This window comes from Lycium barbarum, chromosome 2, assembly GCF_019175385.1.
Source record: "Lycium barbarum isolate Lr01 chromosome 2, ASM1917538v2, whole genome shotgun sequence".
Classification (NCBI taxonomy): Eukaryota; Viridiplantae; Streptophyta; class Magnoliopsida; order Solanales; family Solanaceae; genus Lycium; species Lycium barbarum.
The window spans coordinates 45,907,085-46,051,263 of NC_083338.1; positions in this window are offsets into that span (position 1 = coordinate 45,907,085).

Genomic DNA, 144,179 nt, shown 5'->3' on the forward strand with positions numbered 1-144,179 from the left:
AACCCTACGGGAGTGTATTGACTAAAAGCGGTAGAATAAGGACACGCAAAAGCAAGAAGAAGGGGGAAGAAGAAGAGTCGTAGGTCGGCAAAGATGGAAAAACACTGGTGACGGGCAGAGGTGGACTCACAATTCTCTAAGATTATACCACCTCATCGTCTCTCTAAATTATAAATCTCAGCTGAATTTGTAGCGAAGTATAAGGCCGATCTGTGAGACGTTGTGTCCCATAAGGTCCCAAGTGGCGCAAAACAAGGAACAAAATTGCGAAACTCTGATTGAACGACATGGTTGGAGGAGAGTTGGAATCAGTTTAGGGAGTACTGATTTGTTACTATTACTCTTCCAGCAGAATGGAAACTCTCGTTTCTCTGTCCTTATATTGATTTAATGACTTCCGGGATTGAATACACTTTTAGCCCAAATAAAAATATAACCCCGGAGAATGTTGTGAATATAGTGGGTGACGGTAGCCTCAAGAAGAAGGCATGCGGGCCTGAGACACAGAATAATTCATGATATTAACATGGGTCTTATTGTAAAGTTACCCCGTTCCCGAGGTAAGGGCGTTAGAGAAAAGGGCATTGAGATGGATATTGACACTTAGATGAATATAACCGTGGATACGACATACAGATGAATATGACTATGAATGCGATGATAGACATGGATGCAGGTATACGGATGGATGGGTACGAATGAGAAACGCGCAAAAACAGTATGTAATTCGTAGGTGTTTACGCGTCGCCAATGAGACCAAGTGAACACTTAGGAGAAGAGTAAGAGGTAAAGTAAGGGTGAGAGAGTCATGATGCCCGGGGTAAGTTAAAGGAGGGTATGTGGTAAACGGAACTGAAATGTCGAGTTGGAATTGCTGTGAGAGACAAGTGGAATAATTCCTTGGGGCATAGTATAAGTACAGGTTACCTACTCACCATAGAAGCCCGAGGATATGACAACCTACGAGAGCGATAGAATCACGAAATAAAGGGGAGTTAGGTTCCGATGCATTAGATCCGATAAGATCGTATGCAACAAGCAAGGTAGCTTATAAATATGTTGGAACTCCCACTAGAAGCATGTCAATAAAATGATGCCCAAATGACAAGAAAGTTGATGTATGAGAAAGTACCCTTTGCCACATTAGATAGGTAAGTGCGAGGACTTCGAAAAAGGAGGTGGATTAAATCAGAGTTTGATGGCAAAAGCAATACTCGGGAAGAAATACTAGGGAAGCCAGAGTGAATGCGGAAGCCAAGTATCAGCACCTAGTCGAATTTCCAGGAAGAGTTCATGATGGTATATATGTTTTAATTTTATGTTTTTGGTCGTGTGTTGTTATAGCCCGTATATTGTACGTTTGGAAATTCCAAAGTCGTCGTGGAAAGTTAGGGGCGAGATCATTTTCAAAAAATTATTTCAATGTACGAGTGGTTGAAAATATTATTTATGATTATTATTAGTATGGAAATGTTGAGAAAAGTTAAGGGCAAAAGGAGAAATTCGCAAAATGATCAATGGAAATAATGTGAAAGCTTAGGGGCAAAATGGTAATTTCACATAATGTTCAAGAATGATCTTGGAGGAGCAAAAATGTTCAAGAAAATTTATGAAGAGGCCATATTGGCCGTGCACTATATGCCCTTCTTTGTAATTAATGGGGGCTAATTGTGAGTATAGAATAATATATGGGTCAAAGCTTCCTTAAGAAGACATTTGGTCTTCTTTGACCATATGAAAAATTCAAAGAAAAATCAAGAAAAAGAAAGAAGAGTCTAGAAGAGGAAGGAAAGGGACTTGAGGTCATACTTGAAGGACTAAATTATAAATATGAAAAAGTAGTGGAAGACATGTATATATATGTGGAGTCATCTTTTAGTTGAAGAAATAAGAAAGAAAGACAAAAAAAAAAGATGAAGGAAAAAAATGAGGCCTAGGTTCGGCCAAGAGGGAGAAAAATTTCCCCCATGAAATCTTGGTCCAAAAAAATTATTTCTTCATATATTTCTACCCAATGAAAGGTCCTCTACAACATGGAGTAAGTGTTGAAGCAAGTGGAATGCTCATTGGAGTCATATACCAACCCTAAGCCAAGGGTGAAGTTGAAGGAAAAAAAAAAAGGGGTAAGAACTAATCTTCCTTTATGTTGTATGAATGCTTGGTATATGTTGTTGTATGGAGAAATGAATGGAAAACATGAAACCTTGCATGATTGAAGTTGTAGCCGTGCATGGTGTGTGTTGTGTGTTGTGTTGCATGGAAGATTGAATTAATGTTATGTAGTGTGTTGGTTGTTGTTGTAATGTGTAGGAAAAGATAGGAAATTCATGAAATATGTTGTTGTTGTGGTATGGCCGAATGGGGTGTGGGTTGACAAACCATGATGATTTAATTCTATTTGATATTTTAGTTGTTGTTATTATGGATTCTACGATGAAAAATGCAAGTTTGGTGGTTTGGAACAAAATGGTAATTGATATGAGAATGTTGAAGAAGTTAATACCATATTAGTTTAAAGTCTTACATTGCATGAATGGTGTAGTAAGTGCCTGGTTGTGGATGTGGTTTATGAATTTAGAATAAAAAAAAATGTGTGGTTAAGTCCTTGTTGAAGATTTCGGATATCATTGAATCATTGGGAAGATTGTAAGTGTTGCTAGAATAATTGCTAGTATTGTTGTTGGTTTGGCCGAGTTCCATTCTCGGGTTGTTGTTGATTTAAATTGGCCAAGTTGAACTTGGTGGTATGGTGTATTTACAGGGGAAATGCTGCCGAAATTTCGGCAGACAAAGTGTTACTTTGAAGAATCAACTTCTAAAATCTCAAATCAAGTTTTGGTAAACATGACCAATTTGTAGATTTTGGCGAAATTGCAACTTGAATTTGGAGAAGCAAAAGGAAGCGGAAAAGGTATGTAAGGCTTTATCCTTCCTTCTATGGCATGTCTTAGACGTAATAAGTCGGGTACAAGCCTCGGGGACAACCCTATTCCCCGGAATCCGCACCTAAAGTTTTCCCTTTTTCCTTCAGTAGAATTGAATTAAAAAGTGTGCAAAATATCGGAAGAATGTCCTAAACCTCTAGAACTCGCATAAATAGGACCCGATGACCCGAAACCCTCACAAGTAATGCCATGATATGTAATATATGTAAACTTGGTACGCCACCTCATTTGATCTGAGGTGGGCCCACTGTTTCCCAGATTTACCTTATTACTCCACTTGACTTACTTTGATGCTGAATCCAAAAGAAACCTTCGATCCTTATTCCATTACCAAACGACAAGTACTGTACCTATCCCAACGAGAATACTTCCATGATGATAATGATAACGATGATGTCAGAAAAGAGAATATGTCTAAGATAAGTACGACAAGAATGATCTCACGACTAAGAGTCTTGAGCTAAGAATCCAATGTGAATATGGAAGTGTTATACTAGTTTCTAAAAGTCTTCAAAGCATATGGATTAATGGTTATAATGCCTATAATCGTATTCTATGTCTCCTCTTAAAGCTGTCTTCCGTTGATAGTCTCGCCTTATAATTATCCCTCCTTCAAGGTGAGACAAGTGACCCGATTATCCCATAATGTAATTGGAGGATTTCGACCTTACGTCACTCCGATGGACACACGACTTTCTTTGGGCTCTCATGCATGCCAATTGTATGACATATGAATATAAAGTGAATATGTATATGTATATGTATATGGGGAAGGGCCACTGTTATATCACCACCTGATTCAGCTGGATTCCATCCCGGACGCGGGATGCCCGGACGCGGGATATGGGAGAGCCGGATACGGCGTCTGTATATGTTATATATATTTATATATGATATGTTGGGACACTGTTGGGGAGGGGGTGGGAGAGCCGATGTACCCTGCGTCTGTAAATGTGAATAAAGGATACCGTTTTCTGAAACGTTCTATTTTCTGTACATGTAAATAAGAAGTACTGTTTTTCTTAGAAAGGGACTAAGCATGCATGGCATCTGCCTGAAAGGCATCCATATGTACAGGTTACTTCTGTCCCTAGATAAGCTCCATATGTCTATTCCGTTATTATTCATACTGTATATTCCTTTATTATGTCACTATTCATGCCTTACATACTCAGTACATTACTCGTACTGACCCCTCTTCTTCGGGGGCTGCGTTCATGCCGCGCAGGTACACCAGATGAGCCACAGTTATCATAGAAGATGTTCCAGCGGAGTTGGCGGGCTCCACTTGTTCTGGAGTGCTGCCGAGTCAGAGTATATGAGCTATGGTGTTTGTTCAATGTTAGAGACTTTGCAGACAGAGTCGTGGGTATAGAGTGTCAGCATTGGTAGACGGCTTCACCAGTCAAATGCTATTACTGTGTTTCATTTCACGGGTCCCACAGATGATAGACTTTACATATGAAGAAAAAAAAAATTTGAGAGCTTACTATGTATTTATTCCTTAACTGATACAAGAGTTTGTCTATGTAATAAGAGTCAGCGGGTTCGCTCGGCTCAAGATATGGGGTCGGGTGCCCATCACACCTTAGTAAAGTCAGGGTGTGACAAAGTGGTATCAGAGCAGGTCGGTCCAAGGATTGTCTGCAAAGTCGTGTCCAGTAGAGTCCTGTTTATGGGTGTGAAGCCGGCCACATTTATAAATAGGAGGCTGCGGGGCATCTAGGAAATATTGACCTTCTTTCTGTCTTAGATCGTGCGATAGAGCCAAGTCATAAGGAATAAGATTTCCCTATATGAGCTATATGTATGACGAAAGAAAATGAGCAAGGCTGCGGAAGCTTATAAAGGTAAGTCCCGACGTGATTGTTCTGTTACCTGAACTGGAAGTATTGGATGGCGGGGATGTGCCATATGGTCGTACGTTCTGTGAGGCCTTGATGACATTGGCCGCATACAGGTTTTGAATAATAGGAACAGTAAAAGAGGTTCTGCCAGAACGGGTACGTCCCACAGGAAGAAGTATGGGAAAGAAATACCGTGAATAGGTAATAAGCGACATGCGTTGGTTCAGAAAGGTTATGGATTTGGGCGTGACGACGAAGGTGAGATCGCTATCATCAGGAATTTGAAAGTCCAGGACAGGAGGTAGCCATACACACAGGCGGAAGATGAACATCGGGAACCAAAAAGGGTAAAATCATAATTGTAAAAGGCATGACGTAGTACGAAAGTGCCTTCGGAGCCTGTGAAACCTCGACTCGCTCCAGAACATGTAATAAAGGTCATGTGAAGAAGCGGGCGCGAAAATATCGGCATTAAGGCACCGAATTTCAGCGAAGCTTTTGGGTTAAGCGTGCTCAAGTGGGGGCAATTCCATGATAGGTGACCCCCTGGGAAGTTGGTGAGAAATTCTATAGATTGGGACATAAGAGCCAAATTAAAAGCTAGGGTATTTTAAGGAAAATTAGAGTGTATGGGATGGCTGGGAATCTTAAGAAGACGCGTGAAACGAGGCAGACTAGCTCGGTAAAGAGCCCTGGAATTAAGCTAGGCTTGAACAGCGTTTGAAAGTATCTTGTGAACTAGTTGATAGTAGATATGTGAATATATATGAATGTGTAAGATATCCCGCATATGATTGTATCGGTGGCGTGCGAGCCCAAACAACCGAAACTACGGGAAGAAAGGTATTGATCGCGCAAAGGTGCAGAAGTACGAGTGACAGCAAGAATAAATGGTGCCACCGTCATAAGGTAAACCGTTATTATTTTACCGTGGGTTAGAATTGAAAGATTTAGTGCAGCGATACTTGGAAAGGAAAGAGAGTAAATGGATGGAAGATAAAAATCTTAAATGTAGGAAAAAGGTGAGAGTTAAGAAAACCTTAGTGAGTGAAACCACCGCGAGAAATTGATGGTAAAAATACGAGACCATTAGGATGAAAATTCAAGTAGGCATGTGAAAGGGATAGAGTGAGGAAAAAGGAAACAAGGAGAAATGTGTGGAGGTTGAGAGTTGATTTCAACAAGTAGGTCTAAGAGAATGGTGACCAGGTTAGAGAGATGTGAAGTAAGAGAAGGAATGCTCAGGATGGTGATGGTGTTAAGATGAAAGATCTGAAAAAGGACAAGTATGTAGCTATAGTAATATGCTTAGAGGTTTAAGAAAATAACGGGACGCTTAAGAAATACGGGCGCACAGTTACAACACGAACACGTAGTTAAGAAAGAATTACGAGCAAGAGAGCTAAGCAAGTGAAAGAACGAATAAAGGATAGAAAGGTATGGAAATGTGGACAAATGAGGACCTAGACAGGAAGTAAAAGAAAAGCTTAAGATAAGAAGTTTTCAATATGTTAGGCACAAAGCTGGAAAAGAAGGTGAGGGATAAAGGTATAAGCGAAGACTCCATAAAGGACTATGAGCATATAAGGAACCCTTTAAAGGGGGGGAGGCCATATTGGGCTTACAAGGAATGACGATAAACGAAACGAGCACAACACATGAAGTCAAAAGACAAGTGTACCTGTATTGAGAGATACGAAAAGAGACTAAAGGATAGTTGTAGTAAGAATCGGAAGGTGTTGCTTTTGCTAGATATGGTCGCGAAACAGTAACAGAAAAGAGATGATCTGAGAAAGACAAGGATAATACGTTTGCCCAACAAATTAGAAAACCCATGACACGGGAAGGAGATTCAGGTAAAAACTGAGAAGTTCGATTATAAAAGGAATGAGGTAAAGGATAAGGAGTGAGTATGAAGAAAGGACGACTACAAAAGGGATCCTCCCGAAGTATTATGACACCCCATAAGATCAGTTGAACATTCAAGGACGAATGTTCTAAAGGGGGGGAGGATGTTATAGCCCGTATATTGTACGTTTGGAAATTCCAAAGTCGTCGTGGAAAGTTAGGGGCGAGATCATTTTCAAAAAATTATTTCAATGTACGAGTGGTTGAAAATATTATTTATGATTATTATTAGTATGGAAATGTTGAGAAAAGTTAAGGGCAAAAGGAGAAATTCGCAAAATGATCAATGGAAATAATGTGAAAGCTTAGGGGCAAAATGGTAATTTCACATAATGTTCAAGAATGATCTTGGAGGAGCAAAAATGTTCAAGAAAATTTATGAAGAGGCCATATTGGCCGTGCACTATATGCCCTTCTTTGTAATTAATGGGGGCTAATTGTGAGTATAGAATAATATATGGGTCAAAGCTTCCTTAAGAAGACATTTGGTCTTCTTTGACCATATGAAAAATTCAAAGAAAAATCAAGAAAAAGAAAGAAGAGTCTAGAAGAGGAAGGAAAGGGACTTGAGGTCATACTTGAAGGACTAAATTATAAATATGAAAAAGTAGTGGAAGACATGTATATATATGTGGAGTCATCTTTTAGTTGAAGAAATAAGAAAGAAAGACAAAAAAAAAAAAGATGAAGGAGAAAAATGAGGCCTAGGTTCGGCCAAGAGGGAGAAAAATTTCCCCCATGAAATCTTGGTCCAAAAAAATTATTTCTTCATATATTTCTACCCAATGAAAGGTATGTAAGGCTTTATCCTTCCTTCTATGGCATGTCTTAGACGTAATAAGTCGGGTACAAGCCTCGGGGACAACCCTATTCCCCGGAATCCGCACCTAAAGTTTTCCCTTTTTCCTTCAGTAGAATTGAATTAAAAAGTGTGCAAAATATCGGAAGAATGTCCTAAACCTCTAGAACTCGCATAAATAGGACCCGATGACCCGAAACCCTCACAAGTAACGCCATGATATGTAATATATGTAAACTTGGTACACCACCTCATTTGATCCGAGGTGGGCCCACTGTTTCCCGGATTTACCTTATTACTCCACTTGACTTACTTTGATGCTGAATCCAAAAGAAACCTTCGATCCTTATTCCATTACCAAACGACAAGTACTGTACCTATCCCAACGAGAATACTTCCATGATGATAATGATAACGATGATGTCAGAAAAGAGAATATGCCTAAGATAAGTACGACAAGAATGATCTCACGACTAAGAGTCTTGAGCTAAGAATCCAATGTGAATATGGAAGTGTTATACTAGTTTCTAAAAGTCTTCAAAGCATATGGATTAATGGTTATAAAGCCTATGATCGTATTCTATGTCTCCTCTTAAAGATGTCTTCCGTTGATAGTCTCGCCTTATAATTATCGTTCCTTCAAGGTGAGATAAGTGACCCGATTATCCCATAATGTAATCGGAGGATTTCGACCTTACGTCACTCCGATGGACACACGACTTTCTTTGGGATCTCATGCATGCCAATTGTATGACATATGAATATAAAGTGAATATGTATATGTATATGTATATGGGGAAGGGCCACTGTTATATCACCACCTGATTCAGCTGGATTCCATCCCGGACGCGGGATGCCCGGACGCGGGATATGGGAGAGCCGGATACGGCGTCTGTATATGTTATATATATTTATATATGATATGTTGGGACACTGTTGGGGAGGGGGGTGGGAGAGCCGATGTACCCGGCGTCTGTAAATGTGAATAAAGGATACCGTTTTCTGAAACGTTCTATTTTCTATACATGTAAATAAGAAGTACTGTTTTTTTGAGAAAGGGACTAAGCATGCATGGCATCTGCCTGAAAGGCATCCATATGTACAGGTTACTTCTGTCCCTAGATAAGCTCCATATGTCTATTCCGTTATTATTCATACTGTATATTTCTTTATTATGTCACTATTCATGCCTTACATACTCAGTACATTACTCGTACTGACCCCTCTTCTTCGGGGGCTGCGTTCATGCCGCGCAGGTACACCAGATGAGCCATAGTTATCATAGAAGATGTTCCAGCGGAGTTGGCGGGCTCCACTTGTTCTGGAGTGTTGCCGAGTCAGAGTATATGAGCTATGGTGTTTGTTCAATGTTAGAGACTTTGCAGACAGAGTCGTGGGTATAGAGTGTCAAAATTGGTAGACGGCTTCACCAGTCAAATGCTATTACTGTGTTTCATGTCACGGGTCCCACAGATGATAGACTTTACATATGAAGAAAAAAAAATTTTGAGAGCTTACTATGTATTTATTCCTTAACTGATACAAGAGTTTGTCTATGTAATAAGAGTCAGCGGGTTCGCTCGGCTCCAGATATGGGGTCGGGTGCCCATCACACCTTAGTAAAGTCAGGGTGTGACATGTGTGGCCATAAATGTGTTAATATTGTGATATGGCCCTGTGAGGCGAAGATATTGTGGGTTGTTGTAATGGAAAGGTAGTGTCCAAATTACAAAGGAAACTCTGACCAATTTTCTTAGAATCCCCGCTGAGTTAACTGTCACGACCCGACTAGGGGCCGTGACAGAAGTGGTATCAGAGCAGTTCGGTCCTAGGGTTTGTCTACGAGTCGTGTCCAGTAGAGTCTTGTTTATGGGTGTGTAGCGCGCCACACTTATAAACAGGAGGCTACAGGGCATTTAGGAAATGTGACCTTCTTTTTATTCTGAAATCGTGCGATAGAGCTATGTTACCAGGCTTCCATGCTCCTTTTCTAAAACCGATGTTATGGTTTCAGTAATGCCGCCGAAGAGAAAGGCTACGACGGCCGAGAAATCCAAGGGGGTGGCGGCCCGCAGAGTTGAACGGGAGCTAGACGAAGAAGAATCTCACAATGAAGCTCCCCCTCAGACTGTTCCTGTTCCCCCTGCACCGGCAGAGCAGGGGAGAGCTCCAGCTCCAGCCCTCGCACCTCCAGTTCCGCCGCCAGCAGTTCCGGGCCAGCAAGTGGCAGAGGCCATCCAGTTACTGACCCAGTTAGTCACCACACAGGCTCAGCGGCGAGATGCAGACCCGGGAGATAGGGCGGTAAGTGCAAGAGCCCGTGACTTCATTACCCTGAAGCCGCAAGAGTTTTATGGGTCAAAACCAGAGGAAGACCCGCAGAGCTTTATAGATGAAATGCTGAGGACTCTGGGGATAATGCATGCTTCAGATACAGAGTCAGTAGAATTGGCATCGTACAGGTTGCGGGATGTAGCAGTATTGTGGTATAACAGTTGGATATCCTCTAGGGGAGTAAATGCCCCTCCCCCGGTCTGGCAGGAGTTTACGGAGGCATTTCTACGACATTTCCTACCACCAGAGGTTCGACGGGCTCGAGCCGACATGTTCCTGAACCTTAGACAGGGAAATATGAGTGTTCGGGAATACAGTCTTCGTTTCAACTCGCTAGCTAGGTATGCCCCCGCCCTGATAGCTGATAGGGGAGACCATGTGCACCGGTTTGTAAGTGGGCTAGGGCCACATTTGGTTAAGGAGTGTTTGACGGCCTCACTCAAGGACGGGATGACTGTTACCCGCATCCAGGCCCACGCCCAAAATCTGGAAGAACAATATCGGCCACGGTGAGAGGAGAGTTTTCCAGATAGGGGCTCCAGAAAAAAAGGCAGATTTTCCAGGGCTAGAAGTGAGTATAGAGGGGGGCAGGCACAAGAACAATCCAGGTATTCAGGACAATCAGCGGCCAGTGCCCCACCTCGATTTGTGGATAGGGGATTTGATCGCCCTACTTATTCAGGACCAGGTCAGGGTGCCAGAGCTTCGGATTCCCAGTACAGAATTGATTCCGGCAGGACGGGGATTCCCCCACCACGATGTGCTCGGTGTGGCAAGCCACACTCTGGGCAGTGCTACTTAGACACCGGTGGTTGTTTTCCCTGTGGTCGGACTGACCATTTTGTACGTGATTGCCCGCTAAAGGATGGAGGAGGCCAAACTCAGCCAGCCGGATCAGCGATCGGTTTGACGTCGACCGTGCGCCCTCGTGGACAGACTTCTCAGGCGCCAGCGGGCCGCGGCCGAGGTAGAGGAGGAGCACCTAGTTCAGCCGGTCCTCTACACCGCCTATATGCACTGACTGGACGACAGGACCCTGAACCTTTCGCAGACGCGGCCACAGGTACTTTTCAGTATTTTCTGCGATAAACGTGTGTTAATTAATTCGGATTTTATTTTACCCTATACTGTCCTCTGTATTACTGAACATATTAACAATTCGGGAATTTGGACGAAAAGTGGCCATACGCACAGGTAAAAAGGCGAATACTGGAAATTGCGAAGGTCAGAACTGTAAATAAAGGAAAATACGTGTTACGCGGATGTTTCGAAACTACCGAGACCCCAACGCGTCCCATATTATGTGATATAGGTTGTACGTGAAAGCGGAAGTAAAAATATTAACACTGAAACGCTGAGATGCATCAAAGTTTCAATGTTAAGCGTGCTCAGGTGGGAGTAATTCTATGATGGGCGACCCCCTGGGAAATATGCTGAAAATTCCATAAATGCGGAAATAAGAGACGAATGTAAAAGTAGGTAGCCCAGAGTAAACTGGGATGTGGAAAGTGGTTAGAAACCCCACACGAGTCACATAGGCCGAGCCGGACGAAACTAGCAGAAAAAGGGGAAGCCATGACAACAGAAAGCTTTGGGAACGAAGGGGAAAAGTACAAATGTCATACGGTGAGACCAATATTGAGTCCACACTAACTAAGCCAAGGAATCCCTAATGTGGCGATGTACGGGAACGTGTCTAGTAAGAAAATAGACTCGGGTGATGCCACGAAAAGGGATCATAACCAGGAAAGGTCGCAACAGGCAATCTAAGCTCCTAAGATGAATATGCTAAGTGGCGTGAGGCATCTACAAAGGAAACCTCCCCGAAATAATATGCTGCGCTATGAGGCAAGTTTAACATTCGAGGACGAATGTTCTAAAGGGGGGGATGATGTTATATCCCGCATTTTTCGCATTCGGATAATTTAAGGTAATTGCGGGAGATTAAGAGCAAGATTATAATTTTGATTTTGTTTGGTGTACACGTTGTTTATAAAAATTTAGAAGTGAAAATAATGAGAAAGGTCAAGGGCATAAAAGGAAATTCGCAATATGACTCGTGGAAATATGGAGGGAGACGAAGGGCAAATTTGGAAGTTGGAAAAATATTTCATGAATTACATAAACTAGCCAAAAATATAAGTGAGCTTGAAAGTCCTTTTTGGACAAAAATTAAGGGCCCAACCGGCCATATAGGGTCCAAGCCCATAAGGAATTCAACTTGGTCAATAAATAAGATGACTTAGTCATCTTTATCTTATTAACTTCTAGAGAATTCAAGGAGAAGCAAGAACAAAAGAAAGAAGGGAAAAACCCCAAGGCCATTCGGCCATAGTAGAAATTCCAAGGAAAAATTGATAAAAACTTTCCAAAAATTCGTTTCCTACCAAGCAAAGGGTGCTTATCAAGGTAGAGTTGTTGTTGGAGCAACAAAGATTCAAAATCATATAAGTTTCCAAGAGATAAGCAAGTGAGAAGTTGAAGAATAAAGGTAAAACTCTAACCTTGTTTTATGTGTTATACATGGTTTATATGTGTTGTAGTATGCAAAAAATGGATGAAATTCATGAAGGAGAGAAATATGATATGTGGCCGTGTACCTATATGTATGTGTAGAAACCATGCTTCAATTGTTTTAACTAGTATTTGGTTGTTATGTTTGTAAATGATATGTAGAAAATGAAAGTTGAATGAGTTGGAGAATATTGATATTGTGTATGGCCGTGAGGTATATTAATTTTATTATGTGTACATGGCCGTGTATATTGTATGTATGGCAATGTATATGTGTTGAAGAATGAAGAATAATGAGCAAGTTATATTCAATGTTGTAGTTGTTGTGTCGTAGATTTCATATCGCAAATAAAGGTTTGGTGACCTTGGTGAAGTATTGGTAAGTGGGAGATTATGTATATTGGAGGACAATGTTCTTGCATGGATAGTAAGTAATGGTATTAGTATGATGTTGAGGAAATATATATTACAAGGTTGCTATCGTGTTTATTGAAGTTGGAAAGTTTTGAAGAAAGTAGAAAATTGATATCATGTGTCTTGAATTAAATGTGTGAATCACTAGTGTGATTATTGAGCTATGGTAATAGTTTGGCCGGGTTTGAATTCCCGGATTGTGTTTGATGAGAATTTGGCTAAATTGAATGTCGAGGATGGTATATTTACAGAGGAAATGCTGCCGAAATTTCGGTAGCAAAATTGTTTCCTTAAGGTGTTAACTATAAGTATGCTAATGAGAGTTTTGGTAAAAATGACCAAATCGCAGATTTTGACGAGATTGTGACTCGAATTTGGAGTAGCTAAAAAAGCGGAAAGAGGTATGTAAGGCTTCACCCTTCTTTCTATGGCATGTCTTGGTTGTAATAAGTCGGGTGCGAGCCTCGGGGACAACTTGGTTCCTCGGAACCTGCACCTAAAGTTTTCAACTTTTCGTTCAATTGAATTGAAGTAGAAAGTGTGCAAAATGATGAAAAGACCTTCTAGACCCTTATAACTTGCCTAAATGGGACCCGATTACCCTAAGACTCATACAAGTAACGTTATGACACGTAATATGGGTAAATTGTATACGCTACCTCATCCGGCCCGAGGTGGGCCCATTACTCTCGAATCTTTCTATAGCCTTGGTTGACGTACTTGAAGTGAATCCAAAGGGGGCCTCTGATCCCGATTTCATCACCAAGTGATAAGTACTATGGCTGCTCCAACGAGAGTGTTTCTATGACGATAATGATAACGGCAATGTCAGATAAGAGAAGGTAGCTATGATAAGTACGATCGGAATGATCCTACGACCGAAATCTCTAAGCTAAGGATCTAATGTTATATGAAATTCATAAACTAATTTCTAAATCGTATTTATATTTCCTAGTTAAAACTTTATTTTCTAAGACTCCCAAAACCTATGACTGTCATCTAAAATGCCTACGATTTCATTTTTGGTTACTGTAACATTACTCTCCGTTGATAGTCTCACCTTAAAATACTTGTTCCTTCAAGGTGAGACAAAGCTATCACTAGCATTTCGTAAAGTAATCGGAGATCACCGACCTTATGTCACTCCGATGGATATATGATTTTCCTTGGCTCTCTTGTGTGCCTATATGATATATGTATATAAAACGGGTATACGTGTATGGATATGTATATATATAAGATAAAGTAATTGTATATGAGACAGGTATATGCATAAAAGATGAGTAAATGTATATGTATGTGTATATGGGGAAAAGGGAAGGGCCACTGTGATATCACCACCTGATCAGCTGGATTCCATCCTGGACGCGGGATGCCCGGACGCGGGATATGGGATGAGCCGTACGCGGCGTCTGTATATATATATATATATATATATATATATATATATATATAATGTGTGATACATATGTGATGTAATATGTTGGGTCATCGTTGGGGAGGGGGTTGGGAGAGACGATTGTATTCGGCATCTGTAAATGTAAATGAAAGATACCGTCTACTGAATTGTACTGTTTTCTGTATACATGAATAAGGGACACCGAGGGGGTTGGGAGAGCCGATTGTATTCGGCGTCAGTAAACGTGAGCAAAAGATAGCGTTACTGAAACGTACTGTTTTCTGTGCACGAGAATAAGTAATATAAAAATGTTGACTCCTATGCCCACGAAAAGAAACGTTTCAAAGATGAAAAGACAAGCCTACATGACAGCCGGCCTAAAGAGGGGCCTTCCTATGTACAGGTTACGTTCTTGCCTCGTTATACGCCCTATGGCTCCGTGATATTATTATTGATCGTACTTTATGTTACTGCTTGCATTGTTTTCCATGCCTTACATACTCGGTACATTATTCGTACTGACGTCCCTTCTTGTGGACGCTGCGTTCATGCCGCGCAGGTCAGCAGGTATACGGACCGGGTTTCTAGGGCTCTATCTGCAGCATCGTACAGCGCTCCAGTCGTTCCGGAGCCTCATATCATTGGTACTATTTTGTGTATGTATTTTCGGGTGCGACAGTACTCGGCCCTTTCTATGTATAAATGTACTATGTCTAGAGGCTCGTAGACAGATATACACAGTCAGTTATGTACAGTTTAATGTATTGTATTCTGAATGGTTCGCGCTCCGGTGTGACGCAACATTAGAAAGATTACTGCTAATGTTAATGTTTAAAAAAAAATATGGCACTGTTTATGCAGGATAACCAAGGGGTGCTCGGTACAAGTATCGGGTACTCGTCACGGCCCCTAGTCGGGTCGTGACATTAACATTCGAGGACGAATGTTCCAAAAGGGGGGAAGAATGTTACACCTCGGAAAAAGTCCGAGTACATGTACAAGGAATAGAACGACAAGGGTATGAGTGTGGGGTGTTTTACTAAGCAAGGGGTGATGATTCGTGAATTTTTGGAAATGAAAAAGTTATGGAATTTTGTTCAGCACAGTGGTCGTGAAGTGGTATACGGCCCGTAAAGTGATTTACGGACCATAAACCACCATCGTCCTCCAGCCTTTCAAGTTTCAACTTTCTGTTAAGTGGTGAAATGCTTAAATACGACTTGAAATACGGCCCGTAAATTGGTTTATGGACCGTAAACCTCGATCGTAAACTGCAATATTCTTCAGCCAACTTATCTGTTTTGGACATGCTTAAATACGACCAGGGAGGACGGCTCGTAAACCAGTTTACGGCTCGTAAACTGTGGTTTACGACCACTGTTCACCCCGACTGGAATTCATTAAAGACTAGATTTTGAATTAATAAAAGGGACCAAGGCTTCATTTTATTTCATTATGCATCTACACCATTCAAGAACACTCTAGAAGCTCTCCAAATATTCATCCACAAAATTCAAGAGACCAAAGGGGAACCAAGATCATCAACATCTAATTCATGAAAGCAAGTGCATGAGACTCTATTGGAAGTCATCTTCTTCAAGAAATCTCAAAAGGGTTGAAATAGGGTTTTGGTATAAAAAGAGTATTGTTGCTCAAGGCTTGTTCCACCATCATCCAAGGTATGTTTCATGACTATACCATATGGTTCAAGATATTGGAAGGCTTAGATACTTGAAATGTATAAGAACATAGAAAATGGGCCTTGTATGGGTAAATAGTGGCACAATTGAATAGTAGTTGAATGGAGTCATGAATGTTGATAAGCTACGGTTGTGAATATGTTATAAATAACGTCTAGACCATGAAATAAGTATTATATACGAGAAAACGTGATAACGAGCTATAACCATGAATGTGGAGAAATTGGAGAAAAATGGTAGATTTTTCTCAAAGTGTATCAGTGATGATTGTTGAAAGTAATATTGTGAGTGTCGTTACGAATGTATGAGAGTGGAAATGAAACATGGGGAAAGTATTAGAAATGAAGGGAGTGCTACCCAATTTTCCTTAGAAATGGTAGTCCGTTCTTGTAATTACTTAGCTAACGACGACATGAATTCTCTTGAAGGTATACGAGTGCATTAGGGGAGAACGAGCAAGCAATAAGAATTGTAAACGTCGAAGGTATGTGAGGCTATTCCCTTTCTTTCAAAGGCATGATCCCTAGCTTACGATTTCATAAATGCTCCCATCTTTTCCTTGCTATCAAAGGTTAAATTATCTAAGATTCCGAAGCACGATTTCCTTCTTGATATTTCATAAATGTTTTCCAAAGTACTCCTATTTTCCAAACCAAAGGTTGCGATTATGTGAGCGTTATGATAGCGACCGTGGATATTGTTTTCAATAACAATGATGATTTCAAAAGTGAAAGTATTATTATGCTGACCATGATGAGAGCAAATATTATGTTTAAAAGTTTCAAGTTTACGATTTCAAGGACTATATGAGAACGTCGAGCTATTTACTGATTTCTCAATTTATTCATGGATGGTGACTTTATTTCTAAATCTTCCAAAGTATATGAATGGATGCCTTATGAAGTTCATGATTTTATTCTATGCTTTCTTTTAAATTCTATTCTTCATTGATAGTCTCACATTATAATAATTGTTCCTTCAAGGCGAGACAAAGCGACGATGATTACTCCATAACACAATCGGAGGCTTTCGACCTTATGTCACTCCAACGTACTTACAGCTTTTCCTTGGGCTCTCCAGAATGTTATGTATATTATGTGTGTATATATATATGATATGAAAATGTTTTCATGGGAAAGGGGGAAAGGTGAGGCGCTATAGACGCATAGCTACCTGTACAGCTGGCATATCATGATTCCATCCCGGACGCGGGATATATGGGTTATGGATCGGGCCGTACGTTCCTCGGCACTAACTTATTATATTTATGGATCGGGTCGTACGTTCCTCGGCACTAACTTACTATATTTATGGATCGGGCCGTACGTTCCTCGGCACTAACATATGGATCGGGCTGCGCGTTCCGCAGCAATTTACTATATGATGCTTTATGAGTATGCATGCATGGATCCGGCTTAAGAGGCAAGCAGTTATCGATTATCTCCTTGTTCTTACTTTACTTTACTTTCTTATTCTTACTTATTTATTGATGTATGCCTCACATACTCAGTACAATGTTTGTACTGACATCCTTTTCTTTGGATGCTGTGTTCATGCCCACAGGTAGACGGGAAAGCGGTCCAGACTGATAGGAGTCACTAGCCGAGCTGAAGAGCACTCCATCTTTCGGAGGTGCTAGTTGGTTGTTCCTTTTGTGTATATATTTGTATGTCACTCAATAGAGGCTCATAGATGCTCGGTGTGGGTTGTGTGGTTCCACAACATGGGTAGTACGCATGTGTATAAGTATATTGAAATATGTTTCTGTATAAACGCATTATATTTTTGTAATGAAAAGCAAATCCTCTTTTTAAAGTTAACCAGAAATAGATGAATGATTGTTAAATGGGTTAGGTAAATGATAGTACGAGCGGTGCTCGGTGGTTAGTCCCGTGTACCCGTCGCAGCCCCTAGCCGGGTCGTGACAGCAACACAACACGTATACGCTGCTCGAGTCGTCTTAGCCTATATTAAAGCGTCAAGAACTATGGTTAAGCTATGGAGAGATTCAAAATGTATTCCAACGTTAGTAATTCCTTTCTTGATAGTTAGACGATGTTTCCCTTGTTTTCAAACCAACCACATACGACTACTACATATTCAAGTTACCCTTAATGATCCACAATCTTAACGTTTTCATCGAACGATCTTCTAACAGCCCAACCAATACAATAACATCATGTATAACTTTAGTTACACTTAACCTTTCAAGCTCAACAAAAACAACAACGACATATCAAAAACAGCCCCTAACTACGACATAAAAGGGGCTCGAAAATCTTGCGAATACTTTCGAACACACCAAGCAAACCACATACGATTCTTACACGTTATTTCATATAATCTTTTCATCTAATTTTGGTAAAATTACAACAGCAGCCACACGACAATTACATCATCTATTCATATGCAAGTAAGCTACATTATTATCACTATAATCCTTACAACAGCCCACAAACAAATTTAACTCCAACTCTAACAATTAAATACCTTCATTCTCATCATAAAATTCATAACAACAATCAAAATACCAAGTAAAATCAGTTCACCACCTTCTACACAAAAAAGTTCCTACACGGTCTCAATTTACATTTCAACAACAACATTTACAATCTTACATATTCAACACACCTTTATCAAGTTAAACAAGTTTACAATCCTCCTAAACGTGCAAAAGAAGATCAAATTTTACCTTAATACACTTTACCTCTTAATCTTGCTAATTACTTGAATCTTCACAACACCTTGATCATCACATCACCATGAACTTGAAATTTTCCTTCATCACTATTCTCGGCAAAACCACCTTGGCCGAGAGCCTCACTTCTTTTTCTCCTTTCAAATTTCAATTGTTTAACTATAATGAAGATGTAATGGATGAATTACTCATCCAACATACATTTATATGCCTCCCCTAAATCTCTCTCTTGGCTTCAATTGTCCATGGCCGAACCTCCCTCTCAAATTTGCTCCTTTTTTTTTTTTTTTTTTTGTTTTGCAATGTTGATAGTGATGACTATGAGTCATATTACTAACTTATATATGTATTGTCTAGGCCCTACACGTCCCCTTCTAAGGTGGCATGTACTTGATGATTTCATCATTTTTTTTGTACTTAATTTGGGTGGGGCCCACATTACTAATTAACTTTAATTAATTTAATTAATTACTAATTTCCACTTAAAAATCTAAGCACCATTTATTAATTCCTAATCTCCAATAATAATATTTTTACACTAAATAAAATTTATAATAATTAATTCTAATTTAGAAATTTAAACGAAATTAGAGTTCCGTCCCTAACTCGCGTCGATTCCTTGCGAATAATTCGGCGTATAAAAATACGAGGGTAAAACACCTTTCTCCTGAGGAGTCATAACTGATCAAAACATAATATGATACGCAAGCTGACAAGGCTGCCATAATATACCAACATGATACGCAAGCCGACAAGGCTGCCATAATATACCAATATGATATGCAAGCCGACAAGGCTGCCATTACATATCAATACCATACGTAAGCCAACAAGGATGCCACTATAGACAAACATATCTATAGCACATCGTATAGACACAGCTGAACAAAACTTATATACAACCCACATATATGTCTACAGACCTCTAAGAGTGTCGATAGTGAAATATGACGGGACAGGGCCCCGTCGTACCCCTGGATAAACATATATATACATCATAAGATCTGTACCGCAATCTAGGCTCCGGAACAACAGAGCTCTCCAAGACCGCTGAGTAGAGGTCCTATGCTGAAGGGTCACCAAATCGACAATCTGTACCTGCGGGCATGAAACACAGCCCCCCGAAGAAAGGGGGTCAGTACGAGATATGTACTGAGTATATAAAGCATGTAATACATTAAAGAGGATCATGACTGAAATAGAGATTACAGGAGACATGTATGACATTCAAATACCAAAACACTTACCTTATGAAATGTAAACCATGCATATCAATATCATATATCATACCCGGTCCATTATGGGACTCGGTGAATAAAGTCATCACATACCATCCTTGGCGCCATAATCACATAATCATATCATCACATCATCATATATATATATATATATATATATATATATATATATACCGTATCCTGGCCCTCTACTGAGGGACTCAGTGAACAATGCAATGAAACTGTGCACGAGAACGTATCCTGGCCCGGGACTCAGTGAAAGATATATTGAGACATGCACGAGCAGAGTAGTGAGCAACCATATGCAAACTAAATTATATTTGAGACTCAATAGAATATTCAAACAAAGTATCATTTGGAAATCAAGACAATAGTCATACCAAGTATCCTTCGAATGTCACTACGGAACATATCAAATAGAACTTCAAAAATCATAGATACGTATCAAGACATAATAAAAATAAGTTCTGGGAATCAAGAGCATTAACCATCCTAGTGTCTCTAAGAATAGGAGCTTATTTGGAGTCATATACACGTCGCCTGTTTGTTTCGTAAAGATCATGCCAAAAAGAAGGAATGGATAGCTTTACATACCTGTTATAGGTTAACCGTAACCACGTTCGCTTCGTCGCCCCTTTAGCCTACTTAATATGAAAGTACCGCTATCGTTAGTAAACTATACTTTCTAGCTTTTAAATCTACAACCAATCGCTTATAGGAATCATTCTTTAGTTCATACTTTCTTGATTAGGATTTTTGTTAGTTAATAACTTAAGGGAATTCGGGCAGCATTTCCCCTATATAACTCGTCTAACCTAAACTTCTAATTAATCTCCTGTTATCACAGCAATACTAACAACAACAGTAATAGAAATATTCATATCAAATCCTTACAATCCAACCCATAAACAACTCAAACACCCCAATAACCTTTCTTAATCCTTTTCCAATCCAAATCATTAACATTTAAGATTATACACCAAATTGACCAACATACGCTTTGTATACGATATGTTATACACTTCTTTCTTCCGAATTTAGAAGCCATATCAACGACAACACGACAACAACATATGAACATAAACCACACTTTTAATCTTTCAACTCAACAATTCCATATAACAACTACAACTTCTAATACCAACGAATTCATGCAATTTCTTACTTCCAATTTCATCTAATACAATTTTAATCTTTCCATTACAACACCATTAATCCAATTATACCATAAAATGAGAAGATCTTACCTTAATTTAATCGGAGCAAATTCTACACTCACGTGCACCAATTGCACTATTTCTTCTTCCTCAATTCAATACCCAATGTTGCTATCACCTCCTTGGACTTGCAAACTACCTTAGAATTTAATCTAAGCAAGATTTTTTTTTGTCACAGCTGGCTGTGAGCCAACAGCAATGGCTGCTCATGCTTTTTTTTTTTTTTGCTTCAATTTGAGTTCTTTGTGAAGAAGAACATAAACATCACTATTAGTCATCACAAACATAACTATTAGTCATCCTATTTCTATTTATGGGCAGCCCATTCATTGGGCACGTGTCCCACTAACATGCCCATGTTTTATATTTTTTTTTAATTAAGGAATCGGGTGGGGCCCACTCAAAGTGTAATTAACTTTATTAATCCTTAATCCCCGCTTAATAATCTAATCATGGTTAGTTAATCCCTAATTTCCATTAATATTTCTATACTAATTGAAATTTATAACAAATCGTGTACTAATTAAAATCGAGGATTAAAAGCACTTTATTTCATATCCCAAAATAATCTCGTCCTTAACTTATGTCGATTAGCTTACGAATAATTCGACGTACAAAATACGGGGTATATCATCCTTCCCCCATTTGGAACATTCGTCCTCGAATGTTAAACTAATCCTGCACTCCCAATACTTGGTTAAACGTTCTTTCACTGAATTATACTCTTCACATGACTCTTTCGTTGGTCGATTTCCTTCAATCTATTATAATGCATTTCAGATCTCTACGTAACCATTCTCGTAATATTTCCTCTTTCTGTTGCTTCTCGAGGTAATTATTCCACGTCGTTGTCTTTACTTTCCTCTTTATTTCGTAGTCGGCTGTCAGTTGTATTGCAAGCTCTTCAGCTGTAGTGTTACTCTTTCTCTTGTCTGCATACTGTTCAGTTGTACTGTCACTGATTGATTCGAACTTGTATTCATGGTGCACTTAATCATAACACGTCTCTTTCTTTTTCTATAGTTACTCCCTTAAGATGATGCATCGTTCACTTCACTTTACCTTCTAATCTTTAAATACGATCTTGTAACGCGCAGACATCCCTCATCGATTTATTAGACTTTACAATTCTTGGAGTATTTCATACCTCCGGTAACTTGTAGACCCTTCACAAACTCTACGAATAAAACGTCATTTCCCAGGGTGTAACATTATTTTACTCCAATAACCTTGCTTTGCTCTACTGTTACAGTCTGTATTCTGGAAGCTTCAACATCATGTATCACTTTTTGACTTTCCCTTAAAGGTTTTTTGTAACTGTCACTTTGCTTTTAGCTCTTGATCTGGACCTTTAGGGTTGGCTATCATGTAGCGCTAGAGTTCCCTCATTTTATAACTTCACATAGCCGCTCTGTGATCTGTCTATTATTAACTGGTATAATTCTGAAGGAATTTCTTTTGATTTGACATATAAATTCACTGTCACTCAGTAACCAGTGACCCGCTTGTTCTGATCGTCTCGGTTAAACCATTTCACAACTTCCCTTAATCCAACTTGTAACATTTTAGGCATATTATCGCGTGTCGTTTCTTTGTTTTCGATTCAAACTCTTCTATTGCCTCTTTACTCAAATTTTGCTCTTAGTTTTTCTGTCACACATTATCTTGCAATCTTTACACGAATATGTGAAGGTGCTTAAATCAGCCCGAGAAATACCTTAGCATCGTCTCACTAGTCTTTATGCAAACCTTACATGCTTATCTTGTATCCTTCGATTTATATCGGGGCTCAACTATGGTTTTTGCCTCAGTACTAATCCTATCTCGGTACTTTGGTTCAAACCATCTTATACCCTTCCTTAATATATCCAAAATATCGCAACCGCATTGTTATTACTGAATCCTTGCTCTTCTTATCAAGTACTCACTTGGTCTCATTCTCAACATACAAATATTCGTAGGTTGTATAACTATTCTTGTGCAACTTGTATAAAATATATCCAGTCTTAGCCCTAGCTTTTCCTCCTCCTGGTTCATTCTGCTTTACTTATCATATCCGTATTAAAACTCGCTCGTAGCCTATCTTATCATACTCCTTTCCTTCCTTTATTCACTCCTTTGATTTTCTCATATCCTACTGTAGGAGATTTTCTATCCCCTCCTTTTGCTACTTATAAGTCGCAATATCATTAGCGCACAACTCTATTGCCAAATCTTAGCCTCTAATCTAGTATGGCATTGCTATTCTTCGTAATATCGCTTAAATTACTCGTTGCCATTCTCTTATCGTACTCTTTCTTTTCATAGGCACCTACCTTTTAATGTCATATCATTCAAGATCTTTATAAACAATTCTCAGCACTGTCTCGAATACCATTTTGACTACTATCCGTTTATCGCTAGCTTTCAGATCTTACCAACTTGTTTCAGCATGGGATCTCACTTGAAGTTTGAGTATCCATATCAAATATATTGTAGTGTTAATTGTTTCCATCTATACTTGCTTTGCTTTCACCCGCTTCCCCCCTTTGGGTTTGTACTTATACCATTATCTGTTTATATTCCGCTCTATGTCCCTATTTCCAATCCCAAATTCACCTGATCCTTCTTCCAATTCACTCGGTATACTATACCATACTCATGACTTTTTTTTTAATAATGTGTAACTTTGATTATCCACGTACGAAACCTTAATAAAATCGTGAAGCGATGAGAACCTTTCCATATATAGTATAAAATCTTATGTGATAATTCGTACTCGAGTAATGCAATCAATGTGGCAACTCATCCAAGGTCACATTCCACTGACTCCAATCGATAATTAATGAGTGCTTGTAGTCGTCCCAAATTCTCAATCAGGTAGCTTTTATATTCTCATGATAAGTGTCCCAAGCTCTCTTATAACAGTATCTTTATCCCAACGGATATCATCTGCTTCCTCTAATAAATTTACAATACATCAGTTGTTTCGCAAATCTACAATCCTTGTCCTTTAAGGATTTCACTATTTTCGAGGTGAAGTCATATATACGCAGCACTTCTTTATGCCTTATGCTCTTTCACCCTTGTCGTGTACCCAACGCTAACTTCTAACTTACTCAAAATCATATCAAATCCGTCTTAATAATGGTCTTATCTTACCACCTTGTCGTCTTACTGCACCTTTAAGTTCGTAGCTATATATTTCCCTTTTATCTTATACTCATACTCAATTAATTACGTCTATCTTAGATGGTTCCTTTAGTATTTCCTTACCATTTCTCCAGTCTATGTCTATCTTTTATTCTGTGCACGAGGAATCTCATGCTATCTCTGGATCCTTCGGAAAACACTACTTCTGCATAATCCCTTTCTCATTCTAAAAACGTATTCTGTTCATCCCTATTTGTTCTTATCATCCCAGTCATTTCTGGCACTCATTCTGCCTCGTTGCTCATCTTTCTTTAGTTTGGTCTTTCACAAGTTATGCCATTTATATTACTCGTGTTCTCGACTATGTCATAACCTGTTACTACACTATTATCTCGCTCGCTTTCTCTTATTTCCTTCTTTCAGTTAACTCCTTCTTTTCTTGTGCTCGCTTTCATTCTCGTTATCACATAATCTTTATTCTGAACTTTTTCTATAGAAGAACTTTATAAGTCTTTCTTATTCATTCTATAGCTCGCCTTAATACTTTAATCACATAGATTACGTCATATCTTTTAGTCACTTCCTTGCTAGGATTTACACATTTTCATAACAATCCTTATGATATTGACATTACATCCCGTTCGTAATCAATCCTATAGCGTAACACTTCTTAACCTTATTCACGATTCTTACTATGATTTAATTACACTCTGTGGAGTAGGAGTACTTAACCTTTCACCCTTTCTGATCAATCTTATCCTTAATATTTCGCAAGCTGTCTTATCAATACCTTCATATTTGTCATAATTCTTCCTCCTCCGTACTTTTATCTTAATCATACTATTACTCCTTGTAACTGTAAACTCGTCGTAATTTACCCCTACTTATCAATTCACTCGATACCTCAATAAAACGTTCTGTTAAGATTTGCCACCTTTTTCTAAATCATCCCTTAGTGTCACAAGCCTTTTCCAAACTATCCTAGCATTTCATCAACAACGCATGAAACACATGATCTAAGACAACTCACAAGTTTGAGTTTTCCTTCTACAAATTCCATCTCCAATTAGTTGATTAAAAACTAATAAACTTAAGGACATAAAGATATGATGAAATGTTACCTCAAGAACACAAGAACGCTTCAATTCCAAAATTACGTCACCATGAAGCATCCTCCAAAACCACCACAAGAAGAACTAGAATCCGACAAGCACCACAGGACTTCTAATGCTTGATTCACATAGTTTACCTTCAGATTTGTTCTTGAGTTATGAACGAACTATTTCGTTCATATACTACTTGTTGTATGCTTTGTACTCTTCAAATAAAAGTGAAACTTAATTGCTGGACATTTTTGCTCTTCAACATGAGCTTTATCTAAGGTAAAATGTGGCTGGAAAGTATTCTGGTCCGTTCAAATGAAGTCCAAACTTTGCTGCTCATATATGCTTCTTCAAAATATAATTTACCAAATAAGAATGATGTCTCTTAAAGCTTTAATCCAATATGATAAATTTACCCTATCGATATCGACCTCCTGTCAATTCAATAGTTAACTTTGTTTCTCGAAGTCAGACTTGCAACTTGGTCAAATCCTATTATTACTGTTGACACGACCTTTCAAGACATATTACGAACTTATATCTCATTCCCCTTTTACTTCTAAGAAAATTTTGGCAGAGTTTCCTCTGTATTTCTTACTATCCCAAAGCCTGCACGCAGGAAATACCAACAATGCCTCACAGGGCCAACATATACGTATATATCATATCATCTCATAGCCACACAGGGCTCCCCATATCAATAACAGAGTGAAAATGATGAACTTACCTCGTATATCTAACTCATACTATGCCTGTTATACTCTCCTGTCTACCTTCCCTTTCATTCCCCAACTTTACATTTCAATCATACTTCAATATTCTTACCTCATCCGACATGTATCTTTCGCACCGTTGCTTATCTGCGTACTTTGTAACTTCCAATATCACCAGTCACTTTTTCCTGTCGATGCCGTTCTTCAGCTGAAATCAAGGGTTAGTATAAGGAGTTTCATTTCCTATGGCTGGGCTCTATCGCACGATCTTAGATATGAAAGAAAGGTAACATCCTAAATGTCCTGTAGCTTCCTATTTATAGATGTGGTGCACAATACAACGATAAACAAGACTGTACTAGACACGGTCTGTAGACACTCCGAGGATGAACTGCTCTGATACCACTTTTGTCACGACCCAACCCCGTGGGCCATGACTAGTGCCCAACCTGGACACTCGTATACGTACCTGTTAGATATAGTCAAACTGAAGCTATGATCAATATGGAAACTTTCAAAAGAACTCCAAAGGTTCATAATGTCATCATATATATTTATATATATATATCCAGATAACCTTTCTCTTGAGGAGTCATAACTGATCAAAACATAATATGATATGCAATCCGACAAGGCTTCCACAATATACCAACATGATACGCAAGCCGACAAGGCTGCCACAATATACCAACATGATACGCAAGCCGACAAGGCTGCCCTTACATATAAACACCATACGTAAGCCGACAAGGATGCCACTATAGACAAACATATCTATAGCACATCGTATAGACACAGTTGAACAAAACTTATATACAACCCACACATATGTCTACAGACCTCTAAGAGTGGCGATAGTGAAATATGACGGGACAGGGCCCCGCCGTACCCCTGGATAAACATATATAAAAATCATAAGAGTAGTGAGCAACCATATGCAAACTAAATTATATTTGAGACTCAATAGAATATTCAAACGAACTATCATTTGGAAATCAAGACAATAGTCATACCAAGTATCCTTCGAATGTCACTACGGAACATATCAAATAGAACTTCAGAAATCATAGATACGTATCAAGACATAATAAAAATAAGTTCTGGGAATCAAGAACATTAACCATCCTAGTGTCTCTAAGAATAGGAGCTTCTTTGGAGTCATATACACGTCGCCTGTTTGTTTCGTAAAGATCATGCCAGAAAGAAGGAAGGGTTAGCTTTACATACCTGTTATAGGTTAACCGTAACCAAGTTCGCTTCGTCGCCCCTTTAACCTATTTAATATGAAAGTAACGCTATCGTTAGTAAACTATACTTTCTAGCTTTTAAATCTACAACCAATCGCTTATAGGAATCATTCTTTAGTTCATACTTTCTTGATTAGGATTTTTGTTAGGTAAAAACTTAACGGAATTCGGGCAGCATTTCCCCTATATAACTCGTCTAACCCGAACTTCTAATTAATCTCCTGTTATCATAGCAATACCAACAACAACAGTAATAGAAATATTCATATCAAATCCTTACAATCTAGCCAATAAACAACTCAAACACCCCAATAACCTTTCTTAATCCTTTTTCCAATCCAAATGATTAACATTTAAGATTATACACCAAATTGACCAATATACGCTTTGTATACGATACGTTATACGCTTCTTTCTTCCGAATTTAGAAGCCATATCAATGACAACAACATATGAACATAAACCACACTTTTAATCTTTCAACTCAACAATTCCATATAACAACTACAACTCCTAATACCAACGAATTCATGCAATTTCTTACTTCCAATTTCAGCTAATACAATTTTAATCGGGTGGGGCCCACTCAAAGTGTAATTAACTTAATTAATCCTTAATCCCCTTTAATAATCTAATCATTGTTAGTTAATCCCTAATTTCCATTAATATTTCTATACTAATTGAAATTTATAACATATCGTGCACTAATTAAAATCGAGGATTAAAAGCACTTTATTTCATATCCCAAAATAATCTCGTCCTTAACTTATGTCGATTAGCTTACGAATAATTCGACGTACAAAATATGGGGTATAACACATACATTCATTCTGGTAGACATTATAAAGCTTCTTCAACAACTTTCAAGCAAGCAACAATAGGAAAATTAAAAGAAGTGAGGCTAGAATCTACATCCTATTCATACTTAACCACTTATGATTAATTTCCCTATAAAGTAATATTATACTGCTGAGCAATTTTGATACTGAATCACCAGTAGAAACCAAAGAAGTAGCCACAAATGGGAACTAACTAATCACAACTCAACAGAGAACAGAGCCAAATAATAAATATGCCAAAGTAAACTACATAGAGCGACGTAACTAAAAAATTAAAAGAAAAGGGGAATTACCTTTTTGATGAGCAGTGATGGGGGTGATGAGAGTTGAATCGATCACCTTCGACCTTTCACCAACGACGAACCGAATCGTACTAAAAAACTTTAAACTTGTTCCGATGATTCGCAACTCAGCTTACAAGAGAATATTTCTTGTCTAAAGCTGAAAATTGAACCGTTCAGAACTTAGGGGGTGTTCAATCTTATTTTGAGAAATGAGAAATGGGCTTCTATTTATAGAACCTCAAATTCCTAAGGTTTGAACAAAAATAGGTTATGGAACTTGCAAATTCGGATTTGAAACTATTCCATTGAAATCTGGATTTAAAGTTTGAATTTCATGCAGGGAATGAAAAGAAAAATTGAAAATCGAGTTAAAAAACTGACCTTCCTGTTGGGGATTTGATTTGCTGGAAGAATAAGACAATTGCCATTCTCAGTTCAGCAAGGCATGAAGACGTATGACGTGTGGAGAATTAATCCAAAAAATAAAAAGGAAATGAACAACTATTGCTTTGTTGTGTTCATTTGGGGGAGACATAAGGTCCGTTTGGTTTGAGTTTTCTATGAAATCAAAAGAAAGGAAATCTGTCATGACCTATTTTGGCGAAGTCGTGTGGGCACTTACCTTCCCACCTCAGTAAGCGAACCCTAAACCCAACAATGAATAAATATATAAAAGAATGAATTTAAGCAACGGAATAGAATAAATAATATGTAAGTCTCACTACATGTATATAAGTAGTAGAAAAGCGTGGAATGACGGTAAACACCCTCAAGGTCTAGTCTGAATAACACAAGAGCATCTAAAGGGAAATAATACAATCTGGAATACTAATACATAGAGTGTTTATGTCTCTGAATAGAATAACAAATAAAGATCGAAAGTCTTTAAGGCAACAGATGACCATGCTCACCCTGGAAACTCAAGAGAAAGCTGAAGCGTCGATCAGCCACGCGTCACAGAAGTGGATCGACCTGATACTCTGCATTCATAAAAGAATGCAGCAAGTGCAGGTTAGTACAAACAATAGTATTGGTAGGCATCATCGGCCGACTAAGCATAGCTAGCACAATTCAGATAATAAAGCAGATAAGCAAATAAACCAACAAGTATAAGGCAATGCAATCAATTCCAAATATCCGTTATAAGCTATGTAAAGCATCTAATCCCAAATGTGCCAAGTCTGAATATACTCAATCTAATTCCAACATCACATTACAACACCATAACATCTCAAATCAAGTCATGATGCAATGCAATGCAATGCCATGCAAATGTAGTATACACATGTACTCCGGACGGAAATATCGATGTCTGGGTAGCACAACCATGTAATCCTCGCGAAGTCTAAGTGCCACCCATCCCGAATCTTTTCCCGGCAGACAGATGGGACCCTGGATAGAATAAGACATAAAGATAGAAAGTCTTCAAGGCAGCGGACGACCATGCTTACCCTGGATACTCAAGAGAAAGCTGAAGCGTCGATCAGCCACGCATTACGAAAGTGGATCCGACCTGATACTCTGCATTCATAAAAGAATGCAGCAAGTGCAGGTCAGTACAATCAACAGTACTAGTAGGCATCATCGGCCGACTAAGCATAGCTAATACAATTCAGATAATAAAGCAGATAAGCAAATAAACCAACAAGCATAAGGCAATGCAATCAATTCCAAATATCCATCATCACCTATGTAAAGCATATAATCCCAAATGTGCCAAGTCTAAATATACCCAATCAAATTCGAACATAACAATACAACCCCATAACATCTCAAAATGGGAAATAATAAAGGGTCTAAGGCTTATTTAAATCACACTTAATGAAATTACCTGACCCGTCACCGCTACGATTGTAGCGAGCCGCTACAGCGACCTTAAGGCCACCGTATCGGTCTGTCCAGCAAAATACGTGGCTGCCCCAGCGGCCAATACACCGCAACAGCGGTGTCGCTGGGATGGCACTGGTGACACCATAACGGGCAGCAGGTACCAGAATCCCCCAATTTTTCTAAGTCTTTAATCAAATTCCCGAGCCATTCCTGAGGCCATCTACTCACTAACCATGCACACAGACCCACACGAAAATACGCTACAAACACGCTGGTTGTCTTAAAATTTCCAACGGAGGCCTCGTTGACCGAGTCAACCCCCAACGCTTAGTTCTAACTTCCAACCCACGTCCCAAAATGCATCCAAGTGTGTTGGGAATTGAACCAAATGCACATCCAAGTTCTAAACGGCCATCCGGACCTCTCGAAATTTACGAAATTTCAAATAAAAGGTTTGTTTATGCAAAAGTCAACTTTGGGTCAACTATTCTGCACTTTTAGCGTGTATTTCACAAAAGTTGCCTGAATCTGGTCTAGACACTTTGAGAAGTGTGTCAACGGTACCCTCGCGTCAAAAATGAGCTAATCAAGTCTTGGGAAAGGGCGAAAGTACCGAAAAGACTATATCGACCAAATGGGTCATTACAAAATGGAATTGGGGAATTTAAGGCAAAGTGGGTCGGGTCAAGAAATTATGATGGATTTAATGGTAAAAAGAACTGAATTTTGGAGTTTAAAATGGCTAGGAGAGGAATTTAAGAAATCGCCAATTTGAACTAAAATTAATTTCCCAATTGAGATCAATACTTATTCAATTAACTAATTAAGCTTCTTGCATTAACAAACTTCTTGCGTTAACAAAGTAAAATACCTTTTTGTGATAACGCACTAATCATACTAATAAAAATACATACTTAATTGAGACATTTGTTTTCAGATTTGATTTTCAAATTGACAAAATATGCATAATTAATGCTTCAATTTATGCTTAAAAATATATGTAATATATGTTAGAATATTTTGACAATAATATGGTAAAATATCGCAAAAAGCTTTTCTAGAGTGTATTTTTGATTTTTGAGCAATTCTTTTACTCTGTTTGCTATTCAAGAAGTTTTACTAGTTAATTTGAATTTTGGGAGGTCAAAAATTGGGTGTCAACAGCTGCTCCTTCGTTGTTTAGGGATGGCGGAGTCGTCCTTGGGCAGCAAAATTTGACAAACCCAATTTTTGTCCGACCAACTGAACTCATATCTTAAGAAAAAGAATGCATGTAAGTTGAAAGTTATGAAAGAACAATGGCATTGGACTTCTTACATATCTCAGTCTATATGAGAATTTAGGCAACTTGTAGTTCGACTCTATTTTTTTCAAACTTTTAAAATTGCCCCTGTGTCGAATTTGTGAAGCTAGGAGCTTGGGACATGATTGGGGGGAGTTATGTTACACCCCGCACTTTCAGAAAATGAGAATGACATGTACATCACCGTAGCAACGAAGTATCGGAGATGTCCCATGATGTTTGGGAAGATACAGGCCATGGGAAGTATGTAACAACAAAATAAAAAGACAAATTACTATCTCGTAAGTCGTAATCGGGAAAGAGTATTTTGAAACACGAGAACATGGCCATTATTAGTATAATAAGTGATAAATATCATGTATGGAGAGTTTCGGAATATTTCGAGATCGAGCGAATTGAAGAAAATAAGTTCGACAAAAATTTGAGAAATGCTGGAAAGATTTTTAGTCAGATTTGGAGGGGTATATATCCATGTATATTTGGGGTTTTAAGGCGTTTCAAAAGCCTAAAATGAAATTCATCGAGTCTAGTTTGTAATTCAACAAACCTCTTGTTGATAAGACCTCGGAGTAGAGAATTATAGACGCTACAAACTGAACTGTCGCGCAGAAACAGCACTGCTACAGTACCGCTACAGTACTGCAGTAGTACTGTAGCTACAGTACCGCCGACCCAATTATAAAAAGGGGTTAAAACCCCATTTTTCTTCATAAAAACCTTCCAAAATGCTCTGAAAATTTCCAGAAAATTCTACACAAAAAGGGGGCTTAAATCTCTCATAAAATTGAGGATTTTGAGTGAAATTTGAAGCTACGAAGTACTAATCGAAGTCCGGGCAACGCATAGTCACAAGTATGATTTCATTTTGGAGTTGGAGTGGCTTGTAAACGAGTAAATTTTGAAGATTTGGCTACTTTCATGAAAAACAAGGTATGAATTGTTGAATCTCTATCTCTATCAATATGAATTAAGAAATAATGGCAAGAATAAGGTGATAGTTTGTTGATTTGTGGGTTGAGATTTGAAGAGAAATTGGATGAAAATACACATATATATATCTTGTAGGATGTTAGTATTAATTTAAACTTCTTTATGGAATAATTTGATATGGGAAATGATTTTTATTGATGTTGGTATGGTTATTGTTATTCTTATGAAGTTGGAAAGATTTTGGGCGGAATGATATATTAGTGGGCTATTTTGAAAATTGTGTGGATCGTTTAAGGCATTCTTGAATTGATTATTGAAGTTATAGCATGGTTATTGATTGGGTTGTTGTTGAATTGGGCCGAGACATATTCTCGGGGGTGGCATATTTACAGGGGAAATGCTGCCGAAATTTCGGCAGACAAAGTGTTACCTTAAAGAATCAACTTCTAAAGGCTCTAATCAAGTTTTGGTAAACATGACCAATTTGTAGATTTTGGCGGATTTGCGACTTGAATTCGGGATAGCATACGGAGCGGCAAGAGGTATGTAAGGCTTCACCCTTCATTCTATGGCATGTTTTAGGCATACTAGGCTGGATACGAGCCTCAAGGACAACTCCATTCTCCGGAATCCGCACCTAAAGTTTCCCCTTTTTCTTTCAGTAGAATTGAACTAAAAAGTGTGCAAATGATGGAAAGACCTCTCAAACCCCTAGAACTTGCATAAGTGGGACCCGATTACCCTAGGACCCTCACAAGTAATGACATGACACGTAATATATGTAAATCATATACGTCACCCCATCCGGCCCGAGGTGGGCCCGCTACTCTCGGATTTTTCCTTACAGTCTTGCTTGACTTACTTGAAGTGAATCCAAAGGGAACCTTTGATCCTGATTTCGTTACTAAATGATAAATACTATGACTCCTCTAACGAGGGCACTTCCATGACGATAATGATAACAATGATGTTAGATAAAATAATATGCCTATGATACGTACTACCGGAACGACTCTATGACTAAGATGACTAAGCTAAGTATCTTATATAAATATGAAAATGATAAACTAATTTTTGAATCTTATTTATATTTCCTAGATATGACTTTATTTTCTAAAAGATTTCAAAGTCTATGAACTGTCATCTATGATGCCCCGATTTCATTCTACATTTACTTTAATATTATTCCCCGTTGGTAGTCTCACCTTAAAATACTCGTTCCTTCAAGGTGAGACAAAGCGATCACGAGTATTCTATAATATAATCGGAGGTCACTGACCATTACGTCACTCCGATGACTACATGATTCTTCTTTGGGCTTTCCTGCGTGCCTATGAGACATATGTATATAGGATACGTAAATGCATATAAGACATGTAAATGTATGTAAGATATGTGTATATATTTTTAAACCATGCACATGACGAAAGAGCTAGAGCGCTATAGACGCTGATACATGCACATGATACACGTATATGTATATGATAAAAGCACCAGAGCGCTATAGGCGCTGAGGTACCTACACGACACACGTATATGTATATGATAAAAGAGCTAGAGCGCTATAGACGCTGATATATGTACATGATATATGCATGTGTATACGAGGAAAATGGAGGTAAGGGCAGAGCGTTATGAACGCATATCCACCTGATCAGTTGGCATTACATGATATGATATCGTCCCGGACGCGGGATGCCCGAACGCGGGATGTGTATATTTATGGTTAAATGGATCGGCTACCGACGCCTCGGCAATATGAGATGTCCTATTTTATATGTATATGTATATGAACAAGGAAATATTCTTAAAGGAAAGCTAAGTACGCATAGCACCTGCCAAGGGTATATATATATACAGGTTATGTTTCTACCTCAGGACATGTGCTATTATTCTCTTATGTCGTTATTTCCGTTTTATACTTTATGTATGCTACTATTCATGCCTTACATACTCGGTACACTATTCGTACTGACGTCCCTTCTTGTGGACGCTGCGTTTCATGCCGCGCAGGTCAGCAGACAGGCGGATTTGATCCTTAGGAGCCTTACCAGCAGTGTTGACAGCGCTCCAGTTATTCCGGAGTCTCACTTCTACGGTACTATTTTGTGTATGTATATTCGGGCACGGCAGCACCCGACCCTTTCTATGTATATGTGTACTATGTCTAGAGGCTCGTAGACAGATATGTACAGTCAGTTAAGTACAGTTAGGTATATGGTGTTTTGGCATGCTAATGTTGATGTATAAGTGATAACGAAGTTTATTAGTCTATGTTCAGAATGACGCCGCTAATGTTAATGTTAAAAAAAAATGGCTCTATTTACAAGGCTTGCTAAGAGGTAAAGGTAAAACGATAGACAAGGGGTGCTCGGTACAAGTATCGGGTACTCGTCACGGCCCCTAGTCGGGTCGTGCCATGTTTGGATTACGACTAAGATCTGACAGCGAGTTCACCTACATATCCCTGCCCTCAGGAATTAGGTTGTATGTAGTTCGACCTGATCGGTAGAAAAGGATATTCCTTATGCAGAAGAACCCTTTGGTTTGAGATAGATGACTTCGAACTTTTGGGTACGGAAAATAGGCTTGAAATTTCTAAGCTATGATTGTGGTGTGCTTCACACTCATAATTAACTCTTTGCACGGACATAGTTTTGTTTACCTTAAGTATGTCATCACCTAGATATGGAAGAATGAACAGTGGTGCCTCAGTGTAGGTTTAGAGATTGATTGAATGCGAAACGTCAAAAAATAGAAACCCTTGCCTTTTGTGGAGTGGTTTTTACATGAAATAAACACATCTACATGCCATCTATACGGGTTTGGTTAGATGGTGGTGAAAGGGGATCTTCAACTCTAGCCCGAAGAGTCTGCTCCTCTCTTCTGTAGCCCGAAGGGTCTGTACCTGTTTCCGTGTGTTGACAGTATTATAGATATCCCTAGTGGCATCAGCACCATTTTTTTGATGAATAGCCTTTGTGGCTATTGCTTGTTTATGTGGATGGACTTTATGGCGCCATTTGTTGTTTGCATGAGTTTGTCTGTATTTTTGTGATGACAGTATTTTTGTCTGTTTGGATGAAATGGCCTTTGTGTCACTATTTTTGTTTGATTGAAATGGCCCTTATAGCAGTGTTCTTTATTGTGGATGATTGCCTCTTGTGGCAGTATTTTGTTTGAATGAATGGCCCTTGTAGTAATGTTTTTATTTGAACGAATGGTCCCCGTGACAATGTTTGTATGAATGAATAGCCCTCGCGGCAATATTTGTATGAATGAATGGCCCTCACAACAATATTTGTATGAATGGCCCTCACAACAATTTTTGTATGAATGGCCCGCGCAGCAACATTTGTATGAATGGCCCTCGCAGCAATATTTGTATAAATGGCCCTCGAGGCATGTATATGAAAGACACAACCTTTGTGGCTGGATGATCTTTCTTTCATATGTATTATTAGCTGTAACCCTCGTGGTCAGATATGCCCTTTTGTCCTTTGTGTGACCCTTGTGGTCAGATTTGTCTTTATGCTCAATTATTGTGACCCTCTCGGTCAGATATGTCTTTGTCATTCGCTCTTTGTAACCCTCTTGGTCGGATATGCTTTTGTCATTCATTCATTGTGTGATCTTTGTGGTCAAACATGTCTTTTTTGTCCAATCTATGACCCTCATGGCCCGATGTGTTCTTCCTATTCATCTTGTGACCCTTATGCTCGGATGTCATCTCGTTCTATTTGTGTGACCCTTGAGGTCAAATATGTCTTTTTTGTCCAATCTATGACCCTCGTGGCCAGATATGTTCTTTCTATTCATCTTGTGACCTTTGTGGTTGAATGTAATCTCGTTCCATTTATGTGACCTTTGTGGTCAAATATGTCTTTTTCGCCCTCTGTAGCCCTCTTTTCCTTGATTATGGCCGCCTTGTAGCACTTCGTCCTTTTTAATATGGTTCTTTGTGCTAAATTGTGCCATCCCTGTGGCGTTTTGTCCATTATATAGTCCCTTTTGGCTATTGAGAAAGATTATCACCCTGATGCCTTCAAGTGTTACGACAATCGCCTTGATATCTCTCTCAAGTTGTCTGAGTTGTGTTCGTAAGAACCTATACTTAAAGAAATTGGTTTGCAGCTGCGTCGTCGCTATTGCTAGGGACTTTAGTAAAAAATTATCTTAAAAGCGCTTTGTAAAACAATGGAGGATCGTTCGTTCGTTATAGAAGTAGGCAAACATGCATGGCCCTTTCTAAGGTGGACAAACGAACATTTATCCTTTTCTAAGGTGGATCAGCATATATTCATCCCTTTCTAAGGTGGACTGACAAATATACGCCCTTTTCTAAGGTGGGCGAGCAAGTATATCCCTTTCTAAGGTGGACAAGCACATATACGTCCTTTCTAAGATGGACGAGTAGATATATCCCTATCTAAGGTAGAAAAAACAAATATACGCCCCTATCTAAGTTGGACGAACACATGTACGTCATTTTGTAAGGTGGACGAGTAGATATGTCCCTTTCTAAGGTTGACAAGCATATATACATCCCTTTCTAAGGCGGACGAGCATATATACGTCCCTTTCTAAGGCGAACGAGCAGATATACACCCCTTTGTAAGGTAGACAAGCACATATGCATTTCTTTCTATGGTGGATGAGCAATATGTTCCTTTCTAAGGTGGGAACAAAAATATACGCCCCTTTCTAAGGTGGACGAACAGATATACGTCCCTTTCTAAGGTTGGATAAACAAATATACACCCCCTTCTAAGGTGGACGAGCAAGTATGTCCCTTTCTAAGGTAGACAAACAAATATACGCCCCTTTCTAAGGTGGACTAACAAATATACGCCCCTTTCTAACGTGGACGAGCAAGTATGTCCCTTTCTAAGGTGGACAAAAAGACATTCATCTCTTTCTAATTTTGATGAGCACATATTCATCTCGTTCTAATGTGGATGAACAAGTATGTTGAAAGTAAATATCCCACTTGCGGGTAAACAAGCAATAAAATCCCACTTCCGGGTAAGCAAATAGCATACATCCCATTTCTGAGCAACTAGCAAATCCCACTTTCGGGCAAATAGCAAATATCCCACTTGCGGGAAAGTAAATAGCAGATATCCCACTTCCTGGCAACAATAAATTGATATACCGAGAGCCATGTGTTTGATATGGTTTATTATTCCTCTGATACTTGTTGATGCGGAGCGAGTTGTCCCAGCTTGTGGTCAAGAAAATTTATCGATGACTTGACGTAGGCTCGGCTTGTGCCATCAAATAGGATTTGTTTGATATCTCTGGTCATCATCGAAGACTTAATTTTCATTTTTCCTAGCAGTTCGAGCATCTCTTCAGTTTGACCGAGAGACTTGATGATTGATGACGCTACTTTGTCTAGATGGGCGCTTTGACAACATCATGTCTATTTGGCGTTGTTATTTCGTAGCTCATCACGTGATGAAGAATGGTTTTGATATTCAACGCTAATATAGCCTATTTCAGGATGTCGCATAAGGTCTGTCCCTACTTTGATTTGATTTTATAAAAAAGGGGAGATGTTTGCTAGATGTGCTATAGACATCTGAGAGATCTGATTGGGTAGCAAGTTGCCCCAGTCTAAGTCGTGTCGAAGATCTCTTATGTCGAACCTTTAATTAGAATTTTTGTGGTCTCATGTGTCAACCGTCTTCTCCTGTTGATTATCTTGAAGGGAATTTTTGAAGTCTCCCCAAAAATTCTACCCCAGTGTGCGATCTGAATCGATCATCTTCTTCTATTGATTGTCTTGAATGGAATTTTTGAGGTCTCCTAAAACATTCTGCCCCTATTTGTGGTCGGTATTGGCTGACTCTTGCGCCACTTCTCGTACTCTGGAATTCTGAGGTCTTCCTCAAAATTCTGCATCCCTGAGGTTTCCTAATGGTTCCTTTGATTTTTCGATTTGTACGATCGAGCTCGAGGAGTACCTACATATCCTGTCGTGTTAGGAATCAGGTTAAACGTTGTTCGAATGGAGAAATGGTTTTTTTTTACTAAAATATGACCGAGTCCTATAAGGAATTTCTATCTATGCTACCTCGAGAAGTCAGGTCACTACGTAGTTCAAGTAGCGAGGTCAAAAAATGAGTCTGTTTTGCCCTAGTGCCGAATTATGGGTGAGACTAGAATAGTGTTTGCGAATTAGAATGATTTCAGAAAGCCATGAGTTGTGATGCGTTCGGGCAGATTTGAGTTGCCCATATGTACCCCAAAGACTTAAGTCAAATATTAGAGACACATGGTGTCTCTCATTCGAACATAGGGAAAATAGGCTTGCAACTTCTTAGTTATAAATGTGGCTGGCGACACATCCATAAATAAGATTTTACAGAGGCATAGTTTTCACATTGCTTTGAGAATGTCGTCACCTTGATCTCTAAAAGTGTTACACCTCGGAAAAAGTCCCCGTACATATACAAGGAATAGACCAACGAAGGATATGGGCGAGGGGTGTTTTACTAAGCAAGGGGTGATGATTCGTGAATTTTTGGAAATGAAAAAGTTGTGGAATTTTATTCAGCACAGTGGTCGTGAAGTGGTATACGGTCCGTAAAGTGATTTACGGACCGTAAACCAACATCGTCCTCCAGCTTTCCAACTTCAACTTTCTGTTAATGTTGAAATGGTTAAATACGACTTGGAGGACGGCCCGTAAACTGGTTTACGGACCGTAAACCTCGGTCGTAAACTGCCATATTTCCAGCCAAACCTTTCTGTTCTGGGATGATTAAAAATGATCATGGAGGACGGACCGTAAACCACAATACGGTCCGTAAATTGTGGTTTACGACCACTGTTCAGCCGACGGTTGTTCATTAAAAATCAAGTTATGTGATTATTAAAAAAGGACCAAAGCCTCACTTTATTTCATTACTCATCTATACAACTCAAGAAAGCTCTAGAACTCTCTCAATACTTCATCCATAGAAATTCAAGGGAATCAAGGGAAGAAACTAGGATCATCAACACTAAACTTATGAAACAAGTGAATGAAACCTAGTTGGAAGTCATCTTCTCCAAGAAATCACAAAAGAGGTAAAGGAGGGTTTTGGTGCACAAGGAAGGATTATACTCTAAGCTTGTTCCACCACCATCCAAGGTGAGTTTTATGACTTTAGCATGTGGTTTAAAGTATTAGAAGACTAAGACACTTGAATTGTAGTAAGACATAGGAAGTGCACCATTATTTAGTGAATAGTGTCACTGTGGAGTGATGGTTGAATGGAATCATGGAAGTTGATATGCTATGATTATAAATACGTTATAAATGACGTTTTGACCATGGAATAAGTGCGACGCATGAGTAAAAGTGACGATTAGCTAAAACCACTAAATGATTGCTGTTTTCTATATTGTGGATATTGTCGCGAATGTTTGGGAGCTAAATTAGAATATGGGAAACGCAGTATAAACAAAGGTAGTGCTGCCCAATTTTCCCTAGAAATAGTAGTCCGTCCTTATAATTTCTTAGCTAACGACGACATGAATTCTCTTGAAGGTATATGCACGCGCAATAAAGGAAGTACGAGCAAGCGATAAGAATAGTAAACGTCAAAGGTATGTTAAGGCTAGTCCCCTTCTATCTAAAGGCATGATCCTTCCGTTATAAATATTTGCGTCGTGCTCATAATGTGATTGAATCCATAAATGTTAGAAGCTCACGAATTTCATGATCCTTATAAGGTTATTGAGTTTCTGAAGGCATGATTCCGATGCTATGGCTTCATAAATGTTTTCATACTATTCCTCGGTTTCAAAGGATGAATATTTACGACTCCAAGACATAAGTCTTTTTCCTAGTAGCTCATAGTTGTTTTTCCCAAAATGCTGTATTTTCCAAACCAGAGGTTTATGATCCTGTGATCTCTTACGATAATAGCGATGAGCATGTTTTCATGATGATTATGATGATGACGATTTTATGACTAAAAGTCTTAAGTTATGAGATCAATACTTTTATGAGGTGATTGAGCTTACTTGAAATTTCCTAAGTTTCCTTCATTGTTGGTATTCTCACCTTACGACCCTTATTCCTTCAAGGTGAGACAAAGCGACGATGATTATTCCATAAAATAATCGGAGGTTACCGACCTTAAATTATTCCGATAGAGCTATAGCTTTTCCTTGGGCTCTCATGTATGCTATGTATATTATATATATATATATAAGTATATGATGTGAAAATGTTTTCAGGGGAAGTGGGGAAAGGTGAGGCGCTATAGACGCATAGCCACAATGGTTAGCTGGCATATCATGATTTCATCCCGGACGTGGGATGCCCGGACGCGGGATATATGGGTTATGGATCGGGCCATACGTTCCTCGGCACTAACTTATTATATTTATGGATCGGGCCGTACGTTCCTCCGCACTAACTTATTATATTTATGGATCGGGCCGTACGTTCCTCGGCACTAACTTATGATGACATATGGATCGGGCTGCGCGTTCCGCAACAATTTACTATATGATGCTTTATGAGTATGCATGCATGGATCCGCCTTAAGAGACAAGCAGTTATCGATTATCTCCTTGTACTTACTTTACTTTGTTATTCTTACTTTATTTCTTGATGTATGCCTTACATACTCAGTACAATGCTCGTACTGACATCCTTTTCTTTGGATGTTGTGTTTATGCCCACAGGTAGACGGGAAAGCGGTCCAGACTGATAGGAGTCACTAGCCCAGCTGAAGAGCACTCCATCTTCCGGAGGTGCTAATTGGTTGTTCCCTTTGTGTATATATTTGTATGTCACTCAATAGAGGCTCGTAGATGCTCGATGTGGGTTGTGTGGTTCCACAACGTGGGTAGTACGCATGTGTATAAGTATATTGAAATATGTTTTTCTATCAACGCGTTATATTTTTGTAATGAAAAGCAAATCCTCTTTTAAAGCTAACCGGAAATAGATGAATGATTGTTAAATGGGTTAGGTAAATGATAGCACGAGCGGTGCTCGGTGGTTAGCCCCGGGTACCCATCGCGGCCCCTAGCCGGGTCGTGACAGAAGTGGTATCAGAGCAGTTCGTCCTAGGAAGTGTCTACGAGCCGTGTCTAGTAGAGTCTTGTTTATCGGTGTGTTGTGCACCACATCTATAAACAGGAGGCTACCGGACATTTAGGAAAGATGACCATCCTTCTTCTTAATAGATCGTGCGATAGAGCCGTGTCGTAAGATTATTCCTCTCCTAACGGTGCGTTGTCATTTCAGCAAAACCGATGAAGGGAAAAGCTACGACGGCCCAGAAGGGCAAGATGGTGGTTGAAGAAGGGCTTGATCGAGAGCCGTCTACGGATATGGAGGAGGGCGAACCCCAGAATAACCCCACACTTCGAATTTCTCATACCTCGCCCACTTTTAAGGATCAGAGGGAAGCCTCGATCTTAGCTCCAGTACCCCCCGTTCCTTCGCAAGATACCGCGGGCCAAGAGATGAGACAGGCCATTCTTTTACTGACTCAATTGGTAGCCGCTTAGACTCAGCGGCAGAATGCGAGTCACGATGACAGGGGCTAGAGAAAGGGAGTTAATTCCTTTGGGTCTGACCGTGAGATTAGAGATGCACCTCCACAGTTTCCTAGACCCAGATTTGATGGACCTGCTTATTCAAGGTCATCCCAGAGTCTCAGAGTTTCTCGTTCTCGGGTTCAGAGTGATTCCGGTCAGAAGAGGTCACCAGTACCACGATGTATTCAGTGTCGTAGGTTACATTGGGGACCGTGTCGCTGGGGCTCGGATGTTTGTTATGCCTGTGCTAGGCCAGGCCATTTAAAGTGAAATTGTCCATCACTACGTGGTAAAAGTGAGGTTCGGACTACGGGAATGGTAACAGGCTCTTCATCATCGACACGCCCTCCAAGGTCAGGGCCACAGGGGCTAGTAAGCCGTGATAGAGATCGAAGAATGCCTAGTCCAAGCGGATCTCAGCATCATACCCAGACGTTAGCTGAACGACGGGATCCTGAGTCTTCCCTTGATATTACTCAAGGTATATTGCTAGCACCCTTTTATGATTAATGCGAATACGTGTGCAAGTAAGCCATATGGTAAATGTAATATGACTGACTAAAAAGGATAACAGGTTGAGTATGCCTGCTTCATGAGGCTACCCTATGTTATGAGCAGGTTTGCAAACGAGATCAAGAAGTGTCACTCTATAGGGTGGATTATGATCTGGGTACAGTGAGCCGTAACAAGAATTGTTATGTAAAGTATAGAGAGAAGACGCCTAAGGGCATGGATGATATCTTTAGTTGGGCGTATAAGGCCGAGACTACGGTAAAGATAAATAATGAAAGTAGGATAATTAGTAGGAGGAAGGTCAACGCGATGGGAGCGAGATGGGGGGATGATCAGGACGGATAGAATTAGTTTTAGGCAGCAAGGGACGGATTGACATAGGTGGTGTATCCTAAACAACAAAGCGGTACTAAGTTAATAATATGGTTCCTCATGCGAAGAGTCAAGGATCGATTATTAAGTGGGAGGAGATAAGATAGCAAGGAGGAAATGTACGAAGTACGAGTGCCTAAAGAATAGTGGTGTGGTAGTTAAAGGAGAATATATCTCCTACAAATATCCTATACCAAGTTAGAACGAGTGAAGTGAATGAGGTAAAGAGTTGAAGAGGAAAAGATGATCATGAGTTATGAGTTTACTGTACGACGATGAAGCGATGGAGTAGAGTTATAACTAATAATGATAGTGGTACAATGCGGATATGAAATCGGTTCCAAGCGCAAACAAGAGTAAGAGAATAAGGAGGCATGGGGCGCATTAGCGGCGTAAGAGATACCTAAGCCATAGGGAAACGAAGATGGCGTTACAAGCAATTTTGAGCGCCGAAGAAGAGGGCAAGTGACATTAGATGGGTGGCATGGATAGCTAGACCCACTATTAATGTACGCATCCCTATGGGGCAGGAAGTTGTTAATCGGAGCAGATTCAGATACAGACACATTGCTACTGGATGAGCTAAGTAACGTACGTTTTGCTCGGAGTGTTATATCGGGTGCATTTCTTGGTTATAAGACTGTAAGGCGAGTACGCTAAGACTCCACGACTCTACGTATGAATTGTTATAGCCATAGACTGTAGGGGACGGAATAAGTAAGGCGTAGTGTAGCCAGGAGTACGTGGATTCGAGATTTAAAGGTACGAGTAAAACCCTTAAAAGGGGGGAAGCAAATAGAGAGGACACCAATGTGAAGGTTGAAATGATGAACCCTATGGGAGTGTATTGACTAAAAGCGGTAGAATAAGGACACGCAAAAGCAAGAAGAAGGGGGAAGAAGAAGAGCCGTGAGTCGGCAAAGATAGTAATACACTGGTGACGGGCAGACGTGGACCCACAATTCTCTAAGATTATACCACCTCATCGTCCCTCTAAATTATAAATCTCAGATGAATTTGTAGCGAAGTATAAGGCCGATCTGTGAGACGTTGTGTCCCATAAGGTCCCAAGTGGCGCAAAACGAGGAATAAAATTGCGAAACTCTGATTGCGGGACATGGTTGGAGGAGAGTTGGAATCAGTTTAGGGAGTACTGATTAGTCACTATTACTCTTCCAGCAGAATGGAAACTCTTGTTTCTCTGCCCTTATATTGATTTAATGACTTCCGGGATTGAATACTCTTTTAGCCCAAATGAAAATATAACCCCGGAGAATGTTGTGAATATAGTGGGTGACGGTAGCCCCAAGAAGAAGGCATGTAGGCCTGAGACACAGAATAATTCATGATATTAACATGGGTCTTATTGTAAAGTTACCCCGTTCTCGAGGTAAGGGCGTTAGCGAAAGGGTAATTGAGAAGGATATTGACACTTAGATGAATATGACCATGGATATGGCATACAGATGAATATGACTATGGATGCGAAGACAGGCATGGATTCAGGTATACGGATGGATGGGTACAAATGCGAATCGCGCAAAAAGAGTATGTCATTCGTAGATGTTTACGCGTCGCCAATGAGACCAAGTAAACACTTAGGAGAGGAGTAAGAGGTAAAGTAAGGGTGAGAGAGTCATGATGCCCGGGGTAAGTTGAAGGAGGGTATATGGTGAACAGAACTGAAATGTCGAGTTGGAATTGCTGTGAGAGACAAATGGAATAATTGCTTGGGGCATAGTATAAGTACAGGTTACATACTCACCATAGAAACTGGAGGATATGACAACCTACGAGAGCGATAGAATCACGGAATAAAGGGGGAGTTAGGTTCCGATGCATTAGATCCTATAAGATCGCATGCAACAAGCAAGGTAGCTTATAAATATGTTAGAACTCCCGCTAGGAGCATGCCAATAAAATGATGCTCAAATGACAAGAGAGTTGATGCATGAGAAAGTACCCTTTGCCACATTAGATAGGTAAGTGCGAGGACTTCGAAATAAATGCGGAAGCCAAGTATCCGCACCTAGTCGAATCTCCAGGAAACGTCATGATGATATGTATGCTTACTTTTGACTTTTGGGATGTGTGTGACCATGGACATGTTGGTATTGTGTTATAGCCCTGTGAGGCAGTGTCATTATGGGTTGTTATGACAGGTTGGTAGTGCCATGATACAGGGGAAACTCTGATAAAAACTTTCTAGAATTTCCGAGTGTTGAACATTCGAGGACGAATGTTCAAAAAGGGGGGAAAAATGTTACACCTCGAAAAAAGTCCCCGTACATGTACAAGGAATAGACCAACGAATGATATGGGCGAGGGGTGTTTTACTAAGCAAGGGGTGATGATTCGTTAATTTTTGTAAATGAAAAAGTTGTGGAATTTTATTCAACACAGTGGTCGTGAAGTGGTATACGGCCCGTAAAGTGATTTACGGACCGTAAACCACCATCGTCCTCCAGCTTTCCAACTTCAACTTTCTGTTAATGGTGAAATGGTTAAATACAACTTGGAGGACGGCCCGTGAACCTCGGTCGTAAACTGCATATGTCCAGCCAAACCTTTCTGTTCTGGGATGATTAAAAATGATCATTGAGGATGGACCGTAAACCACAATACGGTCCGTAAATTGTGGTTGACGACTACTGTTCACCCGACGGTTGTTCATTAAAAATCAAGTTATGTTATTATTAAAAAGGGACCAAAGCCTCACTTTATTTCATTACTCATCTATACAACTCAAGAAAGCTCTAGAACTCTCTCAATACTTCATCCATAGAAATTCAAGGGAATCAAGGGAAGAAACTAGGATCATCAACACTAAACTTATGAAACCTAGTTGGAAGTCATCTTCTCCAAGAAATCACAAAAGAGGTAAAGGAGGGTTTTGGTGCACAAGGAAGGATTCTACTCTAAGCTTGTTCCACCACCATCCAAGGTGAGTTTTATGACTTTAGCATGTGGTTTAAAGTATTAGAAGACTATGACACTTGAATTGTAGTAAGACATAGGAAGTGCACCATTATTTAGTGAATAGTGTCACTGTGGAGTGATGGTTGAATGGAATCATGGAAGTTTATATGCTATGATTATAAATGCGTTATAAATGACGTTTTTGACCATGGAATAAGTGCGACGCATGAGTAAAAGTGACGATTAGCTAAAACCACTAAATGTGGAGAAATTGGAGGAAATTGGTGGATTTTGCTAAACGTATATAAATGATGATTGCTGATTTCTATATTGTGGATATTGTCGCGAATGTTTGGGAGCTAAAATAGAATATGGGAAACACAGTATAAACAAAGGTAGTGCTGCCCAATTTTTCCTAGAAATAGTAGTCCGTCCTTATAATTTATTAGCTAACGACGACATGAATTCTCTTGAAGGTATATGCAAGCGCAATAAAGGAAGTACGAGCAAGCGATAAGAATAGTAAACGTCAAAGGTATGTTAAGGCTAGTCCCCTTCTTTCTAAAGGCATGATCCTGCCGTTATAAATCTTTGCGTCGAGCTCATAATGTGATTGAATCCATAAATGTTCGAAGCACACGAATTTCATGATCCTTATAAGGTTATTGAGTTTCTGAAGGCATGATTCCGATGCTATGGCTTCATAAAGTTTTCATACTTTTCCTCAGTTTCAAAGGATGAATATTTACGACTCCAAGACATAAGTCTTTTTCCTAGTAGCTTATAGTTGTTTTTCCCAAAATGCTGTATTTTCCAAACCAGAGGTTTATGATCCTGTGATCTCTTACGATAATAGTGATGAGCATGTTTTCATGATGATTATGATGATGACGATTTTATGACTAAAAGTCTTAAGTTATAAGATCAATTCTTTTATGAGGTGATTGAGCTTACTTGAAATTTCCTAAGTTTATATATATATATATATATATATATATATATATATATATATATATATATATATATATATATATATATATATAAGTATATGATGTGAAAATGTTTTCAGGGGAAGTGGGGAAAGGTGAGACGCTATAGACGCATAGCCACCTGGTCAGCTGGCATATCATGATTTCATCCCGGACGCGGGATGCCCGAACGCGGGATATATGGGTTATGGATCGGGCCATACGTTCCTCGGCAATAACTTATTATATTTATGGATCGGGCCGTACGTTACTCGGTACTAACTTATTATATGTATGGATCTGGCCATACGTTCCTCGGCACTAACTTATTATATTTATGGATCGGGCCGTACGTTACTCGGTACTAACTTATTATATGTATGGATCTGGCCATACGTTCCTCGGCACTAACTTATGATGACATATGGATCGGGCTGCGCGTTCCGCAGCAATTTACTATATGACGCTTTATCAGTATGCATGCATGGATCCGCCTTAAGAGGCAAGCAGTTATCGATTATATCCTTGTACTTACTTTACTTTCTTATTCTTACTTTATTTCTTGATGTATGCCTTACATACTCAGTACAATGCTCGTACTGACATCCTTTTCTTTAGATGCTGTGTTCATGCCCACAGGTAGACGGGAAAGCGGTCCAGACTGATAGGAGTCACTAGCCGAGCTGAAGAGCACTCCATCTTCCGGAGGTGCTGATTGGTTTTTCCCTTTGTGTATATATTTGTGTGTCACTCAATAGAGGCTCGTAGATGCTCGATGTGGGTTGTGTGGTTCCACAACGTGGGTAGTACGCATGTGTATAAGTATATTGAAATATGTTTTTGTATCAACGCGTTATATTTTATTAATGAAAAGAAAATCCTCTTTTTAAAGCTAACCGGAAATAGATGAATGATTGTTAAATGGGTTAGGTAAATGATAGCATGAGCGGTGCTTGGTGGTTAGCCCCGGGTACCCGTCGCGGCCCTTAGCCAGGTCATGACAAAAAGAAAGGTGATTGAAATCGTCGTAGTGCAAAAATATATTTGCACTAGACACTTGTGTTCTTAACCAGTGATCTCGTGAAAGGATGATCACGAAAGGCGAGCATCCTACGCGTCTTCTGCCATGGATGGGGTCAACACGGTTTTGACTTGTTGGGGCGTTGTGTATCCCTCTTTAGCATATTAGCTTGGTTCTTGACATTGACTTGAGGCTCGTCACCGTGTAGCTTTCTTGTCCTTGCTGACATTGAGGCTCGTTGCCTTGTAGCTTTCTTTGTTGACGTTTACTTGAGGCTCATCGCCTTGTAGCTTTCTTGTCGTTGCGGAGTTGAAGCTCGCCGCCTTCTAGCTTTGTTTTCCTTGCGCTCACATAAAATTTCCTTAGTGGGATAATGATTGACTCGTGCTGATCCCATTTAAGTCATGAAAGACTGGAGGTGATAGGAATATAAATCTTGGAACAAGTGTCGAGAGAGTCGAGGGCTAAATAGCAAATTTAGGGACATCGCGTAAGGCGCGTCGTCATTTACTTTGATTTTCGTGAAAGGAGTTATTTATTCGAATGGGTCATTTTGGTGTTTGAACAAAGTTGTCGAACATTTTTAACAAGTTCCCATAGTTTCCAGTCCTTAGGGTACTTAATTCAAAATGTTCGTGAATAAAAATTTGAGGAATTTGACTGGTTCAAAAACATACCCCAAATCCCTTTTGAGGGTCCGTAGTATGAAACAGCGGAATATCGTATCCTTATGTTGGATTGCCTACGTATCTAGTTGGAACAAGAATCAGGTCTGCATAGTTCACAAGTGAAACTAATTCCCCACAGGAGGGTGGGTCTGGTAGCATCTGAATAAATGACGAATAGAGATTTTTGAATGTTTTGGCATTTATAAAAGAAACACTTTCAGTGGTCTCCATGAATCAATCAAAGAATCTCAAAAGGGAAACTATATTAGTCCATCGGTTATAATGAACAAAACACACATTTTTCCTGAGGCAGAATAGTCCAGGATTTAGTCGAAATGGAAGATTTTCGAAGATGAACTAAGGAGCTGATTGAGCGGAGAGGATCTTAACCATCTGACTGGTAACAAAACTATTAGGCTTGCAATTGTTTGGTCGTACGTCGCTAAGGATATATGTGTATCATAAAAGTATATGCATATACAGAGATACCAGATTAAGATAGCGCCAAACAAACCCAGGAAATAGACCTAGCAAGCCCAATCACACAAATGCCTAATAATTCCTACCCAGGTCCGGACTTATCTCTTATATTAGCTTAAGACTGAAATGGGCCTTGATATATTTATTCTGAAGGGCCGGAACACTTAGGTTCGTATCGCAAGCCATTTAAACACTAAGTATTAGAGCCTATGGTGATTTCTATCCCATTTTGACTTGATATATACTCATACATTGTCTGATGTACTTCTATATACACATGGTATACCACTTTATATACACTTTGACATGTATTTCAAGTGTACATAACTTGTATACTTCTAACAGGATCACCTCTTATTAAGACCTATGTATACATGCCATGTGTACACTTCTTTTTAACTTAAGCAGTTTTCACTAATGCCTTTTTCCAGCCATCTAAATTCTAATTCCTTTTATTATTATGATTAAGCGGTACTGGGATGGGGTGAAATAACTCCGACCTTTCCAAGATTAATCTTTGAAACCTCCCCCTCTTGTCGATTGGTAACACCGTACCGGACCTAGTTGCAAGCAACTCTTAATTCCTCCAAGTGCCACCTTAATCTTATGATTCAATTAGGATTATCAGTCATCAACTTAAGTTGATTGTACTGAACTGGGTTGCAAGCAACTCCAAGTCTTTCCAAGCTTCCCATAAGTCTTTGACTCTATTAACCACCTAATTAATTTCCTTTTTAGGCAATGTGGTTCTCAGACTAATTCTAAGGCGAATTTTGACTTAGTCTTAGCAAGGCAATCATTCATCATTTATCAAACCAATAACAGAAGGATACTTAGCTTCATGCCATCCAAACAGGTATCAAATGAAATACAAACATTCATAATCAATACAAGTATTTCATTTGAAAGCTGGATAGTGCAAGGAACAAAGTTTATGAACTAACAAAGGTAACCGGGAGGTAGTACATCAATGACATGGGATGAGGATAAGGAATACCGAGATTTAATTATAAAGGAAATAGAAGGATGTATGGGAAATATTCATGAGTATGGACAAGCCTTGGTGGCAGGAAAGGAGAAGAAAGAAGAGGGTATATTTGCAAAGAATTCATGACACGAACAAGAAGTGGCAGAACACTGAAAGAACTACAATGCATAGGTGGGACGCAAATAAGCAGTCAAGGAAAATTTCGAATAAGTGAGCCAAGAGAATAAAAGTATTGATAGTGGAAGGGGAAGAGTGTAGTATATTAACCCTCAATGATATAGACGTAGAGTGAAACCGGAAACTCAGAGTAAGAAGAATTTCAGTGATAGTAGTTGTGGTAGAAGACGAGGGATAAAAAGAGCAAAGTGTGACCAAACGTTCCGTAAAATGTTTTGATGGATTCCAATGTTTCCATTAACCCTAGTATCGTATCCTTATGTTGGATTGCCTACGTATCTAGTTGGAACAAGAATCAGGTCTGCATAGTTCACAAGTGAAACTAATTCCCCACAGGAGGGTGGGTCTGGTAGCATCTGAATAAATGACGAATAGATATTTTTGAATGTTTTGGCATTTATAAAAGAAACACTTTCAGTGGTCTCCATGAATCAATCAAAGAATCTCAAAAGGGAAACTATATTAGTCCATCGGTTATAATGAACAAAACACACATTTTTCCTGAGGCAGAATAGTCCAGGATTCAGTCGAAATGGAAGATTTTCGAAGATGAACTAAGGAGCTGACTGAGCGGAGAGGATCTTAACCATCTGACTGGTAACAAAACTATTAGGCTTGCAATTGTTTGGTCGTACGTCGCTAAGGATATATGTGTATCATAAAAGTATATGCATATACAGAGATACCAGATTAAGATAGCGCCAAACAAACCCAGGAAATAGACCTAGCAAGCCCAATCACACAAATGCCTAATAATTCCTACCCAGGTCCGGACTTATCTCTTATATTAGCTTAAGACTGAAATGGGCCTTGTTATATTTATTCTGAAGGGCCGGAACACTTAGGTTCGTATCGCAAGTCATTTAAACACTAAGTATTAGAGCCTATGGTGATTTCTATCCCATTTTGACTTGATATATACTCATACATTGTCTGATGTACTTCTATATACACATGGTATACCACTTTATATACACTTTGACACGTATTTCAAGTGTACATAACTTGTATACTTCTAACAGGATCACCTCTTATTAAGACCTATGTATACATGCCATGTGTACACTTCTTTTTAACTTAAGCAGTTTTCACTAATGCCTTTTTCCAGCCATCTAAATTCTAATTCCTTTTATTATTATGACTAAGCGGTACTGGGATGGGGTGAAATAACTCCGACCTTTCCAAGCTTAATCTTTGAAACCTCCCCCTCTTGTCGATTGGTGACACCGTACCGGACCTAGTTGCAAGCAACTCTTAATTCCTCCAAGTGCCACCTTAATCTTATGATTCAATTAGGATTATCAGTCATCAACTTAAGTTGATTGTACTGAACTGGGTTGCAAGCAACTCCAAGTCTTTCCAAGCTTCCCTTAAGTCTTTGACTCTATTAACCACCTAATTAATTTCCTTTTTAGGCAATGTGGTTCTCAGACTAATTCTAAGGCGAATTTTGACTTAGTCTTAGCAAGGCAATCATTCATCATTTATCAAACCAATAACAGAAGGATACTTAGCTTCATGCCATCCAAACAGGTATGAAATGAAATACAAACATTCATAATCAATACAAGTATTTCATTTGAAAGCTGGATAGTGCAAGGAACAAAATTACTGAACTAAAGTTGTCTACAAGATTGGATATAAACAATAAGGTCCCTGACCCTACACAAGACTTGTTGAGACTAAGGAAAAACTCATTTATGGTTTTTGCTTCACCCTATTCCCTTTCCCAAGTTCCAAAAAGTATGAGCACTAAGTAAACTATCTAAAACTATAATAATAGGTCCATTTTCAGACTAAAGCAGCTATTTTATGCAAGATCGAATTCACTTTAATCAATCCTTGATTCAATAATAGGAAATGAAGGTCAAATGTGTAATTGCATGGACTTCGGAGTACATGTGTACACAACATTTCATGGAATTGCATTTGCATTCATACATTATTGTATTACATTGCATCGTAGCTTATATTGAGATGGTTTGGTGCTTTACTTTTGATGCTGGCTTCAGACTGGTCATATTGAGACTTGGCACATTTGGGTTTAGATGCTCTACTTAGGCAATGATGTGTACATGGTTCCGATTATGTTTAACTTATACTTCTTGATTTATCTGCCTATCTTTCTTTATTATCTGAATTATGTTAGCTATACTTAGTCAGCCCATAATACCTACTAGTACTGTTGTTTTGTACCGATATGCACTTGCTACATTCTTTTATGAATGTAGAGCACCAGGTCGGGTCTTTCTCCGTCTCCCGTAGCTGATAGTCGCCATGAGTTTAGCATCGAATTTCCAGGGTAAGCACGAGTCTTTCGCCGCCTTGAAGACTCCTCTTATTATTATGTATTACTTTTCTACTCTGAGACATAGACATATTGATGTATTATTATATTCCGGACTTGTATAATTTCATTTAGATGCTCTTATATGATGTAGACTAGACCCTGGGGGTATTTTCCTTATTTATTCACTATTTCTATTATATATTATTTTGAGACTTACGTAATTTTTTTCTGCTTGATTGATTTATATATTTATGTCTTTACTTATCATTGGGTTGAGGGTTTGCTTACCGAGGTGGGAAAGGTAAGTGCCCGCATGACTTAGTCGAAATGGATCATGACAAGTTGATATTAGAGCCCTAGGTTACCCGGTCTATAAAACAAGAGCGTGTCTAGTAGAGTCTCGTGGATCGGTACAATGAGCTCCGTACTTATCTGGGAGAGGCGATAGGACATTTGGAAATCTCACTTTCTTTCATTCTTTCGTGCTACTTTATTCTAGTTGATATCTGGAAAGATCAAATTGGTATTTGACTCTTATCTCTCCTCTAACAGATGACGAGGACTCGAGCTACTATAGCCCGAGGTTGGGTTCCCCAGCCCGCAGCTATGGCAGCCACCTGACAGAGAACGACAGCCTGAGGACGAGGCAAAGTTGAAGGAGCGGGGATGTCCCAGCCAGAGGCAGGGCTCCTGCTGTAGGACAGCGGCGCGAGAGATCTTCCTCTTTGGAGCTTGAGTATTGGTGTGGCCCTAGCACGGACACAGCCTAAGCTTACTTCTAATCAGGCTATGTATGACACTATGGCTAGAGTCTTTGTCACGACCCAAACCAAAGAGCCGCGATTTACACCCGATGCCCTATCTGACCGAGCGTCACCATGCTATTCATTCCTTTTCTATTATCCTTACATGAGGCCTTAAACCATTCATTTTATACTTGCTATCAATATATCGTAAACTTGGTAAAACCCTTCGTGAAGAATAGACATGAATGTGCAGATCTACATGATTACTATAGACATTGTCGACATCTCGACACACCATACGCAAAATACTGTCTACAAAGTCTCTATCATGAACCAAGATACCATAACTTAGGTGGCAAGTCCCAACCGGAGGGCCGTGACGGGCACACGCAACTACCTCACCCGGGCACCTCTTATCGTACATTCACATTCACATCTAGGTGAGCCACATGGCCTATTAACAAATTCTATGCCTCAATAGTGCCATTTTCAATTGCTAAAACACCTTTATATCAACGCCAACAACTATGCCCATTTACACATACATAAGCCAAAAAGGCTAGGAAAATAATATACAAAATACGAGCCGACAAGGCTAAAAGACATCTCGTGTCACGACCCAAACTGATGGGCCATGACTAGTGCCTGAGATGGACACTCGTATACGAACCTGCTAGATATAATCAGACTGAAGCTAAGGATAATATGGAAATTTGTAAAAGTATATTGTAGACTCATAGTGTCATATATCAAAATGAACCTGTCTCATAAGGAGTCACGGCTAACTAAACATAACAAAATATGCAAGCCGACAAGGCTGTCACTATATACGGGGATATCCAAAACGAATTACGTTGGTATAACAGACCAAAACACATATACTACCCACACATGTCTACATACCTCTAAAAGTATAACAGTGAAGCATGACGGGATAGGGGCCCGCCGTACCCTCGAATATGCATAAGCCTATATCAACAAGATCTATACCAAAACAAGTTAAGCTCTGAAAAAATGGAGCTCCCCAAGCAACTGAGTAAAAGTCCTAGGATGGAGGATCACAAAACTGAGCGTCTATACCTGCGGGCATGAAACTCAGCCCCCGAAGAAAAGAGATCAGTACGAATAATGTACTGAGTATGTAGTGCCGAGAACGTATGGCCCGATCCATAAATATCATATGTTAATGTCGAGGAATGTACGACCTGATCCATATATATCATATGTTAGTGCCGAGGAACGTTGTAACATCCCGTAAATTTGGGTTAGGTGTGAATAGGTAAAAATCTAGTTTTAAGATGATATTATACATATAGGGATCCATTCTTGATGAATTCGGGTGGAAGATGGTCGTTTTGAAGTCAAACCAACAATTGAAGTTCTTAAGGGCTCTTAACTTCGCCTAAGTTTTGGTAGGTCTATCTTCTGGGAGATGTTCATGAAAATGTGTTGGGAATTTGGAAACACTTCCTTAATGAAAGTTTTAGATCATTGCAATATATTTCAAACGGTAGGTCGCCAAGCCCGAGCAAAGCTATGTACAAAAAGTTAGGTCCGTTTTACTGAAGGGCACAAAAGCTGGAGAATTCGCCCAAAGTACACCTAGAAAGTACGGGCCGTACTTTAAAGTACAGGACGTCCTTTTGGATGTACTTCTTCCGTTTTTCACTGGTCTTGGCAGCCTAAGTACGGGCTACATGTACGGGACGTACTTCAAAGTACGGGACGTACATGTAGGCCGTACTTTTCCATTTCTGGCAGAGAATTCGGGTTTAAATTGGGTATGGTATTATTTTGTTCCCATTTTTTTTCATCTTTCCAAACCCTAAGCACGAAAATCATCCCTCCAAGTCTTCAAATCAAAGGTAAAAACACCCTTAACATTACTAATCTATTCTAACACCCATGATTCTTACCATCATTCTTGTGATCAAAACCTATGGTTTGCAGCATAATTGTTCCTAAAGTGATTCAAGCTAGGGTTTGGGTGTTCTTCATAAGGAATGTGAATTGTTAAAATTTGTTTAACACATTAAGGTATGTCTCTTTTAAAAATATTTTTTTACTATAAAGGTGATTTGTATGTCTCCCTTTTTGGAAACTTATTTTGAATGAATATCACTTTTGAACCTATTGTTGGAGTATAAATTTTATTCATGATTCTTTGATGAATGAAAGGAAAAGTAATCTTTTCATGTTTATTGAACTCTAATTCACGTCTAAATAGTGGTTGATGTGTGTGAGGGGACAAACACACATTAAACTTAAATTGTAACAAACCCTATATATGTATAAGATATTATGAATGTTTTCCTCTATGAGAGATGCTTAATAATGATGGTTAAGAGTTGGTAATGACATTCTCATTGATGAATTGGGACATGAAAATCTTTTGTAAAGAAGTTATGACATTGAAATCTTGGTTAAAGAAGTGTGAACGTTTTCAAGACATTCATTAAAATGATTTATCTTTACGATATGGCATAATAAACCTTAATATTAAATGGTGATATGACTACCTTGAGATGAATTGTAATTCGGCTTTTATGCTATGAACTCTGTTGATGTGATTTTTCCTAGCCATTCAGGAGAATGAGTGGTCACCGAGGATTTCATATTCCGGTGTATTTATGCCTTGCTACTCGGGAAGATGGGTAGCCACTATGGATCCTAGTGTGGTAATTGCCTAGCCATTTGGGAAGAAGAGTGGCCACTACCGGGTTCGCTACCTGGAGTGTGGTTAATGCCTAGCTATTCGGGAGGAAGGATAGCCACCGAGAATTTCATATTCTGGTATGGTGCGCTGTGACAAGGGAACCTTTACGGTCATCTCTTTGATGTGATTGACTCTTGGGCCTGTATTGGCATGTGTGATATTTCTATTCTTTCTTGGAACTGTTGTTGACAATCATGATAAATTCGAAAGGCATAATTGAAAGTTGTAACTTGACAAAAGGCTTATAATCGGTTTTGATAATTCTAATTGAGATACACAAGCTGAATACCTGTTTTTATATTGATTAATGGCTTTGTAAACTGTTTAACAAATGATATTAAGAATCATAAAGTGGAATGACTGTTTTTATACTACATTTTCAGAGCTGATTTCTTTATGTATTATTATATTTTATTTTATATTACTTATTGTCCCCGAGGCACTCACTGAGTACGAAAGTACTCAGGCATACCATTGTTGTTTTTTATGGTATGTTAGGTAACGGAAAAGAGAAGGTTCGTGATACTCTCAATGCTTAGGAGAACTTGCTGCTGCTGTTGATTTGGTGAGCCCACATCCTTGTTCGTGGGACACTTTTTGTTTCATTTGTTATTCAAGATTTCCGGGCTGCCTCCTAAAGTTAGATGATGGTTGTGTCTCTTAGAAGCTCCATAGATAGTTGTCAGAATTGTGGGTAGATTGTCAAAGTCTCGTACGACTTAATGGGTGGTTGCCACGTTTATGACTATTTACTTATATTAGACTTCCGCTGATCTTATTTCACAATTGTGATCCTGATATATGCAGTTACTTATAACTTTATTTTATCTAATAAGGAAAGACTATTAAACAGGAACTTGATGTTACATTTATTTTATAAACTATTAGAGGCGAATATTGAACCTAGCAGGTTCAAGTATTATTATTGTGTTGTTTAGGTTCTGCCGATGTTGTTCATGACGTCGGATACTGGTCACGTCTAGGGTGGGTTTTCGGGCATGACAAACGTATGGCCCGATCCATAAATATCATATGTTAGTGTCGAGGAACGTACGGCCCGATCCATATATATCATATGTTAGTGCCGAGGAACCTATGACCCAATCCATATATATCATATGTTAGTGCAGAGGAACGTACGGCCCGATCCGTAAATATCATATGTTAGTGCCGAGGAACGTACGGCCCGATCCATATATATCATATGTTAGTGTCGAGAAATGTACAGCCCGATCCATAAATATTATATGTACATATACATAATGTAAATAGCATGCATGAAAGATCATATGAAGGCTACAACTTTATCGGAGTGACGTAAGGTCAAAAACCTCTGATTATATTATGGAAAAATCATCATCACTCAATATCACCTTGAAGGAACAATTGTTATAAGGTGAGATCAACAACTATGAATAAAATCGAGAAGATCATGAAATAACTCAACATTCTCATAATAACATCGAAATCATAAACTTGGAACCTTTGAACATAAAATCATAGTTTTCATTGTAATCATCATAGAATCATTCTCATCTTTAACATAATGAGAAGACTTAAGAATCATGAACTCCTATCTTTTGAAAGCAAGGAGATTATGGAAACATTTATAGAATCATGAAATAGGAATCATGCCTATGAAAGAAGGGGTCGAGCCTTAACATACTTTAAAGCTTATCTATTTGCCTAACTTCTACTTGTCGAACTCACAAATCTACAATCAGAGAAATTCATCCTATTGTTAGGCTCATTATCAAGTTCCCATCCTAAGCCTCTAAATTAACTCTCTCTAGAACCTGCCGAAATTCGGGCAGCACCTCCCCTATTTATATACCTACCCCGAAATCTTAATTCAGAAACCAACAACAACAACAACAATACCAATATCAACCATAATATTATTACACCTCGAAAAATCTTCCATTGATGCATAAGTGAATGGGCTAGTGAAGGGTACGAGTACACGATATTTCCATGAGTAAGAAATGACACTTGATGACCCTAAGTGAGACTTCCAAGGAATCAGATGGTAGACAAGAAAGTTGGCCAAGATAAGGCAAGGCATACGATGAGTATCAGAAAGGAAAGATGAGCTAACAAGGACTTAATGATGTCTTGGAGAAGTGTGATAACGTCCCTTAGATTGGTATTGAAGTGTTGAACAAGTGTTAAGAAGGTTCCACAAGGATTGGAGATCAAACGAATCGACGAAATGAACTTCGGAACCACTGGGGATTATACAGCCAAACATACTGGCCGTATAAATTATACGGTCCGTATGTTTGGGACCGTCTAATCAGCCCAGAATGGCAAAAGTTTCTGGACCAAATATACGGCAAAACATACGGCCCGTATAAATTATACGGACCGTATGTTGGTCTGTATATACAGTCGGGGCAGAATTGGAGAATTAAATAAAGGGACCAAGCCTTATTTCATTTCACTTCTATATCACACCCCTTCTCTCTAAAACATCTCTCTACATTTATTCCACAAGAATTCAAGGATATTTGGTGATCAACAACATAAACCAAGTGAATCAAGTGTAAGAAAGACCATTAAAGATCATTCAAGTCAAGAAATCTCATTGGAGATGAACTAGGGTTTTTGCTCAAGTGGAGTATTATCAACCAAGGCTTGTTCCTACGAAATCTAAGGTAAGATTTATGATATTTATATGTTGTTTAAGGTATTTGAGAGTTGAAATACTTGGATTATAGAAGGGTATAGAAAAATGGGTCATGAATGTGGAATAGTGCCATTTTGAGAAGTAGCTTGAATTGAGTTATGATTCTTGATGTGTTGTGATGTTAATATTGTCACAACCCGACTAGGGCCGCGAAGGGTATCCAGGGTTAACCACCGAGCACCGCTCGTGCTATCATTTACCTAACTCATTTAACAATCATTCATCTATTTCCGGTTAACTTTAAAAAGAGGATTTGCTTTTCATTAAAAAAATATAACGCGTTGATACAAAAACATATTTCAATATACTTATACACATGCGTACTACCCACGTTGTGGAACCACACAACCCACATCGAGCATCTACGAGCCTCTATTGAGTGACATACAAATATATACACAAAAGGAACAACCAATTAGCACCTCAGAAAGATGGAGTGCTCTTCAGCTCGGCTAGTGACTCCTATCAGTCTGGACCGCTTTCCTGTCTACCTGTGGCCATGAACAAATCATCCAAAGAAAAGGATGTCAGTACGAGCATTGTACTGAGTATGTAAGGAATACATCAAGAAATAAAGTAAGAATAAGAAAGTAAAGTAAGTACAAGGAGATAATCGATAACTGCTTGCCTCTTAAGGCGGATCCATGCATGCATACTCATAAAGCATCATATAGTAAATTGTTGCGGAATGCGCAGCCCGATCCATATGTCATCATATGTTAGTGTCGAGGAACGTACGGCCCGATCCATAAATATAATAAGTTAGTGCCGAGGAACGTACAACCCGATCCATAACCCACATATCCCGCGTCCGGGATGAGAACATGATATGCCAGCTGACCAGGTGGCTATGCGTCTATAGCGCCTCACCTTTTCCCACTTCCCCTGAAAACATTTTCACATCATATACCTATATATATATATATATATATATATATATATATATATATATATATATATATATATATAATATACATAGCATGCATGAGAGCCCAAGGAATAGCTATAGCTCTATCGGAATGACGTAAGGTCGGTAACCTCCGATTATTTTATGGAATAATCATCGTCGGTTTGTCTCACCTTGAAGGAACAAGGGTCGTAAGGTGAGAATACCGACAATGAAGGAAACTTAGGAAATTTCAAGTAAGCTCAATCAGCTCATAAAAGCATTGATCTCATAACTTAAGACTTTTAGTAATAAAATCGTCATCATCATAATCATCATAAAAACATGCTCATCGCTATTATCGTAAGATCACAGAATCATAAACCTCTGGTTTGGAAAATACAGCATTTTGGGAAAAACAACTATGAGCTACTAGGAAAAAGACTTATGTCTTGGAGTCGTAAATATTCATCCTTTGAAACCGAGGAAAAGTATGAAAACATTTATGAAGCCATAGCATCGGAATCATGCCTTCAGAAACTCAATAACATTATAAGGATCATGAAATTCGTGAGCTTCGAACATTTATGGATTCAATCACATTATGAGCACGACGCAAAGATTTATAACGGAAGGATCATGCCTTTAGAAAGAAGGGGGCTAGCCTTAACATACCTTTGACGTTTACTATTCTTATCGCTTGCTCGTACTTCCTTTATTGCGCGTGCATATACCTTCAAGCGAATTCATGTCGTCGTTAGCTAAGAAATTATAAGGACAGAATACTATTTCTAGGGAAAATTGGGCAGCACTACCTTTGTTTATACTGCGTTTCCCATATTCTATTTTAGCTCCCAAACATTCGCGACAATATCCACAATATAGAAAACAACAATCATCATTTATATACGTTTAGCAAAATCCACCAATTTCCTCCAATTTCTCCACATTTAGTGGTTTTAGCTAATCGTCATTTTTACTCATGCGTCGCACTTATTCCATGATCAAAACGTCATTTATAACGTATTTATAATCATAGCATATCAACTTCCATGATTCCATTCAACTATCACTCCACAGTGACACTATTCAATAAATAATGGTGCACTTCCTATATCTTACTACAATTCAAATGTCTTAGTCTTCTAATACTTTAAACCACATGCTAAAGTCATAAAACTCACCTTGGATGGTGGTAGAACAAGCTTAGAGTAGAATCCTTCCTTGTGCACCAAAACCCTCCTTTACCTCTTTTGTGATTTCTTGGAGAAGATGACTTCCAACTAGGTTTCATTCACTTGTTTCATAAGTTGAGTGTTGATGATCCTAGTTTCTTCCCTTGATTCCCTTGAATTTCTATGGATGAAGTATTGAGAGAGTTCTAGAGCTTTCTTGAGTTGTATAGATGAGTAATGAAATAAAGTGAGGCTTTGGTCCCTTTTTAATAATCACATAACTTGATTTTTAATGAACAACCGTCGGGTGAACAGTGGTCGTAAACCACAATTTACGGACCGTATTGTGGTTTACGGTCCGTCCTCCATGATCGCTTTTAATCATCCCAGAAACAGAAAGGTTTGGCTGGAAATATGGCAGTTTACGACTGAGGTTTACGGTCCGTAAACCAGTTTACGGGCCGTAGTAATTAACCATTTCAACATTGACAGAAAGTTGAAGTTGGAAAGCTGGAGGACGATGGTGGTTTACGGTCCGTAAATCACTTTACGGGCCGTATACCACTTCACGACCACTGTGCTGAATAAAATTCCACAACTTTTTCATTTCCAAAAATTCACGAATCATCACCCCTTGCTTAGTAAAACACCCCTCGCCCATATCCTTCGTTGGTCTATTCCTTGTACATGTACGGGGACTTTTCCGAGGTGTAACATTCGTCCCCCCTTTTGGAACATTCGTCCTCGAATGTTCAACACTCGGAAATTCTAGAAAATTTTTGCCAGAGTTTCCCCTGTAACATGGCACTACCAACCTGTCATAACAACCCATAATGACACTACCTCACAGGGCTATAACACAATACCAACATGTCCATGGTCACACACATCCCAAAAGTCAAAAGTAAGCATACATATCATCATGAAATTTTCCTGGAGATTCGACTAGGTGCGGATACTTGGCTTCCGCATTCACTTTGGCTTCCCTAGTATTTCTTCCCGATTATTGTTTTTTCCACCAAACTCTGATTAAGCCACCTCCTTATTTCGAAGTCCTCGCACTTACCTATCTAATATGGCAAAGGGTACTTTCTCATACATCAACTTTCTTGTCATTTGAGCATCATTTTATTGACATGCTCCTAGTGGGAGTTCTAACATATTTATAAGCTACCTTGCTTGTTGCATACGATCTTATAGGATCTAATGCATCGGACCCTAACTCCCTCTTTATTCTGTGATTCTATCGCTCTTGTAGGTTGTCATATCCTCGGGCTTCTATGGTGAGTATGTAACTTGTACTTATACTATGCCCTACGCAATTATTCCATTTGTCTCTCACAACAATTCCAACTCGACATTTCAGTTTCGTTTACCATATACCCTTCTTCAACTTACCCCGGGCATCATGACTCTCTCACCCTTACTTTACCTCTTACTCCTCTCTTAAGTGTTCACTTGGTCTTATTGGCGACTCGTAAACATCTACGAATTACATACTCTTTTTGCGCGATTCGCATTTGTACCAATCCATCCGTATACCTGTATCCATGTCTGTCTTCGCATCCATAGTCATATTCATCTGTATGCCGTATCCATGGTCATATTTATCTAAGTGTCAATATCCTTCTCAATGAACTTTTCGCTAATGCCCTTACCTCGAGAACGGGGTAACTTTACAATAAGACCCATGTTAATATCATGAATTATTCTGTGTCTCAGGCCTGCATGCCTTCTTCTTGGGGCTACCGTCACCCACTATTTTCACAACATTCTCCGGGGTTATATTTTCATTTGGGCTAAAATAATATTCAATCCCGGAAGTCATTAAATCAATATAAGGGCAGAGAAACGAGAGTTTCCATTCTGCTGGAAGAGTAATAGTAACTAATCAGTACTCCCTAAACTGATTCCAACTCTCCTCCCACCATGTCACGCAATCAGAGTTTCGCAATTTTATTTCTCGTTTTGTGCCACTTGGGACCTTATGGGACACAACGTCTCACAGATCGGCCTTATACTTCGCTACAAATTCATCTGAGATTTATAATTTAGAGGGACGATGAGGTTGTATAATCTTAGAGAATTGTGAGTCCACCTCTGCCCGTCACCAGTGTATTACTATATTTGCCGACTCACGGCTCTTTTTATTCCCCCTTCTTCTTGCTTTTGCGTGTCCTTATTCTACCGCTTTTAGTCAATACACTCCCGTAGGGTTCATCATTTCAACCTTCACATTGGTGTCCTCTCTATTTGTTTCCGCCCTTTTAAGGGTTTTACTCGTACCTTTAAATCTCGAACCCACGTACTCCTGGCTACACTACGCCTTACTTATTCCGTCCCCTACAGTCTATGGCTATAACAATTCATACGTGGAGTCGTGGAGTCTTAGCGTACTCGCCTTACAGTCTTATAACCAAGAAATGCACCCGATATAACACTCCGAGCAAAACGTACGTTACTTAGCTCATCCAGTAGTTATGTGTCTGTATCTGAATCTACTCCGATTAACAACTTCCTGCCCCATTGGGATGCTTACATTAATAGTGGGTCTAGCTATCCATGCCACACATCTAATGTCACTTGCCCTCTTCTTCGGCGCTCAAAATTTGCTTGTAACGCCATCTTCGTTTCCTTAGGGCTTAGGTCTCTCTTACGCCGCTAATGCGCCCCATGCCTCCTTATTCTCTTACTCTTGTTTGCGCTTGGAACCGATTTCATATCCGCATTGTACCACTATCATTATTAGTTATAACTCTACTCCATCGCTTCATCGTCGTACAGTAAACTCATAACTCATGATCATCTATTCCTCTTCAACTTTTACCTCATTCACTTCACTCGTTCTAACTTGGTATAGGATATTTGTAGGAGATATATTCTCCTTTAACTACCACGCCACTATTCCTTAGGCTCTCGTAATTCGTATATTTCCTCTTTGCTATCTTATCTCCTCCCACTTAATAATCGATCCTTGACTCTTCGCATGAGGAACCATATTCTTAACTTAGTACCCCTTTTTTCTTTAGGATACACCACCTGTGTCAATCCATCCCTTGCTGCCTAAAACTAATTCTATTCGTCCTGATCATCCCCCCATCTCGCTCCCATCGCGTTGACCTTCCTCCTACTAATTATCCTACTTTCATTATTTATCTTTACCTTAGTCTCGGCCTTATACGCCCAACTAAAGATATCATCCATGCCCTTAGGCGTCTTCTCGCTATACTTTACATAACAATTCTTGTTACGGCTCATTGTACCCAGATCATAATCCACCCTATAGAGTGACACTTCTTGATCTCGTTTCCAAACCTGCTCATAACATAGGGTAACCTCATGAAGCAGGCATACTCAACCTGTTATCCTTTTTAGTCAATCACATTACATTTACCATATGGCTTACTTGCACACGTATTCGCATTAATCATAAAAGGGTGCTAGCAATATACCTGGAGTAATATCAGGGGAAGACTCAGAATACTCGTCGTTCAGCTAACGCCTGGGTATGATGCTGGGATCCGCTTGGACTAGGCGTTCTTCGGTATCTACCACTGCTTACTAGCCCCTGTGGCCCTGACCTTGGAGGGCGTGTCGATGATGAAGAGCCCGTTACCATTCCCGTAGTCCGAACCTTACTTTTACCACGTAACGATGGACAATTTCGCTTTAAATTGCCTGGCCTAGCACATGCATAAAAAACATCCGAGCCCCGACGACACGGTCCCCAATGTAACCTGCGACACTGGATACATCGTGGTACTGGTGACCTCTTCTGACCGGAATCACTCTGAACCCGAGAACGAGAAACTCTGAGACTCTGGGATGACCTTGAATAAGCAGGTCTATAAATTCTGGGTCTGGGAAACTGTGGAGGTGCATCTCTAATCTCACGGTTAGACCCAAAGGAATTAACTCCCTTTCTCTAACCCCTGTCATCGTGACTCGCATTCTGCCGCTGAGTCTGAGCGGCTACCAATTGAGTCAGTAGAAGAATGGTCTTTCTCATCTCTTGGCCCGCGGTATCTTGTGAAGGAACGGGGGGTACTGGAGCTAAGATCGAGGCTTCCCTCTGATCCTTAAAAGTGGGCGAGGTATGGGAAAATCGAAGTGGGGCGTTATTCGGGGGTTCTCCCTCCTCCATATCCGTAGACGGCTCTCAATCAAGCCCTTCTTCAACCACCATCTTGGCCTTCTGGGCCGCCGTAGCTTTTCCCTTCATCGGTTTTGCTGAAATGACAACGCACCATTAGGAGAGGAATAATCTTACGACACAGCTCTATCGCACGATCTATTAAGAAGAAGGATGGTCATCTTTCCTAAATGTCCGGTAGCCTCCTGTTTATAGATGTGGTGCACAACACACCGATAAACAAGACTCTACAAGACATGGCTCGTAGACATTTCCTAGGATGAACTGCTCTGATACCACTTTATAGATGTGTTGTGCACCACATCTATAAACAGGAGGCTACAGGGCATTCAGGATGATTCCTCCCTACCGAATTGTTACATTTGCAGTTATGCCTCAAAAAAAGGCGTCAGCGGCCCAAAAGGCCAAGGCAGCAGCTGTGGGAGAGACTAGTCGGGCCCAGAGGACTACCAGGGCCCATGCACATATTGCCCCTGATATTTTACCCCCGGCAGAGGGCTCTTCCACACCGCCACACGTAGAGGAGATTGGAGCAGCAGCAGCTGCAGGTCGGGGGACGGCTCCACCGCCAGCTCCCGAGATTCCAGTACCTGAGCCCCCAGCTCCACGGCCAGGCACTGAGGATCAGTCTATGAGGGAGGCGGTCTAGCTATTGACCAGGCTTGTGGCAGGACAGGTTCAGAGGCACGGACCGGGAGGTGACCGGGCTTACAGGCGTGATAGTTAGAGAGCCCATGAGTTCTTGACATGTGGTCCTCCAGAGTTCTTCGGGACTAAGCCCGAGGAGGATCCTGAGGAGTTTATCAGGAAGATGCGGCGCACTTTACAGCTGATTAATGCTTCCGAGACAGAGTTAGTTGCGTTGGCCTCGTACCGGTTGTATGATGTGGCAGCTAACTGGTACGAGTCATGGGAGTTATCTAGAGGGGACGGCGCTCCCCCAGCAGTTTGGGATGATTTTTCTCAGGCTTTTCTTAGCCATTTTCTGCCTCCGGAGTTACGGCGGGCCAGGGCTGACAGATTCTTATTGATGAGACAGAGGGGCCGCAGTGTTCGAGAGTACAGTATGGAGTTCGACTCATTGGCCCGATACGCACCTGCTGTGGTATCTACTATGGCTGACAGGATGCACAGGTATATTATGGGGCTGGACCGGTATTTTGTCAACAGTTGCTTGGTATTGGCCGCTCAGCCCGATATGGATATTGCCCGGATTCAGGCGCACGCCCAGGGCATGGTGGATCGGCACAGAGGTCATCAGCCTGACAGGAGCCAGGATCGGAGACAGCCCAAAAGGGCCAGATCATCTGGGTATTCTGGAGATTTTCGGGGCAGACAGCCGCAGCAGCCGCAGCAGCTCAGCAGATATCCATCCCAGCCAGCACAGAGCACACCTTACCCAGCCTACGGGTCGCAGATTTGATAGCCCAGGGTATTCAGGAGCAGGCCAGAGCTCCAGGGCTTCAGGTTCGCGGACAGATAGGGGTTCTGGGCAGATGAGGCCACCTAGGCTTCAGTGTTCTTATAGTGGTAGATATCATCCGGGAGAGTGCTACAGAGCCACCGGTGCATGTTTTTCTTATGGCCGTCAGGGCCATTCTGTGAGAGATTGCCCGTATAACGGTAGTGCGGGTGGTGCAGCGCAGCCTACCGGATCAGCCGTCGGGTCATCATCTTCGTCAGTGGCTATGCGCCCTACAGGGCCGGGTACATCAGCACCGGCGGGTCGCGGCAGAGGTCGTGGTGGAGCTTCGGGTACTAGCGGTCCATCAAACTGCATTTATGCTTTGGCCAGCCGCCAGGACCAGGAGGCATCGCCTAATGTCGTTACAGGTACATTATTGGTCTTCTCTCGGTCTGTGTATGCATTGATTGATCCAGGTTCGACTTTGTCATATATTTCGCCTCTGGTTCCTAGTAAAATTGGTATAACGTCTGAACCTATAGAGCCGTTTGAGGTAGCCACACCGATTGGGGACTTTATTGTAGCAAAACAGGTATATAAAGACTGTTCTGTAATTGTATGTGGCCGTGACACTAAGGCAGATCTGGTGGAGTTTGATATGATCGAGTTCGATGTTATTATGGGAATGGACTGGCTAGCCTCCTGTTATGCTAATGTTGACTGCCAAAATAAGGTAGTTCGTTTCCAGTTTCCTGGGGAGCCAGTTATAGAGTGGGCCGGTAATACAGCATCGCCGAAAGGTAAGTTTATTTCATACCTTAAGGCGAAGAAAATGATCAGAAAAGGTTATAGTTATCATCTGGTTCGGGTACAAGACTTGACAGCAGAAACGCTGACTCTTCAGTCAGTTCCTGTGGTTAATGAATTTCCAGATGTATTCCCGGATGAGCTTCCAGGCCTTCCTCCAGAGCGGGAGATAGATTTTACTATTGATTTGCTTCCAGATACTCAGCCTATATCCATTCCCCCGTATAGAATGGCACCGGCAGAATTAAAAGATTTGAAAGAGCAGCTAAAAGATTTGTTAGAAAAGGGCTTCATCAGACCCAGTACTTCGCCTTGGGGAGCCCCGGTATTATTTGTGCGTAAGAAAGACGGGTCGCTGCGTATGTGTATTGATTATCGGCAGCTGAATAAGGTAACCATAAAGAATAAATACCCCCTCCCCAGAATTGACGATTTGTTTGATCAGTCGCAGGGCGCCAAATATTTTTCGAAGATAGATCTTCGGTCTGGCTATCATCAGGTACGGGTACGAGAGGCCGATATTCCTAAGACAGCATTCCGGACCAGATATGGGCATTATGAATTCAGAGTTATGTCATTTGGGTTAACTAATGCTCCTGCGGTATTCATGGATCTAATGAACCGGGTATTCAGGCCATTCTTGGATATGTTCGTAATTGTATTTATCGATGATATTCTGGTTTATTCTCGGTCCAAGGCAGAGCACGCAGATCATCTGAGAGCGGTTCTCGGGGTGCTTCGACATCAGAAATTATATGCAAAATTTTCTAAATGTGAATTCTGGCTGGCTTCAGTGGCATTCCTGGAGCATATTATTGCAGCTGATGGTGTCCGGGTGGATACACAGAAGATTGACGCCGTGAAGAATTGGCCCAGACCCTCGACGCCCACAGAGGTACGTAGTTTCCTGGGGTTAGCAGGCTATTACAGAAGATTTGTGGAAAAGTTTGCTTCGATTTCAGCGCCTTTGACAAGACTAACTCAGAAGGGATCTAAGTTCCAGTGGACTGATGCTTGTGAACGAAGCTTCCAGTTGCTGAAAGAGAAGCTGACTACGGCCCCAGTTTTGACTCTTCCAGAGGGACGCGATGGATATGTTATTTATTGTGACGCTTCTGGCGTGGGATTGGGTTGTGTATTGATGCAGCACTGCAGAGTTATAGCTTATGCTTCGCGGCAGCTGAAAAAGCATGAAAGGAATTATCCTACCCACGATCTGGAGCTTGCAGCGGTGATTCATGCTCTGAAAATATGGAGACATTATTTATATGGCGTTCATGTTGATATCTATACAGATCATAAGAGTCTCCAGTATATTTTTAAGCAGAAGGAGCTTAATTTGCGGCAGCGGAGGTGGCTAGAGCTCCTGAAAGACTATGGTGTGGATATTTTGTATCATTCGGGCAAGGCTAATGTTGTTGCAGATGCGCTCAGCCGGAAATCTATGGGCAGCTTGGCAGATTTACAGCCAGACAGGAGAGAGATAGTACGTGACATTCATCAGTTGGCTAATCTTGGGGTTCGTCTGGCCGATTCTGGAGGTACACGGATTTCTGTCCGAGGGGTTTCTGAATCATCTATTAAGGAAGATATCAAGCGGCATCAATATGAAGATCCTGTTTTAGCTCGATACAGAGACACAACCCATGAGAAGGAGAAGACTCCGTTCGAGTTTACACCAGACGAAACCTTACTATACAGAGGCAGGTTGTGTGTACCTGATATTGCAGGGCTACGGCAGCAGGTTATGGGAGAGGCACACTATGCTCGCTATTCTGTTCATCCTGGTTCTACGAAGATGTACCATGATCTTAGATGCCTATACTGGTGGGATGGTATGAAACGGGATATCGCAGAGTTCGTCGCCCAGTGTCCAAATTGTCAGCAGGTCAAAATTGAACATCAGAAACCGGGTGGACTGTTGCAGGAAATAGAAATTCCGACGTGGAAGTGGCAGATCATTAATATGGACTTCATTACCGGTTTACCTCGCACTCCACGAAAGTATGATTCCATCTGGGTTATTGTTGATAGGCTGACAAAATCAGCCCATTTTCTTCCCGTCAAAACTACTTATTCCGCTGAGGATTATGCCAGGCTTTATATTAAAGAAATTGTGCAACTTCATGGAGTTCCTATATCTATTATCACTGACAGAGGTGCTCAGTTCACAGCGAACTTCTGGAGATCTTTTCAGGAAGGATTAGGGACTCAGTTGAGCCTGAGCACAGCTTTCCATCCTCAGAGTGACAGACAGGCCGAGCGCACTATCCAGACGCTTGAAGATATGTTGTGGGCCTGTGTCATTGATTTCAGAGGTAGCTGGGATGATCACTTGCCATTGATTGAATTTTCTTATAATAACAGTTACCATTCCAGCATCCAGATGGCTCCGTACGAGGCTCTGTATGGCAGGAAATGTAGGTCGCCTATTGGTTGGTTTGATATTGGCGAGACGGAGTTAATTGGCCCAGATATGGTCCAGCAGGCTGTGTATAAGGTGAAACTTATCCGGGAATTACTATTGGCAGCCCAGAGTCGACAGAAATCATACGCTGATAAACGGCGTCGTCCTTTGGAATTCCAGGTTGGTGATTGGGTATTTCTAAAGGTATCGCCTATGAAAGGCATAATGCGGTTCGGCAGAAAGGGTAAGCTCAGTCCGCGTTATATTGGGCCTTATCAGATTGTTAGAAAAATCGGAAAATGTCACCTATGAGTTAGATTTGCCATCTGATTTGGAAGCGGTACATCCGGTATTCCATGTCTCTATGCTCCGCAAATGCATTGGCGATCCCTCCAGAATATTTCCTACGGATGATATTCAGGTGACGGAGCAGTTATCGTACGAGGAGCAGCCCGTATCCATTTTGGACCGTCAGGTAAGGAGGCTCCGGAACAAAGATGTAGCCTCTGTTAAGGTATTGTGGCGGAACGATAATAGGGAGGAAATGACCTGGGAGGCCGAAGAGGAGATGAAGAAGAAATATCCTCATTTGTTCCCTACGGCCACAGGTAATCCTGAATCCTTACTTAATTCTGTTTCAATAATGAATGTGCGTCATATGTGTTGTCTATAAACATAAACTCCCCCAAAGTATTCTCAGACCCTATAAGATTAAATTAACATTCGAGGACGAATGTTCTGAAGGGGGGAGGATGTTATATCCCGTGTTTTAACACGTTGGAAAAATTTGGAAATATTCTTGGCTTGTAAGAAATAAGGTCATAATTAATTTTTATTTGACATAGGAGTTGTGCATGAAAGAATATTGTTGTGAAAGTGTGGGATAAGGCTAAGGGTAAATTTGCAATTTTGGAAATTAGTTTCGAGAATTATAAAATAAGATTTGTAACAAATTGGGCTCAAAAAAATTAATGGAATTGAGGCCCAAATCAAAGGGCATGGCCGGCCAACATGGCCTTGGCCTAAGTCCAATTAATTAGTCATGTGCATGGTCATGTGACAAATTGATATAAGAGGCCTAAGTCTTCATTATATGCATTATAACATTCAAGAAAACTAAGCAAGAAAGAAGCAAAAATAAGAGCAAAAAAAAGAAGAGGGGTTCGGGTTTGGCCATGAGAATTTGACCCTCAAAAATCTTGTTCAAAACAATTGTATCTTCTGGTTTTCCTACTAAATTGAGTATCCTCTTCAACTTGGTGTAGTTGTTTTGGAAGAAGGAACACTTGGTGCCTCAATTTGACCACTTACTCAAGTGAAGAAGATTAGAGAATAAGGTAAGAATTCATCTCTTTTTATTGTGATATGATGTTTTGTTTGTGTTGTAGTATGTGGGAATGAGTTGATTGTATGGAAAAATGGAAGATTTCAAAGTGGGTTTGGAATGTGGTGTGTAGCCTTGAGGTATATGTGTGGTATACATATATGAGTTGAATTTTATGTTATATTCTAATTGTGTGGATGATGGTATTCACATTGGAAATGAAAGTTAAATGAATTTAGTTGAGGTTAGTAATGTGGTGTTTGGCCGTGTGGTAGGGAATTGTGTGAATGAAAATGGATTAAGTTGTTTGGTGTGTTAGTGTGTTATTGTGATTCTTGCAATGTAAATGAAGATAAAATGATATAAGTTTGCATTGAAATGGAATGGAGAAACTTATGTCGCTTTAGTGCGATTTTACGACATTATGAAAATGAAGTTGTTAGGGTATAAATTATGATGATCATTAATAGATTTGGAAGTTGGAAACATGTTATGAATATGTATGCCAAAGATCAGAAGCTTTGAATGAATTATGACTTTGGCGGAAAGTTTGTATATTATGTATATCGTGTGTATAATTTGAGGAAACGGTATGAAATGCTTCTAAATTATGTTGTGATAATCTAGTTTGATAATGAATGTGAAATCATTGAAATTGGTTTGGAAATTGAAGTTGAAATGGAGGTTATGGCATTATGTCGGCAAGTAGAACTAGTTGTGCCATATTGTGTTTCTAATGTTTGTTGTTGATGATGATGTTGTTGTTTGGGTTGTTGTTGATGGTTTTGAGCCGAGTTGAATTCTCGGGGATGCTATATGTATAGGGGAAGTGCTGCCGAAATTTTGGTAGACAAATATGAGTTGAATTGAATTCGTAGCATCTATAGCTTACAATTGGTAAATGTGACCATTTGCAGATTTTCGACGAAACGGAGAGTGAGCTTGGATAGGCTTAAAAAGCTCAAGAGGTATGTAAAGCTACCCCGATCCTTCTTTTGGCATGCCTAAGTGTATTAGAATCGAATTCGGGCCTCGAAAGACTTTCTGCCCCTCAGAATCCGCAAGTGAAAATACCACTTTTTCTTTCAGTAAGATTGAACTCTTTTGGTATATTTTCTTGGAAATTATGCAAACTTTCTCTAAACCCGTTGGAAAGCTATAGCATGTCCGTAGAACCCTTTTAGGTGACCCCATAAGCTTAGAGGGCATAATTTGAGCCCGCCGCCATGTTTGTCCCGAGGCGGGCCCGCTATCGCCGGTTTTTCCCTTAATGTACTTATGTCATCTTTTCGAGCAGTTTTTAAAAGAAACGTTTTGACTACTATTCTAATTACCTAACGAACATTGGTTTAAATATTCCACTGAGTCCGATAAATTGTTTTGACACTCGGAACGATTTCAGAAAGATTATACTTCTGTAATTCATTATGATATCCGAAACTCGTTTACTATGTTCCCGTCCGACTTCATTGGATCGGTTTGTCTTTGATATGCCTCATCGAGTCTATTAAAACATTTATGATATTTTAATTGCATTAGTCTCTCACTACTCCATTCGTGGACGCCCCAATGTTTCCCACACTGAGCCCGGGCCAGGATATGTTGTCAAGCGTGATCCTCTGCATTGTTTGCCGTGCCTCGATGTGAGGGGGGCGGTATACGCGTACATGGGTTTGTGGATTATGATGTGCCATGTCCGCTTGTTCTGATATGATTTGCTATGGCCATTTGATATGACATATTATGCTGCGGGGTTATGCCCCTATTCTGATTCTTCTGTGTTGTGGCACCAGCGTCGGGAGGGTGGCCACGTTCTGTCTGCCGAGTCCCTTGGCAGGGGCCGGATTTGATATGACATATGTTTCTGTACACACTCTGCATGTTTTGAAATTATGTATCTGATACTTTGGATTTTCTATTTACTTTCTGTATGTTCTGTACCAGTTATGATTTTGTCTCCGTAATTCAGGCTTTACATATTCAGTACATATTTCGTACTGACCCCCTTTCCTCGGGGGCTGCGTTTTCATGCCGCACAGGTACCGACGACAGGTTTGCCGATCCGTCCGGCTAGGATATCTTTTCTGCCATTTGGAGCGCTCTTTTATTCAGAGCCATCTTTTGGTACAGTCTGTCATTTCTATATATGTATACTCTTGTTCATGGGTACGGCGGGGCCCTATCCCGTCATATGATTCTATCGGTCTGTTTAGAGGTCTGTAGACATGTTTGTGGGTTGGGGTCTTTCTGTACAGTTGTGTGCTTATGTTGTGTTTGGGCGATCCCATTCACCGCGGCGGCCGGTCCGCATGTATTTACATGTTGCTTTGTTGGCCCTGTGTGGCCTTTGTTGGTATTTTCTGCGTGCAGGGTACATGGGATAGTCCGTAAAACAAAGGAAACTCTGCCGAAATTTTTCTGGAAATTATCTAAATTCGAAATAAAGCCTTGTCGGCTTCTGCCATATACTAGAATGCGTTTGAGTGCCCAGATCGGGCACTAGTCACGGCCTACGGGGTTGGGTCGTGACAAATATATACACAAAAGGAACAACCAATTAGCACCTCCGGAAGATGGAGTGCTCTTCAGCTCGGCTAGTGACTCCTATCAGTCTGGACCGCTTTCCCGTCTACCTGTGGGCATGAACACAGCATCCAAAGCAAAGGATGTCAGTACGAGCATTGTACTGAGTATGTAAGGCATACATCAAGAACTAAAGTAAGAATAAGAAAGTAAAGTAAGTACAAGGAGATAATCGATAACTGCTTGCCTCTTAAGGCAGATCCATGCATATGACTCATAACGCATCATATAGTAAATTGTTGCGGAATGCGCAGCCCGATCAATATGTCATCATATGTTAGTGCCGAGGAACATACGGCCCGATCCATAAATATAATGAGTTAGTGCCGAGGAACGTACGGCCCGATCCATAACCCACATATCCCGCGTCCGGGATGAGAACATGATATGCCAGCTGACCAGGTGGCTATGCGTCTATAGCGCCTCACCTTTCCCCACTTCCCTTGAAAACATTTTCACATCATATACTTATATATATATATATATATATATATATATATATATATATATATATATATATATATATATATATATATATATATATATAATAGACATAGCATGCATGAGAGCCCAAGGAAAAGCTATAGCTCTATCGGAATGACGTAAGGTCGGTAACCTCCGATTATTTTATGGAATAATCATCGTCGCTTTGTCTCATCTTGAAGGAACAAGGGTCGTAAGGTGAGAATACCGACAATCAAGGAAACTTAGGAAATTTCAAGTAAGTTCAATAACCTCATAAAAGCATTGATCTCATAACTTAAGACTTTTAGTCATAAAATCGTCATCATCATAATCATCATAAAAACATGCTCATCGCTATTATCGTAAGAGATCACAGAATCATAAACCTCTTGTTTGGAAAATACAGCATTTTGGAAAAAACAACTATGAGCTACTAGGAAAAAGACTTATGTCTTGGAGTCGTAAATATTCATCCTTTGAAACCGAGGAAAAGTATGAAAACATTTATGAAGCCATAGCATCGAAATCATGCCTTCAGAAACTCAGTAACATTATAAGGATCATGAAATTTGTGAGCTTCGAACATTTATGGATTCAATCACATTATGAGCACGACGCAAAGATTTATAACGGAAGGATCATGCCTTTAGAAAGAAGGGGACTAGCCTTAACATACCTTTGACGTTTACTATTCTTATCGCTTGCTCGTACTTCCTTTATTGCGCATGCATATACCTTCAAGAGAATTCATGTCGTCGTTAGCTATGAAATTATAAGGACGGACTATTATTTCTAGGGAAAATTGGGCAGCACTACCTTTGTTTATATTGCGTTTCCCATATTATATTTTAGCTCCCAAACATTCGCGACAATATCCACAATATAGAAAACAACAATCATCATTTATATACGTTTAGCAAAATCCACCAATTTCCTCCAATTTCTCCACATTTAGTGGTTTTAGCTAATCGTCACTTTTACTCATGCGTCGCACTTATTCCATGGTCAAAACGTCATTTATAACGTATTTATAATAATAGCATATCAACTTCCATGATTCCATTCAACCATCACTCCACAGTGACACTATTCACTAAATAATGGTGCACTTCCTATGTCTTACTACAATTCGAGTGTCTTAGTCTTCTAATACTTTAAACCACATGCTAAATTCATAAAACTCACCTTGGATGGTGGTGGAACAAGCTTAGAGTAGAATCCTTCCTTGTGCACCAAAACCCTCCTTTACCTCTTTTGTGATTTCTTGGAGAAGATGACTTCCAACTAGGTTTCATTCACTTGTTTCATAAGTTTAGTGTTGATGATCCTAGTTTCTTCCCTTGATTCCCTTGAATTTCTATGGATGAAGTATTGAGAGAGTTCTAGAGCTTTCTTGAGTTGTATAGATGAGTAATGAAATAAAGTGAGGCTTTGGTCCCTTTTTAATAATCATATAACTTTATTTTTAATGAACAACCGTCGGGTGAATAGTGGTCGTAAACCACAATTTAGGGACAGTATTGTGGTTTACGGTCCGTCCTCCATGATCGTTTTTAATCATCCCAGAACAGAAAGGTTTGGCTTGAAATATGGCAGTTTACGACCGAGGTTTACGGTCTGTAAACCAGTTTACGGGCCGTCCTCCAAGTCGTATTTAACCATTTCAACATTAACCGAAAGTTGAAGTTGGAATGCTTGAGGACGATGGTGGTTTACGGTCCGTAAATCACTTTACGGACCGTATACCACTTCACGACCACTGTGCTGAATAAAATTCCACAACTTTTTCATTTCCCAAAATTCACGAATCATCACCCCTTGCTTAGTAAAACACTCATCGCCCATATCCTTCGTTGGTCTATTCCTTGTACATGTACGGGGACTTTTCCGAGGTGTAACAAATATGTTATAAATGATGTTGAGAACATGAGATGAGCAATGTATGTGAATGGACGTCGTCGTGTGTTATGGCCATGGATATGGGTGATTGAAAGTAACTCTAGAATTATGGATAATGTTGATGAATAATGGCTATCGTTATAGAATTGTGAATGTATTATTGACGTTTGGGAGTTGATATACGCTATGGAGGAATGTCGTATAAATAAAATAGATGCTGTCCAATTTTTTCTAAGTTTTAGTCATGTATGCTAGCTATCGATTTCTAATAATGGTATGACTTTAATGAAGGTAGAAACGCGAGCGTTGAAGGAGAACGTGCAAGTGTAGAATAGTTGAGTGAAAAAGGGATGTAAGGCTAACCCTTCTTTCATAAGGCATGGTTCTTTGGCCAAACGTCTAAATCTTCTATAAGACTATGTTATCCATCAAATGAATTGATCTTCCGAGCTAGTAAGCTCATGATTCTTGATATGCTACGATTGTACTAAGTTCCTCATATCACGATCAAGCCTATAAGATAGATGTAACGAATGACGATAATAGTAATAATGATATTGATGGCGACTATAATGGTAATAGCGATGACGATGATGATGATGATAGTAATTATAATAGTAAAAATGCTTATGAGCTATTATGTATATGTATCTATGTGTGGCTATTATGGAACCCCGAGCGTATAAGGCCGGGTAGAATATGTATATGATTATATAATACGCGCACACCTCTGCAGATGGTACGAATAACCCTGACGCCTTGGTAGGGCAAGGTAGATGTAACCTTGACGCCTTGGTAGGGCCAGGTAGATGTAACCTTGAAGCCTTGGTAGGGCCAGGTATGTTCAACCTTGAGCCTTGATTGGCCAAGTATGTATGAAACACCGATCCTTCATGGTCGGGTATGCTATGTATATGATATGATGATGTATATAATATAGATATGAGAATGAATACGAATATGATACGATTACGAATAAGAGTATGTACATGATACGAATGCGAATAAAGATACGTAAGTAAGCACGGATATGAATACGAACACGGATATGGATGTATGTACACAATACGCATTAGAATTGGAAAGTCCCGATGAGAGGCATGTAAGTTCCCATGACGATGATATTACTATCTCCCATCTTATGTTGTTTCATATGTTGCTTATATTGCTTCTACCTTGATATTGATCATGTTTTACATACTCAGTACATTCTTCGTACTGTCGTCCTTTTATTTGTGGACGCTGCGTCATGCCCGCAGGTGCACAGGGAGACAGACTTGATCCATAGCTACATTCTCAAGGACTACATAGCAGAGCTCCATTTCATTCGGAGCCATAGTTTTTGGGTACTTATTCTTTTGTGTACATAATTATGGCATAGCGGGGTCTTATCCCGCTTGTGTGATATGTTATATTCTCCTTAGAGGCTCGTAGACATGTTTATGTGGTTAGGTATGTCTGGCCTTGTCGGCCAATATTTTGTATATCATTTTGTTAGCCTTGTCGGCTCATGTATATTGACGTGGTATAGATGCCAATGATGATATAAAGGCATTGTTGTCCTATGGGACTAGTGTGACTGATGAATAGAAATGTATGTTTAATTATGTGGCTCACCTAGATGTAAGTGTAAGTGTAAGCCAAGGGGTGCCCGGGTGGGCTAGCACCGGGCGCTCGTCGCGACCCTCTAGACGGGTCGTGACAAAAGTGGTATCAGAGCAGTTCAGTCCTAGGGTGTGTCTACGAGCCGTGTGTTATAGCCCGCATTTTGAACGTTCGGATAGTTTGAGGTAATCGCGGGGAGTTAAGGAAGTGACTATTTCTCAAGGTTATTTTAAATATGAATGGACTATGAATATTGTTTATGGGTATTATTAGCACGGAATTATTGAGAAATATTAAGGGTGAAGAAAGAAATTCATGAAATGACTCAAGGTAATCACGCAAAGGGCTAGGGGCAAAATGGTAATTTCACAAGGCTTTCATGAAAAGGCCATCTTGGCCAATTGATTTAGACCATAAAAAGGGGACATGAGATTATATTATATTGCAAGACATGCACATGTGGGCAAAAGTTGACCAAGTCAAGAGATTATGCAAATTTGAAGCCTTAAAGGATAATCTTGAACAATTTAAAGAAATTAGTGGAAAATAGGGGGCACATGACCGGCCATGTGCCCCTTTGTGTGTATAAATGTGTTCAAGTCTTGAAAAACAAGACTAATTTACTACTCTACAAGTCAAAAAGGTTCAAGAAGGAAAACTTGAAGGACAAAGGCAAGCAAGATTCGGCCATAGTAAGATCCACAAGGAAAAATTGATAAAATTCTTCCAAAAATCATTTCCTACTAAGTGGAGGGTGCTTGACAAGGTAGAGTTGTTGTTGGAGCAAGAAAGATTCAAAATCATATAAGTTGCCAAGAGATAAGCAAGTGAGAAGTTGAAGAATAAAGGTAAATTCTAACCTTGTTTTATGTGTTATACATGGTTTATATGTGTTGTAGTATGCAAAAATGGATGAAATTCATGAAGGAGATAAATATAGTATATGGCCGTGTACATATATGTATGTGTAGGAGCCATGCTTCAATTGTTTTAACTAGTGTTTGGTTGTTATTGTTGTGAATGATATGTGGAAAATGGAAATCGAATGAGTTTGGAGAATATTGATGTTGTGTTGTGGCCGTGAGGTATATGGTGTGTGTATGGCCGAGTATATTGTATGTATAGTAGTGTATATGTGTTGAAGCATGAAGAAATGGTAAGCAAGTGCTAGTTAGTATTTTGGTTGTTGTGTTGATTGATAATGGTGGCCGAATGTAGTGTTGTTGTGTTGGACAATCGAATTGATTTTTATGTAGTGTTTGATTGTTGTTATCATGGATTCAATAATAAAAATGAAGTTGTAATCATCGTAGATTTCATATCGCAAATAAAGGTTTGATAACTTTGGTGAAGTATTGATAATTGGGAGATTATGTATATTGAAGGAAATATGTGAATTTTTAGTGCGATTGTTGAGTTATGTTAATAGTTTGGCCGGGTTTGAATTCCCGGATTGTGTTTGATGAGGATTTGACTAAATTGAAGGTCGAGGATGGTATATTTACAGAGGAAATGCTGCCGAAATTTCGGTAGCAAAAATGTTTCCTTAAGGTTTTGACTCTAAGTATACTAATGGAAGTTTTGGTAAAAATGACCAATTCGCAGATTTTGACGAAATTGTGACGTGAATTTGGAATAGCTAAAGGAGCGGAAAGAGGTATGTAAGGCTTCACCCTTCTTTCTATGGCATGTCTTAGTTGTAATAGGTTGGGTACGAGCCTCGGGGACAACTCGGTTCCCCGGAATCCGCACCAAAAGTTTTCCACTTTTTGTTCAATAGAATTGAAATAGAAAGTGTGCCAATTGTTGGAAAAACCTCCTACGCCCTTAGAACTTGTATAAATGGGACCCGGTTACCCTAAGACCCTCACAAGTAACGCTATGACACGTAACATACGTAAATCGTATACGCTACCTCATCCGGCCCGAGGTGGGCCCGTTACTCTCGGATTTTCCTATAGTCTCGGTTGACTTATTTGAAGCGAATCCAAAGGGGGCCTTTGATCTCGATGTCATCGCTAATGATAAGTACTATGACCACTCTAACGAGAATGCTTCTACGGTGATAATGATAATGACAATGTTAGACGAGAGAGTGTACTCACGATCAGTACGACCAGAACGACTCTATGACTAAGCTAAGTATCTTATGTAAACAATGAAAGTGATAAACTAATTTTTGAATCGTATTTATATTTCCTAGCTATAACTTTATTTTCTAAGACTCCAACGCCTATGACTGTCACCTATAATTCCCACGATTTCATTCTACGGTTACCGTAATATTATTCTTCGTTGATAGTCTCGCCTTAAAATACTTGTTCCTTCAAGGTGAGACGGAGTTATCACTAGCATTCCATGATGTAATCGGAGGTCACCGACCTTACGTCGCTCCGATGAATACATGATTTTTTTTCTTCCTTGGGCTCCCTTGTGTGCTTATATGATATATATATATATATAAAACATGTATATGTATATAAGATATGTATAAGTATATGAAATACGTATATTTATATAAGATAAGTAAATGCATATAAGACAGGTATATGTATACAAGCTATGTATATGAACCTGGGCTGGGGGGAAAGGGATACATGGGGGAACGGGAAGGGAAATATGTTTCGCTGCCACTTGATCAGCTGGATTATCATCCCGGACGCGGGGTGCCCGGACGCGGGATATATGGGTGAGCTGGTACATATCGGCGCTATGTGGGTGAGCCGACATTGTTCGGCGCTATGATATGACCTACTATGTCAAGACCAGACATGCTATGATACAATATGCTATGACATGCTATGCTACGATATGATATGCTATGATATGCCACGACAGGACATGATATGACAAGCTATGCTATGATATGATACGCTATGACATGCTATGCTATGGTAAGACATGCTATGACACGCTATGCTATGACACGACACGCCATAACATGCTATGCTATGATATGATATACTATAGCCTGACATACTATGACACGATATACTATAACGCGACATGCTACGACAAGACAAGATAAGATATGATACGATACGATACGATATGATAATACATGACATGATAATAGTTCTATTTTCTATGTCCTATGACTCCATGACGTTATTCATTATACACTATGTTATTGCTTGTGTTATCTTCCATGTCTTACATACTCGGTACACTATTCGTACTGACGTCCCTTCTTGTGGACGCTGCGTTTCATGCCGCGCAGGTCAGCAGACAGGTGGACTTGATCTTTAGGAGTTTACCAGCATTACTCTACAGTGCTCCAGTTGTTCTGGAGCTTCACTTCAGTGGTACTATGCTGTATATGTACATTCGGGCACGATAGTACTCGGCCCTTTCTATGTATAAGTATACTATGTCTAGAGGCTCGTAGACATATATGTACAGTCAGTCAGGTACAACTAGATATATGATGTTTGGCATGATAATGCTGTTGTATAAAGTGTTAACGAAGTTTACTAGTCTATGTTCATAATGACGCTGCTAATGTTAATGTTCATTAATGTTCAAAAAAAAATATGGCTCTGTTTATACATGATAGATAAGGGGTGCTCGGTACAAGTATCGGGTACTCGTCACGGCCCCTAGTTGGGTCGTGACAGAAGTGGTATCAGAGCAGTTCGGTCCTAGGGGTTTGTCTACGAGCCGTGTCCAGTAGAGTCTTGTTTATGGGTGTGTAGCGCGCCACACTTATAGACGGGAGGCTACAGGGCATTTAGGAAATGTGACCTTCTTTGCATTCTAAGATCATGCGATAGAGCTATGCTACCAGGCTTCCACATTTAATTTCCTAATCCGATGTTATGGTTTCAGTAATGCCGCCGAATAAAAAGGCTACGATGGCCGAGAAAGCCAAGAGAGTGGCGGCCAGCAGAGTTGAACGGGAGCTAGAAGAAGAAGAATCTCATAATGAGGCTGCCCCTCAGACCGTTCCTGCTCCCCCTACACCAGCAGAGCAGGGAAGATTTCCAGCTCCAGCCCCCGCACCCCCAGTTCCACCGCCAGCAGCTCCGGGCCAGCAGATGGCAGAGGCCATCCAGTTATTGACCCAGTTAGTTGCCGCACAAGCTCAGCAGCAAGATATAGACACGGGAGACAGGGCGGTAAGCGCAAGGGCCCGAGACTTTATTACCCTGAAGCCGCCAGAGTTCTATGGATCAAAACCAGAGGAGGACCCGCAGAGTTTCATAGACGAGATGCTGAGGACTCTGAGAATTATACATGCTTCGGATACGGAGTCCGTGGAGTTGGCTTCATACAGGCAGCGGGATGTGGCAGTTCTGTGGTACGGTAATTGGATATCATCGAGGGGAGCAAATGCACCCCCTCCGGTTTGGCAGGAGTTCACTGAGGCATTCCTACGACATTTCCTACCGCCAGAGGTTCGACGGGCTCGAGCCGATATGTTCTTGAACCTGAGACAGGGAAATATGAGCGTTCGAGAATACAGCCTCCGTTTTAACTCATTAGCCAGGTATGCCCCAGCCATGATAGCTGATAGGGGAGATCATGTACACCGATTTGTGAGTGGGCTAGGGCCACATTTGGTTAAGGAATGGTTGACGGCTTCACTCCAGGATGAGATGACTATTACCCGCATCCAGGCCCACGCCCAAAATCTGGAGGAACAATATCAGCCACGGAGAGAGGAGCCTTATCCGGATAGGGGTCCCAGAAAAAGGGGCAGGTTTTCCAGGACTAGGAGCGAGTACAGAGGGGGACAGGCACAGGGGCAATTCAGGTACTCAGAGCAACCGGCGGCCAGTGCACCTCCTCGAATTGCGAATAGGATATTTGACCGTTCTACTGATTCAGGAGCGGGTCAGGGCACTAGAGCTTCAGGATCTCAGTATAGGGATGATTCTGGCAGGATGATGCCACCCCCGCCACGGTGTACTCGGTGTGGCAGGCCACACTCGGGACAGTGTTACCGGGACACAGGTGCATGTTATGCTTGCGGACGGACCGACCATTTGATGCGAGATTGTCCGCTAAGGAATGAGGGAAGCAGAGTCCAGCCTGCCGGATCAGCTGTGGATTCGTCACCGTCCGTGCGCCCTCCGGGACAGGCCTTCTAGGCTCCAGCAAGTCGTGGCCGAGGCAGAGGAGGGACGCCTAGCTCAGCCGGTCCTTCACGCCGCATATATGCATTGACAGGGCGGCAGGATACTGGACCTTCCACCGATGCGGCCACAGGTACACTTCCGACATCTTTTCTATAATATATGGGAGTTAAATTGAATTGGATTTTTCTTTATCTTGCACCGTCCCGTGTATTGTGGAACATATAAAGAATTCGGGAAAATTCAGGACAAAAGCAACCGTACACACGAGTAAAAAGTGAACATTAGTGACCTCGAAGGCTAAAATAGTCATTAAAAGAGAAATATGCGCTATGAGTGTGTTCGATCATTGCCGAGACCCCAACCTGCCCCACATTATATGATGTAGGCAGTACGGGGAAGCGGAAGTAAAAATACTAACACCGAGACACTGAAATGCATTAAAGTTTCTAGGTTAAGCGTGCTCAGGTGGGAGTAATTCCACGATGGGTGACCCCCTGGGAAATATGCTGAAAATTTCGTAAATGTGAAAACAATAGACGAGTGTAAGGGTAGGCAACTCAAAGTAAATTGGGGTGTGGAAAGTGGTTTGAAACCCCATACGAGTCATATAGGCCGAGACGGACTAAACTAATAAGAAAGGGGGAGCCATGACAACAGAAAGCTTTGGGAACGAAGGAGAAAAGTACAGATGTCACAGGGTGAGACCGATATTAAGTCCACACTAGCTAATGCAAGGAATTCATGATAAGGCGGTGTGCGGGAACATGTCTAGTGAGGGGATAGACGCGGCACACGCCACGAAGGAGGAATTACAACTGTGAAGATCGCAAAGAGCGCAACCTAAGCTCCTAAGGTGGACATGTTAAGTGACATGAGGTATCTACAAATGAGACCTCCCCGAAGTACTATACTATGTATGAGGCCAGTTTAACATTCGAGGACGAATGTTCTAAAGGGGGGGGGGATGTTATAGCCCGCATTTTGAACGTTCGGATAGTTTGAGGTAATTGCGGGGAGTTAAGAAAGTGACTATTTCTCAAGGTTATTTTAAATATGAATGGACTATGAATATTGTTTATGGGTATTATTAGCACGGAATTATTGAGAAATATTAAGGGTGAAGAAAGAAATTCATGAAATGACTCAAGGTAATCACGCAAAGGGCTAGGGGCAAAATGGTAATTTCACAAGGCTTTCATGAAAAGGCCATGTTGGCCAATTGATTTAGACCATAAAAAGGGGACATGAGATTATATTATATTGCAAGACATGCACATGTGGGCAAAAGTTGACCAAGTCAAGAGATTATGCAAATTTGAAGCCTTAAAGGATAATCTTGAACAATTTAAAGAAATTAGTGGAAAATAGGGGGCACATGACCGGCCATGTGCCCCTTTGTGTGTATAAATGTGTTCAAGTCTTGAAAAAGAAGACTAATTTACTACTCTACAATTCAAAAAGGTTCAAGAAGGAAAACTTGAAGGACAAAGGCAAGCAAGATTCGGCCATAGTAAGATCCACAAGGAAAAATTGATAAAATTCTTCCAAAAATCATTTCCTACTAAGTGGAGGGTGCTTAACAAGGTAGAGTTGTTGTTGGAGCAAGAAAGATTCAAAATCATATAAGTTGCCAAGAGATAAGCAAGTGAGAAGTTGAAGAATAAAGGTAAATTCTAACCTTGTTTTATGTGTTATACATGGTTTATATGTGTTGTAGTATGCAAAAATGGATGAAATTCATGAAGGAGATAAATATAGTATATGGCCGTGTACATATATGTATGTGTAGGAGCCATGCTTCAATTTTTTTAACTAGTGTTTGGTTGTTATTGTTGTGAATGATATGTGGAAAATGGAAATTGAATGAGTTTGGAGAATATTGATGTTGTGTTGTGGCCGTGAGGTATATGGTGTGTGTATGGCCGTGTATATTGTATGTATAGTAGTGTATATATGTTGAAGCATGAAGAAATGGTAAGCAAGTGCTAGTTAGTATTTTGGTTGTTGTGTTGATTGATAATGGTGGCCGAATGTAGTGTTGTTGTGTTGGACAATCGAATTGATTTTTATGTAGTGTTTGATTGTTGTTATCATGGATTCAATAATAAAAATGAAGTTGTAATCATCGTAGATTTCATATCGCAAATAAAGGTTTGATAACTTTGGTGAAGTATTGATAATTGGGAGATTATGTATATTGAAGGAAATATGTGAATTTTTAGTGCGATTGTTGAGTTATGTTAATAGTTTGGCCGGGTTTGAATTCCCGGATTGTGTTTGATGAGGATTTGACTAAATTGAAGGTCGAGGATGGTATATTTACAGAGGAAATGCTGCCGAAATTTCGGTAGCAAAAATGTTTCCTTAAGGTTTTGACTCTAAGTATACTAATGGAAGTTTTGGTAAAATTTACCAATTGGCAGATTTTGACGAAATTGTGACGTGAATTTGGAATAGCTAAAGGAGCGGAAAGAGGTATGTAAGGCTTCACCCTTCTTTCTATGGCATGTCTTAGTTGTAATAGGTTGGGTACGAGCCTCGGGGACAACTCGGTTCCCCGGAATCCGCACCTAAAGTTTTCCACTTTTTGTTCAATAGAATTGAAATAGAAAGTGTGCCAATTGTTGGAAAAACCTCCTACGCCCTTAGAACTTGTATAAATGGGACCCGGTTACCCTAAGACCCTCACAAGTAACGCTATGACACGTAACATACGTAAATCGTATACGCTACCTCATCCGGCCCGAGGTGGGCCCGTTACTCTCGGATTTTTCTATAGTCTCGGTTGACTTATTTGAAGCGAATCCAAAGGGGGCCTTTGATCTCGATGTCATCGCTAATGATAAGTACTATGACCACTCTAACGAGAATGCTTCTATGGTGATAATGATAATGACAATGTTAGACGAGAGAGTGTACTCACGATCAGTACGACCGGAACGACTCTATGACTAAGCTAAGTATCTTATGTAAACAATGAAAGTGATAAACTAATTTTTGAATCGTATTTATATTTCCTAGCTATAACTTTATTTTCTAAGACTCCAACGCCTATGACTGTCACCTATAATTCCCACGATTTCATTCTACGGTTACCGTAATATTATTCTTCGTTGATAGTCTCGCCTTAAAATACTTGTTCCTTCAAGGTGAGACGGAGTTATCACTAGCATTCCATGATGTAATCGGAGGTCACCGACCTTACGTCGCTCCGATGAATACATGATTTTTTTTTCTTCCTTGGGCTCCCTTGTGTGCTTATATGATATATATATATAAAACATGTATATGTATATAAGATATGTCTAAGTATATGAAATACGTATATGTATATAAGATAAGTAAATGTATATAAGACAGGTATATGTATACAAGCTATGTATATGAACCTTGGCTGGGGGGAAAGGGATACATGGGGGAACGGGAAGGGAAATATGTTTCGCTGCCACCTGATCAGCTGGATTATCATCCCGGACGCGGGGTGCCCGGACGCGGGATATATGGGTGAGCCGGTACATATCGGCGCTATGTGGGTGAGCCGACATTGTTCGGCACTATGATATGACCTACTATGTCAAGACCAGACATGCTATGATACGATATGCTATGACATGCTATGCTACAATATGATATGCTATGATATGCCACGACAGGACATGATATGACAAGCTATGCTATGATATGATACGCTATGACATGCTATGCTATGGTAAGACATGCTATGACACGCTATGCTATGACACGACACGCCATAACATGCTATGCTATGATATGATATACTATAGCCTGACATACTATGACACGATATACTATAACGCGACATGCTACGACAAGACAAGATAAGATATGATACGATACGATACGATATGATAATACATGACATGATAATAGTTCTATTTTCTATGTCCTATGACTCCATGACGTTATTCATTATACACTATGTTATTGCTTGTGTTATCTTCCATGTCTTACATACTCGGTACACTATTCGTACTGACGTCCCTTCTTGTGGACACTGCGTTTCATGCCGCGCAGGTCAGCAGACAGGTGGACTTGATCTTTAGGAGTTTACCAGCAGTACTCTACAGTGCTCCAGTTGTTCCGGAGCTTCACTTCAGTGGTACTATTTTGTATATGTACATTCGGGCACGATAGTACTCGGCCCTTTCTATGTATAAGTATACTATGTCTAGAGGCTCGTAGACAGATATGTACAGTCAGTCAGGTACAACTAGATATATGATGTTTGGCATGATAATGCTGTTGTATAAAGTGTTAACGAAGTTTACTAGTCTATGTTCATAATGACGCTGCTAATGTTAATGTTCATTAATGTTCAAAAAAAAATATGGCTCTGTTTATACATGATAGATAAGGGGTGCTCGGTACAAGTATCGGGTACTCGTCACGGCCCCTAGTTGGGTCGTGACACCGTGTCTATTAGAGTCTTGGTTATGGGTGTGTTGCGCGCCAAACTTATAAACAAGAAGCTGCGAAAATTTTAGGAATAAATGACCTTCTTTCTTCATAAGAATCGGGCGACAGAGCTATGATATAAGAAATTCTTGTTCCTAAATCGTGTGTTGTGTATTTCAGAAATACCTGTAAAGAGAAAGGCTACAGCAGCCCAAAAGGGCAAGACGGTGATAGAAAAACGGGCTGAAATAGTACCGCCACCGGTAGTAGAGGAAAGTGAGTCCCAGAGTGCGGCTCAATATCAGTCCTCCCATTCAGTACCTATATTAGAGGAGCGTGAGGGAGCCTCAGCCCCAGCTCCAGCACCTCCAGCTCCTCCACCGGATGCTTCAGGCCAAGATGTAAAAGATGCTATACATTTGCTTACACAGTTGGTTGCTGCTCATACTCAGCGGCAAAGTGCAGGGCAAGGTGACAGGGCTGTTAGTGCAAAGGCCCGTGACTTTATTACTTTGAACTTAGAAGAGAGTTTACAACAGCAGTGAAGCGAACGTGAGCATGATAGAGGACATAGTAAGAGGGCCAGATTTTCGGGTCCGGTGAGTGAGTACAGAGGCGGGCACAGACAGTAGATGTCCAGGCACTCAGGCTATTCTATGACTAGTGCACCTCCACGATTTTTAGGCCAGAGATTCGACAGATCTACTCATTCCGAGCCGAGTCAGAGTTATTCGGGGTCTCAGTTTAGAGATGATTCGGGTCAGGCAAGGCCACCTATACTACGATGTTCCCAGTGTGGGAAGTTGCATTGGGGTCGATGCCGATTGGGTTCAGATGTTTGCTATTCATGTGGTCGACCAGGCCATATTATGTGTGATTTCCCCTCAGTTCATGGTAGAGGTAGGACCCAGCCTTCAGGGTCGATAACCGGATCTTCAACATTTGTACGCCCTATGGGGCCAGGTTTACATCTGCCATCCGGCCATGGTAGAGGCAGAGGGAGAGTCCCCAGTTCTAGCGGTCCTCAGCACCGTGTTTATGCTTTGGCTGGACGCCAAGATCTCGAGTCTTCTCCTAATGTGGTCGCAGGTACATTGTCAGTATTCTCTCATGATGTATATGCTTTGATTGATCCGGGCTCTACATTGTCATATGTTACTCCATATATTGCGGGTCGATTTAGAGTCGAACCGGAGTCGATCAAACCTTTTAAGGTGTCTACACCCGTGGGTGAATCAGTAATAGCTAGCCGAGTATATAGAAATTGTGTAATTGTGATTTGTGATCATCGTACCATGGTTGACATGCATGAGCTAAATATTGTAGATTTTGATGTTATTATGGGCATGGATTGGTTGGCTTCTTGCTACTCCAACGTTGATTGTAGAATGAAAATGGTTCTTTTCCAATTTCAAGGAGAACCAGTTCTAGAATGGAAAGGAAATACGGTGTCACCAAAAGGTAGGTTTATTTCCTATCTGAAAGCAAGGAAGATGATCATAAAGGGATGTATCTATCATCTAGTTCGGCTTCAAGATGTAGAAGCTGAATCGCCAACTCTTCAGTCAGTTCCCGTGGTGAGTGAATTTCCGGATGCGTTCCCGAAAGAGCTTCCAGGCCGTCCTCCTGAGCGGGAGATTGATTTCGCCATTGATGTGTTGCCAAGCACTAAGCCTATATCTATTCCTCCTTATAGGATGGCTCTCGCAGAATTGAAAGAGTTGAAGGAGCAATTGAAAGACTTGCTTGAAAAAGGCTTTATTAGGCCTAGTTCATCCCCATGGGGAGCACCCATATTGTTCGTCCGAAACAAAGATGGATCTTTGAGAATGTGCATTGATTATCGACAATTGAATAAGGTGATGGTTAAGAACAAATATCCTCTTCCGAGGATTGATGACTTATTTGATTAATTACAAGGTGCCAAATGGTTTTCAAAGATTGATTTGAGGTCCGAGTATCATCAAGTGAGAGTTAGGGAGAAAGATATCCCTAAGACAGCCTTCAGAACAAGATATGGTCATTTTGAGTTCTGGGTGATGTCATTTGGGCTAACTAATGCACTGGCAGTATTTATGGATTTGATGAATAATGTGTTCAGGCCCTTCCTAGATCTATTCGTGATTGTATTCATCGACCATATCTTGGTGTATTCTAGATCTGAGGCAGAACATGCGGATCATTTGCCTACTGTCCTTGGAGTTCTTCGAACTCGATAATTGTTTGCAAAGTTTTTCAAATGTGAGTTTTGGTTGAACTCAGTTACATTTTTAGGGCATATTGTTGCAGCCGAGGGTATTCGAGTGGATAGTAAAAAGATTGAGGCCGTGAAGACTTGGCCAAGGCCCACAACTCCTACATAGGTTCGTAGTTTTCTGGGCTTATCAGGTTATTACAGGAGGTTCGTTGAGGGTTTTTCTTCTATTTCTGCACCGCTCACAAAGTTGACTCAGAAATCATCGAAGTTTCAATGGACAGATGCTTGTGAACGTAGTTTCCAAGAGTTAAAGGGTAGATTCACTTCTGCCCCAGTCTTGACACTTCCAGAGGGATTGGAAGGATATGTTATTTATTGCGATGCTTCATGTGTTGGGATAGGCTGTGTATTGATGCAACATGGTAAAGTTATTGTGTATGCCTCAAGGCAATTACAGAAACATGAGCAAAATTATCCAACCCATGATCTAGAATTGGCCGCAGTGGTCCATGCGATAAAGATATGGAGACATTATTTATATGGTGTCCATGTGGATATTTATACAGATCATAAGAGCCTTCAGTACATCTTCAAGCAGAAAGAGTTGAATTTGCGGCAACGACGATGGTTGGAATTGCTAAAAGACTATGATGTTGATATCTTATATCACCCCGGAAACGCAAATGTTGTGGCTGATTCTCTTAGCCGCATATCTATAGGAAGTTTGTGTGGTATACGACCCGAGAAAGAGAAATGGCCCGTGAGCTACAGCAGTTAGCTAGCCTAGGAGTTCTAGTAGTGGACTCAGGTAACAGGGGAACTACTATTCAGAATTCAACAATCTCGTCGCTAGTAGCAGAAGTGAAAGAGCGGCAATACGAAGATTCCATGCTAAGGCATTACAGGGATACACTCCCTCAGAAAGAGGAGTCATCATTTGACATTTCAGAAGACGGATTTCTTCGATGTCGAGGACGATTATGTGTTCCCGATGTGGCAGGTCTACGCCACCAAATTTTGAGAGAAGCTCATTGTTCCCGTTATTCTGTTCACCCCGGAGCGATGAAGATGTACCATGATATTAAGTCTATATATTGGTGGAATGGGATGACGAAATATATAGCGGAATTCATAGCTCAATGTCCCAACTGTCAGCAAGTGAAAATCGAGCACCAAAAGCCGGGTGGATTATTGCAAGCCATAGAAATCCCAACTTAGAAGTGGGAAGTGATTAACATGGACTTTATTACAGGTTTACCCCGTTCTCGACGTAAGTATGATTCTATATGGGTGATTGTGGATAGATTCACAAAGTTAGCTCATTTCTTGCCAGTCAAAACGACGTATGTGGCAGAAGATTATGCAAAGCTGTATGTTAAAGAGATAGTGAGACTCCATCGTATTCCAGTACCTATTATCTCTGATAGAGGGACTCAGTTTACGACTAATATTTGGAAGTATTTCCAAGAGGGTTTAGGGACCCAAGTGAGCCTTAGCACGACATTTCACCCGCAGACTGATGGACAAGCTGAACGCACCGTTCAAACTCTTGAAGGGCATGTATGATAGATTTTTGAGGAAATTGGGATGATCATTTGCCACTCATTGAATTTGCTTACAATAATAGTTATAATTCTAGCATTCAAATGGCACCGTATGAAGCTTTATATGGGGCGAAAGTGTAGATCCCCGATTGGGTGGTTCGAGACAGGAGAGGCTAAATTGATAGGACCAGACTTGGTCCAACAAGCCATAGAGAAGGTTAAGCTCATACAAGATCGGTTTTTGGCAGCTTAAAGTCGTCAAAAGTCCTATGTGGATAATCGTCGAAGAGACTTAGAGTTTCAAGTTAAAGATTGGGTATTTTTGAAAGTGTCGTCAATGAAGGGCGTTATGAGATTTGGCAAAAAGGGGCAGCTTAGTGCCCGGTATATTGGGCCTTATGAGATTGTGTGCAAAGTAGGCAAAGTGGCCTATGAATTAGATCTACCTCCGGATTTGGAGTCAGTCCATCCAGTTTTCCATGTTTCGATGCTTCGAAAATGTGTTGGAGATCCTACTAAGATCGTGCCAATAAGTGATGTGCAAGTGACAAAAAATTTGACTTATGAAGAGGTACTCATTGCCATACTAGATCGGCAAGTACGGAGGCTTTGAAACAAAGAAGTGGCGTCAGTTAAGGTTTTATGGAGAAGCAGTAAACGAGAAGAAGTGACATGGGAAGCGGAAGAAAGTATGCGATCCAGATACCCGCATTTATTTCATCCCCCGGAAGAGAATCAAGATGAGGTATCAAGATCATAAGGTATGTATGTTTTCCTTTTATGCTTTTTGGTTGTGTGTGACCGAATTTTATTGCTATTATGTTGTGGCCCTGTGAGGCATTGATATTATGGGTTGTTGTGACAGGATGGAAGTGCCATATTATAGGGAAAACTCTTGTAAAAATTTTATAGAATCCTCGAGGACTTTAACATTCGAGGACGAATGTTCTTAAGGGGGGAAGAATGTTACACCTCGGAAAATCTTCCGTTGATGCATAAGTGAATGGGCTAGTAAAGGGTACGAGTATACGATATTTCCATGAGTAATAAATGACACTTGATGACCCTAAGTGAGACTTCCAAGGAATCCGATGCTAGACAAGAAAGTTGGCCAAGATAAGGCAAGGCATACGATGAGTATCGGAAAGGAAAGACGAGTTAACGAGGACTTAATGATGTCTTGGAGAAGTATGATAACGTCCCTTAGATTGGTATTGAAGTGTTGAACAAGTGTTAAGAAGGTTCCACAAGGATTGGAGATCAAACGAATCGACGAAACGAACTTCGGAACCACTGGGGATTATACGGCCAAAAATACTGGCCGTATAAATTATACGGTCCGTATGTTTGGGACCGTATGATCAGCCCAGAAGGGAAAAAGTTTCTGGACCAAATATACGGCCAAACATACGGCCCGTATAAATTATACGGACCGTATGTTGGTCCGTATATACGGTCGGGACAGAATTGGAGCATTAAATAAAGGGACCAAGTCTTATTTCATTTCACTTCTATATCACACCCCTTCTCTCTAAAACATCTCTCTACATTTATTCCACAAGAATTCAAGGATATTTGGTGATCAACAACATAAACCAAGTGAATCAAGTGTAAGAAAACCCATTAAAGATCACTCAAGTCAAGAAATCTCATTGGAGATGAAATAGGGTTTTTGCTCAAGTGGAGTATTATCAACCAAGGCTTGTTCCTACGACAACTAAGGTACGATTTATGATATTTCTATGTTGTTTAAGGTATTTGAGAGTTGAAATACTTGGATTATAGAAGGGTATAGAAAATGGGTCATGAATGTGGAATAGTGCCATTTTGAGAAGTAGCTTGAATTGAGTTATGATTCTTGATGTGTTGTGATGTTAATATGTTATAAATGATGTTGAGAACATGAGATGAGCAATGTATGTGAATGGACGTCGTCGTGTGTTATGGCCATGGATATAGGTGATTGAAAGTAAGTCTAGAAATATGGATAATGTGGATGAATAATGGCTATCGTTATAGAATTGTGAATGTATTATTGACGTTTGGGAGTTGATATACGCTGTGGAGGAATTTCGTATAAATAAAGGAGATGTTGTCCTATTTCTCTAAGTTTTAGTCATGTATGCTAGGTATCGATTTCTAATAATGGTACGACTTTAATGAAGGTAGAAACGCGAGCGGTGAAGGAGAACGTGCAAGTGTAGAATAGTTGAACGGAAAAGGTATGTAAGGCTAACCCTTCTTTCATAAGGCATGGTTCTTTGGCCAAACATCTAAATCTTCTATAAGACTATGTTATCCTTCAAATGAATTGATCTTCCGAGCTAGTAAGCTCACGATTCTTGATATGTTATGATTGTACTAAGTTCCTCACATCACGAGCAAGCCTATAAGATAGATGTAACGAATGACGATAACAGTAATAATGATATTGATGGCGACTATAATGGTAATAGCGATGACGATGATGATGACGATGATGATAGTAATTATAATAGTAAAGATGCTTATGAGCTATTATGTATATGTATCTATGTATGGCTATTATGGAACCCCGACCGTATAAGGTCGGGTAGAATATGTATATGAATATATAATGCGCGCACACCTCTGCAGATGGTATGGATAACCCTGACGCCTTGGTAGGGCCAGGTAGCTGTAACCCTGATGCCTTGGTAGGGCTAGGTAGATGTAACCCTGAGGCCTTGGTAGGGCCAGGTATGTGCGACCTTGAGCCTTGGTTGGCCAAGTATGTATGAAACACCGATCCTTCATGGTCGGGTATGCTATGTAAATGCTATGTATATGATATGATGATGTATATGATATAGATATGAGAATGAATACGAATATGATACGATTACGAATAAGAGTATGTACATGATACGAATGCGAATAAAGATACGTAAGTAAGCACAGATATGAATACGGACACAGATATGGATGTATGTACACAATACGTGTTAGAATTGGAAAGTCCCGATGAGAGGCATGTAAGTGCCCATGACGATGATATTACTATCTCCCATCTTATGCTGTTTCATATGTTTCTTATATTGCTTCTACCTTGATATTGATCATGCTTTACACACTCAGTAAATTCTTTGTACTGACGTCCTTTTGTTTGTGGACGCTATGTCTGCCCGCAGGTGCACAGGAAGACAAACTTGATCCATAGCCACATTCTCAGGGACTATATAGCAGAGCTCCATTTCATTCGGAGCCATAGCTTTTGGGTACTTATTCTTTTGTGTACATAATTATGGGCATAGCGGGGTCCTGTCCCGCTTCTGTGTATGTTATACTCTCCTTAGAGGCTCGTAGACATGTGTATGTGGTTAGGTATGTCTGGCCTTGTCGGCCTATATTTTGTATATCATTTTGTTAGCCTTGTCGGCTCATGTACATTGACATGGTATAGATGCCAATGATGATATAAAGGCATTGTTGTCCTATGGGACTGGTGTGACTGATGAATAGAAATGTATATTTAATTTTGTGGCTCACCTAGATGTAAGTGTAAGTGTAAGCCAAGGGGTGCCCGGGTGGGCTAGCACCGGGTGCTCGTCGCGGCCGTCTAGACGGGTCGTGACAAATATTCTAAACACCAAAATACTTCATAAACACCCCAGATGGTGCTTATCTCACATTTCCACCGACTATCATTCTATAACTATTTAATAGTTTTATTTCCATAAGGAAACCAAGATTAATATCAATAGGAAGAGATTCATGCCTTGTTTTCACTAAAACAACAACATCTTTAGTGTTCGCCTAGAATCCAAATTGAAATTCATCGCAAAATGATGCTACAATCACAACTGCGCGCTATCCGAACCTAAACTAATACTCCGCCACTTTAAATTTATCCTCACCCCTCAATTGTTTTCTGAGCTTTCTTGAGAAAAATCTTATGAAAAATTGGGTTTTTACCCTTTATATAGGGTACCAAAGTCGGTGGAACCGACTTAACAATTGGCCTTCGTGAATGTAAGGGACTCTCGTGAACGCGATGGTCTAGAATTTTCATGGCCATCCCGAACACGAGGCTCTGTCGCGAACGCGTAGGGCAATTTTGCACAGTTTGACCAAATTTTCGTTCTTCACCCGATCGACCTCCAATCCTTCGGACACTTCTTATACATGGTCTTCAACCCACACAACCATAATATAGGTGCATACAATCTCATATATCACTTTATCCATAAATATGCTTAATACTTGTGTCGTTCCTTAATTCTGAAGATTAACCTTCTTGTTCAAAATTCCACGTGCTTGTACTTAGACTTAGCGAGCGTTCCTCTTAAAATACGAGGTGTAACATCAACAGTGGTATCAGAGCAGTTCATCCTCGAAGTAACTACAGACTGTGTCTAGTAGAGTCTTGTTTATCGGTGTGTTGTGCACCACATCTATAAACAAGAAACTACAGGACATTTAGGATGTCATCTTTCCTTCTCGATCTACATCGTGCGATAGAGCTATGTTATCAGGCTAATCCATCTCAAATGAATTGTGGTGTTTTCAGCTATGCCTCCAAAGAAAACAACAGCTGACCAGAAGGGCAAAACAGTAGCAGGAGATACTAGTCAGACTTGGAGAGTTACTATGTCATGACCCAACCAGAGGGCCATGATGGGCACCCGGGCACCTCTAGTCGTACATTCACATTTACATTTAGGCGATCCACATAGCTTAGTCATAATCTCAATCCATCATTAATGCTAATCTCATTGGACAACAACACATTTATATCATCATCGACGCAATGCCCATATCAATATACGTAAGCCGACGAGGCTATCAAAATGATATATCAAACATAAGCCGACAAATCTACGAGCCTCTAAGAAGAGTATGTCGCATCATATAGGCGGGACAGGACCCCGCCATGCCCATAGGTATGTACAAAAAATAATAACACCAAATGTTGTAGCTCCAGATGAAATGGAGCTCCTCTGTGCAGTCCCTGAGTAAGATATCTATGGATCAAGCATGTCTCCCTGTCCACCGGCAGGCATGACGCAGCGTCCACAAACAAAAGGACGTCAGTACGAATAATCTACTGAGTATGTAAAGCATAATCAATATCATAATAGGAGCATAAATGAAAGCATAAGAAATATCATAAGATGGGAGAATCAGGGGATAGTAGCCATCATCGTAATTACTTACTTGTCTTTCATAGGGATCTTACATTTCTAATGCGTGCTTGTGTACATACATATATACATATACATATATGCATATCCGTATCCATATTTGTATCCGTATTCATATACATATTCGCATCCATTTTCGTATCAGTATTTATATACATATTCGTATCCATAGCATACCCGGCCATGACAAGGCTCGGTATCATACATGCCTGGCCCTACCAAGGCTCAGTGTTATCCATACCCAACTATAGTGGTGCGCGCGTAATAGGTATCATACCCGGCCATATAAGCTCGGTGTTACATAATAGTCATGTAAACTTAAATTCGTATACGTACGAGTTCATTAGTATCATCTTCATCATTGACATCATCATTTTCGTTATATCTATCCTTAGAGGATCAAAAAATCGTGAATTTATCGAGAATCGTAAGCTTTGGTAATCTTGGAGATAGAGTCATTTGGAAGACATTATGGAACTCATGAAAGGATACATATAGCAAAGGAACCATGCCTTAATGAAAGAAGGGCTAGCCTTACATACCTCTTCGACTTCTTAACTATTTAGCGTTCACCGTTGAAGTTTGATTAATCTACATTTAGAAGGATTCATACCATGGTTAAGCCTTGTTGATACTCTTAAATTCAAACTAGAATGATTCATGATCTAATGAAAATTGGGCAGCATTTCCTCTATTTCGTCAACTTCCACCATATGACAAAACAACTCCCGACAACCACAATAACATCCATAATATACTCCTAATATCATAATCAAGTGATCACACTTTATTTAGCCTTCAAAATTTATCCTTATATTCAACTTATGCTAGCAACTTCATACCATTTTAGCACATTTTCATATAATTCTACTTCATCGCCATTATTACCTTCCATATCAAAATTATATCCATATCATACTAAGAATCATAACTCAAGTTTGCTTACTACTCAAAAACATTATAAAAACTACATTTAGAACTCATTTTCTATGTTCTTCTTCTACCCAAGTTGTTCAACAACTAAACATTCTTGATAACATGTAACAAGTATGAAAACTAACCTTTTATATCATAAGAATGAGCTTTGGAGCAAGCTATCAACTTATATGAAAATCCTAGCCTCAATATCCAAAGAATTCTTGGAGTATACTAACCCTAGCAAGACTTCTAACACATGGGCATCTTGATTCTTGCCTCTTGTTATTTAATCTCCCTTGGATTTTGGCTTGGATTAGTTTATGGAGTTGAAGAGAGGGTTTTTGGAGAGCTTTTGGATTTGACTTGGTAAAATAAAATGTCCAAATGAAGTGGAATGAAATATATAAACCGTAACTTAAAACCCCGTCAGGAAATTCTGCACCTATTTTTACGGGCCGTCAAATTTCCTACGGGCCATCAAAATGCTCTGTAGAACTGCCCAGTAAAATATGGTTCACTATAACCATTTTACGCTAGGCTGGTGCAATTTGACGGGCCGTAGAAGTTTCTGCGGGGCGTCAAATGGTCCGTCAAAATTTCCTACTCAGATAGTCTGTCTTAAAACACCCATAACGTTTTACTCCGATGTCACATTGATGAATGGTTCATTACGTTGGAAGATAGACTCGATGAACTACAATTTGGATAAAAGAAACACGACAAAACTCCTCACATTCTAGGAGATATGCCTCCCCCAATTATGACAAAAATCTGTCCGAAAATTTTGCCAAGTTTTCTCAATGTTCCGATAAACTCCATTCCCTAATTTGCTTGTTCTTAAATCCTTCCACAACTTATTTCATGGGCTTAAACCCCCATAACCATAATATGGGAACATATAATCTCATATATCCTAAGGTAACTCCAGTTTCCACGATTAGGACAACTAACACCTAACGAATCTCAACGGACGAAACCACGAGGTGTAACATTCTCCCTCTCTGGAACATTCGTCCTCGAATGATAGACTCTTGGGGATTCTATAAAAATTTCGCCGGAGTTTCCCTTGTAATATGGCACTACCATCCTGTCACAGCAACCCAAAATATATATCACCTCACAGGGCTACAACAGCAACATCAACAACCATGGCCACGTACGACCAAGAAAACATTTGACAAAGCATCATATACCTGGGGGCAATGACGTCTCTGCCTGAGTTTTTTCTAAAGGTGGAAATAAATGCGGGTACCTAAACTTCATTTCTTCTTTTGCTTCCCATGTCATTGCCTCCCTGTTATTCTTTCTCCATAAGACTTTAACCGAAGCTACATCTTTGGTTCTGAGTCTTCGTACTTGCCTATCTAGAATGGCAATAGGAACTTCTTCATAGGATAATTTCTTAGTGACTTGCACATCATCTACCAGTACAACTCTAGAAGGATCTCCAATGCACTTACGAAGCATCGATACATGGAAAACTGGATGGATTGACTCCAAATCCGCAGGTAGGTCTAATTCATAAGCCACTTGGCCTACCTTGCGTACAATCTCATACGGTCCAATGTACCGGAGACCAAGCTTGCCCTTTTTGCCAAATCTCATGATGCCTTTCAGTGGCGACACCATCAAGAATACCCAATCTTTCACTTGGAACTCTATGTCTCTTTGACGATTATCTGCATAGAATTTCTAACGACTCTGAGCTGTTAATAATCGATCTTGTATAAGCTTGACTTTCTATATAGCTTGCTGGACCAAGTCTGGCCCTATCAATTTGGTCTTTCCTACTTCAAACCACCCAATTGGAGATCTGCACTTTCGCCTATATAAAGCCTCATACAGGGCCATTTGGATGCTAGAATGATAACTATTGTTATAAGAAAATTCAATAAGTGGAAAGTGATCATCCCAACTACCTCCAAAATACAATACACATGCCCGTAAAATATCCTCAAGAGTCTGAATGGTACGTTCATCTTGTCCATCTGTCTGCGGGTGAAATGTCGTGCTAAGGCTCATCTGAGTCGCTAAACCATCTTGGAAAGATTTCTAAAAATTGGCTGTAAACTGAGTCCCTCTATTGTAGATAATAGATACTGGAACACCGTGAAGTCTCACAATCCCTTAAACAAAAAGCTTTGCATAATTGCTGCTACATATATAGTTCTGACCGGTAAGAAATGAGCTGACTTCATGAGTCTATCCATAATCACCCATATAGAATCATACTTACGTCGAGAACGGGGTAAGCCTGTAATGAAGTCCATGTTAATTACTTCCCATTTCCAAGTTGGAATATCTATAGCTTGTAACAATCCACTCGGCTTTTGGTGCTCAATTTTCACTTGCTGACAGTTAGGACATTGAGCTACGAATTCCGCTATATCTTTCTTCATCCCGTTCCACCAATAGATAGATTTAAGATCATGATACATTTTCGTTGCTCCTGGGTGAGCAGAATGACGGGAACAATGGGCTTCTCTCAATATTGGGTGGTGTAATCTTGCAACATCAGGAACACATAACCTGCCTCGGCATCGGAGAAATCCATCTCAAGAAATCTCAAATGATGGCTTCTCTTTCTGAGGGAGTGTATCTCTGTAATGAATTAGCATGGGATTTTCGAATTGTTGCTCCTTCATTTGTGCTACTAGCGACGAGACCGCTGAATTTTGAATGATAGGTCCCATATTACCTGAGTCTAACACCCAAACTCCTAGGCTAGCTAACTGCTAGAGCTCATAAGACATCTCTCTTTTCTCTGGCTGCATATCGCATAAACTTCCCATGGATCTACTGTTAAGAGCATCAGCCACAACATTTTCTTTCCCGGGATGATACAGGATGTCAACATCATAGTCTTTCAACAGTTCTAACCACCGCCGTTGCCGTAAATTCAATTCTTTCTGCTTGAAGATATACTGAAGGCTCTTATGATCTGTATAAATATCAACGCGGACGCCATACAAATAATGTCTCCACATCTTAAATGCATGAATTACTGCAGCCAATTCAAGATCATGGGTCAGATAATTTTTCTCATGTTTCCGTAACTACCTTGAAGCATACGCAATCACCTTACCATGTTACATCAAAACACAGCCTAGCCCAATTCCTGAAGCATCACAGTACACAACATAACCTTCCGATCCCTCTAGAAGTGTCAGGACTGGGGCAGAAGTTAATCTATCCTTCAGCTCTTGGAAACTACGTTCACAAGCATCTGTCCATTGAAATTTGGCTGATTTCTGGGTCAGCATCGTCAGTGGTGTAAAAATAAAAGAAAATCCTTCTACAAGTCTCTTATAATAACCTGCTAAGCCTAGAAAACTATGGACCTCCGTTGGTGTTGTGGGCCTTGGCCAAGTATTCACTGTTTCAATCTTTTGGGTATCTACCCGAATACCATCAACTGAAATAATATGGCCCAAAAAGGTCACCGAGTTCAACCAAAATTCACATTTAGAAAATTTGGAAAATAACTCTCGAGTTTGAAGAACTCCAAGAACGGTATGCAAATGATCCATATGTTTTGCCTCGGTCCTAGAATATACCATGATATCGTCAATGAACACAATCACAAAAAAATCTAAGAAGGGCCTGAACACATGGTTCATCAAATCCATAAATACTGGCAGTGCATTAGTTAGCCCGCATGACATTACCCGGAACTCAAAATCGCCGTATTTGGTTCTGAAGGCTATCTTAGGAATATATTTCTCCCCAACTCGCACTTGATGATACTCGGATCTCAAATCTATCTTTGAAAACCATTTGGCACCTTACAATTGGTCAAATAAATCATCAATCCTCGGAAGCGGATATTTATTCTTGATTGTCACCTTATTTACCTGCCAATAGTCAATGCACATTCGCAAGGAGCCATATTTCTTTTGCACAAACAACACGGGTGCTCCCCACGGGGAAGAACTAGGCCTAATAAAACCTTTTTCAAGTAATTCCTTTAATTGCTCCTTCAACTCCTTTAACTCTGCGGGAGCCATCCTGTAAGGAGGAATGGATATGGTTTTGCGTCCGGTAGTATACCAATAGCAAAATCAGTCTCCTATTCAGGCGAGATACCTGGAAGCTCTTTCGGGAATACATCCGAAAACCCATTCACCACGGGGACCGACTGAAGAGCTAGCGATTCAGCTTCTACATCATGAACACGAACTAGATGGTAAATACAACCTTTTGCGGTGATATTTCTTGCCCTGAGATAAGAAATAAACCTACCTTTCGGGTACGCAGTATTTCCTTTCCATTCTAAAACTGGTTCTCCCAGAAACTAGAAGCGAACCATTTTCGTTCTACAATGAACATTGGCATAGCAAGAAGCCAACCAATTCATGCCCATGATAACATCAAAGTACACCATTTTTAACTCATGTAAATCAACCATAATACGATTATCACAAATTACAACTACACAATTTCTATATACTCGACTAACTATTACCGGCTAACCAACGGGTGTAGATACCTCAAAAGGTTTGATCGATTCCGATTTGACCCCGAACCGACCCGTGATATATGGAGTAACATATGACAACATGGATCTTGGATCTATCAAAGCATATACATCATGAGAAAATACCGATAATATACCTGTGACAACATCGGGGGAAGACTCAAGATCTTGGCGTCCAGCCAAAGCATAAATACGGTGTTGAGGACCACTAGAACTAGGAGCTCTCCCTCTACCTCTACCATGGCTGATCGGCGCTTGTAAACCTTGACCCATAGGGCGTATCGATGAAGAAGACCCGACTACCGATCCTGAAGGCTGGACTCTACCCTTACCACTAACCGCGAGAAAATCACGTTTTATATGGCCTGACCGACCGCATGTATAGCAAACCTCAGAACCTAGTCATCACAAGTCCCAATGTAACTTCCCACACTGGCAACACCGTAGCACGGGTGGCCTAGCCTGACCCGAATCACCCCTGAACTGAGAACCTGAAGCCCTGAAACTCTGATTTGGCCTAGAATAAGTAGATCTATCAAATCTCTATCCTGTAAACCGTGGAGGCGCACTAGTTATAGGAAAGGCCTGAATTCCTAGAAAACTGTTGTCTTTTCCCGCCACTAAAATCACTCGTCGGACCCGAAGATCTAGCCCTCTTGCTATACCCTCTGTCGTGCTCACGCTCACTTCTTTGCTGTTGTTGATTTACTCTAAATTCTGGACATAGGCTTGAATGCGTGAAATATCCGTGTTGTCATGAAGGGATGCTGTCAAGCACCTATCCACCAAATGTGGCCCTAGGCCTCTCACAAATTGGTGCATTCGGTCACCCGTGTCCGCTACCATGGCCGGAGCATACTTAGCCAAAGAGTTGTAGCGGATACTATACTCTAAGGCACTCATACCTCCTTGTCTAAGATTCAAGAACTTATCGGCTCTAGCCCGCCGAACCTCTAGAGGTAAGTAACGTCGGAGGAAGGCATCCACAAATTCTTGTCATACCGGGGGAGGTGCATTGACTCCCCATGAAGCCATCCAAATCGTATACCAATGAACCGCGACATCCCGGAATCTATAGGATGCTAACTCTACCGATTCAATGTCTGAAGCATGCATTAACAGAAGTGTCCTCAACATCCCATCAATAACATTCTGAGGGTCCTCATCTGGCTTTGACCCGAAGAATTTCGGAGGGTTCAAGCTAATAAAATCATTGGCCCTTGCACTAACATCCCTATCACCTTGCCCTGTACCTTGCCGCTCAGTCTGAGCGGCAACCAACTGAGTATGTAAATGAATGGCCGCTTTCACATCTTGGCCTGACGCATCCGGTGGAGGAGCTGGTGGTGCTGGATCTGGGCCTGAGGCTCTCTCATGCTCCTCATAAGTAGGCACTGCTTGGGAGGACTGAGCTTGATCCGCATTCTAGGACTCACTTTCCTCTATATCCCTTGGCGGTACCCTTCAGCCCGCTTTTCTGCCACTGTCTTGCCCTTTTAGGCTGTCGTAGCTTTTCTCTTTACAGGCATTTCTGAAATACATAATACATGGTTAGGCAAAAAGAATTCCTTATATCATGGCTCTAACGCACGATCTTATGAAGAAAGAAGGTCATTCATTCCTAAAATGCCCGCAGCTTCCTGTTTATAAATGTGGCGCACAATACACCCATAAACAAGACTCTAATGGGCACGGCTCGTAGACACACCCTAGGACAGAACTGCTCTGATACCACTTTTGTCACGACCCAACCAGAGGGCCATGACGGGCACCCGGTGCTAACCCACCCGGGCACCTCTAGTCGTACATTCACATTTTCATTTAGGCGAGCCACATAGCTTAGTCGTAATTTCTATCCATCATTAATGCTAATCTCATTGTACAACAATACATTTATATCATCATCGACACAATTCCCATATCAATATACATAAGCCAACAAGGATATCAAAATGATATACAAAATATAAGCTGACAAGGCTAAGGACATCTAATTATACACAACTGTCTACGAGCCTCAAAGAAGAGTAAGTCAAATCATATAGGCGGGACAGGACCCTGCCATTCCTATAGATATGTACACAAAGGAATAATACCAAAAGTTGTAGCTCCGGATGAAATGGAGATCCTCTATGCAGGCCCTGAGTAAGATATCTATGGATCAAGCCTGTCTTCCTGTCCACCTACGAGCATGACGCAATGTCCACAAACAAAAGGACATCATTATGAATAATGTACTGACTATGTAAAGCATAATCAACATCATAATAGGAGCATAAGAGATAGCATAAGAAATATCATAAGATAGGATAATCAGGGGATAATAGCCATCATCGTAACTACTTACTTGTCTTTCAAAGGGATCTTCCATTTCTAATGCGTTTTCGTGTACATACATATATACATATACATATATCCGTATCCGTATCCATATTCGTATTCGTATTCATATACATATTCGCATCCATATTCGTATCAGTATTCATATACATATTCGTATCCATAGCATACCCGGCCATGACAAGGCTCGGTGTCATACATACCTGGCCCTACCAAGGCTCAGTGTTATCCATACCCAACTTCAGTGGTATGCGCGTAATAGGTATCATACCCGACCATATAAGCTCGGTGTTACATAATAGTCATGCATACTTAAATCCGTATACGTAGGAGTTCATTAGTATCATCGTCATCATGGACATCGTCATTTTCATTATATCTATCCTTAGAGGATCAACTATCATATAAAAGAGACAATAGAATCGTGAACGTATCGAGAATCGTAAGCTTTGGTAATCTTGGAGATAGAGTCATTTGAAAGACATTATGGAACTCATGAAAAGATACATATAGCAAGGGAACCATGCCTTAATGAAAGAAGGGTTAGCCTTACATACCTCATCGACTTCTTAACTATTTAGCGTTCACCGTTGAAGCTTGATTAATCTACTTTTAGAAGGATTCATACCACGGTTAAGCCTTGATGATACGCTTAAATTCAAACTAGAATGATTCATGATCTAATGAAAATTGGGCAGCATTTTCCCTATTTCATCAACTTCCACCATATCATAAAACAACTCCCAACAACCACAATAACATCCATAATATACTCATAATATCATAATCAAGTGATCACACTTCATTAAGCCTTCAAAATTTATCCTTATATTCAACTTATGCTGGAAACTTCATACCCATTTTAGCACATTTTCATATAATGCTTCTTCATCGCCATTATTACCTTCCATATCAAAATTATATCCATATAATACTAAGAATCATTAGTTAGCTTACTACTCAAAACATCATAAAAACTACATTTAGAACTCATTTTCTGGTTTGTTCTTCTACCCAAATTGTTCAACAAATAAACATTCTTGATAACATGTAATAAGTATAAAAACTAACCGTTTATCTCGTAATAATGAGATTTGGAGCAAGCTGTCAACATATATGAAAATCCTAGCTTTAGTATCCAAAGAATTCTTGGACTCTACTAACCCTAGCAAGACTTCTAACAAATGGGTATCTTGATTCTTGCCTTTTGATATTTAATCTCCCTTGGATTTTGGCTTGGATTAGTTTATGGAGTTGAAGAGAGGGTTTTTAGAGAGCTTTTGGATCTGATTTGGTAAAATAAAATGTCCAAATGAAGTGAAATGAAATATATAAACCGTAACTTAAAATCCCGTCGGGCAATTCTGTGCCCATTTTGACGGGCCGTCAAAATGCTCCGTAGAACTGCCTAGTTAAATATAGTTCACTGTAACCGTTTTACGCTGGGCTGGTGCAATTTGACAGGTCGCAGAAATTTCTGCGGGGCGTCAAACAGTCCGTCAAAATTTTCTGCTCAGACAGTCTATCTTAAAACACCCATAACTTTTTACTCCGATGTCACATTGATGAACGGTTTGTTGCGTTGAAAACTAGACACCATAAAATTAAATTTTCATAAAATAAACACCCCAAAACTCCTCATATTATAGGAGATATGGCTCCCCTAATTTGGACTAAAATCCGGTCTGAAAATTTTGCCAAGTTTTCCCAAAGTTCCGATAAGCTCCATTCTTAATTTGCTTGTTCTTAAATCCTTCCATAGCTTATTCATGGGCTTAAACCCCCATAACCATAATATGGGAACATATAATCGCATATATCCTAAGGTAACTCCAGTTTCCATGATTAGGACAACTAACACCTATTGAATCTCGACGGACAGAACCAAGGCTCAAGATCATACATACCTGACCCTACCAAGGCATCAGGGTTATTCGTACCATCTGCAGAGGTGTGCGCGCGTTACGTAATCGTATACATACTTTATACATAATCATATACATATATCCTACCCGGCGTTATTAGCTCGGGGTATCATTATAGCCCTTCATAGGCACATATAAGTATAATAGCCCGTAGGCACCTTTGGCATCTTTATTATTATTATCGTCATCACTATCATCATCATTATTGCTACATCCATATCTTAGGCTTACTCGTCATATGAGGGGCGTAGTACAATCGTAGTACATGTTAAGGATCGTGACCTTATGAGCTCGGAATGTCAATCACTTGAATGCAACATACTCATATAGAGGAATTAGAAATTTGGCCAAGAACCATGCCTTATGAAAGAAGGGTTAGCCTTACATACCTTTTCGTCGGACTATTCTACACTTGAACGTTTCTTTCCAATGCTAGCATCTATACCTTCATTAATATCATAACAATGACCATTAGTCATTCACATCATCCACATTATCTAGATTTCTCAATTTGCTTCTAATTCTCCCGTATTTATGGTCATGACCTCCAACTTCGCCCATTCGTCTAAAGTGTCGAGTTCATGATCTTAGTACCATTTATAATACATTCATATCGTAACACAACAACATTCATAATTCAATTCAAACTATTCCTCAAAATGTCACTATTCACCATTCATGACCTAGTTGTCCACATTTTCTACAATCCATGTATTTTAATTCTCTAATACCTTAAACATCATGTAAAAATCATGAATCTTACCTTAGAAGTTGTAGGAACAAGCTTTGGCTTATAATACCCCACTTTGAGCCAAACCCTAGTTTTTCTCCATTTGCATTTCTTGACTTGAATGGTATTTAATGGCTTGCTTACACTTGATTCACTTGTTTAGGTTGTTGGTGACTTATAATCCTCTAAAACTTATGAAATAAATGTAGAGAGATGATTCTAGAGAGAAGTGGTGTAATGTGGAAATGAAATAAAACAACTCTTGATCCTCATATTTAATGAATTGAAAAATCTTTGCTGGGTGAACAGTGGTCGTCCATGGAGGTTTACGGTCCTTATTTCAGTTTACAGACCGTCCCTCGTGGTTGTATTTAAGCTTAAGCAGAACCAGAAACTTAAGGCTTCATGCATGGTGATTTACGACCATGGTTTACGGGTCGTAAATCACTTTACGGTCCGTAAACCTGGTCGTATTTTACCATTTCTCGGCTGGGCAGAAAGCTGAAGCTTTTTGCATGGCAGTTTACGACTGCCAGTTTACGGACCGTATAGCAATTTACGGTCCGTATTTTGCAATTTACGACCACTGGGCAGTTGCAATTCTGTAACTTCCCATATTTCTTAGACTTCTCATTTTAATCACCCCCGTCCATGCACATGCATTGCTCACCTTGTATCTCATCTTAACTTAGCCAACTTCCTCGTCTCACATCGGATACTTTCAAAATCTCGCCTAAGGTCATCAAACGTTGTTTCTTGCTCATGGACATCATGCACTCATATTCATCACTAGTTCATTCTCTTGCGTACCAATGGAAAATTTTCCGAGGTGTAACAGAAAAAAAGAAAGGGATTATGCAGAAGTAGTGTTCTCCGGAGGATACAGAGGTAGCATGAGATTCCTCGAGCACAGAATAAAAGATGGACATAGACTGGAGGAATGGTAAGGAAATACTAAAGGAAGCACCCAAGATAGACGTAATTAATTGAGTACGAGTGTAAAATTTAAAGGGAAATACATAGTTACGAACTTAAAGGTGTAGTACGACGACAAGGTGGTAAGATAAGACCATTATTAAGACAAACTTGATATGATTTTGAGTAAGTTAGAAGTTAGTGTTGGGTACACAACAAGGGTGAAAGAGCATAAGGCATAAAGAAGTACTGCGTGGATATGACTCCACCTCGGAAATGGTCAAATCCTTAAAGGAAAAAGACTGTAGATTTGAGGAACAAATGATGTATGGTAAATTTATTAGAGGAAACAGATGATATACGTTGGGATAAAGATAATGTTACAAGAGAACTTTGGACATTTATCAACAGAATATAAGTGCTACTTAATTGAGAATCTGGAATGACTACAAGTACTAGTTAATTATTGATTGGAGTAAGTGGAATATGGCCTTGGATGAGTTGCTACATTGGCTGCATTACTCAAGTACAGATTATCTGATGAGATTTTGTACTATATATAGAAAGGTTCTCATCGCTTCATGATTTTGTTAAGGTTTCGTACATGAATAATCAAAGTCATAAATTATAAAGAAAAGATATGGATATAGTACAGTGTGCCTAGTGAATTAAAATAATCGGGGGGGGGGGGGGGGGGTGATCAGATGAATTTGAAGATTCGGAATAGGGACGTAGAGCGGAATATAAACAGATAATGGTATAAGTACACCCTAAAGGGGGGAAGCGGGTGTGAGAAAAAGCAAGTGTAAGATGGAAGCAATTGACACTGCAATATGTTTGATATGGATACTTAAACTTCAAGTGAGATCCCTTGCTGAAACAAGTTAGTAAGATCTGAAAGCCAGCAATGAATGGATATAAGTCAGGATGATATTTGAGATGGTGCGGAGAAGCATATGTAAAGATCTTGAATGATATAGCATTACAAAGTGAGTGCTTATAAAAAGGAAGAATACGACAAGAGAATGGTAACGAGTAACTTAAGAGATATTGTAAAGGATAGCAATGCTATACTGGATTAGAGGTTAAGATGTTGGCAACGGAGTTGTTTGCTAATGATATTGTGACTTATAAGTAGCAAAGGGAAGAGATAGAAAATCTCCTATAGTAGGATATGAGAAAATAAAAGGGGTAAAATAAAGAAAGGGAAAGGAGTATGACAAGATAGCTACGAGCGAGCTTTAGTACGGATGAAATATGTAAAGCAGAATGAACCAGGAAAAGGAAGGAGTACGACTAAGATTGGACATACTTTATACAAGCTGTACAAAAATAGTTATGCAACCTACGAATATTTGTATGCAAAGGATGAGACCAAGTGAGTACTTGTTAAGAAGAGTAAGGATTCAGTAATAGCAATGCGGTAATGATATTTTGGGAACATTAAGGAAAGGTGTAAGATGGTTTGAGTCAAATTACCGAGATAGAATTAGTACTGAGGGAAAATAGGACATGGCCATAGTTGATCCCCAATACTGATTGAAAGATATAAGAGAAAAATGCAAGTAAAACATAAAGACTAGTGAAACGACGCTAAGGTATTTGAGCACCTTCGCATGCTCTTGAAAAGATCGCAACATAATGTGTTACAGAAAATCTAAGAGGAAAATAAAATAAAGAAACGACACGGGATAATAAGCCTAAAGTGTTACAAGTTGGAGTAAGGGAAATGGTGAAACAGTTCAAGCGAGACGATCGGAACAAACTGGTTACTGGATGACATTGAATTTATATGTCAAAATCAAAAATTCTTTCAGAATTGTACCAATTAATAATAGACAGATCACAGAGCAGCTAGATAAGGTTATTATATAAGGGAACTCCAGCGCTACTTGATAGCCAACTCTAAAGATCGAGATTAAGAGCTAAAAGCAAAGGGACAGTTAAAATCGTTTAATAAGAATGTCGAGAAGTGATACATGATGCTGAAGATCCCAGAGTATGGACTGTAACAACAGAGCAATGTAAGGTTATTGAAGCAAAATAATGTTACACCAAGGGAAATTTTGTCTTATTCGTAGAGTCTGTGAAGGGTCTACAGGTTACCAGAGGCATGAAATACTCCAGGGATTGTAAAGTCCAATAAATCGACGAGGGACGTCTATGTCTGAGAGGTAATATGAAGTGAACGATGCGTCTTAAAGGAGTAACTATAGAAGAAGGAAGAGTCGAGTTAAGACTACGTGCACCAGGAGAGAGTAAGATTTCAGCAGAAGAGCTCGCAATACAATCGTCAACCAACTGCGAAATGAAAAGGAGAGTAAAGACAACGGCGTGGAATTATCACCTCGAAAGGCAAGAGCAAGAACAAATATTATGGGAATGGTTACCTAGAGATCTGGAATGCGTTATAATAAACTGAAGGGATCGACCAATGAAGGAGGCATGTGCAGGGCATAATTCAGTAAAAGAACGTTTAAGGAAGTATTGGAAGTGCAGGATTAGTTTAACATTCGAGGACGAATGTTCCAAAGGGGGGAAGGATGTTACACCCCAGAAAATTTCATGTTACTAAGGCTACAGACGGCTTAATGTGAGCTAGAGGAGGAGCAAATATCACAAGTATAAAGAATGAAATTCTACTGTAGTAGCATGAGTATGATATTTGGAATTCGTACAATATGATTGGAATGATACGCTAAAAGATATATAGCCCTCGTAACCGTAAGCTGAGGTGGGCCCACAAGATGGGATTTTTATAAAGGACATATGATAAGTTATATGGACAATAAATGTGAAGTTAAACACAACTCAAGAAGTACCCTTGAGCCAAATCCAAGTGTAAGCCTTCCAAAAAGAAGTTTTTAAGTTAAGTTTTCGGGTGATCTGACTTCGGGAGACCATAATCACATCATTATTTGGGAATTTGGGAAAACTCCTAAAATGAAAGTTGTAGATAATTGAATTATATTTCCAACCATAGGTCGTGGGAATTTATTCGATATCGGAATCAAGAGATATGACTGTTTTACTGAACAAAGGCGTTAGCCGCAAGTAGAGAGCCTGACACGTGGTGGACACGTGGCAGGACCACTCCACCGCCCTTTGTCACTATAAATAGGCTCCAAACAATCCATAAACAGCATGTTAATGTGATATAAAGTTCCGCAAGCATATGGAAGGTTAGAGAGAGAGGGAGGAGAGATTAGAGAGAGAAAGTGAGAGTTTGATCAAGTTCGAGGCCCCAAATCCTGAGGCCCGTGAAGAGTGAAGTGAAGAACAAGTTATTGTCGTCGTTTTGAACCAAAAATTAGCTTTGGATGGTGTTTATTTCGTGGTTATGGACTACATAAGGTATGTTTAAGTTGTCTGTAATGTTATTTACATGTTTATTGATAGATTTGGCGGATTAGAATGTTGGAAATGTTGATGTAATTGTTGTATATGTTGTATTAAGTAGTTGGGGATTAGGTGTTGATTTGGATGGATTCCTTGGTGGATTTAGTTAGATTATTGTGGATAAATGATGGGTATTTTTGTTAATGTTGATATTAATGGGTTGTTAGCTGAATTGAGGTATTGGGATTGTTCAGAATAGAAAAGAAATGTTGTCAAAATTCCGTTAGAAATAAAGATAAGTTTAAGGGATTGATTTTAAGGATATATATATTGGATGGATTGTTACAGTAAATTAAGTATATTGTTGTGTTTTTGAGATTTATTTGTTGTTGGGCTGTTGTGGTGATATACCGAATTGGGAGATACTAATGATATAGGGGAGATGCTGCCCGTTTCATTTTAGAATTAAGTTATTTATAAATATATATGATATACGAAAGCCTTCTTAAGTAACGTGCATATTCTTACGATTATAGGTTTGGCATACTAATTGTGAAAAGTTCGTGATTAAGTTGAGTTCCTTGGACGACGTAAGGTATGTGAAGCTAACCCTTCTTTATTTTGGCATGATCTTTATAAACAAATAGACGACGAGCATGTGACTTTAAAGAAAATCCTATTCTTAGAGCCACTAGGATGGATAATGTTCTTGATTCCCAAAACTGTCACACCCCGACCTTACTAGGGTGTGATGGGCACCCGACCCCGTACCCGGAGCCGAGCGAACCCACAGACTCTTATTTCATACATGACCTTTCCGGACTTTTATATCAAATAAGCGTAAAATACATATTAAGGCTTTCAGAAATCTCTCTCTCTTTTTTTTTTTTTTTTTTTGTTTATCAAATCCAACAAAATCTGTAATTATATAGAAGTCATATCATAATACAAGCTGACGCATTGGCTGATGGAGCCGTTTACCGAACTGACATACTATACCCACGACTCTGTCTGCAAAGTCTCTAACTTCGAACAAAACATCATAGCACATATACTCTGACTCGGCAGCACTCCAGGACAAGTGGAGTCTACCATCTCCGCTGGAACGTCTTCTATACTAGCTTCGGCTCATCTGGGTGTACCTGCGCGGCATGAAACGCAGCCCCCGAAGAAGAGGGGTCAGTACGAGCAATGTACTGAGTATGTAAGGCATGAATAATAACATAGTAAGAGATGAAACATATGAATATTAACTGTATGGAAATATAGAACATGTCATAAGATAAGAGAGTAACCTGTACGTGTGAGTGCCTCTGAGGGCGGATGCCATGCATGCTTAATGCTGCGGAACGTGCAGCCCGATCCATATACATATCATACTTTACTTTCTTTGAAAACATTTATTTTTCATATATATAGAAAATAGAACATATCATATTGCCGAGGCGTCGGCTCCGATCCATTTAACCACATATGTGCCACGGCCGGCCATCCCGCGTTCGGGATGATATCATGTCATATAATACCAGCTGATCAGGTGGATACGCGTATATAACGCTCTGACCCTTCTTCCCATCTTCCCCATATACATATACATATACATATACATATATCATATAATATAGAAAATAGTTCTTATCATATTGCCGAGGCGTCGGCTCCGATCCATTTAACCACAAATGCCCCGCGTCCGGGACGATATCATACTCCAACTGATCAGGTGGCTACGCGTATATAACGCTCTGACCTTCCCCATACTTCCCCATATACATATACATATACATATACATATACATATACATATAAACATATATCATCTATACAACATGCATGAGAGCCCAAGAAAGTCACGTATCCATCGGAGTGACGTAAGGTCGGTAACCTCCAATTACATTATGGAAAAGTCAGAATCGTCGTGTCTCACCTTGAAGGAACAATTATCATATGGTGAGACTATCAATGAATAACAGCATACGTAAACCGACTCTGAAGACGCAAAAACAAGTTTCGGGTCAATCCGATTTAGTATAAGAAAGTTATGAGCGTTTAAAGTGCAGAACTTTCTACAATCATTTCGGAAGCCATTTTTGGAGAATCATTCTTGTCATGGTCTTCTTTAAAAAATATTCTCATCCTTAATATCATCAATATCGTCGTAAAACGTATCCATCATTTTATCATAAAAGCTTACAATACCACAAACCTTTGCTTTGAAGAAATACGAACATTTTGGAAAACATTGACGGGTTATCGGAAAACAGAATTATGCCTTGGAATCATAACCATCTAACTTTTGAAAAACAAGTAAGATATGGAAACAATTATGAAATCATAACATCGGGATCATGCCTTGAAAGAAAGGAATGAGCCTTAACATACCTGTGCCGCGCCTTACTAGCTACGCTTATCCGTCCAACTTGTTAGTCTACATTCAAGAAAGTTGACGTAATCATTAGATCATTGTCACATACACTTGTCTTAGTCCTTTAATTAAATTCACTTATGACCTGCCGAAATTTCGGCAGCATCTCCCCTGTAAATATACCACCCCCTAGAATCTAACTCGGCTCAAATCATCAATCAACAATACCAACAATCTTGCAAATACGTCAACAACCCATTCAAGACACATTCTAACAATGACAACCTTTGTCATACAATTCAACAACATTCTTTTTATATTCAATTCAATTAAATTCAATTCACATAACTTTCAAAACAATTTAATCAACATACTACTCCATCCAACACCTTCCAAATTTAACAAAACCAATGACAACCCATTTTCTTCTCTCAAATTTAATCACAACAACTCAACTTACAATCTTCCAAACAAATGTCTCACTTCCAATTTCATGAATTACATTTGCAACCTACACATTAGCAACATTATTCCTACAAATACAAGAATCATACTAATGTCACACTAAATCCTTCCATGATCCACAAACAATCGCAACTTCATTTCTAACCATTAAATCCCCATTTAACATCATGGAATTCATAACACAACAATTAAAATACTTAGTAAAATTAATTCATCATTTCTCCACAAATGCAACTATATCCGGCCAACACAACTACATGCATATTTTCATGAATTCTTCATCCATGTCTATACATTACAACAACAACCAATATACTACATAAAATTAATCCATTCTTCTAGCACAACATCACACACACACACGGCCAATACCATGCACACTCGACCAAATTCACAACTTCCATATTTCCATGAATTCCATTCTTTTCCACATACCACAACATACACAAACATCTATAACATATAAAGGAGGATGAATTCTTACCTTTTTCCTTTAACCCTTCACTTAGCTATGATTTGCAACTTGCAATAATACATGTTCTTCTTGCCCCAACAATTGTCTCATGTTAAAGAGGACCTTCCAATCACTTAGAATACCACAAGAAAATATTTTTTTGGATCAACTTCCATGGCCTCCATGTTTGGCCACCATGGCCGAACCACCTCCTCTCCTCTCTTCTTTCTTTTGTTTATTTGTTCTTTCTTTCACTCCAATTTACTTATGATGAATAATTAGTCATCTATCATATATATATATATATATATATATATTCCTTATGAGCATGTGAGGGGCACATGCCCTCTCCTCCATTTTTTTTCTAGAGATTTCTTCTTTTTTCTTGAAATTTCCTAAAATAACAAAGAAGACTAGTTGTCTTCTTATGTAAGCTTTGACCCATATGTCTTTTTAATTTACAATTAGCCCCCCATTAAATAATAAAAAAGTGGACACATATTTATGCCACACGGCCACATAGGGCCTTCAAGAATTTTCTTGTACTTTTCGTGAAATTACCATTTTGCCCCTATGCTTCCACAATATTACCATGAACCATTTTTTGCGAATTTCCCTATTTACCCTTAACCTTTCTCAACATTTCCATACTACCAATGTTCATAAATAATATTCATAACCAACTCGTACATTAGAATAATTTTGGAAAATGGCCATTCCCTTAACTTTGCCACGACGACCTTGAAATATCCGAACGTATAAAATACGGGATATAACAAAAACTTACTTCATTATGACTTGATACGTGTCTATGATTCCTGAAATTCTATTTTGATATAATCCATAGTGACATTCGAAGGTTACTTGATATGACTATTGTCTTGATTTTCAAATGATAGTTCATTTTGATTCTTCTATTAAGTCTCAGATATGATTAGTTTGCATATGGTTGCTCACTACTCTGCTCGTGCATGCCTCAATATATCTTTCATCGAGTCCCGGGCCGGGTATGTTTTTGTGCACAGTTTCACTGCATTGTTCACCGAGTCCCTCACTAGAGGGTCGGGTACGGTATATATATATATATATGATGATATGATGATGTGATTATGGCGCCAAGGATGGCATGTGATGACTTTATTCACCGAATCCTATAATGGGCCGGGTATGATATATGATATTGATATGCATGATCTACATTTCATAAGGCAAGTGTATTGGTATTTTGAATGTCATACTTGTCTTGTGTGATCTCTACTTCAGTCATGATTCTCTTTATTGTATTTCATGCTTTATATACTCAGTACATATCTCGTACTGACCGCCTTTCTTCGGGAGGCTGCGTTTCATGCCCGCAGGTATAGATACTCAATTTGGTGATCCACCAGCTTAGGATTTCTACTCAGCTGTCTTGGAAAGCACCATTATTCCGGAGCCTAGAATTTTGGTACAGATATTTCGATGTATATGTATATATGTTTATACAGGGGTACGGCGGGGCCCTGTCCCGTCATATTTCACTATCGATACTCTTAGAGGTCTGTAGACATATGTGTGGGTTGTGTATAAGTTTTGTTCAGCTGTGTCTATACGATGTGCTATGGATATGTTCGTCTGTAGTGGCAGCCTTGTCGGCCTGCGTATGGTATTCATATGTAGTGGCAGCCTTGTCAGCTTGCGTATCATATTGACATGTAGTTGCAGCCTTGTCGGCTTGCGTATCATACTATGTTTTGATTAGTTGTGACTCCTCAGGAGACAGGTTATCGGGATATATATATATATATATATATATATATATATATATATATATATATATATGACGACGTTACGAACCTCTGGAGTTCTTTTGCATGTTTCCATATTGTTCTTAGGTCCAGTTTGACTATATGTAACAGGTATGTATACGAGTGTCCAGCTTGGGCACTAGTCATGGCCCACGGGGCTGGGTCGTGACATTTCAACAATTCCAACCACCGCCATTGCAGTAAATTCAATTCTTTCTACTTAAGGATACACTGAAGACTCTTATGATCAGTATAAATATAAACGTGGACGCCATACAAATAATGTCTCCACATCTTAAATGCATGAATTACTGCAGCCAATTCAAGATCATGTGTCTGATAATTTTTCTCATGTTTCCGTAACTGCCTTGAAGTATACGCAATCACCTTATCATGTTGCATAAACACACAGCCTAGCCTAACCGCTGAAGCATCACAGTACACAACATAACCTTCTGATCCCTCTGGAAGTGTCAGGACTAGGGCAGAAGTTAATCTATCCTTCAACTCTTGGAAACTACGTTCACAAGCATCTGTCCATTGAAATTTGGCTGATTTCTAGGTCAGCTTCGTGAGTGGTGCAGAAATAGAAAAAAGCCTTCTACAAATCTCCTGTAATAACCTGCTAAGCCCAGAAAACTACGGACCTCCGTAGGCGTTGTGGGCCTTGGCCAAGTCTTCACCGCTTCAATCTTTTGGGTATCTACCGGAATACCATCGGCTGAAATAATATGCCCCAAAAAGATTACCGAGTTCAACCAAAATTCACACTTAGAAAATTTGGTAAATAACTGTCGAGTTTGAAGAACTTCAAGAACGATACACAAATGATCCACATGTTCTGCCTCGGTCCTAGAATATACCCGAATATATCAATGATCACAATCACAAATAAATCTAAGAAGGGCCTAAACACATTGCTCGTCAAATCCATAAATACTGTCGGTGCATTAGTTAGCCCGAATGACATTACCTGGAACTCAAAATGGTCGTATCTGGTTCTGAAGGCTGTCTTAGGAATATCTTTCTCCCTAACTCGCACTTGATGATACTCGGATCTCAAATCTATCATTGAAAACCATTTGGCGCCTTGCAATTGGTCAAATAAATCATCAATCCTCGGAAGCGGATATTTGTTCTTGATTGTCACCTTGTTTAGCTGCCGATAGTCAATGCACATTCGCAAGGAGCCATCTTTCTTTTGCACAAACAACATGGCTGCTCCCCACAGGGAAGAACTAGACAAAATAATACCTTTTTCAAGCAAGTCCTTCAATTGCTCCTTCAACTCCTTTAACTCTGTGGGAACCATCTTGTAAGGAGGAATAGATATGGGTTTTGCGTCCTGTAGCATATCAATAGCAATATCAGTCTCCCGTTTAGGCGGGAGACCTGGAAGCTCTTTCGAGAATACATCCGAAAACTCATTCACCACGGGGACAGACTGAAGAGCTAGCGATTCAACTTCTACATCATGAACCCGAACTAGATGGTAAATACAACATTTTGTGATCATTTTCCTTGCCTTGAGATAACAAATAAACCTACCTTTCGGGTACACAGTATTTCTTTTCCATTCTAAAACTGGTTCTCCCAGAAACTGGAAGTGAACCATTTTCGTTCTACAATAAACATTGGCATAGCAAGAAGCCAACCAATCCATGCCCATGATAACATCAAAGTCCACCATTTTTAACTCATGTAAATCAACCATAATACGATGGTCACAAATCACAACTACACAATTTCTATATACTCGACTAGCTTTTACCGGCTCACCAACGGGTGTAGATACCTCAAACGGTTTGATCGATTCTGGTTTGACCCCAAACCGACCCGCAATATATGGAATAACATATGACAACGTGCAGCCCAAATCTATCAAAGCATATACATCATGAGAAAATACCGATAATATACTTGTGACAACATGGGGGGAAGACTCAATATCTTGGCGTCCAGCCAAAGCATAAATACAGTGCTGTGGACCACTAGAACTAGGAGCTCTCCCTCTACCTCTACCATGGCTGACCGGCGCTCGTGAACCTTGCCCCCATAGGGTGTATCGATTAAGAAGACCCGGCTGTCGATCCTGAAGGCTGGACTCTACCCTTACCACCAACCGAGGGGCAATCACGTATGATATGGCCTGGCCGACTGCATGTATAGCAAACCTCTGAACCTAGTCGGCACTGGCCCCAATGTAACTTCCCACACTGGGAACACCATGGCACGGGTGGCCTAGCCTGACCCGAATCACCCCTGAACTGAGAGCCCAAAGCCCTGAAACTCTGACTCTGGCCGGAATAAGTAGATCTATTAGATCTCTGTCTTGTAAACCATGTGGGGAACTAACCATAGAATGGCCTGAATTCCTATAAAATTGTTGTCTTTCTCGCCTCTAAATTCACACATCGGACTCGAAGATCTAGCTCTCTTGCTATACCCTCTGTCATGCCCACGCTCACTTCTTTGCTGTTGTTGGCTTTTCTCTAAATTCTGGGCATCGGCTTGAATGCGTGAAATATCCATGTTGTCCTGAAGGGACACAGTCAAGCACCTATACATCAAAGATGGCCCTAGGTCTCTCACAAATCGGTGCACTCAGTCACCCATGTCTGCTACCATGGCAGGAGCACACCTAGCCAAAGAGTTGAAGCGGAGACTATACTCTAAGGTACTCATACTTCCTTGCCTAAGATTCAAGAACTTATCGGCTCTAGCCGGCCGAACCTCTGGAGGTAAGTAATGTCGGAGGAAGGCATCCACAAATTCTTTCCATACCGGGGAAGGTGCCATCCAAACCGTATACCAATGAACCGTGACATCCCGGTGTCTATAGGATCTAGAAACTTGTAACTGCCAAACGCACACACAAGTATACGTGGTCGTATAAGTAATATAGACTGTTAGGTCCCGATATCGATACCACATAGACTTAGATTCTACTGTTAAACTAATTCAAATTCGAATGAAACTATTCAAGAAAGTGAAAATCAAGATGTTTGTTGTACTAAACTAAAACTGAAATGTAAACAATTTGTGATGGGTGTTTTTGGGACTGAGAGTATTTTGACAAAGACTGTAAGATTTATCAGATGAGAGAAAGTTCTAGGATTATGGCTTTTGACATTCCAGTTGATCTTCAGAAAATTCCACCTATCTTATTTTCTGGGTTACTAGTTAACGGGTTAATTATAACTTTATGAGTATCTTCCGAGTTGCTCACAAGCCTGTAGATGCTACTATAACGCCTATATCCATATGGTCGTCAGAGGTAAAAAGAACGCATTTACTACTCCGTATTAAACTAAACAAGGCTAAAAGGCATATTCCTATCCTCATTAGCGAAACGATTATATTGAACAAGCCCTATTTATTCTTATTACTGATGTGGCATGATTTTACGCCACAAATCGATGCTTTTCTGCTATAAGTTTTACTTGTTTTTAAGCAAGTCCATGTGATTTTATGTGGTTTTTAGTGTTTTTCAGGTGACGGAATAGATTTGGCACGACAACAGTTGAAAGTGCAGAACCAGGTCGTAAACTCAGTTTACGATCCGTATTCTACAATACGGGCCGTATTCCATGGTCGTATTAAAGGATAACAGAACCAGAAAGGCAGGTTGAGAAGATGATGATTTACGAGCTTAGTTTACGGACCGTATTTCAGTTTACGGTCCGTATTCCAATATATATTTAACCATTCGAGCAATTGGCAGAAAGTCTGAGTTTTGGAAGTTGAAAGACGACCAGGCAGTTTACGGGCCGTAAACCACTTTACGGTCCGTATTTCAAAAGATGGAATTTGCTCACAACTGAAGGATGACTGGGTCGTAAACTGATTTACGGTCCGTATTTCAATTTATGGACCGTATTTCGTAACGACGGGACCTAAGTGCAAATCTGTAACTTTTATGTTTTCAAAACCTATAAATAGTCATTGTAGGGTTTTTAATAGACATCAGTTATTATATTTTAATCTCTTGACTTAGAACATTAAATACTCTCTAGTTTTTGAAGATTCAAACATCAATTCAAGTATTATCAATTCATCTTTTCTTCCAAAGTAAGCAATTATGAATTGTTCAATTTCTTATTTCTTGTTCTTTGTCATGAGTAGCTAATTTCCCTTACTAGGGTTGTGAACCCAATGATGGGTGTTTTGTGATTGGGTTTGTGATTGATATACACATAATGGATTATTAGGGTTTAGTTATTCTTTATTCTTCATTCATAATTAATGGTTGCAAACATTGATTAAAGCCATAAACCTTGATTAATTTGGGAAAATAATTAGGGTTGGTAAGAATAACTAAAAAGAAATCAAAGCTTTAAACTTTGTTTAATAAATTCACTTAGGAATAAGAAGAATTTACTTGGCATGATTAATCGTTCTTCATAGTTACTTTCTTATATTTGGGTAAATCATAGAAAGACATAATCTTTATTTATTGGGAAATAGTAGAGATTCACATAGAGATTAAGTGCATTCATATAATGATCCATTATAAGTATATCAAGATCAATACCCATGGTCATACACCCTATCTAACGGGGACACAACCTTAGTTTCTTTTACCATAAATTTCCACCAAAGCAATAGATAGCAATTAGTTATAGAAAAACTAACTTTTACCAAAATCATCGGATTAAGACATTAGACCTAGAACCTAGCATCCTACGACTTTAGTAAACTTTTCACACCATATTCCCTGTGGAATTCGACCCCAACCTTGTTGGGTTACTATATTTGATAACGTCCGCGTTATACCATTAATAGGTGTAATTTGAGCATATCAAATTTTGGCGCCGTTGCCAGGGAATACGGTTTTGAAATTACTAAATAGTGTTTGCTTTGATTAAAGTATTTTGCTTATTCCATCACACCTTGTTTGCTACTTTGTGTAAACCAGGTAAACATGAATCAAAATCAGCAAAATCAGCGTGCTGGTAATCAGGGAAATCGGTGAACAACCAGGCGAATGAATCTGATGATGACAATATTTTCGCTGATCTTGTTCTAAAGGAGGACTATGCATCTGCTATTGTTCAGCCTCGAGATGGAGCTGCTACTGTGAAAATTGACTCCTTTCTATACCAGCTGTTGAAGCTTGAGGGGTACTTTCGGAACTCTACTGAGAATGACCCTCAACGTCATTTGCAGAATTTTGTGGATGTGTGTGCTAATCACATCCAGAACAACGTTCCACAAGATGATATTCGGTTGAGGTTATTCAAACATTCCTTAGCTGGAGAGGCAAGTTCATGGTTTGAGAAGCTGCCCAGAAATTCAATTACTTCATGGGCAGAGATGGTGACTGCTTTTCTCACAAAGTGGTACCTCCCTAGCAAGAAGGCTGAGATTCGTGACAAGATATATGAATTTAAGCAGCGACCGAGGGAACAACTATATGAATCCTGGGATAGATTCAAGGAGTATTTGCAGAAGATCTCAAATCATGGTTTTCCGGAACATATATTGATGGAGAAGTTCTATCGAGGGTGAGATCTAGTGACACAGTCAGTAGCTAATAATGCAGCTGATGGTTGTTTTATGAACAAGACCTTTCAACGAGTGACCACTATACTTAACAAGCTGAGAACTCATAATCTGGCTTGGCACTCAAACAATGCTGATGTGGTACCGTATGGTAGTGCTATGATCCAGAATATAGTGAAGGAGAATCAAGACACCCAGCAAACATTGGCAGAACTTGCAACAAATATTTCCTTGCTGACGAAGAAGTTTGATGAATCTCAAATCAAGAAGGTAAATGTCTGTGAGGATGATACAGTTTGCCAAAAGGGATGTACCATGCTCAAGATGGTCCGTTCCTTGATGGGCCACCTATGCAGGTTGAAGATGCTAATTATGTTAATAACTCTCAAGGGGGTTATCAAAGACAGAATTACCAAGGTGGCTATCAGAATCAGAATCAATGGAGACCTCAGTAAGGTCAAGGTGCTTACAACAACTCAGGGAACTACAATAATAATTATGGTGGTGCTAACCAAGGGAGCTACAACAACAGCAACAATTTTGGGAACAAGAGTTCCAATCCTTATATACCACCGAAAGGGCAGTCAACAGAGCAAGGTAGTTTGAAAGTTGAAGTAATGCTTGAGAAGATTCTGGCCAATCAATCTAAGTCTGAAAGGACTTTATCTAGGCTAACAGAAACAGTGGGTTCCCATACAACGGCTATTCAGAAGCTTGAGTCGCAGATGAGGGATATTTCTAGAGAGCAGCACCCTCCTAAAAAGGGAGGACTTCCGAGTGACACTATTACAAATCCCAAAAATGGGGGAGGCGGTGTAGATCGTGTGTTTACCATCACTACTAGGAGTGGTAAAACACTCCAGGGGGCTGCTGAGAAGGTGATTGATCTTGAGCAGATAGATGAAGAGGATGAGGTGCAGTCTGAAGCACCCATTATTGCTGATGAGAATCCTACTAACAAGAAGGTTGCTGATATTCCAGAGATGGTGAAGGAAGCTGAAAACACAAGCAAGCAGGCTGTAAAAGGGGCTCTCCACCCCTTGACGTAGCTTTTCGAATCTAAACCTTCTTTTCCTCAGAAGTTGGTAAAGAAGAAGGAAGATGCTAAGTTCGAGAAGTTTTATGATCAACTGAAGCAGTTATCTCTGAATTTTCCCTTTTTAGAAGCTGTCAAGAAGATGCCCGGTTTTGCGAAATATTTGAAGGATCTATTGACCAAGAAGAAAACGGTGCAGCATGAAACCATGAGTTTGACTCACATTGTGAGTTCCATCATTTCAACTACAACTGTGCAGAAAAAGGGAGACCTTGGGGCGTTCACCATTCCTTGTTCTATTGGGCACCATGATTTTGCTCGTGTTTTGTGTGATAATGGGGCGAGTATAAATTTGATGCCCCTTGCTATATATAAACAATCAGGTTTGGGGATGCCAAGGCCGACTACAATGAGATTGCAGATGGCTGATAGGTCTATCAAAAGACCTGTTGGGGTGGTTGATGATGTAATTGTGCGGGTTGGTGATTTTTTGTTGCCCGCTGATTTTGTTATTCTTGACTGTTCTGTTGATTGGGACATTCCTATCATTCTGGGGAGACCTTTCCTTGTTACAGGGAGGGCTCTGATGGATCCGGAGAAAAATTAAATCAAGTTCCGAGTCAACAATGAAGAAGTGACTTTTCAGGCTAGCAAAGGGATGAAGTTACCAAGTGCTTACACGAATATTTCGGTAATTGATTCATTTCTTGTTGTTGATGAAGCAGTGGAGTTTAAGATGGAAGAAGAAAGTTTGGGTGAGGCTTTAGCTGGTATTCTTATGAATTTCGATGCTGAAGACATGGAAGGCTATGTGGAGAAAGTTACTTCACTTGTTGGGTTGGGCGCATATACATACCGCCCAAAGAAGCTGAATCTTGATCTGGAAAATAGAATAACTCCTCCATCGAAGCCTTCGATCATTGAGCCACCAAAGTTAGAGCTTAAGAAGCTCCCATCATATCTGAAATATGAGTTCCTTGGTCCAGACAATACATTACCTGTGATTGTTTTAGCCCTATTGACTGAGGAGTAGATTTTGCAGCTTTTGGAGGTGTTGAGGGAGTATAGGTGTGCTATTGGTTGGACCATAGCAGACATTCGAGGTATTCCATCTGGGATCTGTGAGCACAAAATTCAGTTGGAGGAGGGTAGCAAACCGAGTGTAGAGCATCAGAGGCGACTAAATGAGAATATGCAAGAGGTCGTCAAGAAAGAGATCATCAAATGGCTGGATGTAGACGTGGTTTACCCGATTGCTGATAGTAAATGGGTGAGCCCAGTCCAATGTGTTCCTAAGAAGGGCGGAATCACTGTTGTGCCGAATGCAAAGAATGAGTTGATCCCGACCAGAACTGTCACCGGATGGAGAGTTTGCATGGATTATCGCAAGCTCAACACAGCCACTTGAAAGGACCATTTTCCTATGCCTTTCATTGATCAGATGCTTGATAGGCTAGCAGGGCGTTCCTACTATTGCTTTCTTGATGGTTATTCGGGTTACAATCAGATCAACATTGCTTTGGAGGATCAGGAGAAGACCACTTTTACTTGTCCTTATGGGACATTTGCATTCAGCCGGATGCCTTTTGGTTTGTGTAATGCACCAGCCACTTTTCAGAGGTGCATAATGTCAATCTTTTCTGACATGGTAGAGGATTTCTTAGAAGTGTTCATGGATGACTTTTCTGTGGTGGGTGATTCATTTGAAGATTGTCTTGGCCATCTGGGTCAAGTGCTAAAAAGGTGTGAGGAGACCAATCTGGTGCTAAATTGGGAGAAGTGTCATTATATGGTGAAGGAAGGAATCGTCCTCGGTCACAAAATCTCTGAAAAGGGAATCGAGGTTGATCAAGCGAAAATTGATGTGATTTCAAAACTTCCACCACCTATCTCAGTCAAAGGTGTCCGAAATTTCTTGGGACATGCTGGTTTCTACAAGAGCTTCATCAAAGATTTCTCCAAGATTGTCAATCCATTGTGCAAGCTTCTTGAAAAAGAGGCTAAATTTGTGTTTGATGATAAGTGCCAGAAGGCGTTTGAGGAGTTAAAAGAGCGTCTCACTACTGCTCCTATTATTGTTTCTCCTGACTAGTCCTTGTCATTTGAACTAATGTGTGATGCTAGTGGTTTTGAAATAGGTGTTGTGCTTGGGCAGAGGCACAATAAAATCATGCACCCGATCTATTATGCAAGCAGAACACTGAATGCTGCTCAGATGAATTACACAGTGACGGAGCAAGAGCTGCTTGCCATTGTGTTTGCCTTTAAGAAATTTCAGGCCTACTTGTTGGGGTCCAAAGTAGTGGTTTACACTGATCATGCATCCTTGAGATACCTCGTGGCAAAGAAGGAAGCAAAGCCACGACTGATCAGATGGGTGCTATTGCTGCAAGAGTTTGATTTTGAGGTGAAGGACCGCAAGGGTACTGAAAATCAGGTTCCTGACCATCTCTCTCAGCTTGAAGAGGCTGGGAGACCTTCTGATGAGCTTGATATAGATGATGCTTTTCCGGATGAGAGGGTGTTGGCTGCGTCAAATGAAGTGGCACCGTGGTATGCTGACATTGCCAATTATTTGACAACAGGCATAGTTCCAGAAGATATCAAAGCCTACCAAAAGAAGAAATTCTTGCGGGATGCTCGGCAGTGCTATTGGGACGAGCCTTATTTGTTCCGAACATGCGCTGACAACATCATTCAGCGTTGTGTTCCGGAATGTGAAGTGATGGAGATTCTAAAGGTGTGCCATGACTCTCCTGTTGGGGGTCATCATAGCGGAAACCGGACTGCGGCTAAGGTACTTGAGTGCGGCTATTACTGGCCGACTATTTTCATGATGCTAATCTATTGGTGCGGTCCTGTGATCAATGTCAGAGGCAAGGGAATATCGGTAGAAGGCAAGAGATGCCTATGAATTTTGTTGTGGAGGTGGAAATGTTCGATGTCCGGGGGATTGACTTTATGGGACCCTTTGTGAGTTCGGGTAGCATGAAATACATCTTGGTTGCTGTGGACTATGTGTCAAAATGGGTAGAAGCGGTGGCTTTACCCAATAATGAGGCCAAGAGTGTTATGGGGTTCCTCAAGAAGAAAATATTTACTCGTTTTGGTACTCCGCGGGCTATAATCAGCGATAGTAGATCCCACATTTGCAATAGATCTTTCACAGGACTGATGGAGAAATATGGTGTAAAACATAGGGTGGCAACGCCTTATCACCCTCAGACAAGTGGACAAGTTGAAGTATCCAATAAGGAAATCAAGAGTATTCTAGCAAAAACAGTGAATGCAAATAGAGCTGATTGGGCCCGCAAGCTCGATGATGCTCTATGAGCATACCAGACTGCTTTCAAGACTTCGATTGGAACTGTTATATCCCGTATTTTTGTACATTCGGATATTTCAAGATAATTGCGAGAAGTTAAGGGCAAGGCTATATTTTGATCTTGTTTAACACACAAGTTGTTTGTGAAAATTATTGATGCGGAAATATTAAGAAAGGCTAGGGGCAAAAAGGGAAATTCACAAGATGGCTCATGGAAATATTAGGGAAAAATTTGGGGTTGAAAGTTAATTATGGAAAAAAACTTGAAATACTTGAAATAAATGGGCCAAGTGGCCATGTAATAGGGAGTGGGCCTTGGCCCACAGGGATGCCTTATATAATTAGATAAAAGATGACTAAGTCATCATATTTATCATCTTCATCAATTAAGAAGCTTGTAGAAGAAACATGAAAAAAAAAAAAAGACCATTCGGCCAAGGTGATCAAAAATTTCGGTCCAAAAATCTTGATCAAAAAAATTATTTCTTCTAGCAATCCCACCAATTGGAAGGTCCTCTTTAACGTGGAGTAGTTGTTGGGGCAAGTAAACCATTCATTCTTGCAAGGAGCAACCTTAGCCAAGTAAAGAAGACAAGTGGAAAAGGTAAGGTTTAATCTTTTTTTTTATATGTTATGGATGGTTGTGTATGTTGTAGTATGTAGAAATGAATGAAATTTATGAAATATGGTGTGTTGGTGCTTGGCCGTGTATATGTGGTGTTGTGGCCGTGTGGTTAATTTGTGGTGTAGAAGAGAATGAATAAATTTTGTTTAGTATTTGGGTTGTTGTTGTAATGGAATCTATGATGAAAATGAAAGTTTAATCATTCTAGTTGAAGTTTTAAGTGTTGGAGAGTTGTTTTAGAAGCTAATGTGATCTTAAAACTACTTCTTGTACTCATGGAAAATAATGTTGCTAGTAAGTGAATTGTTGGTGTAGCTCATGAATTTGAAAGAAGGAAAACTGTTGTTATTGTTCTTGTTGAAATTGGAAGGTTTCGGGTGGAGTAGAGTATTGGTTAGATTATCTTGAATATTATGCGGATTGTTTGAAGTGTTCTTGAATATTGTTTGCATGGTTTCCGATTAGTATTTGAATGTGCGAGCATTGGTGTTAGCTTGATTGTATGTAGTTGAAGTGAATGTAAATGGAATGCCGTCGAATTATGAAAAAGGGAGTTGCTAATGTTAGAATGTGTTTTGAATTGATTTTTGATATTGTTAGAATGATTGTTGGTATTGTTGTTGATGATTTGGCCGAGTTGAATTCTCGGTGTTGTTGAATTTACAAGGGAAATGCTGCCCGAATTTCTGTAGACAAGTGCTAGCTTAGGATTGAATTCCTGAGTACTTGTAGCTAACGTTTAGTATTTAATGACGTTATTGTAGATCTTGCGAAAGCCGAGACTTAAGTTGGATTATCGTAGGAAGCGGGCAAGGTATGTAAGGCTTACCCTTTCTTTCTTTTGGCATGTCCTAGAGCTAAGTAAGTCATGATACTTATCTTAGGGTAACTCTATTCTAGATTCCGTGCTTGTTAATGATTCTTAATCACTTGTTGATATAAGTATACTTAGTATAGTCGAGTTTATTGTACGATTGAATAACAAGCAAAACATAAAGAGTTCTTGTTTTTTTTAAAGAGTTCTGTAAGTAGTAATGTCCCTAACTTTCGTAGATGGTTTCGGATTGTTTTGGAAATGTTCGTAAAGGTTTATATAATGAATATCGTTCCTAACTTTCATATGCTAACTCAGATTGTTTTGGAAACGTTCATGGAGATTTCTATAATGAATAATGTTCATAACTTTCTTATACTAACTCGGATTGACTTGAAACGTGTTTATGGTTTACTAATGATTTCGAGAAAATTAGTTTTGTACTAAAGGAAACATGAAGTTAGACTTTCAAAACCACTCCGAAGGGGGTGTGAGATTTTACTATTTATACTTTCAAAACCACTCCGAAGGGGGTGCGAGATTTTACTATTTAGACTTTCAAAACCACTCCGAAGGGGGTGCGAGATTTTCAACCCTAAGCTACTTGATGATTTCATGACGTGACTAAGTGTGCTATATAATATATGGCCTCAGCTTATGCCTGAGTGTGCTATGTCCTCAGCCTATACCTGAGTGTGATATGGCCTCAGCTTATGCCTGAGAGTGCTATGGCCTCAGCTTATACCTGAGTGTGCTATGGCCTCAACTTATGTCTGAGTGTGCTATTTTCAAAACCACTCCGAAGGGGGTGCGAGGTTTTACCACTTCATTTCATTTACGATTTATGTTTACTTCCACATCATTATTATTATGACCGAAGGGGCCATCATCATCATTATTAAGCTGGAGGCGGCATGCCCGAAGGGGCCATCATCATCATTATTAAGCCGGAAGCGGCATGCCCGAAGGGGCCATCATCATCATTATTATGCCGGAAGCGGCATGCCCGAAGGGGCCATCCTCATTATCATTATGCCGGAAGCGGCATGCCCGAAGGGGCCATCATCATCATTATTATGCCGGAAACGGCATGCCCGAAGGGGCCATCGTCATTATTATTATGCCGGAAGCGGCCGTCCGAAGGGACTATTATGATACTAAATTTATATTGTGTATTATAGAATTTGCGTATGCTATATTTATATTGTGCATGCTAGAATTTGGGTAAAGGCCACAGGACTTGGTTCAGAATGTTGTTTCCGGTTACATACAGTTTGATTTCTAAACTTGTTTACTGCTGTACCACCCTTGTGCTATGATTCAGTAATGCTATACATATCCAGTACATATTTCGTACTGACCCCCTTTCTTCAGGGGCTGCGTTTCATGCCGCGCAGGGGCATACAGATGAGTAAAAGATATTGCTAGAAGATGTTTCAGCTGAATTGGTGAGCTCCATTTCCTTCCGGAGTGTTGCCGAGTCAGAGTACTTACGTTATGGTATTTCGTCTATATTAGAGACTTTGCAGGCAGTGTCCTATGGTACGTTTGTCGAGATGTCGACATAGTGATGTCAGCTGAACGATTTGTGTACGTTAAAAGAGCATGTATTTTAGATGATTTCAATTGGGTTAAAGTACTTATTTGATTGAAAGTTTTCATAATCGTTATAAAGATAATGATCTCTATTTGGAAAATGTTTCATGTTTTTAAAAGTTTTTGGAATGACAGGTTTTGATAGAGCGAATGTCTAAGGGTTCGCTCGACTCTGATGAGAGTCGGGTGCCCGTCATGCCCTATCAGGACTGGGGCATGACAAAGTGGTATCAGAGCAGGTCATCCTAGTGGTTGTCTGCAAAGTCGTGTCTAGTAGAGTCTTGTTTATCGGTGTGTTGTGCACCACATCTATAAACAGGATGCTACGAGACATTAATAGGGTGTCATTCTTTCTTTCATATCTAAGATCGTGCGATAGAGGCCCAGTCGTAGGAAATGAAGTCCCTGGTACTAAAATTTGATTTCAGCTAAAGGACGACATCGACAGAAGGAAGCGACCGATGACATTAGCAGTTACAATGTACAGTGGTAAGTAACGTTGCGGAAGAGGCATGTTGGATAAGGTAAGAATATTCAAATATGATTGAAATGTAAAGTTGGGGAATGAAAGTGAAGGTGAATACTGAGGATTGAAAAGGCTAAATTAGTAATTGTTAAGGCGAAAGACGTGTTACGAGAATGTCTCGGAATTTGTAAGACTTCGACTTGCTCTAGATCATGTAATGAAGGTCATGCGGAGAGGTGGATGCGATTATATCGGCACTAACGTAGAAAAATTCATCAGAGTTTCGAGGTTAAGCGTGCTATGGCGAGAGAAATTTTAGGATGGGTGACCCCCTGGGAAGTGTACTAAAAGTCTCATAAATGTAGATATAAGATACAAAATGAAAAATGTGGTACAGATATCACAAGGTAAACTGATACTGGTTCCACTACTGGTTAAGGCTGGAAAGTCCTAATACAACGATATTCGGGAACAGAAAGAAAGTGAGTACACGGACGGAAAGGAACTTCGAAGTGTCAGAAATGTCAAAGGAAAGGAGTATGGGTGTATAAAGCCACTAAGAGAGAGACGACGGGCAAAGCATGAAACTATTTGAGTAGAAATTCGAAGGATAGGTCTGTAAAAGGAATAGAGTGTGGTAGTATGGGACAAAAAGAAGGATAGACCCAAAAAGGTTAAGGGTGAAAATAGGAAGAACATATGGGAGTACGAAGGATACGTTAACAAGTTGGCAATAGGAAACCGATTACTCGCCAAGGGAAGGACAAGGATAATGAGTTGGCGCAGTTGATTAGAAAATCCATGACATGGAATGAGGATTCATGTGAAGACCGAGGAATCGATTATAAAGAAAATAGGGTGAATGATAAGGAATGGACATGAAGAAAAAGGACAACTATAAGAGAGACCCTCCCGAGGTATTATAACACCCCCATGAGGCCAGCTGAACATTCGAGGACGAATGTTCTAAAGGGGGGGGGGGAGGATGTCATATCCCGTATTTTTGTACATTCAGATATGTCAAGATAATTGCGAGAAGTTAAGGGCAAGGCTATATTTTGATTTTGTTTAACACACAAGTTGTTTGTGAAAATTATTGATGCGGAAATATTAAGAAAGGCTAGGGGAAAAAAGGGAAATTCACAAGATGGCTCATGGAAATATTAAGGAAATATTTGGGGTTGAAAGTTAATTATGGAAAAAAACTTGAAATTCTTGAAATAAACGGGCCAAGTGGCCATGTAATAGGGAGTGGGCCTTGGCCCACAGGGATGCCTTATATAATTAGATAAAAGATGACTAAGTCATCATATTTATCATCTTCATCAATTAAGAAGCTTGTAGAAGAAACTTGAAAAAAAAAAAAAGAGAAGACCATTCGGCAAAGGTGAGCAAAACTTTCGGTCCAAAAATCTTGATCAAAAAAATTATTTCTTCTAGCAATCCCACCAATTGGAAGGTCCTCTTTAACGTGGAGTAGTTGTTGGGGAAAGTAAACCATTCATTCTTGCAAGGAGCAACCTTAGCCAAGTAAAGAAGACAAGTGAAAAAGGTAAGGTTTAATCTTCTTTTTATATGTTATGGATGGTTGTGTATGTTGTAGTTTGTAGAAATGAATGAAATTTATGAAATATGGTGTGTTGGTGCTTGGCCGTGTATATGTGGTGGTGTGGCCGTGTGGTTATTGTGTGGTGTAGAAGAGAATGAATAAATTTTATTTAGTATTTGGGTTGTTGTTGTAATGGAATCTATGATGAAAATGAAAGTTTAATAATTCTAGTTGAAGTTTTAAGTGTTGGAGAGTTGTTTTAGAAGCTAATGTGATCTTAAAACTACTTCTTGTACTCATGGAAAATAATGTTGCTAGTAAGTGAATTGTTGGTGTAGTTCATGAATTTGAAAGAAGGAAAGCTGTTGTTATTGTTCTTGTTGAAATTGGAAGGTTTCGGGTGGAGTAGAGTATTGGTTAGATTATCTAGAATATTATGCGGATTGTTTGAAGTATTCTTGAATATTGTTTGAATGGTTTCCGATTAGTATTTGAATGTGCGAGCATTGGTGTTAGCTTGATTGTATATAGTTGAAGTGAATGTAAATGGAATGCCGTCGAATTATGAAAATGGGAGTTGCTAATGTTAGAATGTGTTTTGAATTGATTGTTAATATTGTTAGAATGACTGTTGGTATTGTTGTTGATGATTTGGCCGAGTTGAATTCTCGGTGTTGTAGAATTTACAAGGGAAATGCTGCCCCAATTTCTGTAGACAAGTGCTAGCTTAGGATTGAATTCCTGAGTACTTGTAGCTAACGTTTAGTATTTAATGACGTTATTGCAGATCTTGCGAAAGCCGAGACTTAAGTTGGATTAGCGTAGGAAGCGGGCAAGGTATGTAAGGCTTACCCTTTCTTTCTTTTGGCATGTCCTAGAGCTAAGTAAGTCATGATACCTATCTTGGGGTAACTCTTTTCTAGATTCCGAGCTTGTTAATGATTCTTAATCACTTCTTGATATAAGTATACTTAGTATAGTCGAGTTTATTGTACGATTGAATAACAAGCAAAACATAAATAGTTCTTGTTTTTTTTTAAAGAGTTCTGTAAGTAGTAATGTCCCTAACTTTCGTAGATGGTTTTGGATTGTTTTGGAAATGTTCGTAAAAGTTTATATAATGAATAACGTTCCTAACTTTCATATGCTAACTCAGATTGTTTTGGAAACGTTCATGGAGATTTCTATAATGAATAATGTTCATAACTTTCTTATACTAACTCGGATTGACTTGAAACGTGTTTATGGTTTACTAATGATTTCGAGATAATTAGTTTTGTACTAAAGGAAACATGAAGTTAGACTTTCAAAACCACTCCGAAGGGGGTGTGAGATTTTACTATTTAAACTTTCAAAACCACTCCGAAGGGGGTGCGAGATTTTACTATTTAGACTTTCAAAACCACTCCGAAGGGGGTGCGAGATTTTCAACCCTAAGCTACTTGATGATTTCATGACGTGACTAAGTGTGCTATATAATATATGGCCTCAGCTTATGCCTGAGTGTGCTATGTCCTCAGCCTATACCTGAGTGTGATATGGCCTCAGCTTATGCCTGAGAGTGCTATGGCCTCAGCTTATACCTGAGTGTGCTATGGCCTCAGCTTATGTCTGAGTGTGCTATTTTCAAAACCACTCCGAAGGGGGTGCGAGGTTTTACCACTTCATTTCATTTACGATTTATGTTTACTTCCACATCATTATTATTATGCCCGAAGGGGCCATCATCATCATTATTAAGCTGGAGGCGGCATGCCCGAAGGGGCCATCATCATCATTATTAAGCCGGAAGAGGCATGCCCGAAGGGGCCATCATCATCATTATTATGCCGGAAGCGGCATGCCCGAAGGGTCCATCCTCATTATCATTATGCCGGAAGCGGCATGCCCGAAGGGGCCATCATCATCATTATTATGCCGGAAGCGGCATGCCCGAAGGGGCCATCATCATTATTATTATTATGCCGGAAGCGGCCGTCCGAAGGGACTATTGTGATACTAAATTTATATTGTGTATTATAGAATTTGCGTATGCTATATTTATATTGTGCATGCTAGAATTTGGGTAAAGGCCACAGGACTTGGTTCAGAATGCTGTTTCCGGTTACATACAGTTTGATTTCTAGACTTGTTTACTGCTGCACCTTCCTTGTGTTATGATTCAGTAGTGCTTTACATATCCAGTACATATTTCGTACTGACCCCCTTTCTTCGGGGGCAGCATTTCATGCCGCGCAGGGGCATACAGATGAGTAAAGGATATTGCTAGAAGATGTTCCAGCTGAATTGGTGATCTCCATTTCCTTCCGGAGTGTTGCCGAGTCAGAGTACTTACGTTATGGTATTTCGTCTATATTAGAGACTTTGCAGGCAGTGTCCTGTGGTACGTTTGTCGAGATGTCGACAGAGTGATGTCAGCTGAACGATTTGTGTACGTTAAAAGAGCATGTATTTTAGATGATTTCAATTGGGTTAAAGTACTTATTTGATTGAATGTTTTCATAATCGTTATAAAGATAATGATCTCTATTTGGAAAATGATTCATGTTTTTAAAATTTTTTGGAATGACAGGTTTTGATAGAGCGAATGTCTAAGGGTTCGCTCGACTCTGATGAGAGTCTGGTGCCCGTCATGCCCTATCAGGACTGGGGCGTGACAAAGTGGTATCAGAGCAGGTCGTCCTAGTGGTTGTCTGCAAAGTCGTGTCTAGTAGAGTCTTGTTTATCGGTGTGTTGTGCACCACATCTATAAACAGGATGCTACGAGACATTAATAGGGTGTCATTCTTTCTTACATATCTAAGATCGTGCGATAGAGGCCCAGTCGTAGGAAAAGAAGTCCCTGGTACTAAACTTTGATTTCAGCTAAAGGACGACATCGACAGAAGGAAGCGACCGATGACATTAGCAGTTACAATGTACAGTGGTAAGTAACGTTGCGGAAGAGGCATGTTGGATAAGGTAAGAATATTGAGATACGATTGAAATGTAAAGTTGGGGAATGAATGTGAAGGTCAATACTTGGGATTGAAAAGGCTAAATTAGTAATTGTTAAGGAGAAAGACGTGTTACGAGAATGTATCGGAATCTGTAAGACTTCGACTTGCTCCAGATCATGTAATGAAGGTCATGCGGAGAGGTGGATGCGATTATATCGGCACTAACGCAGCAAAATTCATCAGAGTTTCGAGGTTAAGCGTGCTACGGCGAGAGAAATTTTAGGATGGGTGACCCCCCGGGAAGTGTACTAAAAGTCTCATAAATGTAGATATAAGAGACTAAATGAAAAATGTGGTACAGATATCACAAGGTAAACTGATACTGGTTCCACTACTGGTTAAGGCTGGAAAGTCCTAATACAACGATATTCGGGAACAGAAAGAAAGTGAGTACGTGGAGGGTAAGGAACTTCGAAGTGTCAGAAATGTCAAAGGAAAGGAGTATGGGTGTATAAAGCCACTAAGAGAGAGACGACGGGCAAAGCATGAAACTATTTGAGTAGAAATTCGAAGGATAGGTTTGTAAAAGGATTAGAGTGTGGTAGTATGGGACAAAGAGAAGGATAGACCCAAAAAGGTTAAGGGTGAAAATAGGAAGAACGTATGGGAGTACGAAGGATACGTTAACAAGTTGGCGATAGGAAACCGATTACTCGCCAAGGGAAAGACAAGGATAATGAGTTGGCGCAGTTGATTAGAAAATCCATGACATGGAATGAGGATTCATGTGAAGACCGAGGAGTCGATTATAAAGAAAATAGGGTGAATGATAAGGAATGGACATGAAGAAAAAGGACAACTATAAGAGAGACCCTCCCGAGGTATTATAACATCCCCATGAGGCTAGCTGAACATTCGAGGACGAATGTTCTAAAGGGGGGGGGGGAGGATGTCATATCCCGTATTTTTGTACATTCGGATATTTCAAGATAATTGCGAGAAGTTAAGGGCAAGGCTATATTTTGATCTTGTTTAACACATAAGTTGTTTGTGAAAATTATTGATGCGGAAATATTAAGAAAGTCTAGGGGCAAAAAGGGAAATTCACAAGATGGCTCATGGAAATATTAAGGAAAAATTTGGGGTTGAAAGTGAATTATGGAAAAAAAACTTGAAATTCTTGAAATAAATGGGCCAAGTGGCCATGTAATAGGGAGTGGGCCTTGGCCCACAGGGATGCCTTATATAATTAGATAAAAGATGACTAAGTCATCATATTTATCATCTTCATCAATTAAGAAGCTTGTAGAAGAAACTTGAAAAAAAAAAAAGAGCATTCGGCCAAGGTGAGCAAAAATTTCGGTCCAAAAATCTTGATCAAAAACATTATTTCTTCTAGCAATCCCACCAATTGGAAGGTCCTCTTTAACGTGCAGTAGTTGTTGGGGAAAGTAAACCATTCATTCTTGCAAGGAGCAACCTTAGCCAAGTAAAGAAGACAAGTGAAAAAGGTAAGGTTTAATCTTCTTTTTATATATTATGGATGGTTGTGTATGTTGTAGTATGTAGAAATGAATGAAATTTATGAAATATGGTGTGTTGGTGCTTGGCCGTGTATATGTGGTGTTGTGGCCGTGTGGTTATTGTGTGGTGTAGAAGAGAATGAATAAATTTTATTTAGTATTTGGGTTGTTGTTGTAATGGAATCTATGATGAAAATGAAAGTTTAATAATTCTAGTTGAAGTTTTAAGTGTTGGAGAGTTGTTTTAGAAGCTAATGTGATCTTAAAACGACTTCTTGTACTCATGGAAAATAATGTTGCTAGTAAGTGAATTGTTGGTGTAGTTCATGAATTTGAAAGAAGGAAAAGTGTTGTTATTGTTCTTGTTGAAATTGGAAGGTTTCGGGTGGAGTAGAGTATTGGTTAGATTATCTTGAATATTATGCGGATTGTTTGAAGTATTCTTGAATATTGTTTGAATGGTTTCCGATTAGTATTTGAATGTGCGAGCATTGGTGTTAGGTTGATTGTACGTAGTTGAAGTGAATGTAAATGGAAGGCCGTCGAATTATGAAAATGGGAGTTGCTAATGTTAGAATGTGTTTTGAATTGATTGTTAATATTGTTAGAATGACTGTTGGTATTGTTGTTGATGATTTGGCCGAGTTTAATTCTCGGTGTTGTTGAATTACAAGGGAAATGCTGCCCAAATATCTGTAGACAAGTGCTAGCTTAGGATTGAATTCCTGAGTACTTGTAGCTAACGTTTAGTATTTAATGATGTTATTGTAGATCTTGCGAAGGCCGAGACTTAAGTTGGATTAGCGTAGGAAGCGGGCAAGGTATGTAAGGCTTACCCTTTCTTTCTTTTGGCATGTCCTAGAGCTATGTAAGTCATGATACTTATCTTGGGGTAACTCTATTCTAGATTCCGAGCTTGTTAATGATTCTTAATCACTTCTTGATATAAGTATACTTAGTATAGTCGAGTTTATTGTACGATTGAATAACAAGCAAAACATAAAGAGTTCTTGTTTTTTTAAAGAGTTCTGTAAGTAGTAATGTCCCTAACTTTCGTAGATGGTTTCAGATTGTTTTGGAAATGTTCGTAAAGGTTTATATAATGAATAACGTTCCTAACTTTCATATGCTAACTCAGATTGTTTTGGAAACGTTCATGGAGATTTCTATAATGAATAATGTTCATAACTTTCTTATACTAACTCGGATTGACTTGAAACGTGTTTATGGTTTACTAATGATTTCGAGATAATTAGTTTTGTACTAAAGGAAACATGAAGTTAGACTTTCAAAACCACTCCGAAGGGGGTGTGAGATTTTACTATTTAGACTTTCAAAACCACTCCGAAGGGGGTGCGAGATTTTACTATTTAGACTTTCAAAACCACTCCGAAGGGGGTGCGAGATTTTCAACCCTAAGCTACTTGATGATTTCATGACGTGACTAAGTGTGCTATATAATATATGGCCTCAGCTTATGCCTGAGTGTGCTATGGCCTCAGCCTATACCTGAGTGTGATATGGCCTCAGCTTATACCAGAGAGTGCTATGGCCTCAGCTTATACCTGAGTGTGCTATGGCCTCAGCTTATGTCTGAGTGTGCTATTTTCAAAACCACTCCGAAGGGGGTGCGAGGTTTTACCACTTCATTTCATTTACGATTTATGTTTACTTCCACATCATTATTATTATGCCCGAAGGGGCCATCATCATCATTATTAAGCTGGAGGCGACATGCCCGAAGGGGCCATCATCATCATTATTAAGCCGGAAGCGGCATTCCCGAAGGGGTCATCATCATCATTATTATGCCAGAAGCGGCATGCCCGAAGGGGCCATCCTCATTATCATTATGCCGGAAGCGGCATGCCCGAAGGGGCCATCATCATTATTATTATTATTCCGGAAGCGGCCGTCCGAAGGGACTATTGTGATACTAAATTTATATTGTGTATTATAGAATTTGCGTATGCTATATTTATATTGTGCATGTTAGAATTTGGGTAAAGGCCACAGGACTTGGTTCCGAATGCTGTTTCCGGTTACATACAGTTTGATTTCTAAACTTGTTTACTGCTGCACCTTCCTTGTGCTATGATTCAGCAATGCTTTACATATCCAGTACATATTTCGTACTGACCCCCTTTCTTCGGGGGCTGCGTTTCATGCCGCGCAGGGGCATACAAATGAGTAAAGGATATTGCTAGAAGATGTTCCACCTGAATTGGTGAGCTCCTTTTCCTTCCGGAGTGTTGCCGAGTCAGAGTACTTACGTTATGGTATTTCTTCTATATTAGAGACTTTGCAGGCAGTGTCCTGTGGTACGTTTGTCGAGATGTCGACAGAGTGATGTCAGCTGAACGATTTGTGTACGTTAAAAGAGCATGTATTTTAGATGATTTCAATTGGGTTAAAGTACTTATTTGATTGAAAGTTTTCATAATCGTTATAAAGATAATGATCTCTATTTGGAAAATGTTTCATGTTTTTAAAATTTTTTGGAATGACAGGTTTTGATAGAGCGAATGTCTAAGGGTTCGCTCGACTCTGATGAGAGTCGGGTGCCCGTCATGCCCTATCAGGACTGGGGCGTGACAAAGTGGTATCAGAGCAGGTCGTCCTAGTGGTTGTCTGCAAAGTCGTGTCTAGTAGAGTCTTGTTTATCGGTGTGTTGTGCACCACATCTATAAACAGGATGCTACGAGACATTAATAGGGTGTCATTCTTTCTTTCATATCTAATATCGTGCGATAGAGGGCCAGTCGTAGGTAATGAAGTCCCTGGTACTAAACTTTGATTTCAGCTAAAGGACGACATCGACAGAAGGAAGCGACCGATGACATTATTAGTTACAATGTACAGTGGTAAGTAACGTTGCGGAAGAGGCATGTTGGATAAGGTAAGAATATTGAAATATGATTGGAATGTAAAGTTGGGGAATGAAAGTGAAGGTGAATACTGGGGATTGAAAAGGCTAAATTAGTAATTGTTAAGGCGAAAGACGTGTTACGAGTATGTCTCGGAATCTGTAAGACTTCGACTTGCTCCAGATCATGTAATGAAGGTCATGCGGAGAGGTGGATGCGATTATATCGGCACTAACACAACAAAATTCATCAGAGTTTCGAGGTTAAGCGTGCTAGGGCGAGAGAAATTTTAGGATGGGTGACCCCATGGGAAGTGTACTAAAAGTCTCATAAATGTAGATATAAGTGACAAAATGAAAAATGCGGTACAGATATCACAAGGTAAACTGATACTGGTTCCACTACTGGTTAAGGCTGGAAAGTCCTAATACAACGATATTCGGGAACAGAACGAAAGTGAGTACGTGGAGGGTAAGGAACTTCGAAGTGTCAGAAATGTCAAAGGAAAGGAGTATGGGTGTATAAAGCCACTAAGAGAGAGACGACGGGCAAAGCATGAAACTATTTGAGTAGAAATTCGAAGGATAGGTCTGTAAAAGGATTAGAGTGTGGTAGTATGGGACAAAAAGACGGATAGACCCAAAAAGGTTAAGGGTGAAAATAGGAAGAACATATGGGAGTACGAAGGATACGTTAACAAGTTGGCGATAGGAAACCGATTACTCGCCAAGGGAAGGACAAGGATAATGAGTTGGCGCAGTTGATTAGAAAATCCATGACTTGGAATGAGGATTCATGTGAAGACCGAGGAGTCGATTATAAAGAAAACAGGGTGAATGATAAGGAATGGACATGAAGAAAAAGGACAACTATAAGAGAGACCCTCCCGAGGTATTATAACACCCCCATGAGGCCAGCTGAACATTCGAGGACGAATGTTCTACAGGGGGGGGGGGGGGAGGATGTCACATCCCGTATTTTTGTACATTCGGATATTTCAAGATAATTGCGAGAAGTTAAGGGCAAGGCTATATTTTGATCTTGTTTAACACACAAGTTGTTTCTGAAAATTATTGATGCGGAAATATTAAGAAAGGCTAGGGGCAAAAAGGAAAATTCACAAGATGGCTCATGGAAATATTAAGGAAAAATTTGGGGTTGAAAGTGAATTATGGAAAAAAACATGAAATTCTGGAAATAAATGGGCCAAGTGGCCATGTAATAGGGAGTGGGCCTTGGCCCACAGGGATGCCTTATATAATTAGATAAAAGATGACTAAGTCATCATATTTATCATCTTCATCAATTAAGAAGCTTGTAGAAGAAACTTGAAAAAAAAAAAGAGCATTCGGCCAAGGTGAGCATAAATTTCGGTCCAAAAATCTTGATCAAAAAAATTATTTCTTCTAGCAATCCCACCAATTGGAAGGTCCTCTTTAACGTGGAGTATTTGTTGGGGCAAGTAAACCATTCGTTCTTACAAGGAGCAACCTTAGCCAAGTAAAGAAGACAAGTGAAAAAGGTAAGGTTTAATCTTCTTTTTATATGTTATGGATGGTTGTGTATGTTGTAGTATGTAGAAATTAATGAAATTTATGAAATATGGGGTGTTGGTACTTGGCCGTGTATATGTGGTGTTGTGGCCGTGTGGTTATTGTGTGGTGTAGAAGAGAATGAATAAATTTTATTTAGTATTTGGGTTGTTGTTGTAATGGAATCTATGATGAAAATGGAAGTTTAATAATTCTAGTTGAAGTTGTAAGTGTTGGAGTGTTGTTTTAGAAGCTAATGTGATCTTAAAACCACTTCTTGTACTCATGGAAAATAATGTTGCTAGTAAGTGAATTGTTGGTGTAGTTCATGAATTTGAAAGAAGGAAAAGTGTTGTTATTGTTCTTGTTGAAATTGGAAGGTTTCGGGTGGAGTAGAGTATTGGTTAGATTATCTTGAATATTATGCGGGTTGTTTGAAGTATTCTTGAATATTGTTTGAATGGTTTCCGATTAGTATTTGAATGTGCGAGCATTGGTGTTAGCTTGATTGTATGTAGTTGAAGTGAATGTAAATGGAATGCCGTCGAATTATGAAAATGGGAGTTGCTAATGTTAGAATTTGTATTGAATTGATTGTTAATATTGTTAGAATGACTGTTGGTATTGTTGTTGATGATTTGGCCGAGTTGAATGCTCGGTGTTGTAGAATTTACAAGGGAAATGCTGCCCAAATTTCTGTAGACAAGTGCTAGCTTAGGATTGAATTCCCGAGTCCTTGTAGCTAACGTTTAGTATTTAATGACGTTATTGTAGATCTTGCGAAAGCCGAGACTTAAGTTGGATTAGTGTAGGAAGCGGGCAAGGTATGTAAGGCTTACCCTTTCTTTCTTTTGGCATGTCCTAGAGCTAAGTAAGTCATGATACTTATCTTGGGGTAACTCTATTCTAGATTCCGAGCTTGTTAATGATTCTTAATCACTTCTTGATATAAGTATACTTAGTATAGTCGAGTTTATTGTACGATTGAATAACAAGCAAAACATAAAGAGTTCTTGTTTTTTTTAAAGAGTTCTGTAAGTAGTAATGTCCCTAACTTTCGTAGATGGTTTCGGATTGTTTTGGAAATGTTCGTAAAGGTTTATATAATGAATAATGTTCCTAACTTTCATATGCTAACTCAGATTGTTTTGGAAACGTTCATGGAGATTTCTATAATGAATAATGTTCATAACTTTTTTATACTAACTCGTATTAACTTGAAACGTGTTTATGGTTACTAATGATTTCGAGATAATTAGTTTTGTACTAAAGGAAACATGAAGTTAGACTTTCAAAACCACTCCGAAGGGGGTGTGAGATTTTACTATTTAGACTTTCAAAACCACTCCGAAGGGGGTGCGAGATTTTACTAATTAGACTTTCAAAACCACTCCGAAGGGGGTGCGAGATTTTCAACCCTAAGCTACTTGATGATTTCATGACGTGACTAAGTGTGCTATATAATATATGGCCTCAGCTTATGCCTGAGTGTGCTATGGCCTCAGCCTATACCTGAGAGTGATATGGCCTCAGCTTATGCCTGAGAGTGCCATGGCCTCAGCTTATACCTGAGTGTGATATGGCCTCAGCTTATGTCTGAGTGTGCTATTTTCAAAACCACTCCGAAGGGGGTGCGAGGTTTTACCACTTCATTTCATTTACGATTTATGTTTACTTCCACATCATTATTATTATGCCCGAAAGGGCCATCATCATCATTATTAAGCTGGAGGCGGCATGCCCGAAGGGGCCATCATCATCATTATTAAGCCGGAAGCGGCATTCTCGAAGGGGTCATCATCATCATTATTATGCCGGAAGCGGCATGCCCGAAGGGGCCATCCTCATTATCATTATGCCGGAAGCGGCATGCCCGAAGGGGCCATCATCATCATTATTATGCCGGAAGCGGCATGCCCGAAGGGGCCATCATCATTATTATTATTATGCCGGAAGCGGCCGTCCGAAGGGACTATTGTGATACTAAATTTATATTGTGTATTATAGAATTTGCGTATGCTATATTTATATTGTGCATGCTAGAATTTGTGTAAAGGCCACAGGACTTGGTTCAGAATGCTGTTTCCGGTTACATACAGTTTGATTTCTAAACTTGTTTACTGCTGCACCTTCCGGAGTGTTGCCGAGTCAGAGTACTTACGTTATGTTATTTCTTCTATATTAGAGACTTTGCAGGCAGTGTCCTGTGGTACGTTTGTCGAGATGTCGACAGAGTGATGTCAGCTGAACGATTTGTGTACGTTAAAAGAGCATGTATTTTAGATGATTTCAATTGGGTTAAAGTACTTATTTGATTGAAAGTTTTCATAATCGTTATAAAGATAATGATCTCTCTTTGGAAAATGTTTCATGTTTTTAAAATTTTTTGGAATGACAGGTTTTGATAGAGCGAATGTCTAAGGGTTCGCTCGACATTGATGAGAGTCGGGTGCCCGTCATGCCCTATCAGGACTGGGGCGTGACAAAGTGGTATCAGAGCAGGTCGTCCTAGTGGTTGTCTGCAAAGTCGTGTCTAGTAGAGTCTTGTTTATCGGTGTGTTGTGCACCACATCTATAAACAGGATGCTACGAGACATTAATAGGGTGTCATTCTTTCTTTCATATCTAAGATCGTGCGATAGAGGCCCAGTCGTAGGTAATGAAGTCCCTGGTACTAAACTTTGATTTCAGCTAAAGGACGACATCGACAGAAGGAAGCGACGAATGACATTAGCAGTTACAATGTACAATGGTAAGTAACGTTGCGGAAGAGGCATGTTGGATAAGGTAAGAATATTGAAATATGATTGAAATGTAAAGTTGGGGAATGAAAGTGAAGGTGAATACTGGGGATTGAAAAGGCTAAATTAGTAATTGTTAAGGCGAAAGACGTGTTACGAGAATGTCTCGGAATCTGTAAGACTTCGACTTGCTCCAGATCATGTAATGAAGGTCATGCGGAGAGGTGGATGCGATTATATCGGCACTAATGCAGCAAAATTCATCAGAGTTTCGAGGTTAAGCGTGCTAGGGCGAGAGAAATTTTAGGATGGGTGACCCCCTGGGAAGTGTACTAAAAGTCTCATAAATGTAGATATAAGAGACAAAATGAAAAATGTGGTACAGATATCACAAGGTAAACTGATACTGGTTCCACTACTGGTTAAGGCTGGAAAGTCCTAATACAACGATATTCGAGAACAGAACGAAAGTGAGTACATGGAGGGTAAGGAACTTCGAAGTGTCAGAAATGTCAAAGGAAAGGAGTATGGGTGTATAAAGCCACTAAGAGAGAGACGACGGGAAAAGCATGAAACTATTTGAGTAGAAATTCGAAGGATAGGTCTGTAAAAAAGGATTAGAGTGTGGTAGTATGGGACAAAAAGAAGGATAGACCCAAAAAGGTTAAGGGTGAAAATAGGAAGAACATATGGGAGTACGAAGGATACGTTAACAAGTTGGCGATAGGAAACCGATTACTCGCCAAGGGAAGGACAAGGATAATGAGTTGGCGCAGTTGATTAGAAAATCCATGACATGGAATGAGGATTCATGTGAAGACCGAGGAGTCGATTATAAAGAAAACAGGGTGAATGATAAGGAATGGACATGAAGAAAAAGGACAACTATAAGAGAGACCCTCCCGAGGTATTATAACACCCCCATGAGGCCAGCTGAACATTCGAGGACGAATGTTCTAAAGGGGGGGGGGGGGAGGATGTCATATCCCGTATTTTTTTACATTCGGATATTTCAAGATAATTGCGAGAAGTTAAGGGCAAGGCTATATTTTGATCTTGTTTAACACACAAGTTGTTTGTGAAAATTATTGATGCGGAAATATTAAGAAAGGCTAGGGGCAAAACGGGAAATTCACAAGATGGCTCATGGAAATATTAAGGAAAAATTTGGGGTAGAAAGTGAATTATGGAAAAAAACTTGAAATTCTGGAAATAAATGGGCCAAGTGGCCATGTAATAGGGAGTGGGCCTTGGCCCACAGGGATGCCTTATATAATTAGATAAAAGATGACTAAGTCATCATATTTATCATCTTCATCAATTAAGAAGCTTGTAGAAGAAACTTGAAAAAAAAAAAAAGAGCATTCGGCCAAGGTGAGCATAAAGTTCGGGCCAAAAATCTTGATCAAAAAAATTATTTCTTCTAGCAATCCCACCAATTGGAAGGTCCTCTTTAACGTGGAGTATTTGTTGGGGCAAGTAAACCATTCGTTCTTACAAGGAGCAACCTTAGCCAAGTAAAGAAGACAAGTGAAAAAGGTAAGGTTTAATCTTCTTTTTATATGTTATGGATGGTTGTGTATGTTGTAGTATGTACAAATGAATGAAATTTATGAAATATGGGGTGTTGGTACTTGGCCGTGTATATGTGGTGTTGTGGCCGTGTGGTTATTGTGTGGTGTAGAAGAGAATGAATAAATTTTATTTAGTATTTGGGTTGTTGTTGTAATGGAATCTATGATGAAAATGGAAGTTTAATAATTCTAGTTGAAGTTGTAAGTGTTGGAGAGTTGTTTTAGAAGCTAATGTGATCTTAAAACCACTTCTTGTACTCATGGAAAATAATGTTGCTAGTAAGTGAATTGTTGGTGTAGTTCATGAATTTGAAAGAAGGAAACGTGTTGTTATTGTTCTTGTTGAAATTGGAAGGTTTCGGGTGGAGTAGAGTATTGGTTAGATTATCTTAAATATTATGCGGGTTGTTTGAAGTATTCTTGAATATTGTTTGAATGGTTTCCGATTAGTATTTGAATGTGCGAGCATTGGTGTTAGCTTGATTGTATGTAGTTGAAGTGAATGTAAATGGAATGCCGTCGAATTATGAAAATGGGAGTTGCTAATGTTAGAATTTGTATTGAATTGATTGTTAATATTGTTAGAATGACTGTTGGTATTGTTGTTGATGATTTGGCCGAGTTGAATTCTCGGTGTTGTAGAATTTACAAGGGAAATGCTGCCCAAATTTCTGTAGACAAGTGCTAGCTTAGGATTGAATTCCTGAGTACTTGTAGCTAACGTTTAGTATTTAATGACGTTATTGTAGATCTTGCGAAAGCCGAGACTTAAG